Below are 144,179 nucleotides of genomic sequence, written 5' to 3'. Positions count from 1 at the left end.
CAAGCTCCCCACATGTCAGCACATAACCACGGACAGGCAAGCCAAGACCCAGACTGGACCCCAACTGTCTACTAACCGAATGACACCCCCCACACAATATACACTACTGTGCATTAACCCGACCAGCAAGGGACTCTACAGTCCCCATTAGATCACACGGTCACACGACCCACCGAGACCCGGAGGACTCACACCCCCCCTCTCCCCCCCTTGAACTAGACCACAACACAATAATAGCCAAACGACTAACTCCACACACATTAACCTGACACACTATCAGGTACTTCATAGGACCCACCAAAACCCAGCCGTGGTGCCTGGAATGCAGGACCCCCACACTAGGACAGACGCGACTAGTACCACTTACCATCACGACGTTTCACTTCTCACATACAAATTATATGAGCTAATGTTGTTGAATGCTTAAACACCAGCTGTTGTGGCAGGTGAACTGTTGGTTAATTGAAATAGGAAAGTTAAAAGCTAGCTAGAGCCTGTCAGGCCTAAAATATCGCAGCTCAAAGGTGGACCATAACGATGTATAGGCTAGACAGTACTTGCACAGTAAGGCATGTCCTCAAAGTATATATTTTTACCAACCTGCCTAACTAGCCCCATTAGTGCGGAAATATCTCAACCCGCTCATGTATATACTTTATTAAACGTCTAAGTTACTTAGTCATTATTAATTTTTGGTCTCTCCACTTAGTCCAACAGGTTGTTTCTTTTTCCTTTTTCTTTTTTATTTTTCTTCTTGCAGCATTTATTGCGCACCCTCTCATGCCATCTGCTGTTGTTTGGCAGTGCAATTGCTGGACTGGGTAGCGCAGGCCTCTCACCTGTCTGGGCCAAGCGAGCAGATTAAGTGCAAAGAAGCAAAAAGTTTATACAGTACAGCTCAGAGCAAACAGGGTTTACACTAGCCTTACTGAGACCCAATCTGCTATATTGTTGGCGAGAACAACTAAACTACCACGACATGGTTAGGAGTAATCAAACGTAATGTTTATAACATACAACACAGAGCAAACGTGATATCTATATGTTTTCTTAAAATATAACCAGTTGCAATGTTAACGAGTACTACTAAACTACTATTCACACCAAAGCGAAGTCTTAACGAATTTGAAGGGCATGCTATAGTTATTTTACAAAAAATGTGCCTATTAACTAATTGCTCCTACTGTTATGCTTGTAAAACGCTTGAGGATTACTATTGGGGCACTGTGAGACTATTTGTATTTATCACAATGCACAATAAAAATAAAGAATAAAAAAAAAAAAAAAAAAAAAGTTGTTTTAGTGACTGTAACGGCTAGAGAGGGTATCTGCCGTTGGAGACGTCCTTTTCCCTGCAAGTTGCTGTGGAGAAGTAGAGCTGGTATAATCCCATCCACGATATCCAGAGAGAGGCAGGTTCAGCTGTAAACAGGAGCAGAGTAATATTCCCAAATAATCCCCTTCCAAGAACGAGACGAGGCTACGTTAAAATAACCAATAACAGAATGGTACAGCCCACAGGTTCCCTCCCCTCTGCTTGGGAGATAATTGAGTTTCCTACTGTATCTACTCAATTATCTCCAAGCTAAAACTTATACATTTTTATGCATTTTTATAACTTTCCCATTTTACATAGCACAGGAATAAAACTTATATTTTTATGGACAACATAAATTGTGGAACAACATATTCAAAATTTGTGAGAATCCGTCCAGTGGTTCCAGAGATATTAAAAAGTCCCTTTGGACCGACCGCACGCCTGTATGTATACCCAAAAATAGTTCCACAGGTTCAGGCTATGTGGTCGGTCTATTTCTGTCCTAAAAAACGGTAAAGTTCCATCCGAAATCGGTGTTCGAATATTCGAACGCACTTCGACTTTTGTCGAAGTGTCGAAGTCAAATGCGGTTAAAACTTCCGCGGTGATCGCTAGTCGAGTGGCGATCTATTTCCCCTGAAAAGATGATAGAGTCCCATTCGAATGGGTGTTCGAACGTTCAAACGGGACTTAGTCTCCAGCTGTGGTGTCGAAGGATAAGGGAAAGTACAGTTCACCGCTGACCGTGTTCGGTTGCCTTAAGATGGCCGCCGCCACGTGTTCGGCTGTAATGGCGGCCACTTCGACGGCTTCGATAGTTCGACGGCTTTGGTACTTCGACGGCTTCGGCACTTCGACTGTATTCGAAGTGCCAGTTAAAACGTTGAAACACTGCTCCCAAGTATTAAAAGGGCCAGGGGCAGTATACACAAATCCATTATGCCCAAATGTACGTTTTCCAGGCCAATACAGTCCAGGGCCATAGTCACAGGGGAGGAGGCAGGCAAGCAGGCCTCTCCAGGACAAAGTGGCGAAGGGCACTTCGTCACACATCTCCCCTTTGGGGGGAAGACTAACCAGGCACCTGACCTTCTGTCGGTCAGTGCCTCCGTTATTCGATCCACCAAATCACAATAAACAGATGCCAGAGTAGCCCCCCACAACACCAAAGTACAAGAGCAGCCCACCCACAACAAACAGTCACTGCACCTGGGTATTTGGCTGTGGTAATGAGGCAACACGCTGAGGGGACTTGAAGGGCAGAGGCCAGCGGCGCCCTGCCCTGATGCCAGCTCTGCTGCTGGGATAGCCTGCAGAACATCAGGCTCTGAACCAGGGACAAAGGTAGGGCAGAGGCCGACTGCACTCTGCCCAGCTGCCAGCTCTTCTGCTGGGGTAGCCTGCAGGACATCAGGCTCTGGACCAGGGACAAAGGTAGGGCAGAGGCCAACTGCACTCTGCCCAGCTGCCAGCTCTTCTGCTGGGGTAGCCTGCAGGACATCAGGCTCTGGATCAGGGACAAAGGTAGGGCAGAGGCCAACTGCACTCTGCCCAGCTGCCAGATCTTCTGCTGGGGTGCTGGTAACGTAGTCTGGCTCAGTAGCCAGGGAAACATAGGAGTCAGTGAGGGTTAATGTCGCCTCTGTTAACCCTGGTGCCACGCCAGGAGTTAGCTGGGGAGGGGAATTTGTACTTACCCCCACCTCCTGTTGTCCCGGTGAGGGTAGTTGGGGATCTGGACAGGTTGTCCAGCATCCCTGTAGGTCAGGCACAGAGACCACGGTCCCATCTGCGCCGTCTGGGGGATTGGTGTCTCCCCTTGTTAGGGTAAGCTGCCGCTGGGGAGAGGGGGTGCTGTGCTCCTTTCCCGGAAACACAGGCTGCCGCTGGAGAGGGAGACCGCCTGTCTCCACTCCCGTAACATTGTCCTGTTGCTGTAGAGAGGGACCAACTGTCTCTGCTCTCTGTAGGACATACTGCTGCTGGGGGGGAAGGACGACACCTTCGGTCCCCTGGGGTACACACTGCCGCTGGGGAGAGGGGGCACTGTGCTCCTTTCCCGGAAACACAGGCTGCCGCTGGAGAGGGAGACCGCCTGTCTCCACTCCCGTAACATTGTCCTGCTGCTGTAGAGAGGGACCAACTGTCTCTGCACTCTGTAGGACACACTGCTGCTGGGGTGAGGGGGTGCTGTGCTCCTTTCCCGGAAACACAGGCTGTTGCTGGAGAGGGAGACCGCCTGTCTCCACTCCCGTAACATTGTCCTGTTGCTGTAGAGAGGGACCAACTGTCTCTGCTCTCTGTAGGACACACTGCTGCTGGGGAGGAAGAACGACACCTTCAGCTTCCTGTAACACATACTGCTTGAGACTGGGTGTCCATATCCTCAACTTCCACAGTAGTCGCTCAAATGCCATTGCCGCACGGTTCTCAGCACTCAACTGGTCCATTACTTTGGAGACCACCTCGTTTGTACGGTCTGGGCCATAGCAGACCAACCGCCTCTTTACCTCCTCAATGTAATCGTCACCCTCGTAGCAACGTATCATTTTGAGGTGTTCTTCGCAGGGCTCTATCCATGCCTGCTCCATGCTGCTGTAGGTAGGGACTCTGCCCAATGGCTAGCGTTGCCCTCAATTTGTAACTCCAAACGTTACCAGGGTCTCTGAGCTGCTTCTCCTCGCTCTAGGACGCCATCCCACCGCTGCCACCACTGTAACAGCTACCCAGGTAGAGAGAGAGTATCTGCCGTTGGAGACATCCTTTTCCCTGCAAGTTGCTGTGGAGAAGTAGAGCTGGTATAATCCCATCCACGATATCCAGAGAGAGGCAGGTTCAGCTGTAAACAGGAGCAGAGTAATATTCCCAAATAATCCCCTTCCAAGAACGAGACGAGGCTACGTTTTGAAGCGTCAAGAAGAACTGAGGTCTGGGACACCCAGCCTGCTTTTTATTTACAAAAAGTACACACAGGACACACCCAGGGGGAGGCATAAAATAACCAATAACAGAATGGTACAGCCCACAGGTTCCCTCCCCTCTGCTTGGGAGATAATTGAGTTTCCTATTGTATCTACTCAATTATCTCCAAGCTAAAACTTATACATTTTTATGCATTTTTATAACTTTCCCATTTTACATAGCACAGGAATAAAACATATTTTTATGGACAACATAAATTGTGGAACAACATATTCAAAATTTGTGAGAATCCGTCCAGTGGTTCCAGAGATATTAAAAAGTCCCTTTGGACCGACCGCACGCCTGTATGTATACCCAAAAATAGTTCCACAGGTTCAGGCTATGTGGTCGGTCTATTTCTGTCCTAAAAAACAGTAAAGTTCCATCCAAAATCGGTGTTCGAATATTCGAACGCACTTCGACTTTTGTCGAAGTCAAATGCGGTTAAAACTTCCGCGGTGATCGCTAGTCGAGTGGCGATCTATTTCCCCTGAAAAGATGATAGAGTCCCATTCGAACGGGTGTTCGAACGTTCGAACGGGACTTAGTCTCCAGCTGTGGTGTCGAAGGATAAGGGAAAGTACAGTTCACCGCTGACCGTGTTCGGTTGCCTTAAGATGGCCGCCGCCACGTGTTCGGCTGTAATGGCGGCCACTTCGACGGCTTCGATAGTTCGACGGCTTTGGTACTTCGACGGCTTTGGCACTTCGACTGTATTCGAAGTGCCAGTTAAAACGTTGAAACACTGCTCCCAAGTATTAAAAGGGCCAGGGGCAGTATACACAAATCCATTATGCCCAAATGTACGTTTTCCAGGCCAATACAGTCCAGGGCCATAGTCACAGGGGAGGAGGCAGGCAAGCAGGCCTCTCCAGGACAAAGTGGCGAAGGGCACTTCGTCACAGTGACTATAGTGGCCTATTAAATATCTTGATTATGACAATATTAGCTAACGCCATCTTTAGTTCATATGTTTGCCAAACATCTAGACAGAGGGAAACAGCTACTTTGTTGATTCCTGGATCCCAGAATTTAATGGGGTCAGCCACACATTTAATGTTTGCCTTCATCATCAATACTAATCTCTATCTCTTTGAGTTGCCTTTATTTGTCAATCTAGTCTTACACAAATTCAATTTCATGGCGAGTTTCTTATTTTTCCTCATAACACTTATCCTCCTCCTCTGCAGGTTGATGGTACCTGCCTCACCCCATCCTTTCAAGCTCGCTGTCTTTTAACCCTGGCCTCACCTTTGCACCTCATGTCCAGTCTGTTGCTAAAACCTTCTCCTGTCTGCTGCTCGCACCCTTACTGCAAATACATGCCTGCAAGACTTCTCACGGACGGCTCCTTTCATCTGGAACAGCCTGCCTACCTCTGTGAGACTCTCCCTTAGTCTTCAATTGCTCTCTCCTAAAGGGCCACACTCCACTCTCACCTTCTGCTACTTTCCCACCATGTCTATTTGCTGTCTCCCTCAATACCCTTCCTATTTTTATACCTGACCTCCTCTAGACTGTAAGCTTGTTTGAGCAGGGTCCTCAACTACCCTGTCCCTGTTACATTTTGTTATTTTTTCATTTGGTAAATTCCCCTTTTATTGTAAAGCGCTGCGGATTAAGCTGGCGCTAGATAAATACCAATTTATTTATAAAATATTTTACCAGGAAAGATACATTGAGATTTCTCTCGTTTTCAAGTATGTCCTGGGTCCACAAATCATTGCATTGTTACAGTTAGTGTACAATAAAATACAAAAACAATATTAATATACAATATACCAATAATAATAATAATAATAATAATGGTATATTTCACAAGTCATGGCCATACCCATTGGCCTTGGCCTAATAGCCTCCCTGCTTATCCAAATTTCTTACCATATGTTGAGAATGAACATCTGGTTTATTCAAAACACAAAATAAATAGTACTCTGGTTTGTCATATTTAATAAAAGTCTCATTTATATAATTTGAGATATTCTAAAAGAGCATCTCTGTCTGGAATTTGTGGCATAACACTCTAGCCAGCAGAGGTAAGGCAACTCTACGGCAGGTGATTACCAAAAGAGCTTGTTCTGCATGTTGTGAAAGCTGCAAAGTATGGCATGGCCACTTAACTATCATCGTGGGCTCTGTTTATGGACATTACACCTGGTTTTGGGTGCATCTTGAGGCTAACTCATGGCCATTATACCTGGTTTTGGATGCATCTCGGGTCCTGCTCATGGTTGCCAATGCCTGTTTTTGAATGGTAGGTATGCATGGCACTGCCATATCGGTGCCTCAGGCTTGAGTCTTGGGTGCAGGCATCAATCCAATCTGTCATTATATATAAGAATGCAGAAATTATTCCAATAAAGTCAGTGGACAGGAATGAAAGATTCCTGGTTGATTTGCGTGCACTGTCTATTTAATCTGTTCTTTTTTTCAGCCATTTTTCCCTCCCCTCAATGCTTATCCTTGGAGCCTATTTTATTCCAGACCTTCTCTACTATGGTGTTTGTAAAGATGTGCGCCATGCCGCACCTGTGTTCTAGATCTGTGGACACCAGGACCTCAAACCTACAGATATTGACTCTGATACAGGCCATTTCCATCTCTCTTGCCTTTACTTCTCTACTTTTTACGATTACCCTAATGGAATGTTCATACTGCTGGTATATTAGCCACCATATAGGCACTGAAACAGGAAGAAGTAAACAAGAAGTTCTCATTTTATTTACTTCAAACACTATGAAGTCAAATATAATGTAAAATAGATTTTTTTTTTTTAATAGTTTCTTTTTGCACAGCAGGTCACCCGCTGGAAATGTTCAATGGGGCACAAGATTACAATCAAGAACATATCTTGTCCTGGGCTCAGGAATGTTGCTCCGAGCTAATGTAATCCTGCTAAAAAACAAACAATTGGTTGTTTTTGTTTCTTTTGAAATTAGTTGGGATGTTGTTTTATTTTTTTCACAAGATTCCATGAATGAGTTAGTTCTCATCAATCAAGTGCTTCATTCCATCTGTCTGTCTCTGTCAGAAGTCTGTAATGACAAAAGGCAGGAGAAAAATAAGCAGACTTACCTAAAGCTATAATGTCACACAGAAATGCTAAAAATGAAACATGCTGGAACCATGTTCAGTGACTGCATCATATGCCTATCTATACTTCCAAATCCAACAATACATGTGATAAGTGTGCATCCAGAACTAGATAATAAAATGAATGGGGTTAAAATAAATAACGTTTAAAGACAAATGAGCGCACTCATAGCAAGTCTGTAGGATCATACAATTAGAAATTCGTCATAATTTCTATATTATTATAAGAATGCAATAGTTTAAAGGTGCTGCCATTTAAAAAATAAATTTGTACAAGTCAGTTTTAAAACAATTATTTAACCTGATTGCTATATTTTCATTAAGTTAAAGTAAAAAAAATGACCAATGTTTTATTATGGAAGTAGGCCATCTTGGGATGACGTCACAATTTTCAAACCCTTAGGGACAGTTACTGATTAATAAACATTTGTCACTCTGCCAAAAGAGGGGGAATATAGAGGCGGGTACCTCAGACACTGCCATGCCGCCGACAGCCAGGGCATCCAGCAAGGTACAACAGGCATAGGCATAGGAACGGCAAAAGAGGTCCTTACACCCAATGCTCAAGACCTCATGTGGCTCCAACCCAGCGTGATGCGGGGACACAGGCAGTGGACAGACCCGTGCAGAGCCAGCAAACGCCACAACATCTCCGACGACCTACTATACAATCTCGCAGCAGTGGCTCTGTGGGGCACACTGGAGGAGGCCGGGTCCGTGCTCGCAAGCAGCAAGGTGGTCTAGAACTCACTTGGCAATGCCGAGCACGAGCACCCAGAGACTCTGGCAAGGCAGATAATGAACACTCTTCTTGGCTGTCGGGACATTACATGTCGGGCATAGGCTGAACTGACAGCACACTGCTACCTGTCAGCCACAAGGACCCAGGCCATATAGGCTTCCCAGCTCTTTCTCAACCAGTGGTATTCTTTCCCTTTTGACTTTTTCTTATGTTTTTGCTTATGTTTTTTATTATGCTTTTTCTTAAAGTCCCATACCTACATGATACCTGCAAGTCTCACAGACCATATTAACACGTAGGGCAAAATGGAGCTACTTCCAACTCAGAAGCCTGTTACCAGCACCCAGTGGCACAATAACAGTATTGTTTAGCATAACAACTCATTATGTCTTTACTAGCTATTAGCCTTGTGCATTTCCTCATGCTTTACTTACCGTATTACCTTAATATGATTAGCAACATGCCTAGGTATATGCAAAGCTCAGCCACTTTCCCTTAACAGTAACTCCAGACGTATACTGATCAGCCTGTAATCTAAGCATACCATAACATTTAAAAAATGTGCGATATACGCGAATGCCAAAACTATGTTCTGTATGACTTGCTATCAATCTGTGTACAGAAGCTGTTGTGGCTTACCCAACACTATGTCATTTCTTTGCACTCTATAAATAAAGAATTAAAAAAAAAAAAAAAAAACTCCAATTGGAAAATACTTCCTACTGAATGTTTTTTTCTGACTCTAATGATGGTCTGTTCCCACTTTGACCAAATGTGCTGAAAATCTATTATTAGTTGCAGAGAAGGATTAAGATCCGACAGAGCCCTAGGTAGTTTACAAGCCTCCCCCCTTCATTATTCACATATGGATGTTTAATTCATTGGAAATTCAAGTTTTTGTGGTACCTGTGTAACTCTTAGGACAATAGGCAGCCACCTAGGGGGTTACCTTACAGTTAATACTGCTCTGTTGTAAAATAAATCAATTGACTGAAAAATCTTTAATTAAAGTTAAAGACTTTATTAGCCATTGTCTTCCTTTTCTATGGTACAAAAATACAAACGGCAAACTTTCAATCTATCCCAAATTACGAAATACATTTATTCTCTACTTAAGCCTATCTATAAGCATTCTATATAAAGTTTTCAAAACATATCTATGAAATTTGACAAGTCAGGTGTATGAATACATTAAAGTTGTAGTTAAAGCGGCACTGTCTCCCTGCCCTATCCCCTGAAAAATGAGTATTTCATAATGATAGAATCATTATGAAATACTCATATTGACTGTGTTGGAATTTCACTAAAAATTAAATCCAGTCAAGAGATATACAGACACAGTAGGGACTACTTTGCCTCAGTATTTCCCCTACGCCCAGGGCCGGTGCAAGGATATTTGTCGCCCTAGGCAAAATAGAAATTTGCGCCCCCTCTCCCCCATGTGACATCACAATGCCCCACCCATATTATCTGCGATATTAACTAACGCCAGTGCTGCACACAGTGTGTGTTTACATTAAAAAGCCTGCAGGGACAGGCTATAGACACCGGAACCACTTCATTAAGCTGAAGTGGTTCTGGGGACTATAGTATCCCTTTAATGTGAGGTAAATTATAGATTAGAGCCATTAATAATATACTAGATTGCCTACTTACAACCAGATGAGGATGGTGTTGGGCTCTGGCTGAAGTTTGGCTCCACTGATCTGGTGTAAAACAGGATCTCTGGAGGCTGTTTGTAACTGTGGTCACAAAATTCAATGTTCTGGGAGAACAGGAAGCAGCTCCATTTTTTGGGGCCCCTTACACAGCTCAAGGTCGGGGCCCCAGGGCCTGACGGTGAGTATGCCCATAACGCCCACCCATAAGTCCACCTACATGTTCCACCCATGAGTTCGCTCAAAGGGAGTGGAGTGTGTAGGGGATGTGTTATGTGTTATTGTAGGGGACCTAATGTGTGTGCTTATGGAATGTAGTGTATAGGGATACCAGTTTGTGTAGGTGATGCAGTGTGTTTGGGTGTAGTGGAAGCAGTGTGCTTTTGTGTAAGGAATAGAAAGCAGTGTGTGTTTGTGTATAAGGGATGTATTGTGTGGTAGGGTTGCATTGGGTAAATCTGTTTGTATGAATAAGGGATGCAAGGTGTGTTTCTGTGTATGTAAGGGATGCAGTGTGTGTGTCTGTAAGGGGTGCATTGAGGGTGTGTCAGTGTCAGGATCGGGACAGGGATCCAACACGCAGAGTACAAACAGTAGAAAGGTACGTATACCGGGCCTTAGATTGGCCGGACTAACGTACAGAGAATAACAGAGAATGGTCAGAGACAAGCCGAGGTCGAGGGAACGAGAAGACAGGTAAACGAGAGACAAGCCGGGTCAGAGGGATAACAGAGATAAGCAGAATAGTACAACAAGCCGGGTCAGAACCAAAGAGAATACTAGAATACAAGAGCACTGAGTGACTAGACAAGCTAGAACCACGACAGGGCAATGAGCTGACGAGAGAAGCAAGCTTAAATACCCTGAGTCCGGAGAGTGGACACGCCTCCGATGGGTGCTGATAGGATAAAGCCAATAGAGTGACAGGTCGCTCGGGATAGCGTGAAGACGTCACGTATCGAGCGTCATGTTAGAAAAGGAAGCGGATCCCTTGCGGCCAGCGTTAGAATGACTGGATGGACCGCGAGGAACGGGAGAAATAGCCTGTCTAGATGGATAAACAACTAAGTCTCTACCCTTCTCAAAGGTAGAGACCTCAGGTACCCTGACAGTACCCCCCCTCTCAGATACGCCCACCGGGCGAAAGGAACCGGGACGAGATGGGAAGCGGGAGTGAAATGCCCTGCGGAGACGGGGAGCATGAACGTCTTCCTGAGGTACCCAACTCCTCTCCTCAGGACCATATCCCTTCCAGTTGACCAGATACTGTAATCTTCCCCGAGAGAATCGGGAATTGATAATGGAGTTGACCTCGTACTCCTCCTGACCGTCCACCTGAACCGAACGAGGTGAGGAAACCGTAGAGGAGAATCTGTTGCAAATCAGTGGTTTCAGCAAAGACACATGAAAGGAGTTGGGAATACGTAAGGCCGATGGCAGAGCCAGGCGATACGCAACCGGGTTGATACGAGACAAAACCCTGTAAGGGCCTATGTACCGAGGCGCAAATTTCATAGAGGGAACTTTTAAACGAATGTTCTTAGTACTCAGCCATACTCTATCCCCAGGAACAAAAACTGGAGCCGCCCTTCTGTGTTTATCAGCGTGTTTTTTGAACAACATAGAATTATGCAGGAGAATTTGACGAGTCTGATCCCACAACTTCTTCAGATTGGCGACATGATCATCAACCGACGGTACTCCTTGGGAAGAAGAGACCGAAGGAAAAATGGAAGGATGAAAGCCATAGTTCATGAAGAAGGGGCTAGAACGAGTAGAATCACAAACGAGATTGTTGTGTGTGAACTCTGCCCAAGGAATCAAACCGACCCAATCATCCTGGTGTTCGGAAACAAAGCAGCGCAGATATTGTTCAATCTTCTGATTAGTACGCTCAGCGGCTCCGTTAGACTGAGGGTGATATGCAGAGGAAAAGTTCAATTTGATACCTAATTGAGAACAGAAGGATCTCCAGAATCGTGAGACAAATTGAGAGCCTCTATCAGAAACGATTTCAGAAGGTATCCCATGTAGGCGAAAAACTTCTCTCGCAAAAATCTCCGCCAATTCAGGAGACGTGGGGAGTTTAGGTAACGGCACAAAATGAGCCATCTTAGTAAATCTATCCACCACCGTGAGAATAACAGTCTGTCTCTTGGAAGCAGGTAAATCCACAATAAAGTCCATGGCCAAACAGGACCATGGTTTCTCCGGAATGTTCAAGGGGAGCAACAAACCACAAGGAGATGCGTGAGGCTGTTTAGTCCTGGTACAAGTCTCACAAGCTCCGATGAACTCCTTAATATCCTTTCGTAAGGAAGGCCACCAGAAATCCTTGGAGATCAGGGAATAAGTCATGCGAATGCCAGGATGACCAGCCACCTTGCTTTCGTGGAAACACTGTAAGAGCTCCAGTTGGAGTTCAGGAGGAACAAATTTTCTTCCCTCAGGAGTCTGTCCAGGTGCCAGATGTTGTAAGTTCAAGATCTGAGCAAGCAACGGAGAATGGATTTTGAGACTTGTGTTAGCAATAATATTGCATTGGGGTACTATAGAGGACAGAACCGGTTCAGAAGAAGCCAAAGGTTCATATTGACGAGATAGAGCATCGGCTTTAGAATTCTTTGAACCAGGCCTAAAAGTAAGAACGTAATTGAAATGGGTGAGGAATAACGACCAACGAGCTTGCCTGGAAGACAATCGCTTGGCCTCTCCAATATAGGACAAGTTCTTGTGATCCGTTAAAATAGTAACAGGATGTAATGTCCCTTCCAATAAATGTCTCCATTCTTTCAAAGCTTTGATAACAGCTAGAAGTTCTCTGTCACCAATGTCATATCTGCTCTCCGCACCAGACAATTTTTTAGAAAAAAATCCACATGGATGTAACGGTTTATCCACACCTAGCCTTTGGGATAGGATGGCACCTATGCCAGTCTCCGAGGCGTCTACCTCAAGTAGGAAAGGAAGAGTGGTATTAGGGTGAACTAAAATTGGGGCGGAAGCAAAAAGCTCCTTGAGAGTTTTGAAAGCAAGGAGAGCTTTCGTAGACCAATTCTTAGTATCAGCCCCCTGTTTGGTCATATTGGTGATGGGCGCAATAATAGAAGAATATCCCTTAATAAAGCGCCTATAATAATTGGAGAACCCAATAAATCTCTGAACAGCCTTAAGACCCTTGGGTAGAGGCCAATCCAGAATGGACTGGAGTTTATCCGGGTCCATCTTAAATCCCTCCCCAGAGATCACATAACCGAGGAAGTTTACTTGGGATTGATCGAAACTACATTTCTCCAATTTGCAGTACAGACCATGTTGAAGAAGTTTGTGCAAAACCCTTCTGACTTGTTCGTGGTGAGTCTCAATCTCTCTAGAATGTATGAGTATATCGTCCAGGTATACAATAACACACTCATGCTGAAATTCCCTAAGAACCTCATTTATCAGATCCTGGAATACAGCCGGTGCATTACATAACCCAAAAGGCATTACTGTATATTCATAGTGACCGTATCGAGTATTGAATGCCGTCATCCACTCGTGTCCCTGCTGGACTCTCACCAAGTTATATGCCCCTCTGAGATCTAACTTGGTGAAAATGTTAGAACCCTTTAAACGATCAAAGAGTTCGGTAATCAAAGGAATGGGATAAGCATTCCTAATGGTTATCTTGTTCAAACCTCGATAATCAATACAAGGCCTAAGTGTACCATCCTTCTTTTTAACAAAAAAAAATCCAGCCCCGGCAGGGGAGGAGGATCTCCTAATAAATCCCTTGTCTAAATTCTCGTGAATATACTCCTCTAGAACTGAATTCTCTTTAGTAGATAACGGGTATACATGACCCCTGGGAGGCATGGTACCAGGGAGTAAGTTAATTTTGCAATCAAAGGATCTGTGTGGAGGTAAGGTATTGGCTCTCTTTTTATCAAATACTGCCTTTAAATCCAGGTACTGAGGCGGTATTTGTGTCTCTGTAGGATTAGAGGAGTTAGCCGAGGTGTTAGCCAGGCAAAGAGGTGAGACCTTCCGCAAACATTTCTCTTGACAATTCTGACCCCATGAAACTATCTCCCCTAACTCCCAATTAATGATAGGGTTATGTCTCTTTAACCAGGAGTACCCCAGGACTATGGGAATAGAAGGAGAGGAAATGATCAACAGGGATAGGTCTTCCTCATGCAAGATACCAACAGTTAAATTAACAGGTATGGTCTCACGGAAAATAACAGGCTCAAGTAAAGGTCTACCATCTATGGCCTCAACGGCCAGGGGTGTCTCCCTTAACTGGGATGGGATAGTATGCTTGTTAACAAAGACTTGATCGATAAAGCTCTCAGCTGCTCCAGAATCGATCAAAGCCATGGTTTTTACTACTCCCTTCTCCCAAGTCAAAGAAACGGGTAACAGAAGCCTGTGATCTTTATAATTGTGAACAGAGGACAAAATAGATACACCCAAGGCCTGTCCTCTAGAGAAACTTAGGTGCGAGCGTTTCCCGAACGATTGGGACAATTTAGGCGTAAATGACCTCTGACTCCACAGTACATACATAAACCCTCCCTTCTCCTGTACTGTCTCTCCTCCTCTGTGAGGTGAGTATTACCTATCTGCATAGGCTCTGGGAAACGTGAGGTTTCGATCTCAGAATTTTGAAATGCAGGAGCTAGTTTAAAGGAGGGTCTACGAGTCCTATCTCGAGTGTTCTGCCTCTCTCTTAAGCATTCATCAATGCGAGAGATAAAAGAAATTAAATCCTCCAAATTCTCAGGAAGCTCTCTAGTAGCGACCTCGTCAAGGATTACATCTGATAACCCATTTAAAAATACATCTATATAAGCCTGTTCGTTCCACTTAACTTCTGCCGCCAAGGATCTGAACTCTAGTGCATAATCCACCAGTGTTCGATTTTCCTGTCTAAGGCGCAACAGTAATCTAGCTGCATTGACCTTCCTACCAGGGGGGTCAAAAGTTCTTTTAAAAGCAGCTACAAAGGCATTATAGTTATAGACTAACGGGTTATCATTCTCCCATAAAGGATTAGCCCATCTCAGAGCCTTCTCAATGAGTAACGTAACAATAAATCCAACCTTCGCTCTATCTGTAGGATAAGAGCGGGGTTGTAATTCGAAATGGATGCTGATCTGGTTCAAAAAGCCACGACACTTCTCAGGAGAACCGCCATAACGTACTGGTGGAGTAATACGAGAAGAAGCACCTACAGTGGCTACTTCCAGACCTGAACTTACAGGAGAGATCGAAGGAGTACGTGTCTCCTCTGGTGGGTTACTAGCACGAGACAATAGCGCCTGTAGTGCTAGGGCCATCTGATCCATCCTGTGTTCCATGGCATCAAACCTGGGGTCGGAAGAACCAAGCTGACTGTTTGTACCTGCAGGATCCATTGGCCCTGTCGTAATGTCAGGATCGGGACAGGGATCCAACACGCAGAGTACAAACAGTAGAAAGGTACGTATACCGGGCCTTAGAATGGCCGGACTAACGTACAGAGAATAACAGAGAATGGTCAGAGACAAGCCGAGGTCGAGGGAACGAGAAGACAGGTAAACGAGATACAAGCCGGGTCAGAGGGATAACAGAGATAAGCAGAATAGTACAACAAGCCGGGTCAGAACCAAAGAGAATACTAGAATACAAGAGCACTGAGTGACTAGACAAGCTAGAACCACGACAGGGCAATGAGCTGACGAGAGAAGCAAGCTTAAATACCCTGAGTCCGGAGAGTGGACACGCCTCCGATGGGTGCTGATAGGATAAAGCCAATAGAGTGACAGGTCGCTCGGGATAGCGTGAAGACGTCACGTATCGAGCGTCATGTTAGAAAAGGAAGCGGATCCCTTGCGGCCAGCGTTAGAATGACTGGATGGACCGCGAGGAACGGGAGAAATAGCCTGTCTAGACGGATAAACAACTAAGTCTCTACCCTTCTCAAAGGTAGAGACCTCAGGTACCCTGACAGTCAGAGATGCATTGTGTTTCTGTGTGTGTAAGTGAAGCAGTGTGTTTGTGTGTGTGTGTGTGTAAGGGATGCTTTGTGTGTTTCTGGGTATGTGTGCAAAGCAGGCATTGTCTTTGTGTGTAAGGGTTGCATTGTGTGTGTGTGTGTGTGTGTGTGTAATGGATGCATTGTGTGTTTCTCTATGTATAAGGGAAGCATGTTGTGTTTTTGTGTGTTTAGGGATGCATTGTGTGTGTGTGCGTAGTGTGAAAGAAAGCATTTTGGGGGTAGGATAGGGCCTGAGTCCTACCAGCCCTTGTTCCCCCATTCCCTAGCCTCTCTCCCCTCCTGTCCCTTAATGCTCTCCCTTGTCCCACTGTCCCTTAGTGATCCCCCCCCCTTCCCTTAGTGATCTCCCTGCCCCTTTCCTGTAGTGCTCTCCCCTCCTGTCTCTTAGAGCTCTCCTCTCTGAGTGAGCACTTCCTATCAGTCCGGCCGGTTACAGGAAACAGATGTTCCTGTACCGCGGACTGGATAGGAGCTCGGCCATGCTATACCGAGAGACTGGCAGGAGGGAGCGCTGTGCGCTTCCCTCCTGACGCTCCCTTATATCTTGCGCCCTAATGGATGCGCCGGCCCAGGCAGTGCTGCAGGCTCTCTATAGAGCGTTCAGGCGGCTGCAGCATGAGAGGGGCCGGCGATGCGGCTGCCTAGGTCGCCTTATAGGAAGCACCGGCCCTGCCTGCACCTGACACTTCTGACCGCTGTCTAGTAGTGTCAATCCACCCAGCCGAAGCGGTCTTGCTCGATCCTCCATAGACATCAATGCTGTACTCTCGCACACCAGCCGGAAGAAGATGTACAGCACCCACCAGGAACAGGTGCAGGTAGTTAGAACTCACCTTTGCCAAGACCCCAAGCGGACAGTGCTGCTTTAAGTTTTACAGACAAGGCACAAGTTGCTAACATGTTAGCAAGATCCTAATTATAGTGAGTTGCAGCTGTTTCCACACAGCAAAATCTTACCAATTGCGACTGGTATTTACTGGCTGACAAGTGCTTTAATGGCTCCCTTAGCTAATAATAGGAAATGTTAAGTGATGTTAAGTGCTTCTTGTTGACTTACTTCCATGCTAGACAATAACTTTAACCAGCTGCTGCTAGCTCAATAAAATTAAAGGAACAAACCAAGCACCATAACCACTGAAGTTTGATTTATTACATGGCTCCCACTGGGCACCCATGGCTATGTCTGCCATTTCTATCAGTAGAAGTGGGATTGTCCTTTAAGGCAAAGCATGACCATGGAGGGCTGCACTCATTGGCTGATAAATTCATCTTGATGATCATCTAAATAAAAAAAAAAAAAAAAAAACATGAACTGCAAAGCGCTGGTCAGTATCACTGCCTTAGAACCAGGAAATCCATGCTTTAATCCCGGTCAGACCACCTCACCTGTATGTGCCCCTGGGCAAGACCCCTAACGATGTCTATCTGCTGACCTTAAATACTGTCAATGATTGTAAGCACATTTGAACAGCGCCTTCTTCCCTTCTCAAACACCCCATTTCTATAATTATAATTATTGGCATTTAAAAAAGCGCATTTTTTTTCCCCAGCGCTTTACAATACAATATAAAGCACTACAGAATATGTCGGCACTATATAAATGGTAAAAATAATAATATTAAATCAGCTGTGTGATATACGTACAAGCTTTCAAGCAGGAGTGGATCATAGAATCCGGCCCACATTTTGTAACTGCAAACAACTACCAGCTGATAGTTTAACAATGCTAAATGGATGCTTTTAACAATAAGCATGGAAGCAAGCCAAAAGTTAGTGTTTTCCTTTTTTTCATGAAAATTTTAAGCATTTTTTGTCTTGTTGACTGAGCATACAGATCTGTTAATCATGGACAAATAAACTATAACTCTACGTATACAAGATTTTTTTTTTGTGTGTGTGTGTGTGTGGTTTTTTTTGTCTTTGCATAGGCAGATTGCAGGCTTTGAGTCTCCATGGGGCGTCAGTGTGAGATGGGATGTCCTCAGGACCCCTGGAGAAGTAATTAGTGACAATTAAATGTATTTTACTGAAACTCTACCCAAGGCAAATAAACTGTAAGGTGTGTGTCTCAACTATGATATTGACTCAGCTTGCAGAAGATCACAGCTTGGAATGTTTATCTGACAATCCCATTTCCATCTCCACTTAGGATTTCAGTATGAGTCACCTTCGATACAAGATCCCAGGAGAATGAAAGGGTCACCAGAGCACTGGGTTTATCTTTCCCAGGGATAACTTTGTGCAGGAAGTATGGACACTGCACAGAGCATGCTAAATGCTACTGTATACCTTACACTCTGGTAACCCACTCATTCTGTGCGTTATTTCATCGGAGTCCCGCAGACCATCTGCAATCGAATGGTTATTCAATAGCGATGTTCTTATTACCTTGCAAAAATGGTGCTTTAATTATTATAATGGAAGGAGTCTTTGGGTGCAGTCCCACAATTTTTTGTAAAAATTATTTTGGGTGGTTTGACATCATCACCTAGAATGAATAGAACTGCCAAGTATGTAAAAAGCAGCCCCACCGCAACTCTGATCAATTTATTCACAGCCCAGTTCAGTGGCTACCAAACCAACAACCGTAAATTCCATGGCTACGACTCAGAGAATGTCCATCCAAGTTGGATGAATACAGTTTGTACAGTTCACACACTTAAATTGGACCTGAGAATTAGAGACTTTTGCAAGTAAATGTAGTTACAACTCATACAGGACTGGAATCAAAATACAGTGTGCTGTCTGCACCAGTAATCTTTGTAATGATGCAAGGTTGCTATGATGCGTACAGTGACTCTTTAAGAGATATAATATTTGACCAAACGGGGCACACATGGACAAACTAATTGTAATTGGTAGATAGTGGACACTAGATCCTGGGGCGTATTTCATATTGGCCTGTATAACATCCTCAACAAGGCATAGACACGTATTCTATCTAGTCCATCTGCTATGGACTATAATTCCCAGAAAGCCTTTGTTTGTTGGTATTTGTATGTGTTATGAAAAAGATGTGACTTTTAAAATAGTTCTTATCTCAAAATTGTATATTTCTCTGTAAAGCTCTTATTGGAATTAACAAATTTACTTTAAAGGACCACTATAGTCACCCAGACCACTTCAGCTCAATGAAGTGGTCTAGGTGCCAGGTCCCCCTAGTTTTAACCCTTCTGATGTTAACATAGCAGTTTCAGAGAAACTTCTATGATTATATTGCAAGGCTAATCCAGTCTCTAGTGGCTGTCTTCCTGACAGCCGCTAGAGGCGCTTCTCCGACGCTCATTGCGAAAATCGTATTGAGCACGCAGAACATCCATAGGAAAGCATTTCCTATGGGCGTTTTTAATGCGTGCAGCTCTAGCCACACATGCGCATTCGGCTCTACTCGGGAGCCGACATCGGAGAGGGAGGAGAGGTCACCAGCACCGAGGGAGCCCGGCGCTGGATAAAAGTAAGTGGATGAAGGGGTTTTAACCCCCTCAGCCCAGCGGGAGGGGTGGACCTAAGGATTAGATAGTGATCCTTTAACAGTGCGGATTTACATGACTACCTACAGGGCATACGATCACCTCCAACCCCCTTTCTAGTAGGGGAGGATTGCTAATCAGTGGGTAAACACTGAAATCATTTGCAGACTTGGGCGTGAGGCATTTTGTGCAAGCAATGTGTCTGAATTTACATCTGCATTTGCAAAGCTGGCACACAAATTCTACAAGTTCTATTAGCATTTTTAAAATGGAGATAAACATAATCCTGTTGCTGATTTGATGTAGGTAATCAGTTGAAGATAAAACAAATTCTCAGGGTTTATACACTAAACACCAAATTGTAGTGATTTCAAGAGAGAATTCCAACATGTTAGCAAAAAGAGCTGATTTAGAAAAATCTCACCCACAAAGTTTGAAATTGTATCCTTAAAATGTCTAATTTACTTTTGATTTTTTTTTTTTATGGTTGGGTGTGTAATTTATAGACCCCACAATATAATATATTTACCAAAAATACAAAAAATAAATTAGGATTCTCAATGACTACTAAATTGAAATAAGTCATGGTTATCTCATAATGTGTTTTTCTCTTATCACAAGATCTCCCCGACGGTCTCTGTGCCTTCCTATTGCTATGAATGAGCTCATGGTCTGCTACTCAGCCAGGTGCAGACAACTTCAAATAGTCCCAGACTGAAAGGAGCATTTACAGTGATCTGCACCCACCAGAGATGCAGACCACAAGATCTGCCCACAGGGCCTCTAGGTAGCTGGACACTGACCGTACTGGACCACCATGTAATAGGGAATATAGACCTTTTCTGGCCAAAAAGGGCAAAAACTGAATTTTGCTTTTTCGAAACATTTATTGTCATTTGTGGGGACAATCAGTAGCAGTACTATGGGGGGAGACTTTAGAAAGTCCCCTAATTTTATTTGAAGAACCCACACCTGCTGGCCACAAGTGGGGGAAGGGGAGTGGACATTGACCTGATCACACCCCATTATTGAATGTTAAGCCCCAATAGATATCCTCAAGACCTCAACTCTTTCCCATAGGATCTGGCCTTTCTAGCGACTGGACAGCAACAGCTGGAAAGATTTATATATCCGTATTAGTAATATGGGGGTCATATCGACCGCCATAGGCTTTTTACATTTTTTTCTATTAACTTTTATTTCTGGTGGCTGGCTAGCAAGTGGTGACCAACTGCCACATGGTTAACCTTCATACTGACAAGGCATTTTAGCTATGAAGGTTAGTGGGCAAATACTACTTGCATTAAAACTTACAAATGTGCATTCTGTTTAATGCATTGGGTCAATAAGTTTGGCTTTAGTTCAAAATCAGTGCTCTGCCCACATTGCATGGGTCTTTTAAAAAAAAAAAATTTTTTTTTTTTTTGCTGCATTTTCAATGTATATTATTTGTTTTATGTTTCTGTTCTGGCATTGTTAATGTTACCACTAGTGGTCCTTTGACTTTTATGGGTCGCTAATATACCAAAGTACTGCGCCATTCCTAGGAATTTTTAAAGAGTATTTCCACCTTCTTCCTTGAGCTCTAGGATTATGGAGCTAACCATTCTCAAATCAGGCTTGGATGCGATTTCATTTTTAACAACAAACAGTCATACTGCCTAAAATACTCAAAAGCGATTAATGCTTTATTGTAATATCTCCTACAGTAGTCTTTCCGGTAGTCACCATATGCTCCTTGCTAACTCTAATATAGACATTGAGGCGACCAGGGATCCCAGGTTTTTTTTTTCCTTTCTGGTTTTTAACACAGCCTAGGTCTTGCGCCTTAATAGCAATTTGAGGCTTAGTGGTAGACATGGTCGAGAGCAGTTTCCGTGTCCAGTGCCAATATTCTTATAACCAAGGGCACAATTAGTGCTTTTTGTGTTTCATACCTATGGACACGGATATAGTACAGACCCTACGCCCTGTTTATAGACCACAAACCTCCACTACGAACCCACATTATTTGGCTTACAGACCTGGCTATTTAGACTCAGGTTACACTCAACTCATTCGCATGAACAGATTCTACTGTTATCATTTCTTTTATTGCCTCACACATTAGCCATGACTTGTGCATCCGCTTATGTAGGCTAGCTTATACTCAAACCGAAACGTGTACTACCTATAAATATAAAACTGGGTGTAGATTATAGACAATAATGTTTGCTTTCACTTTTATGCACTTTTCCTTAATGTCTATGTTTAATATGATGTAATAACTAACTCACCTGCAAAAATTAAGAATTAAAAAATTTGAGAAATCAGTGCCCTGTACATTTTCCAAATCCAATGATTTGTGTAGGGCTCGGATGCAAAACGCAATGATTTAAAACCAGATACCAAGAAAAGGTTGCCACCTATAGAGCCAAACCACAGCATTACATGTTATAAACACATGCTATAGTAAGTACTCTAATAAATATGGTATTACTTTGTGTCTTGTTTTGTTTTCTTACTTTTTCTTACATCTTACATATTTTGTGAAATATTAGTAAGAAAAGTAATTCAAGTAACCGAAGATCTAAATTTTAAGTATTTTTATCTGTTGATATTTTGCACAATGGTGATAATCTAACTAACACTATATCAAGCTCTCCTCTTATTATATCCACTCCTAGCATTCCCATGGTAGCATAAACAGAATATGAGAACACTGAGAACGGGCAGAAGCTCAGAGAAACCTCAACAGCTTGCCCTTCGTTTAGTCCCCGCTCAAGTCTCAAAAATGTTTTTGCCCACTTCTGCCAAAGGTATAAGAGAACGTGTCCCATTTGCATATCAGCCTGATCCCACCAATAAGGATAGTTCAGAATCAAAATGACAGCAAGTTATCTCTCTACGAGAGATACAGCAGCCCAGACAATAGTTTTGGCCTTCTTTGTCAGCAAGGTGTAGTTGATTACCCTCCAGGCACAGTAAGCATGGTGTCCACGTCTGGTTTACCCTTTAATGCATTGTAGAAAAAAACAGTGAATATATATATAGTGAATATATATTATAGGAACTCTGATAATGGGCAAAAGCTTAGAGAAACTGAGTAGTTTGCCCTTTGGTTAGTCCCCGCTCATAAAATGTTTTTGCTCACATGTGCCATTACAAAGAGAACCTATAACATATTCATGTCAGACTGATCCCACCAATATGGTCAGTCCAGAACTGAAATACCAGCAAGTTCTCTCTGCACGAGAGATATAGAAAAACCTCACAACATACCAGTTCATATCAAAGATTGAGAAAGTGATTGACTGAGAATGCTCAAGTGATGCGTTTTTAGCCTATAATTGTCCACTACCCCTGGTATGGCATGATGTGAAGCATAGCTCCGCCTCTGCTATTTCGTTATTGGAGACTGAACATATCGACTATACAGTGAGTAAACCTCAGTGATAGGGTCCCAGCTCAATCTGTTGAAGTAACTGTAGTGGCTACAGTATCCATATAATCTTATAGACATTATAATTTTGATTTTATAACAAGACACGGAGGCTCGTATTGCATATCCCTTTCTTTACTGTCCACCAATAGCAGCAAAGAATACAAACAGAATGAAAAAATAATGAACCCACATTAACATAGGCCCCTCCCCGCTCAGGTCCCAGTATAATAGGCAGCACTTCCCTTCCATTTCCCTCTTTCTTTGCTGCTCCGACACAAAGATAAGTACATGTCACTTTTGTCATATTATTTCCTATTGACATTTGTTTAATACTATCATTCCTTATTGATGTTATTATTATTATTATTAATATTTATTATTCTAGTTGCTATTATACTATATAGCTTCATTTTCTTTATTTTATTTTATTAATGACTGGTATTATATTTTTATATGACCTTATCTATTGCTTATTCTGTTTTAATTAGAATTCCTTGTTGCATACTTTCTATTTGCTTACTGTTTCCAGGGTCCAGACATCTCCTGTCATGTTCTGTGGCTTTTTGCCTCCGTTTACCTCTTATTCCTTCTAATTCTCTTTTCCTTGAAACCCTCAGTGCCATTTTGCGCACGTTTGTTCCCGTTTTTTGGCTGTGTGCGCATACGAATTAAGCCCATTCGGCTGATTCGTAGCGCACACATACCGCTCACCATTCGGCAGATATGGCTATTCGGCTGTTTGCCGCATTCGCTTAATTTTCGCGAACTGCCCATTCGCCAGTTTTTAAGTTTTTTCCTATACTTACCTATTGTATCCACGCATTTGTCTCTTTTACCTGCCGAACGTTTGGTTTCTTCTATTACTACCAAACTTCACATTTTTTGCCGCGAATCTCGCAAGATTAATGGCGGCCATTTTCTGACTTCTTGTCTTCTTCCCTACCCTCTGTCAGAGTGTGCCACTGGTCTGGGCCCTGGTGAGATCGGTTTTGCTTTGTTGCTACCTGTTTGGGTGACTAACCCATACTATTCTTGACAGCTTACTGGGATTAATTTACTGTTATCCTTAACACTCTAATGTATTATATCATGCCTAAACCCAGACTAACTTCTGGTTCCCCTCCCTCTGGGGAGTCTGATACCCCACTCAGTAGGGGTGAAGCCCCTGTCACCTCGGGTAATTCACCCGCTCACTCAGATAGAACTACCCACTCTGATGGGGCGCAGTTCTTAGCGCTACATCGCTCGGTGACAGACGCCATTATGGCAGCCATGGGGTCCATGTCATCTACCCTCTCCCACACCATTTCTCAGGCCCTCCTGCCACGTCTTTTGGATGAGCACTACTCGGGCTCCACGACGCCTCTGTCGCGTCCTCCTGTGGGCCCACAGGGAGAAATACCCAAGGCGGCTACCCATAAATCTAAACATCCCTCTGCCTCCAGAAACACCATGACTGGCGTACCTACGGTCGCCCCAGAAAGCGTGTCACACCCACGCAAAAGAGCCTTTCCGCGCCAGGCAGAACGGGTGCGGCTATGAAAATGTGCCAGAGCACAGGTAGAGAGCGACTCCAACTCAGAAATCAGGTCTGTGACGAAGTGCCCTTCGCCACTTTGTCCTGGAGAAGCCTGCTTGCCTGCCTCCTCCCCTGCGACTATGGCCCTGGACTGTATTGCCCTGGAAAACGTACATTTGGGCATAATGGATCTGTGTATACTGCTCTTGGCCCTTTAAATACAGTGGGGTCCTTTGGTACTTGCCCTGTGTGAGCTGTGGTAACCCAGATAGCAATGCCATGGAGCCTATTCGTGTGATTAAAGACTTTGGCTCTATGGCGATTAAACTGTATTCGGTTGGTCTGAGTGCCATTCACCTAATAATGTGCACTCAGACCTGAGCTATCTGGGGATATGTGAAATGTCTGTGTGTTATGTGTAAAATGTGACTTTATGTATCTTTAAGTGTTTTATGTCGTTTTGCAACCATGTGGTTAATGGAGTCTGCCTCTAGTCCTGGATAATTGGATTACTTCTCCAATTATCTCCAGGGCAGAAGGGAGGAAACCAGGATGCATTGTGGGGATGTTTTTCTGCCAGCCAGGGCGAACAAAAGATACTTTTACTATCTTTTGAACCCCTGGTCTGATTCATGCCATTTTTTAATATGTTGTTCCCCTGAATGGATTGATTGAGGATATGTATTTTTGTGAATGTGATGTATGGTTTTAAAGTTACAGAGTATGTGTGGAAACTGTATTTTTACTGTATGTATAATGGGATTATGTGTCACACTAAGGGGAGGGGATGTGTGGGTTGCACCCGTGATACTATTGGTTATTTTATGCCTCCCCCTGGGTGTGGCCTGTATGTGTACTCATGTAATAAAAACCAGGCTGGGTGCCCCAGCACCTCAGACCTCTTCTGACCCTCAATACGTAGCCTTGTCTCGTTATTGGAGGGAACTGCTATATCACACTGGGGATTGCTATGCTCTGCATATTCCCCTGAGCTTTCAATCACTTAGCTCTTTTAAGAGCTTGTTCCTGTTACGCTCTCCTGGAGGAGAGGTCTTCCCCACACGGTCCTGGAGAACAGAAGCCGATCCAGGGTGGAAGGAAGACGGCGCGGCTCCAGTTAAGCTACGGCGGTTGTGGAGCCTGCGGTGGTTGTGGTGTCGTCTGCAGTGCTTGGAGTCCTCTGAGAGCGCTAGGAGCATCCATCAACGGAGGGTACTCGGTCGGAGTACACGGAGCTCCGTTACAGGGTCAAGTGAGGAGGCTAGGCTTTGACCTCCTTTCCTCTGCTCAGGCAGAGAAGTCCGGAGGCGAGCCAGGGACTAGGCACTCCGCAACTGCTGGGTCCACCCTTGTGGATCCGTCAGGCGTTCCACTCTTCGACCCAGATGACTTACACCATCCGAGATCGGCAGAGTGGCTCCCGGCCGACCACGTTGCCACGTATCTGGAGAATTGGGTGCGACGCCTACTTAGCAAAGCGGCCCGCAACAAATTGAGGGCGGAGTGTCCAAGGCCTGTGGTGCCTAATAAAGTTTGCGACACTCCCGAGGTAGACCCCAAGATGACTCAATTTCTTATGAAACTAGGCTGGAACCCCCGTAAAGGGCTTGAATCTGCCTTAAAATCCTGCCAAGATAAACACCTGGATATATTCGGCCCATTGGCAAAGTTATTTGATTTGGCGGAAGACGCCAGAGCGGAGAACCGCATGGTTAACCCTGAAGACCTACGTGGTTGGGTCCAGAGAGCAATCTGTATTGCTGGGAGCGTTAACACGTCCCTCTCAATTGAACGGCTTAAAGCCATCTTATTTAAGATAGAACCAAAACTGGCCAATCTCGCTTTCACAGAAGCCGGTAAGGACGCCCAAGGTCTTCTCTTCAGCGACTCCTTTATCAAAGATTTAGGGCGTTTTGTTGGGGCATTTACTGCCCTCGATAAGGCACAAGCCTCCATGAGGCGAGTTTTCCAGGGGCGTGTCTCCACCAAGGCCGGCAGATCCAGGAGCCGTCTGTCCGGCCGTAATTATATCCAATCCCGTGGCACGGGACAAGGCTCTTTTCAACAGCGAACACAGTACCAGGAAACTAACACCCGTCCCTCCTTCTTCCAATCTCGCGGACGTCCGTGGCGATCCAGAGGCTTCCGAGGCCACTCCAGTTCCAGACGACCCTATGGTGAGTTACCTCATACCACATATTTCTTCTCCTGTTTGTGTAGGGGGCAGATTTCGACATTTTTTCCCAGCTTGATCACAAAGCTAATCAGACCCCTTGGTGCTGGGTGCTGGGTGCTGTCCACTATTCGGGGTTTTCACATAGAACTGATAGAACACCTTATACACATCCCCCCCTCGACCGATCTGCTTTTCACTCCAGGATCGCAGACGGATCGACGAGGAACTCTCTACCCTTCTTACCAAAGGGGCTATAGAACGCGCACCCCTCAACCCCGCAGGGGTCATAAGCAAAATTTTCCTAGTGGAAAAGAAAGGCGGTCAATTGAGACCCGTCATAAATCTGCGCCCCCTCAATGCCATAGTCCGGTACCATAATTTCAAGATGGAAGGTATTCACCTGTTACGGGATCTTCTCCTTCACGGAGACAGGCTAGTGAAGCTAGATCTCAAGGACGCATACCTGACGGTACCGAGTGCGTTGAGTTCCCGAGACCTCCTACGCTTTCATTAGCAACACGAGACTTGGCGGTTTACCTGCCTACCTTTCGGCCTCTCCTTGGCACCGTGGTGCTTCATGAAGCTACTACGTCCTGTGATGGCCTGGTTACGCAGTCGGGGAGTTCGTCTAATCGTATACCTAGACGACATCCTCCTCATGGCCCAAGATCGCTCCACCCTCCTTACCCACCTCCGACTGGCAATAAGCCTCCTTTCCCGCTTGGGTTTCGTTGTCAACTGGGAAAATTCGTGCCTAACCCCCGCCACTGGCATGGAATTCCTAGGATTCCTCGTGGATTCGGGAGAGGCGACCCTGAGCCTGCCGAAATACAAGATCCGTTCCATCTGCAAAGAGCTACGCAGAGCCCTCAACCGGCCCCAGCTCACCTTGCGACAGCTTGCGCGGCTAATCGGCCTCCTGGTCTCATCGATACAGGCAGTATTCCTGGGCCCGCTCCACTACCGAGCACTGCAACGCCTGAAGATTGCACACCTGAGAGCCGGAGCATCCTACGCAAACCTGGTGTCGCTGGACAGCGAAACGAAGGACGAACTGTGATGGTGGATTATCAACCTGTCCGCATGGAATGGCAAAGTGATCTTCGGCTCCCTACCGGAGTTCACAATCGACTCAGATGCAAGCCTCCACGGCTGGGGGGCCCATTGCGAAGGAATTTAAACGGGCGGCCGTTGGTTGGCAACCGAGTCCCGGCTACACATCAATGCACTGGAACTCCTAGCGGGTTCCTTCGCTATCCGCAGCTTCGCGAAGGACCGAGGCTTGACTTGACAACGTCTCAGCGGTGAGGTATGTCAACCATCTGGGAGGTACGCAGTCGGCAGTGTTGGCCACCTTGGCGAAAGAGTTTTGGGAATTCTGCCTAGAACAGAACCTGATGGTCCACATGGAATACTTACCTGGTCTGCACAACGTTCAAGCGGACTGGGGGTCACGTTATCTTTCAGAAACCAGCGACTGGAAGTTGGACACGGAGGTGTTCTCCAGTTTATCATTTCTTTGGGGTCCCTTCACTATCGACCTTTTCGCTTCCCGACTCAACACCCAACTGTCTTGCTTCTTCAGCTGGAGGCCAGACCGGATGGCGGAGGCGGTAGAGGCCTTCCTGCAAGAATGGAGCGGGGGCCCCCTATATGCTTTCCAACCATTCTCCATGATCCCACGCTCCCTCCTGCAGACCCACAGACACCGGGCAGAGTTGGTTATGGTGACCCCCTTCTGGGAAACGCAGTCATGGTTCCCTCAAATACTCGAGATGGCGATGGACTATCCCCGACTATTGCCATCGTTCCACAACTTACTGCTGGATCCGATGGGGCGAGGTCATCCACTCCGCCTGGACGGCTCCCTTCCACTCCTGGCAGGGCCGGACTGGGAGAAAAATTCGGCCTGGGCATTTTTTTATCACAGCGGCCCACTAAGAAGGGGGCGGGGCAGAGAGGGTGTGTTTCGTCATCACCAATGACAAACACGCCCCCTCTCAAAGTGTTGGTTAAATGCTCTTCCAGGGCAGACCATGCGCAGAACTCTGCTAAAGAGCTCTAGCATGAGAAAAAAACCCTGTATTTGTTCTGCACAGTGCAAGCAAATTTAATAACATGCTTGCACTGTGTTTCCTTGCTACTTGTCTCTGGTGTCTCTATAAATGGATACCAGGAGACAAAAGGGCCAGGAATTGTGCATGTGTTTGGAGCCTGCTTGTAGGATTGTGTGTGTAGAGTGAGCTGATTGTGGTGTAGTATTGTGTAATAAGGTCGGTTTTAGTTGTGTTGTGTTTTTGGTGTAATGTAATCCATATGTGGCTAGGGGCTGTAGAGAATGTGTGTATAGGGGATGTAGTAAGTGTGTGCATACAGGCTATAGTGTGTGTATGTGTGTATATATAGGTGATGTAGTGTTTGTAGGGGTTGTAGAGAGTGTGTGTTTAGAGGTGTAGTATGTGTTTGTTTACAATTAATCTAGTGTGTTTATAAGGGATCCAGAGTGTGTGTGTATACAGGAGTCTAGTGTGTGTTTGAAGGACCCAGAATGTGTAGGAGATCTAGTGAGTGTGTGTATATAACGGATTCAGAGTGTATAAAGGGATCTAGTGTGCGTATATGATCCAGAGTTTGGTAACGTCATGTGTTTAGGAGTGCAGTGTATGTGTAAGGGGTGCTGTAGTGTGTGTTTGTGTGTATATATATATATATATATATATATATATATATATATATACACACACACACACAAACATATTTATATTATATATATATATATATATATATATATATACACATATATATATATATATATATATAATATAAATATGTTCGGAAGTATTGTGTGTGTGTGTTTGGTGCAGTGGGTGTCTGTGAGGGATGTAGTGTGTATGTGAAGGGTGCAGTATGTGTGTGTGATGGATGCTGTGTTTGAGGCGTGCTGTGTGTGATGTGTGTGTGGGTGCTATGTGTGAGGGTGCTGTTTATGATGCGTGAGGGTGCTGTGTGTGATGGGTGTGAGAGTGCTGTGTGTGATGGGTGTGAGTGCTGTGTGTGATGGGTGTGAGTGCTGAGTGCTGTGTGTGATGGGTGTGAGAGTGCTGTGTGTGATGGGTGTAAGAGTGCTGTGTGTGATGGGTGTGAGAGTGCTATGTGTGAGAGTGCTGTGTGTGCTGTGTGTGAGAGTGCTGTGTGTGAGAGTGCTGTGTGTGAGAGTGCTGTGTGTGATGGGTGTGAGAGTGCTGTGTGTGAGAATGCTGTGTGTGATGGGTTTGAGAGTGCTGTGTGTGAGAGTGTTGTGTGTGAGAGTGCTGTGTGTGAGTGCTGTGTGTGAGAGTGCTGTGTGTGATGGGTGTGAGAGTGCTGTGTGTGATGGGTGTGAGAGTGCTGTGTGTGCTGTGTGTGAGTGCTATGTGTGATCGGTGTGAGAGTGCTGTGTGTGCTGTGTGTGAGAGTGCTGTGTGTGTTGGGTGTGAGTGCTGTGTGTGAGAGTGCTGTGTGTGATGGGTGTGAGAGTGCTGTGTGTGAGAGTGCTGTGTGTGATGGGTGTGAGAGTGCTGTGTGTGAAAGTGCTGTGTGTGCGAGTGCTGTGTGTGATGGGTGTGAGAGTGCTGTGTGTGAGAGTGCTGTGTGTGATGGGTGTGAGAGTGCTGTGTGTGCTGTGTGTGAGAGTGCTGTGTGTGATGGGTGTGAGAGTGCTGTATGTGAGAGTGCTGTGTGTGATGGGTGAGAGTGCTGTGTGTGAGAGTGCTGTGTGTGATGGGTGTGAGAGTGCTGTGTGTGCTGTGTGTGAGAGTGCTGTGTGTGAGAGTGCTGTGTGTGATGGGTGTGAGAGTGCTGTGTGTGAGAGTGCTGTGTGTGCTGTGTGTGAGAGTGCTGTGTGTGATGGTTGTGAGAGTGCTGTGTGTGAGAGTGCTGTGTGTTGTGTGTGTGAGAGTGCTGTGTGTGATGGGTGTGAATGTTAGAATGGATTGTGTGTGTGTGTGTTTGGGGGTAAAAAATAAAAATAACTAATCAGGCATTATGTCCCCCCCTTCTTACCTTTTAGCCTGGGAGGGGGGGGGGGGCGGCATGGTGGTACCTGGGAGGGGGGTTCCGGCACTATCCCCGGTGGTCCAGTGGTGAGTGAACTCTAGTCTGCGGGCTAGAGTTCACTCTCGCGAGATCTGGTCATTGCCATGGCAACGCGCCGGATCGCGCGAGAGGAACCCGGCGGAGCTGCAAGATAGAGCTCCGCCGGGTTCCTCTGCTGGTAGGCTGGCTCCTTCCCTCTCTCCCCAGCCGCATGTGCCGCACGTCTGTCCAAGGGGGCCGGTGAGGGAGATCTTTGATCTCCCCACCGGCCCTCCATGGTAAACAGGGGGGCCGGCGCTCGGATAGTGCCGGCCCTGCATAGACTGGCAGGGGAGATCCAGGGACCTTCCCCTGCCGGCCTCGGCCCCACGGCCACCGCGGCCCACCGGGCATTTGCCCGGTGTGCCCGATGGCCAGTCCGGGCCTGACTCCTGGCGTGGCGGATCTCCGGGGACCCTGGGAGATCCAAGGAGTTTCGGACGCAACTAGACGCCTGTTGGCGGAAGCATAGGCTCCCAGAACTAGACGGGCATATTGGTCAGCTTGGCGAGCTTGGGCTGGCTGGTGCCCCGGACGGGGTAACGTTCAACATCAGTCGACGGACGAAGACCTCTATCAAATCGGTGTCCTATCCGAGTTTCCCTACCTCTCCAGCATTGTGCCCAGTGGCTTGCCTACGCGAATACAAAAATCGCACCAAACTTCACTGTTCAGCTATATCCCCAGAGCTATTCTTATCCTTTCGTCCTCCTTTCCGCCCGGTCTCTAACACCACATTATCACGCTGGGTGAAATGGTTATTGGCCCAGACGGGCATTGATACCGCGGTCTTTGGCGCCCATTCGGTCCGGGGGGCCTCGGCCTCCTCGATGATGACCGCAGGTGCACGTCTGGAGGACCTTATGAAAACAGCCGATTTGTCTAGGGAGTCTACTTTCCAGGAATTTTACTTTCGCCCGGCCCCACATACATTTGCTGCAGTAGTTGACCAGCTCTAAACTTGCAATATGAGCCTCCGTGTCTTGTTATAAAATTGCATGATTTTGCTATTACATGACGAAAAGTCATGATTTTATTAAAGACACGGAGACAAGTATTGTCCCACCCACGTTCTATTACTAATGTTATATAATTTCCCACCCGGTTGTCGAATGTTACCACGAGTTCACAACGAATATTTTGGTACGATAAGTGGGGCCGTGTGGTAATGGTAAGTTCATGTTGGTTACTTGCTAATCACCCTGTAGTGTGGGACTGTATATATGTGGGATTTTTCCTCAGTTTGAAACTTGACACTAGTTCCAATTATCGACTTTAACCTGTCGGCTCCTGTTCCTTTATGTTTTCACAGCCTGATCTGACAAGATGGCATGCCGTTATCCAGCTTGAGAGGACCCCCCCTGCTGATACTCTCTGCTCCTACGGTTCATCCGGTCGTGCTTCCCTGTTGTTGTTGAATTATCCTCTTCAGTTATAAGTTGTCGACTTATTGGACTTTATTACCGTTCTTGGTTGGACATTGTCACTATGGTCGCATCTTCAGAAAGAGGGAAATGGAAGGGAAGTGCTGCCTATTATACTGGGACCTGAGCAGGGAGGGGCCTATTTAAATGTATGTTCATTATTTTTTCATTCTGTTTGTATTCTTTGCTGCTATTGGTGGACAGTAAAGAAAGGGATATGCAATATGAGCCTCCGTGTTTTTAATAAAATCATGACTTTTCATCATGTAATAGCAAAATCATGTCATTATGCTCAAGTACATTATGAATGTTTAACTAGGCTCAGTGCCATCATTTGTGTCTTCCAAAAATGAATGTTGCGAATTTAAAAAATGTTTCTGATATACTGTATGGATGCATAAGGTATAAACAGATTCAGGTGAATAAAATAATAATTATATCTTGATGTTAACAGGAAAAGAAGATTTTTTTTAAAATTATATTTAATTCTAACAATATACAACGTCCCCAAGTCAAAAGCATTTGAAATTATTATTATTTATAAACTGCCAGCATGTCCTACAGCTCTGTACAATGCCCATAGACTGTATACTGTCATGCAATCATTATGAATAAAAAATATAATAAAAAAAAATAAACCTAAATTAATTACAAAGTAAAAAATGATTCTGACTTTCCAGCCGATTGGGGGATCCAAAAAGTTGTTTTTTTTTATATTGTACGTCAGGCTCCAGTCCATCATCTTCTGCGTCACAAACATTGACAGACAGACAGACAGACATACAGACAGAGATATATAGAGACAAACAGACAGACAGATAGACAGACAGACAGACAGAGATATGACAGACAGACAGACAGACAGACAGATAGATAGATAGATAGATAGATTAGATATATAGTGTAACATTGTTTTTTTTTAATGCTATCCTAGATATCTATTTGCTTATCTCTCACAATAAAATCTTCTATTTCTAACTTTCTCATTTCACTCCACCTTACTATTGACTAAGGTTCCTGGAATTTACTTTCATTGCCTATTTCATCGCCCTGAATAACAGACCACCTTTTCTTAGATATTCTTGCGAAATGATTCACAATCTGAAATGATTTATAAACTGTAAAGTAAACACGTTCTGTATATATGGCCTTGTGTAACCCTTCTATTTGCTCCATGGGTGCTCTTTGGTTACAACTACTAAATGCTAGACTTATGCAGAGCAAAAATATTTGTTCTGCAGAAGAAAAGTTTGAGTTTAGGTGAGCCAAGAATTGTCTATGTGTGATGCTTCAATTCATACAAATTTCCTACATTTATACGATTCAGGAAAAATGATTTGGAAGAAACAAAGGGGCTCGTAAAATGAGCCAATCGGTGTTCTGCAGAATATAAATATTATGTATATATAAATATATATACAGTATCTCACAAAAGTGAGTACACCCCTCACATTTTTGTAAATATTTTATTATATTTTTTCATGTGACAACACTGAAGAAATGACACTGCTACAATGTAAAGTATTAAGTGCACAGCTTGTGTAACAGGGTAAATTTGCTGTCCCCTCAAAATAACTCAACACATAGCCAATAATGTCTAAACCGTTGGCAACAAAGTGAGTACACAATTCTAAGTGGAAATGTCCAAATTGGACCCAAAGTGTCAATATTTTGTGTGGCCACCATTATTTTCCAGCACTGCCTTAACCCTCATGAGCATGAAGTTCACCAGAGCTTTACAGGTTGCCACTGGAGTCCTCTTCCACTCCTCCATGACGACATCATGGAGCTGGTGGATGTTAGAGACCTTGCGCTCCTCCACCTTCTGTTTGAGGATGCCCCACAGATGCTCAATAGGGTTTAGGTCTCGAGACATGCTTACCCAGGTCATCACCTTTACCTTCAGCTTCTTTAGCTGTGTTTGCGGTCGTTATCATGTTGGCCCAGTCTCCTAAGGGAGGGGATCATGCTCTGCTTCAGTATGTCACAGTACATGTTGGCATTCATGGTTCCCTCAATGAACTGTAGCTCCCCAGTGCTGGCAGCACTCACGCAGGCCCAGACCATGACACTCCCACCACCATGCTTGACTGTAAGCAAGACACACTTGTATCTGTACTCCTCACCTGGTTGCCACCACACACGCTTGATACCATCTAAACCAAATAAGTTTATCTTGGTCTCATCGGACCCCAGGACATGGTTACAGCAATCCATGTCCTTAGTCTGCTTGTCTATAGCAAACTGTTTGCAGGCCTTCTTGTGCAACATCTTTAGAAGAGGCTTCCTACTGGGACGACAGCCATGCAGACCAATTTGATGCAGTGTGTAGCGCATGGTCTGAGCACTGACAGGCTGACACCCCACCCCTTCTACCTCTGCAGCAATGCTGGCAGAACTCATACGTCTATTTCCCAAAGACAACCTCTGGATCTGAGGAGGTGCACTCAACTTCTTTGGTCGACCATGGCAAGGCCTGTTCAGAGTGGAACCTGTCCTGTGAAACCGCTGTATGGCTTGCCCACTGTGTTGCAGCTCAGTTTCAGGGTCTTGGCAATCTTCTTATAGCCTAGACCATCTTTATGTAGAGCAACAATTCTTTTTTCAGATCCTCAGAGAGTTCTTTACCATGAGGTGCCATGTTGAACTTTCAGTGACCAATATGAGAGAGTGTGAGAGCGATAACATCAAATTTAACACACCTGCTCCCCATTGACACCTGAGACCTTGTAACATTAACAAGTCACATGACAAGGGAATATGGCTTATTGGGTCCAATTTGGACACTACCACTTAGGAGTGTACTCACTTTTGTTGCCAACGGTTTAGACATTTTTGGCTGTGTGTTGAGTTATTTTGAGGGGACAGCAAATTTACACTGTTATACAGGCTGTGCACTTTCTACTTTACATTGTAGCAGAGTGTCATTTCTTCAATGCTGTCACATGAAAAGATATAATAAAATATTTTCAAAAATGTGAGGGATGTACTCACTTTTGTGAGATACTGTATATGTTAGGTTAAGGTGAGTAGTGCCACCCCTTGTGAGACAGTAAGAGAGCCCTCCATGCCCCAGCAATACTTCATGGACTGGTCTTCCAGCCTCTTTGCAATGGGGGGGCAGTTGTTGTCTATCTGTTAGGACTGTGAACAGGAAGTCTCCATACAGTCCTCAAATTGTAACGCACCCAGGGCTCTGGAGTGAGCCATGATAGCGGATCTTGTTGCAATATCTTTAGTGACTATGATAGTGTCTCTGGGTGCCCCCTTGGAGGCTGCCGCTGTCTTGCAGACTTTGAATGATGATATCATTGGCGAGTGGTCTGTACCCCATAAGACCCATTGAGGAAACCAGATTCTAAGTGAACTGCAGCAGTTCCTCCTCTCCAACCCGTTCAGGGACACCTCTTAGTCAGACGTTCCTCCTTCTGTGGCTTGATTCCAGCATTGCCACAGTTCTGCTAAGCTGTTTAATCTTGTGGGTAAGACTTGACTTTTTGTGTCTTGTATCTTTCTGTCTCTTGCCTTTGCCTATTCATCAGTGGCATCCAGCCAAATTTCCACACCTGTCGTAGGTGCAGCAATAACCTTTTGATAGCTCTTTTAGTAGAAGGGGAAGAATCCTCATTTCCTCATCCGACTCAGACTCCTTGTACACTCCATCGGTGTCATTTGATACTTGAGACTCCTCGTGGGATTCTTCTGAGGCCTTAGCCACAGCTTGTGCCTCGGGCGCCATCTTGGGGGGTACATGGCCACAGGTACATTCTCCTTTTGAATAGAAAAGCTTGACATCAGTCAAACCGGAGCCCTCAGGATGGCGAGATTACTTTTATTTTTGGCCCAATACCATCATCTGTGGGGTGGTATTGAATGGTATGCAGTATGTAGCTCTCGACCGTGGCGAATATTAATTTATTTCGGAGCTGTATTGGAGCTCCGCAGAAACTCTTCTGGTGAAGTACGCTGTTAGAACCCCCTCCTCCTCCCCGACAATAATAGTATTAATGATAATTTTCTGTGAAAAGGTAGTGTTCACACTGAAGACTAAGGCCACCACTAGTGGACTGTCACTAGAAGGACTTCCTGGGTTCAGATTCTAATTGACTGATTGCTACAGCTTATTAGCGCAGGGCATTGTTCCATTACACATGCGCACTAGCTTCCCAGCTCTATGAGTAAAGCAAAAGAATTGGGATCACTCCCCAGGCAAACTTTTTTAGTAAGGAATGAATGAGAAATTTGGCCATTGAGAGCATTCAAGACAGATGTTGTCTAGGGAGATTAAAAGTGCTTTGGAAAAACTGCCTACTATTAACTCTCATAATTAAAATACAAAAACATTTTTTTTTAATCAAAATAGGTTGGTATTTCAACAGTCTTTCCACGTTAGGTCTGAGGAACTTTTATCTGATGAATTTAAGGCTTTGCCACTGATTAGTTACCAAAGGAGAACTTTTTTAAAAAGACTAGTTGGTTCATATAGACCTTTATGCTTATATGAAATCACAACAATCACACACTTATATCACACACTAATATCGGACGAATAGCCTGCAAGTCAATGATTCCTGGTAGTCTTCTCCCATCAAAGATCGGGGATTGAATTTAAAATAATACAACGTAATACGTGTACTACAACACATGTGGTATATGATATTATATGCCCATGTGGGCTTATGTATTGGCAAGACTTAGAATGACCTAAGAGAGAGGTTGAGGGGGCACAGGTTCACTATACGTGCAGACTTGACCACTGGTGTTTCTAACATACCTGTGGCATGACATTTCCTTAAGTTGTACCATTCCGTATCATCACCGAGGATTGCGGGTATTGAGAGGGGTCAGCCGTGAGCTGGATCTACTCCAGAGGCGTTCTGGATTATTAACTTAGGGACTTTTTAGGTCTTAACGAGAAGAAATCTATTGTTTTTTTTACCTTTAAAATAATGCATTGATTTTTGCCTTTGGCTAAACATGAAGTTATAATGCACTGATGTCTTTTCACAGATCTCTCTTGAGTATATATGTGTGTTTTATATTGCATTACAGATTATGGCTTGAAATTAAGCTATGCAATGAGGGGATTTGTAGACCATGTCTGGTCACACGTACGTAATTGTAGACTCACAGGGTCACACGTATGTTCATATATACACACATATGTACATAACAATAGCTATGATAAGTAAGCATGGAGTCAATAGCTTATTTGCAGAGACCAATCTCTAATGTGTATGTGAGCAGTTTATTCTATGCTTTGCATTTTTGCAAATATGCAGATAATTTTCCTTGCTTCCACATCTTGTCCCACTATTTTTCTGGCATTTTGTCATTTATCCTACTGACCAGAAGGGTTATTCACTAAAGTGAGAATTCACAGAAAATTCAAATTCACTTTCGGCAGGTAGGTTGCAGGTACCATCGTTCTACTGTTCCTGCGTACTAGTAGTGAATAAGAGCTGGATAATGATATAGGACAATGGGTGCACTCCATCAAAGATTTATGGAGAGCTAGAAGTGGCAATTATGTCTTCCTCTCCTTGATAGCACACTGGTAACAACCTCTAGTGCCTTGGCATGGTGGTGGCAATGAAGGAGGTCCAACCTAACCAGCATACCAGGCTGAGAGTTCTATGCTTTAAGCTGTTATAGTGGTAAATAGGGGAGCTGGCTGCGGTTACAATAGGTTATAATAAAAAAAAAAAAAAAAAGTTTTTTTCAGTATCCTTTTTTAAGAGATACTGAAAAATTATGGGACATGCTGAGCCGGCTCCCCTATTTACCACTATAACAGCTTAAAGCATAGAACTTAGCAGGGCTAACCATACAGATATCTTAATAATAGTATATAGTTAGTAAGAGTTCCTTTATTATAAATAGATAAATAATTGAGGATACAATATAAAATAGGGATTGTCTTGGAAGCAATAAAGTTTTGTCTTTTTAAATATTTTATTAAATAAAAATATAGACATATAAAATCCATTAAAATAATTTATAGCAGAGTTTACAAGATTAAAGTATATGCCTGCAATATCAGTAAAATAGACTAACATACCCCTCCTGAAAATGTCAACCTATCAGTCATGATAAAATATAGCAGTGTTTCTGTCTCCAAAATCTCTCCTCTGTGTCCTAATATTAATAGGTACACTAATTTATACCTTAGATATTTAATTAGGTTATTTTAGGCAAACTGAGTCAACTTGGCAAAAATACAAGGCCATAATTTGGTCATTTCACATGGGAACATCCTATCTATGTTTAGACTAAAACGTAAAGGTGCACATGACATGGCCCACATGTGAAATTCCCTTCCTTGGGGAATTACACTAACCTAGGACAAGATGGCGTCCTAGAGTCTGAACACCATATTCACTGAATGTGGGTAAGAGGTCATTTATTAAAGAAACATTGTATGAAAAACAATATGTTAAATTTCTAACAACTTGTGAGTTTCCAAAATCTCTTAAAGACAAAGTACACAGTTTAAGAAATACAACTTTTTTAAAAAAAAATCTTTATTTTAGTAGTGCATAGTGCGAGCAATCATGTTTGTACTGCCATGATAGCTGGTGCAAGCAAATATGGAAACATACATTAACATTGGTATGGCATTGAAAAACGTTACACATTTTTTATAATCAGAATAGGAAACATAAGGTTTAAACAAGCTTATATGATGCGGCTCACTGATAGCCTGAGATAGTAATCGAGTGCCTATGGATGAGTTGACCCGCTAAAGGCTTAGTGCCTCTGACTAGATTGTCGTGTGATAGGCTTGGTGAAATGATACATGCTAAGAGCTAGGCACAACAAATTAACAGTATAGTGATGCTCAACGGATATCAGGTATTTCTGCGCGGTTTATACAGTACAGTTTAAATGACATAGTGTGCTATGTCGTCGCATGTTGTAATTTGTTAGTGCCTTCAGTGAGTCAAGGGAAGCAAGGGTAAATATCATGCATGTTGTCCACTATCTGTAAGAGGGAAACATAACCGTGGAAAAACCTACAGTTAGCAAGAGTATTCTATATGGATAGTGGAGGGAGGCTTCCGGGCGGTGGAGCCTTTGGGAGGTTATGTTGTGCCGAGTAGGAGAGTACAGGGCGCCCGGCCTAATCTGTTGGTTAGACAGGCAATATGTATACAGGTTGTGAGGTTATGTCACTTGAGTTGTTAGCTCCACTGCATGTTGCCGCCAGAGCTCGAGGCCCACCGGCGTGTTGCTTTCTCATGTGTGGAGTGGCGTTGCCCCGGTGGGTGGGGGGGGGGGGTGATGCTTTGGTGGGGTAGTCCCATTTATGCTTGATGTGGCGCAGCGTTGCTCTGGGCCTGTGGCGTAAGGGCTTTTCCCAGGTTACTCGCCTTCTCCTTCCCGCCAACCAGGGCGCGCTATTGCAGTATTCTGGGGCTGCGGGCTGCTGTATTGTTGCACGTGAGGGTATAGTCGGTGGAGCCTCTTCATCAGTGCCCCTATGAGGGTAAAGCTTGGCCCAGAAGGCAGCGAACAATCAGTCAAGCCGTTCCTCCAAAGAGGGTAGCGGAGAGATGGGCAATGGATTGCATGTGGCATCCGCCATGATACTCCCCTCTGTTCCGGCAGTGCAAGTGTGCCCCTGCTGGAGCTATGTTGCTGAGGCACAGGCTTTAGTTGCCGGGATTTCCCTCACCGGCGGTGGGGGGGGGGGGGGAAGAGTGTGTCGGGGGACCTTCAGGCTAGTGAGCCCCAGTCAGCGGAGGGATCGTCCGCCTCCCAGCGCCGCCCGAGAAGGCCTCCTGTAGTCCTCATGTCTCACCCCGAGTCGGATCCGCCTGTTTTGGTCGATGGATCTGTCGCTTGTTGCCTCAGTCGTAGGCCTCCATCTCCGGGTCTTGTAAACCGGTAAGATATGAGGCTTTTTCTGTGAATGTGGCGTAATTTGTGTATTTTAGCACGGAGTTCTCACGAAGTGCGACCACTCGGCATGGCCGCCAGGCTCCGCCCCCAAGAAATACAACTTTCCATTCTAAAACTTGTAATATTTGCATTTGCCCATAACACTATTAAGCATTATTCTTTAGGTCCCCGTAAAGGGTGGAAAAAAAAAAGGTGGGATTGAGGAAGGGGGGACACAAACTTTCCCTTGCAGGCTCTACCTGCAAAGAGAGAAGCAGACAACGCACAGACTACAGATTAGTCCCTGGCACACAATTGCCGATAACGCTGGATGTGCAGTGTTCTAAGCAAAAACAATGCCCATTGAGACTCCTACCACTGTAACCACTTCTAAAAGCAGAAGTAGTCATGGTGGTTGCGTTGGGGTAGCCTTTTAAGCGTGGAACAGCATATAGAGAAATATTTTTCGTAAGCAATCAAATATCCAGAATTTCCATCTGCCATTGCATTCGACAGATATCCACATTTTAATGTAATATTGGGATATAAACAGAAATATATTTACTGTTTTATATACTGAACTGCTGTCATGTTGTCCATCTCCTGCAGAATACTACAACTAACCTTGTCCTTCTCTTGACTTTTTATGGTGAAAGAGAATGTCAGTTATTCCAAATAGTTTATATGGAAGTCTAATTCTTCTCTGGATTATTATCTTCCTTTCGTTTGGTCTCTGCTACAAGCTCTCTGACATGATACTGACTCGATTACCAAATCTGGTTCTAAGCTGAAATATGTCCTCCCTTGCCTAAATATGTTTGAACCACCAAAGTATCTCTTCTTGAGACAATTTTTCGGTCTCCAATTGCTGAAGTGATCTATAATAAATAGGTGCTGGTAAGATTACTTGAATTAAAGAAGACAGCATTCTCTCAAAATGTTGCTACGATTCCAAGTAAGAAAACATTGTTGACTTATCCACTTTTGATTCCTTTCTTCAGCAATTTTAAATACTTTGTGGGTAAACTGAGGGTTACTTCAGTTGAAATCATTACCGCCCTGGTGCAAGAATCTTTAGCTAAACCGGTAAATATATGTCTTTGGCTGCCGCCCACCTGTTCCTCCCCCCAAAAATGCATCTCCACATGTGTGCCTCTTAATCCCCCTAATTAATTACTTACCCCTTTTTGTGTTTCTTATCCTCTCTTTTGAATGTCTTACCCTCTTTAGTGTATCTTATCCCCCTTTTGTCTTACACTCACCTTTAACATATCTTAACCCCCATTTTTTCCCCTTTGTGTCTCTTACTTCCCTCCAGCCCCAATGTGTGTCTCTTTCTTCCCTCCGCCCCTTTGTGTGTCTCTTCCCCCCAGCACCTTGTCTCTTTGTCCCCCGGTCTATCTATGTCTCTCTGTGCCCCCCAACCTGCCTGGATGTCTCCACCCTGCCCCAGACTGCCTCTTATGCCCCTTCCTCAGCCCTTTTGCATCTCTTTCTGCCCCCCCAGCCCCTCTCTGTGTCTTTCTCCTAAGCCCCTGGCTGTCTTTTTGGCTCTACTCCTGTCTGTCTTCCTCTTTGTGTGTCTCTTTCTATCTCAGCCTCTTTGTGTGTCTCTTTTTCAGCGTAGCCCCTTTGTGTGTCTCTTTCTCGCATTCCCATCTCCTCTGTGTCTCTCACCCCCCCCCCAGCACATTATCTTTCTCCCCAGCCCCCCTATGTCTCTCTGTGTCCCCCAGCCCATCTGGATGTCTCCCTCTGCCCCTGTCTCTTTTGCCCCTTTTCCATCCCTTTTGAGTATTTTTCTGCCCCCTCTTGGCCCTTGTGTGTCTCTTCTATGTTGCTTTGTGTCCTCCAGCCCCTCCATGTGTCTCATTCCCCCAGACGACCCCCAAGTGTTTAATTACTTCCCTCAGCCCCTTCATGTGTCTCATTCCCCCCAAGCCCCTCCATGTGTCTCATTTCCTCCACCCCAGCCCCTCCATGCATGTGTCATTCCCTCTCCACCTTGGCTCTCATTCCCCCAGCCCCATGTGTCTCATTTCCTAGCCCCCCAATGTGTCTCATTTCCTCACCTCCCTCTGTGTGTCTTAACCCCTCTCCCACCATGTGCCAGCTTACCTCCATTGTGAGCTTCTTTCCCTCTACCCGGTCAGACAAAAATGAGTTCGGTGAACTCATTGAGCAGTTCCTTTCGGACAACATAGGGGATACAAAAACTCCTCTTTTGACTGCACGGTCACACTGCATACATTGACCGGTGCTCCCCTCTTGCTGGTCACCCAAGGACTCCGCCCCACCCCCACCCCTGGCCTGTGCCGCCTTGTGCTCATTACAAATTCTAAAATTCTTTGACTTGCAATTTAAATGCTTTTTATAATAATAAAATAATTACTAAAATATGACTCGTAGATATTTAAGTAGATTTAAAGTCCAATTCCTATACTTAATCAATTTTGAGTTTGATCATAAGAGTTTAATATAATATCGTCCAGAAGGAAAATCTATTTTGTAAAGCACCAGATCAAAAGAAAGGCAATTGACATTTATCTTATTCCAAACAAATCAGACACGGTTGATTATCTGCCCTCATCGGAACTGTTAAATGGGCATCATTCAGGTCGATTTTCACCACCAAAGCTAATTGCTAGAAACAATCTGTATCTTCCATTCTGAAATGATTTGATTTTACACATGCAGTAAGATCTTTCAAGTTTACAAATAGTAATCAAAGTCCTTTTTCCTTAACAGGAAGATATTACTCATGTATTCTGGAGAATTCAAATGAATTTGGTTATCCTCTTTTTCTTATTAAATCTTAGACTTCATGATCTCACAAATCTTGCTACTTTTGAGGAAATTGAAAGAGGATCAGTCATATCTTTTGAATTGTAACATTATATGTGCTAAGCCAATATATTTACTGAAATCCTCATATTTGTGATAATTAAAAACCACCAGTGAAAAAAACATGAGTCAGCCACTCAATATGTTGGAAAAAGATGTGTCCTTGTTAGGTCCCTTATTCTACTTTCCAACCTCTTAAACCATTAAAGAGACACTCCACTGCCCAAATAAAAATAAAGAAATATAATTTGTTATATATACCCCCAATGAAAACATGCATGCATTTATTCATGCATTTTTCAATAGGTATATATATATAAAAAACACTTGCAAAAGCTGCACTTCTTTTATTTGTAGCCTTTGCAAGCCCTCCCCTTCTTCCCCAGTCCAGACATTCTGTGGCTGTCCAATCACAGACTTCCCAATGAGCAATCTTTGCAAGGCCGGGGTTCTGGTTAATTGCCACCTCCTGAGTTTTGCTCAACTGAGCTAAATAAACCAGGAAGTTACAGGAGCAATTATCTGATTAACAGCCAGGGAGGTAACAAGGTTAATTTATAAAAGTGTAAATTTCTATTGAAATCTACACTTTTTGTAAAATGAAAAAAAAAGGAAAAGCCACTACGCCACAGGCCCAGACCAACGCTGCGCCACACCATGCATAAATGGGACTACCCCACCAAAGCATCACACCCCCCCTCACCCCCCACCGGGGCAACGCCACTCCACACATGAGAAAGCAACACACCGGTGGACCTCGAGCTCTGGCGGCAACATGCAGTGGAGCTAACAACTCAATTGCTCTTCACATATAAAGCATTTCAGAAAGCTAAAGTGCTTTAGGGGCCTGGAGTGTCCCTTTAATGTCCATATTTTTATCATTAATTATTGTTTCAGATTGATGAAATATTATTGTAATATCTAAATATTTGTCCTGACAGGACATTAAAGGGACACTTTAGTCACCAAAACAACTAGTTTAACCCCTTTAGGACACATGCCATGTGTGACATGTCATGATTCCCTTTTATTCCAGAAGTTTGGTCCTTAAGGGGTTAGTGAAACCGTTTTTTGTGTATAGATCATGCCCCTGCAGTCTCACTGCACAATTCTCTGACATTTAGGAGTCAAGTCACTCTGGTTATATAGACCTAGTCACACCTCCCTGCATGTGACTTACACAACCTTCCTAAACATGTCCTGTAAAGAGAGATCTAATGTTTACACTTCCTTTATTGCACATTGTTTAATTTAGAATCTATCTCCTGGTCTATTAATAGCTTGCTAGACCCTGTAGAATCCTCCTGTATTTAATTAAAGTTAGGTTTACAGAGCAGGAGATTCATCCATATACTCATCCGCTAGGTGGGCTGGTTCTGGTAAGGTAAGGGGTCGTCGGTCTCTTGCCTACTCTCGGATCTCCGAGGTCACCTGGCAACCGTTGACGCAGTACAAGGCAGCCAAGGTAGCCAGCAGCACTTTGCATGGATTATAATATACCTGGAGTTTCCGAGAGAGAAGTACTGGGGACTGAAGAATCTTGGGGTATCCTCCACAGACAACCACCAGCACTACCGCCAAGTGGTGCTGGTAAATGGCCAGACTTCTAGAGGACTATGAGACACATGTGCTACCTTAACATTGGCCCAGGAAGCAGGTTGGACACCTGAGGAGGTGTGTCCATTTTCTCCTATTTAAACCTGTTCATAGCTGATACCTTTGCTCAGTATTCTTTGCTCCCTGCCATGCTCAATCACTGCATTGTACCTGTCCTGATTATCTGGTATCTGACCTTTGTCTTCTGTTTATGAACCTGTGCTGCCTGACCTGACCCATTGCCTGCCTAACTATAACGCTTCTGCCGAACCCTTCTCTGTACCTTGCTGCGGACACTCTCAGCCAAATCCTGCTTTTGGGGCTTTCTCTACTAAACTGTGACACACAGAGAGACTGGGAATGTCAGTAGCCGCCCAGGTAGGTAGGGGAGTTGTGGACTGGCTACCCACCAAAAGAGTACATTTAGACTAGAGCAGGATCCGGCACCATAGTAGCCTGGGATACCCCAGAAGAATTTGTGAGGTAGGTAGCAGAAATGTCGGACCTGAGCAGAAACTGACCAAGGGGGATTAGAGGGAGAATGGTTTGTGTGCAAAGAAGGAATGACTGTATAGGGTGATCGAGACATAGTCTAGTAGGGCTACCACAGTCAGCTGGTAGTTCCCAAGAAGCCGCGTGTAGGCCACAAGCCTCTAGTGTGTTGGTCCGACATCTTAGGCTCCCGCGAAAGTTACCGTCTAATGCAGCAGACTCTCCCAGTTGTAATCAGTGGAAGCAGCGGTTTGCGTTTGCGGATTGCTGGGTAAGGCACCCCAATTTTTGACTCCAGACTTGGGAGCTCATGCTGGACATGTTTGGGCTGCTTGCTGCTAGGCTCCACCCCCCCCCCCCCCCCTTAAGATATATATTTTAATTTAATTTGCCTTTTTTAGGGTGTAGACTTGTGGACAGTAGCATGTCCCCCACTTGGTTTCAATACCCTCCGACCCAAAGCTTGTGGGTGGATTGTAGCAGGTGCATGGGTAAGGGCTGGGGGGGGCAGTGAGATGCCCCCCCTCAGTTTTTGTTTCAAGAGCCACCACCCACTACTCATGATTGGAGGCAAGGAGGAACTTTAGCAGACCCCCATGTTTTGTTATAGAGTCCCACCCAACTAGCCACATATGCTAGAGGGCTAGGCACAGACTGCTAGCACTGCAAATATTTTTTCCATTTCATTTTTCCTATTATTTCATTCTGGAATTCTAGGCATACAAGCTCAAATTCTAGCAATCCTGCTAAAATCTAATTCAAGCTCATTCAGAGCCTGTAGTACAAAATTCAGACATTCACACACCTTGTGTACAACATCATGATTTTGCAGTTTGAATAGCCACAAATTGCACTGGATGGTTTTGCCCCATCAGTAAGGTCCTATTTCAATTTTAGTGACACTGAACACAAATGCAACGCTGCAAGGATGGGAAAATGGTAGATCCTCAGCTGGCAAAACAGTGTGGAAGATTTACAAATAAAAAAATCTTGCACCAGGGTCCTCTTTTCACTGCTTACAAATGTATTATTTACTAAACTGGGTAAATAGCGGGTAAGAGATGTATAAGAGCAGGGCCAGCCTTAGGCCTTTAGTGTGTGTATGCAGTGTGTGTGTTGTGGTTTTAGTGTGTGTGTGTTTTTTTTTTAGTGTGTGTAAATGTGGGGGCTGTATGTAAAATAGGGGGCTGCATGAGGGGGGGTGGGCGGTGGGAGGGAAGCTTTTTTTGGTGGCATTTACATTTTATTCCCCCCTCCCTGCTTCTTACCTGGCCAGGGAGGGGGGAGATCGCATTCCTGGTGGTCCGGTGGTATAGTGGATGGAGCCAGTCGCTGTAGAATGCAGACGGGGACCAGCCAGCCACATCTTAACTCTCCAGCAGCTCCTGCCTGTAAGTTTCGCGAGCTGTGCCTGTTTGCCGCGCGGAGCGTTGCCATGGTAACCCGTGACAACGCTCTGCCGGCCGCGGAGCTCGCGAGAGTTACGGGCAGGAGCAGCTGGAGAGTTAAGATGTGGCTGGCTGGTCCCCGTCTGCATTCTACAGGTAGCCGGGGCCCGAGGTGAACATATAGATAGCGATAATCGCTATCTATATGTGCACAAACGAAATGTGGGGCCCGGGACTCCCTGAGCAGTCCGGGCCCCCCAGGACCGCCGGGCCCATGACAACATTTATGGTTGTCATGCCCTGATGGCGGCCCTGTATATACACACACACACATATACATACATATATATATTTTTTTCCCCCAGGGTGTAATTTTATGGATAACATTGTGTGCCACTATAGAAGAGGCTGGTGGTGAGTTGCAGGTGAGACTGTCACATAGTGGCATCCAACATACCTTTCACTCGATTTAAAGGAACTGGCCATTTATTGGTTCTAACAATTTAGGAGATGTACCCCCAAAGAAAAAAAAATGCATGCAATTCTTTGTGCATGTTTTCTTTGTGGATATGTGAAATCTCGGCTTACAATAGGTGCAGATTTAGATGGATTTACTCTGCTTTGGGACACTTACGAGAGCAGGGTAATTTAGGTGCTGGTGCTAGTATGCACGTTCTTGTTCAAAACCCTTTTGTACTTGCAATATGTAGTTCTTCTTTAAAAGCAGAAGTTGTGTGAATTGAGCCACTGCATATGCCCAATCACTACACACACACACACACTCACTGATATTGCACTCATTCATTAATCCAGATATCACTGACAGTACGTACACACTCTGACACACATTGACTTGAGTCCTTAACATACAAGAATATTGCACAAACTACCCCCATATTAGGCTTCTCCCTCTTCCACAAACTCCACACCTGTCTCCCTCTACCCAAACCTTTTTTCTCTCTCCTATACTCCTAAAAATGTTGTTTACCCTACAAACTCCACTTCTACCTGTTTTCTATCTTATTCCACCTCCTGTCCCTTTGTTCTTACCTGTACCCCATGCTGCATGCTGTCTGTTCTTACCTGTACCCCATGCTGCATGTTGTCTGTTCTTACCTGTACCCCATGCTGCATGCTGTCTGTTCTTACCAGTACCCCATGCTGCCTGTTCTTACCTGTACCCCATGCTGCATGCTGTCTGTTCTTACCAGTACCCCATGCTGCCTGTTCTTACCTGTACCCCATGCTGCATGCTGTCTCTCCTTACCTGTACCCCATGCTATATGCTGTCTCTCCTTACCTGTACCCCATGCTGCCTGTTTCTCCTTACCTGTACCCCATGCTGCATGTTGTCTGTTCTTACCTGTACCCCATGCTGCATGTTGTCTGTTCTTACCTGTACCCCATGCTGCATGCTGTCTGTTCTTACCTGTACCCCATGCTGCCTGTTCTTACATGTACCCCATGCTGCCTGTTCTTACATGTACCCCATGCTGCCTGTTCTTACCTGTATCCCATGTTCTTACCTGTACCTCATGTTGCATGCTGTCTGTCCTTATCTGTACCCCATGCTGCATGCAGTCTGTCCTTATCTGTACCCCATGCTGCATGCAGTCTGTCCTTATCTGTACCCCATGCTGCATGCAGTCTGTCCTTATCTGTACCCCATGCTGCATGCAGTCTGTCCTTATCTGTACCCCATGCTGCATGCAGTCTGTCCTTATCTGTACCCCATGCTGCATGCAGTCTGTCCTTATCTGTACCCCATGCTGCATGCAGTCTGTCCTTATCTGTACCCCATGCTGCATGCAGTCTGTCCTTATCTGTACCCCATGCTGCATGCAGTCTGTCCTTATCTGTACCCCATGCTGCATGCAGTCTGTCCTTATCTGTACCCCATGCTGCATGCAGTCTGTCCTTATCTGTACCCCATGCTGCATGCAGTCTGTCCTTATCTGTACCCCATGCTGCATGCAGTCTGTCCTTATCTGTACCCCATGCTGCATGCAGTCTGTCCTTATCTGTACCCCATGCTGCATGCAGTCTGTTCTTACCTGTACCCCATGCTGCATGCAGTCTGTTCTTACCTGTACCCCATGCTGCATGCAGTCTGTTCTTACCTGTACCCCATGCTGCATGCAGTCTGTTCTTACCTGTACCCCATGCTGTCTGTAATTACCTGTACCCCATGCTGTCTGTAATTACCTGTACCCCATGCTGTCTGTAATTACCTGTACCCCATGCTGTCTGTAATTACCTGTACCCCATGCTGTCTGTAATTACCTGTACCCCATGCTGTCTGTAATTACCTGTACCCCATGCTGTCTGTAATTACCTGTACCCCATGCTGTCTGTAATTACCTTACCCCATGCTGTCTGTAATTACCTTACCCCATGCTGTCTGTAATTACCTGTACCCCATGCTGTCTGTAATTACCTTACCCCATGCTGTCTGTAATTACCTTACCCCATGCTGTCTGTTCTTACATGTACCCCATGCTGCCTGTTCTTACATGTACCCCATGCTGCCTGTTCTTACATGTACCCCATGCTGCCTGTTCTTACCTGTACCCCATGCTGCATGCTGCCTGTTCTTACCTGTACCCCATGCTGCATGCTGTCTGTTCTTACCTCTACCCCATGCTGCATGCTGCCTGTTCTTACCTGTACCCCATGCTGCATGCTGTCTGTTCTTACCTGTACCCCATGCTGCATGCTGTCTGTTCTTACCTGTACCCCATGCTGCATGCTGTCTGTTCTTACCTGTACCCCATGCTGCCTGTTCTTACCTGTACCCCATGCTGCCTGTTCTTACCTGTACCCCATGCTGCCTGTTCTTACCTGTACCCCATGCTGCCTGTTCTTACCTGTACCCCATGCTGCATGCTGCCTGTTCTTACCTGTACCCCATGCTGCATGCTGTCTGTTCTTACCTGTACCCCATGCTGCCTGTTCTTACCTGTACCCCATGCTGCCTGTTCTTACCTGTACCCCATGCTGCCTGTTCTTACCTGTACCCCATGCTGCCTGTTCTTACCTGTACCCCATGCTGTCTGTTTTTACCTGTACCCCATGCTGCCTGTTCTTACCTGTACCCCATGATGCATGCTGTCTGTTCTTACCTGTAGCCCATACTGTCTGTTCTTACCTGTACCCCATACTGTCTGTTCTTACCTGTAGCCCATACTGTCTGTTCTTACCTGTAGCCCATACTGTCTGTTCTTACCTGTACCCCATACTGTCTGTTCTTACCTGTACCCCATGCTGCCTGTTCTTACCTGTACCCCATGCTGCCTGTTCTTACCTGTACCCCATGCTGCCTGTTCTTACCTGTACCCCATGCTGCCTGTTCTTACCTGTACACCATGCTGCCTGTTCTTACCTGTACACCATGCTGCCTGTTCTTACCTGTACACCATGCTGCCTGTTCTTACATGTACCCCATGCTGCCTGTTCTTACATGTACCCCATGCTGCCTGTTCTTACATGTACCCCATGCTGCCTGTTCTTACCTGTACACCATGCTGCCTGTTCTTACCTGTACCCCATGCTGCCTGTTCTTACCTGTACCCCATGCTGCATGTTGTCTGTTCTTACCTGTACCCCATGCTGCATGCTGTGTTCTTACCTGTACCCCATGCTGCATGCTGCCTGTTCTTACCTGTACCCCATGCTGCATGCCGTCTGTTCTTACCTGTACCCCATGCTGCATGTTGTCTGTTCTTACCTGTACCCCATGCTGCCTGTTCTTACCTGTACCCCATGCTGCCTGTTCTTACCTGTACCCCATGCTGCCTGTTCTTACCTGTACCCCATGCTGCACGCTGTCTGTTCTTACCTGTACCCCATGCTGCATGCTGTCTGTTCCTGCCTTCACAGCAGACTCTCACCTTCTTCCCACACTGTGCTTGCGGATTTAGGAGGATTTAGGGAGAGTGGGGGAGAGGAGAGACCACTAAGGGGCAGGGGAGAGCTTGAAGGGACAGCTCTATAGGACAGGGGGCAAGACAGGGAGCTCTTTCACAACACACACACACACTGCATCCCTATACATACACAGAAACACAACATGCTTCCCTTACACACAGAGAAACACACAATGCAACCCTTACACACACACACAATGCATCATTTGCACACATACACAGAAACATACAATGCAAACCCTTACACACACATGCAAACACACACTGTTTTTCTTACATTCACACAGAAACACAATGCATCTCTTACACTCAATGCACACACATACAGACACACACCTTGCATCCCTTATGCATACAAACACAGATTCACACAATGCATCCCTTACACACAACCAGAAACACATAATACATCCCTTATACACAAATACACACTGCTTCCACTACACACAAACACACTGCATCACCTGCACAAACTGGTATCCCTATACACTACATACCATAAGCACACATATTAGATCCTCTACAATAACACATAACACATCCCCTACACACTCCACCCCCTGTGAGCGAACTCATGGGTGGGTGGAACATATAAGTGGACTTATGAGTGGGCCTTATGGGCATACCCACCGTCAGGCCCTGGGGCCCAGACCTTGAGCTGTGTAAGAGGCCCCCAAAAAATGGAGCTGCTTCCAATTCTCCCAGAACATTGAATTTTGTGACCACAGTTGCAAACAGCCTCCAGAGATCCTGTTCTACACCAGACCAGTGGAGCCAAACTGCAGCCCATCATCACCCTCATCTAATTGTAAGTAGGCAATCTAGTATATTATTAGTGACACTAATCTATAATTTACCTCACATTAAAGGGACACTATAGCTTAATGAAGTGGTTCTGGTGTCTATAGCTGGTCCCTGCAGGCTTTTTAATGTAAACACACACTGTGTGCAGCACTGGCGTTAGTTCATATGACAGATCATATGGGTGGGGCATTGTGATGTCACATGGGGGAGGCGGCAAATTTATATTTTGTCTAGGGCGGCAAAAATCCTTGCACCGGCTCTGATCCTGAGCAGGTGCACCAGTCTACTGGTGACCCACAGGAGGGGAGTGCACTGATTGCACTGCACTCTCCTCCTGCCCAGACCCGTCTTGACCGCAGTGCAAGTGCCCTCTGCCCCTAATTTACAGTGGCTCACACTCACAACAAGCAGTGCCTGGAGCCCTTTGCAGAGACGGAAACAAAGAGGTTCTGCGACAGCTGGCCGTCCTGCAAGCATTACATTAAACAGCTGTTCCCCATGCAGCCACAGGTGGCGTTGTGCTGGGAGACTGTGATTACTCTTCACTTCCTCCCAGCCTACAGAGCAGCGCATGGGGGAGAGAGAGGAGGAGGCATGATTTAATCTTACAATAAATCCTCTAAGCAAACCTTTATAAATTTGGGGGGGATCAGCTCTATTTCCACAGTTTATTGGTGTTTACTCTGATGTCTGTATTAATATTGAGGGATGTCTAAGTAGTAACGTCAGTGTGTGTCAGCAGGGCCAGCCATTGGGGTGGGCAAGCTGTGCGGTCACGCAGGGTGCCATGACAACAGAGGCACCGGGCGGCCAACACAGCTCACAAGTTAAGTACACCAGCATATTTAATTTAAACAATTCGCTGGTGGTCCACTGGTGCGCACCAGCAGTAGGTGCAGTCAGATCATATCCTCTCCCTCATGATTCCGGCGCTCAGTTAGTGAGTCAGAGCACAGGCTCAGAGATTCTCAGCCTGTGCTCTGACAACATTGAAAGTCAGAGCCGTGAAGGAGCGGGTATGGCAAAGAGCTACTGATTAGCATAACATCAATATCCGTTATAAAACCAGAAAAAGGTGGGCATGGATGGTGAACTGATTTGGTGGCGCAATGGGCCACTTGACTGGTTTTGCCCCCCAGGCCTAAGGCTGCCAGCCCTCCCCTGCGTGACTCCCGTTACAGGCAGTGAGTGAGAGACTCCCGTTACAGGCAGTGAGTGAGAGACTCCCGTTACAGGCAGTGAGTGAGAGACTCCCGTTACAGGCAGTGAGTGAGAGAGCCCCGTTACAGGCAGTGAGTGAGAGAGCCCCGTTACAGGCAGTGAGTGAGAGACCACCGTTACAGGCAGTGAGTGAGAGAGCCCCATTACAGGCAGTGAGAGAGACTCCCAGTACAGGCAGTGAGAGAGACTCCCAGTACAGGCAGTGAGAGAGACTCCCAGTATCTGACTGCACCTACTGAGGGATGTCTAAGTAGTAACGTCAGTGTGTGTCAGCAGGGCCAGCCATTGGGGTGGGCAAGCTGTGCGGTCACGCAGGGTGCCATGACAACAGAGGCACCGGGCGGCCAACACAGCTCACAAGTTAAGTACACCAGCATATTTAATTTAAACAATTCGCTGGTGGTCCACTGGTGCGCACCAGCAGTAGGTGCAGTCAGATCATATCCTCTCCCTCATGATTCCGGCGCTCAGTTAGTGAGTCAGAGCACAGGCTCAGAGATTCTCAGCCTGTGCTCTGACAACATTGAAAGTCAGAGCCGTGAAGGAGCGGGTATGGCAAAGAGCTACTGATTAGCATAACATCAATATCCGTTATAAAACCAGAAAAAGGTGGGCATGGATGGTGAACTGATTTGGTGGCGCAATGGGCCACTTGACTGGTTTTGCCCCCCAGGCCTAAGGCTGCCAGCCCTCCCCTGCGTGACTCCCGTTACAGGCAGTGAGTGAGAGACTCCCGTTACAGGCAGTGAGTGAGAGACTCCCGTTACAGGCAGTGAGTGAGAGACTCCCGTTACAGGCAGTGAGTGAGAGAGCCCCGTTACAGGCAGTGAGTGAGAGAGCCCCGTTACAGGCAGTGAGTGAGAGACCACCGTTACAGGCAGTGAGTGAGAGAGCCCCATTACAGGCAGTGAGAGAGACTCCCAGTACAGGCAGTGAGAGAGACTCCCAGTACAGGCAGTGAGAGAGACTCCCAGTACAGGCAGTGAGAGAGACTCCCAGTACAGGCAGTGAGAGAGACTCCCAGTACAGGCAGTGAGAGAGACTCCCAGTACAGGCAGTGAGAGAGACTCCCAGTACTGGCAGTGAGAGACTCCCAGTACTGGCAGTGTTAGAGCAGTTTCTGTGACTGAGATTGCAGGAGGAGGGGGAGGAGCTGCGGCTGTTGGTTGCGGAGGGGGCGTGGTTTCGGACTGGCTAAGCCCCTCCCTGGGATACAGTGGGCGTTCCCTTGAAGGCGGGGTCACGTGTCCAGGGAAAAGTTTCTCCGCTTGTTCCCAGCGGGATTGTGAAGAAAGTTTTTTCTTGTTTGTTTCCTGCGAGTTAGAGCAGCGCGAGCCCGGCCAGCCCGCACCGTGTGTCACACCGAGGAGAGCCCGGCCAGCCCGCACCGTTTGTCACACCGAGAAGAGCCCGGGAGATGAGCGGGAGCCTCGGGCCCCTGTAACCGGCAGCGGCCGCCTGGTTTGTGGCTATAGACGGACTCAGCCCCCCCGAGCTCGCCCCCTGCTCCCGGTCACTGTTGGGGATCACTGACCGGCCCCGCGATGGACCCCGGGTCCCAGCAGGATATCGGCCAGTCCCGCAATGCCGTCAGCCAGATCGTGCATGTCCGGGGGGACTCGGAGACCGACCTGGAGGCTCTATTCAACGCTGTCATGAACCCCAAAACGGCCAACGTGCCCCAGACTCTGCCAATGAGGATGAGGAAGCTCCCCGACTCCTTCTTCAAACAGCCCGAGCCCAAATCCCACTCCCGACAGGTACGGGACCCATGGGAGAACTATACAAGCTGCACCCCCTACCCCACATAATGTATTGCTGCAGAAACCCCCCTCAATAATGCTGTACAGCCCCCTCGTCTCCAATAATACATGGCTGCACAGCCCCTCACCTCCAATAATGCATGGCTGCACAGCCCCTCACCTCCAATAATGCATGGCTGCACAGCCCCTCACCTCCAATAATGCATGGCTGCACAGCCCCTCACCTCCAATAATGCATGGCTGCACAGCCCCTCGCCTCCAATAATGCATGGCTGCACAGCCCCTCACCTCCAATAATGCATGGCTGCACAGCCCCCCAGCTCCAATAATGCATGGCTGCACAGCCCCCCAGCTCCAATAATGCATGGCTGCACAGCCCCCCAGCTCCAATAATGCATGGCTGCACAGCCCCCCAGCTCCAATAATGCATGGCTGCACAGCCCCCCAGCTCCAATAATGCATGGCTGCACAGCCCCCCAGCTCCAATAATGCATGGCTGCACAGCCCCCCAGCTCCAATAATGCATGGCTGCACAGCCCCCCAGCTCCAATAATGCATGGCTGCACAGCCCCCCAGCTCCAATAATGCATGGCTGCACAGCCCCCCAGCTCCAATAATGCATGGCTGCACAGCCCCCCAGCTCCAATAATGCATGGCTGCACAGCCCCCCCGCTCCAATAATGCATGGCTGCACAGCCCCCAGCTCCAATAATGCATGGCTGCACAGCCCCCAGCTCCAATAATGCATGGCTGCACAGCCCCCAGCTCCAATAATGCATGGCTGCACAGCCCCCCAGCTCCAATAATGCATGGCTGCACAGACTCCCCTCTCCAACAATGCACGTCTGCACAGCCAGCTAATGCATTGTTGCACAGAAGCTGTTATTGCATGGTTGCGCCCCTCCCCCCAAGTAATGCCAGGCTGCAAGCCCCTCCCCCCAAGTAATGCCAGGCTGCAAGCCCCTCCCCCCAAGTAATGCCAGGCTGCAAGCCCCTCCCCCCAAGTAATGCCAGGCTGCAAGCCCCTCCCCCCAAGTAATGCCAGGCTGCAAGCCCCTCCCCCCAAGTAATGCCAGGCTGCAAGCCCCTCCCCCCAAGTAATGCCAGGCTGCAAGCCCCTCCCCCAAGTAATGCCAGGCTGCAAGCCCCCCCCAGTAATGCCAGGCTGCAAGCCCCCCCCAGTAATGCCAGGCTGCAAGCCCCCCCCAGTAATGCCAGGCTGCAAGCCCCCCCCAGTAATGCAAGGCTGCAAGCCCCCCCAATAATGCAAGGCTGCAAGCCCCCCCAATAATGCAAGGCTGCAAGCCCCCCCAATAATGCAAGGCTGCAAGCCCCCCCAATAATGCAAGGCTGCAAGCCCCCCCAATAATGCAAGGCTGCAAGCCCCCCCAGTAATGCAAGGCTGCAAGCCCCTCCCCCAAGTAATGCAAGGCTGCAAGCCCCTCCCCCAAGTAATGCAAGGCTGCAAGCCCCTCCCCCAAGTAATGCAAGGCTGCAACCCCTTCCCCCAAGTAATGCAAGGCTGCAACCCCTTCCCCCAAGTAATGCAAGGCTGCAAGCCCCTTCCCCCAAGTAATGCAAGGCTGCAACCCCCACCCCCAAGTAACGCATGGTTGCAACCCCTCCCCAAGTAACGCATGGTTGCAACCCCTCCCCAAGTAACGCATGGTTGCAACCCCTCCCCAAGTAACGCATGGTTGCACCCCCTCCCCCCAAGTAACGCATGGTTGCACCCCCTCCCCCCAAGTAACGCATGGTTGCACCCCCTCCCCCCAAGTAACGCATGGTTGCACCCCCTCCCCCCAAGTAACGCATGGTTGCATCCCCCTCCCCCAAGTAACGCATGGTTGCATCCCCCTCCCCCAAGTAACGCATGGTTGCATCCCCCTCCCCCCAAGTAACGCATGGTTGCATCCCCCTCCCCCAAGTAACGCATGGTTGCATCCCCCTCCCCCAAGTAACGCATGGTTGCATCCCCCTCCCCCCAAGTAACGCATGGTTGCATCCCCCTCCCCCCCAAGTAACGCATGGTTGCATCCCCCTCCCCAAGTAAAGCATGGTTGCATCCCCCTCCCCCAAGTAACGCATGGTTGCATCCCCCTCCCCAAGTAACGCATGGTTGCATCCCCCACCCCCAAGTAACGCATGGTTGCATCCCACTCGCCCCCAAGTAATGCATGGTTGCACCCCACTCGCCCCCAAGTAATGCATGGTTGCACCCCACTCGCCCCCAAGTAATGCATGGTTGCACCCCACTCGCCCCCAAGTAATGCATGGTTGCATCCCACTCGCCCCCAAGTAATGCATGGTTGCATCCCACTCCCCCAGTAATGCATGGTTGCATCCCACTCCCCCCAAGTAATGCACGGTTGCATCCCACTCCCCCCAAGTAATGCACGGTTGCAACCCCTCGCCCCCAAGTAGTGCATGACTGACAAACTTCCCTCCAAATCATGCACGACTGCGCAGCCTCCCCCCATCTTTGTGCATGGCTGCGCATCCTGCCCCCCCATCTTTGTGCATGGCTGCGCAGCCTGCCCCCCCCATCTTTGTGCATGGCTGCGCAGCCTGCCCCCCCATCTTTGTGCATGGCTGCGCAGCCTGCCCCCCCATCTTTGTGCATGGCTGCGCAGCCTCCCCCCACATATTTGTGCATGGCTGCCCAACATCATCCCCCCCACACACTCCCTTGTGCATGCCTGCACACTTCCCCCCCCAATCCTTGTGCATGACTGCACTTCTCCCCCCATCATTGTGTGATTGCACAACTCCCTCATCAAGGTGGATTGTTGCACAGGTATCCCCATCATTTTGGTGCATGGTGTTGCCACAGTTGGATGTTTTGCACTACGTAGGCTTGCAGTGACCATTGTAAAAACAAAGGAGCCTTCACAGGTTGGATTTGTTACCCAGTTCGAGTACTCTCATGGAGGGGGAGTTTGTGGCCTCGTAGAGTGTGATAGAGTTCAGATGATGGGGATTGCCTCAACTGTAACTTAGACAATCTTCCAAGTTGAGAACGGCCTATTTTAACTGGGAACTAGTAGAGGCCTAGACTTAGTGAAGCTGAACGTTTACCACTCTCACAGTAGATCATCCTTTTTTATGAATGCTGTAAGTTAGTGGACTGGGGGGTTGTATACCAGCTCTTTAGTGTGATCTGTTCCATGTGTGTGGAAAATGATCTATAGGCTTTTATTATTTTAGAAATTTTTAGAGTAAATATTGGCAAAGTTTTAAAAGATTGCTTTTCATATAGTATTTTTACCCCTGTCCATATTTTGAATTTCTTCCTAGTTTGGTAGATTTAATTGGGATTTCCTTTTCATTCATTGATTATTTTGTCGCGTTGAGGATGATCATTTCACTAAACACATTGGTTACATTGTTCAAACTTTAGGGAAAAAAAACAGTTTCTTGCGTTCAGTGCCACCGCATTCATGCCCCAAACTCAGTCCACAGGGGTTGCCCCGTGGTAATACAATAAATAAAGAATAACCGGCTTCCACAAATCAGTGCTCTAATGGATATTTTATTTGTCTCCTTTACAAAATAGGACGTTCAGACCACGTTTATATGCCCGGAACCTTATTTTGATTTTATTGTGTTGCTTTTGGATATTTCACTCACATACATGTATTTCTAAGTCTTCGAGTTGATTATTAATAACAAATGTTCTTTAACCTGTGATGGGACAAGACAGTGGTGTCAGTGAATCGCTGAAAATCCTGTTGTAACCCTACTTATTGCGATGTAAAAAAATGTTAGTTTTCCAGTGTATAACAAAATTATCACAACTTGCAATTCAGCTGCATTAATTCAGGGCCAATGCAGTTACTCAAACTTTTTGCTATAGGCAGTATGGTGTGGGTGGAGAATTTAGCATGTAGAGTCCTGCTACTCCCCAGCGAAATGGCATGGGGGGGAGGAGTGCTCTGGTTTATATTGCTTGTGCTGTGTAATAATGGTGCTCTGGAAGTCATTTATTAATCGCTTTATATGGCTGTTTCTGGTTGCCTCTGATCTTTTTAGATCTGCCTAGACTGCATGTTGCTTAACCCATTGAGTACTAGATTGTCCAGCCACGCTCCGTTGAGCACCACTGGTGTGTAAACCTTGGAATAAAGTTTCCTTTATTGTTTGTGTTTAGGCAGGTATAACAACGATTTAGTGATTTATAAATGTGCGTGTGTATTATAATTTTTATTTTTTAACAAAATGTTCTTCTCGCCAGTGGAGAGAATGGAGTTTGGAATCAGTAAACTCCTAGGTACACTCAGTATTCTGAGCCTTGTAGCTCAAACAGGAGTGCAGGATCTGCTGGAGATATATGTTGGCAGCGCATAGCATTTGGGACTGGAAAGCTGATCGGAGTGTGTTTCAAGTTTCCACCTGTCAATGCATAGATATTTGTGTACAAACATAGACCTAAAAATCCACTAAATACTAATTTGGCTATGCAACATTTCTATTTATGTATCGGACTATTTTTTTATTTTTAACATTAACTCGTTCTACTAAAGTGTAGTTGAAATTTTATTTTGGTCCAGTAGAGTAGGATGTCTAAGGAGTGCAAGGCTCTGTCGGTGCTCTTTTTATTTATTTATTTATATATTTTAAAAAAATAATAATAAAAAAAAATTATATTATGGTGTCAGGATGCAGGTACACTGATAAATAAGGTCCTTGTATTACGATACGAGGAGATGCTGACTTCAATTTTTGTTGTTAAAATGAAGCTACCCCTAATGTTGTCGGAATATCCCTTAAAGTTAGGCTAAAACTATTTGAAATGTAAACGGATCCCATTTGGAAAACTTGGAACAAAAGACTGACTGAGCATCATGGGAAATGTAGTTCACACACATAGGCAGTACTTTAAACTTGCTATTTCAGGTTTAGGGCATGTCTGTGGTTAAGTGTCTTTAAGCGTCTGATATTCCAATTTAGAATCTATAAAAAGGAACCCTTTGTCACTGTCCCACATGCGTTTTTGTTTTCATAGTTTTTTCTTGCAAGGGTGACCCAAGAAAATAGTATTGCAATTATTTTGTACAGGGTCAGTGCTTGGTGCTGGTTTCCCTGTTGATGGCCCCAGGGAGGAACACAGGAGGGAATGGATTTAGGAGGAGGGACTGAACATTTAAAAGAACATGGAAGTATTGGAATGTTTCCAGGAATAGCGATTATGTCTGAATCGGTTATTATTTATTCATATATATGTGTGTGTGTATATGTATTGATATATTTAACACTTTTTTTTGTTTTCTGGTGATGGGTGTTGGAAGACATAGCAATTTTATTTGTGAAGAAAACTATGGGACAAGTGGAACTTTTCAGCCTGGACTGTGTGCTTTTGAAAGGCGAGCTTTGGGAGGAGGGGACGATACCCTTCCCCCAGTTTGTACATCACACAGCTACACTTCCCTAGCATGGCCACCCAGGCTCTGAGTTTGAGTAACACTGTGATTTGTCAGCACTCCTTATTAAACTACCTCTTTTGTGGAAAATAAAAGTGGTATATTAAGAAATGGATCATCTTTGGTCCCCTGTGCGTGACATATCTAAGAAAGGGGAGGGGAAAAAAGAATAAAAAATAAAATAAAGTTGGCTAAAACTTTTATTTGTATTTTTTTTCTACGCCTTAAGTGCTATGTTATTTTTTTTTTTTTTGCAAGATCGCGGTTTTGACGGGAATGTATCCGATTCACAAATATATCTGCCCTCATAAAATCTGCAATTTAGGTTGTTTTATATTGCCGCCATAAATTACTAGACACTGCATGTTTTTCCTTTAACGAGAAAAGTGTAGAATGTTTTCTCAATCTCGTGGTACCTTTCTCTCATGTGGAAAGGGGAAACCTGCTTGTTCCCCTTTTAACATCTCATTTCTGAAAAGCGACTTAATGCCTTGAAATCAAAGTAAGCTCATTTTTGAACAGCATATTTTTTGAATTCCTTTTATGTTGTTACAAGCCATCATTCAGAAAGTTGTGTACTTCACTATGAAAGCTGAGCATTTGGAACATTGAAATCCTTGGTCATTTCATACTGAACCTCATCTTTTGTCCTGGGCTAGATTTGTGGAATCTTTAAAATTCCTTTTTAACTCTAACTCATAAATGAGCCCATTTAAAACTAGACTTGTCTCCTTGCAATACTACAACTGGTTAGTAGTTAAGGCCATAATTACCTTTGAATTGGAGGTAAGTGTGCAAAGCTGGGTTCATGTGTAAAAGCGGCCCTGACCAGCTCTAACCCACTTCCTGTGGGTCAAAGAATTTTCCCCTCTACGCTCACCCTTTCCTATGTGATCTTGCGATGCCTGTTTTCACTGTTCCTGAACGTCCAGTCATTTAGACAGAATGTCAAATGAATGAAATTTCAATCCGTGCTGCGGCTGAATCTTGCAGCCGCTTAGTAGATAGCTCCCTGATACCATGAGAATTGGGGAGCTATCTACCAAAAGACTGAAAGACCAAGATTGGTCTTTCAGCCAACTTTACTAATACTAAGTAATGATTACTTAGTATAAGTAATTAATCTGCCCCTACTCGCTAAGTTGCGTGTAGGGGCATGTCTACTAAACAGTGAGCAGCCTGTGAAAATGGAGGGGACCCAAAGATCTGGGGGCTGTAAATGACAATAAGGGGGTGCACCTATTGTCCCTGCTGGCACCCACCCATGAGTGGCCGGTGGGGGTCCTAAATGACAATAAGGGGGGACATATTTTTTCCCCCTGGCCCCCACCCATGAGCAGCGGGTGGGGGCCCTAAAAGACCATGGGGGGGGGGGAAGCGACCTATTGTTTCCCCTACCCATGGGCGACGGGTGGGAGCTAAATGAAAAAATATCCCCCCTCAACCCACTTGTCACCCCACCCCCAAAAAAATAAACTAAAGTCCTACCTACCAACCCTTACCATAAAAATAGTGAGGTAGGAACAATAAAACTAAATACCTGTAAATAAATTTAAAAAAAAACTTGCCATTTGATGTCTTTTTTCGAAAACCTTATTTTTTCAGCCCCAAAAAAGACCAAATTAAAATCTATAATGTCCATCTCCCAAATTGTTGTTTTTTTTGCCTTCTTTCCTTATTACCCCTTTCCGCCACCAGACCTTATGGTTGTAAAACTCTAATAAAATCCACAAATTAATGCACATCCAAATATTTGTCATAACCTGTATAAATAAATAAATCTTTTCTGATCCCTCCATCAACCTTTGATTTATATGTGGCCTACATCTATGTTTTTATGGCAAGTACCAAAATGACCGTAATATAGTATAGCTTCGAGCCTATTCTACAAATGTATTCTAAAATATAACGAAATGCATTCTGTAAGACGTGTTAGATTTTTTTTTAATATTAGTGGTGCTTTTTGCACTGGGGAACACACTACTGCTACAGTAAGCCTATTGCAGGCAGTTGATTGAACTTTATGAATATGATATGCCTTGGGAACTCAACGAAATAGCAAAGATCTAATTTCGGATCTGGGCCAGAGGTTAAGAACTAGATTATAAAGTCATGAGCAGGACCCTTATTTAATAATTTTTTACCTTCTCTTTTAAAGTGTGCTGTACATATTCACTGTGGACAGTACTGTCAGAAATGTAACCACCTTCAAAGTTGTGAAAATTCATTCATTCAATTTAACCCCTTAAGGGACATATGATTGAACTTTTCCTTAATTCTAGCCTTTTAATTCTGACGCTGTGGCCTTAATGGGTCTACCACACTGTGCCATAGATGCTGTGAAAAGTTATGATGCACTCAACACTGACTGAATTGTCATTACTGTAACTCGGTGCACCAAACCGATAGGCCTGTCATTCATAACAGGATGTTGAAACATAGGTGTCACTTCAGTGCTGTATATAATAAGCATGTGTGCTATTGACAACTTAAGATTTAATAAGTTCCTAAGTACAAAGATTATGTATAGTTACCTTGGCGGTACACAAATGTACTTTCAGGTCTAAAAATAACCATGGTGTTCCCGCAAATTTAAACAGGTCTTGCTTACATTTCCATAACAGCTATGTTATGAGGAGCATGTGTGTACGGATTTATAGAGGGGCCATTCATCTTCCTACAGCCGTTGCATTATTAACCCCTTAAGGACACATGACATGTGTGACATGTCATGATTCCCTTTTATGCCAGAAGTTTGGTCCTTAAGGGGTTAAGTTGAAATGGGACCTTTCATTCTGTTTATTTGGGGGTCCCCTTCCCCCAAATGCAATCTGTAGAGAAGTTTATAGTGGATATAGCTGTACTGATTCATTGTACTTGGGCTTAACCCCATGTTGCCTATGTTCTCTCTCTACACTTGCAGGAGAGTGGGTGCACGAAGGAACCTTTTTATGTATTTTTTTTTTTTAGTGTCTGCATCCATTTTAAGAAATGTAAAGCTAATCTGTTAAGTATTGAGGTTTCGTTTTATATTTAGTTAAAAGAAAACTGTCTTGTTGGCGTTGACTTCCCTGTGTTCCCTCCCAGAGCATTTCTATTTTAAGTGATCCTTGGTCGTAAGCCATGCTTACATGACCAAATATCACTCTGCTGCCTGGCACTACATTCACACGAAGAGATCACTGCTACTCTTTAACAGCTCTCGTGATCGGCAGCTTGTCATATAACGCGCAGTCTGTGCGAGAGATTTGTGGAAGACTCGGATGATTTTTATAGAACACCCTTTTGTGTTTTTACACATGCGCACGAAAATGTGGTCACACAGCTTTTAGTGGGAGCGGTTTCCAGGAGTCATAGAGAGAGCATGATGTGGGCAGCCTAGATTGGTTGTCTGCTATTTAACATATCCTCTTTGTAGCACAGGTTCTGTTGTTTGAGCAGGCCTATCATGTAGGGCTCAAAATGTCAAGTCCTATGCTACGAGCCAATCCTAAAATGTACTCGTCGCTGTAAGCCTAGAGCAGGCATAGGCAACCATCGGCACTCCAGATGTTTTGGACTACACCTCCCATGATGCTTTACCAGTCTACAACATCAGGAGTGCTGAAGGTTGCCTATCCCTGGCCTAGACAGTCTATTGTGGCAGACTATTAAGGTGTGAATTTCTTCTTGGTAGGGCTGAATCTTCATTTGCCAGTGGGCAGTTGTGCTTAGAAGTTTGGAGCCCTGATATAAACATATATTTACTTTTGAAATATATATACCTATATTCTCTACTGTCAAGGCAAAGTAAAACATTAACTTGTATTACTTACCAATGTCGACTTCTTTAGCCAACTTGGGTGAATCAATATGTTTTCATATGTACGTTCATGTCACGTGTTTCTTTACTGTGTTGCTCTTTGCGGACTGCACTTCTCATGATGCTGAACCAACCAGCGTGTCGAGTGCCTTGGGAAATACCGGTCCTGAACATCTGCAATGCGAGATTCACTATAGCTGCTTTTAAGTTATAAAAGCATGTATCCCAGATGGATGTGTAGACTTTTAGAGAAACTTAGTGTGTTTCCTGGTAAAATACATTGCATGTTTGAAAGCTTAGGTGTTAATCTATGTGTGTACAGTGTTACAAAAAAAAAAATGCTGCACGTACAGACTCCAGGCGCCATGACCACATTAAATCACCGAAGTGGTCATGGTTTTTTTAGAAACCCTTTAAAGGTGTTGCCTACATATCGCAATAATAAGGAAGGGCTGCTGCATTGTCAAATTGACTTGAATTCCTTTTAGAATAATTTACAAGAATGAGTAACAACCTAAAGGTGTTTAGAAATTACACTCACTGTGCAAATACTCAAAAATTGGCCATCTTGATGTTGTTCACTTGACACTAATTTCATAGCCTCCCTCTATGGAAGATCTAATCTAGTCACTAGTGAATTCTCTGGATTATGAAGCCTCACTCACACCATCGTTGTTTATCTATTTTTTAAACTGCAAAAGCCACCTGGTTTGTTTGTACTTTGGGTACACAGTTAATTCACAGCACTTTGGGAGGGACAGTAAAAGGTCTGTGCATTAACTCTTTTTTTGTGAATGGACCAGAAATGTTTTAACTAGCCCACTAGGTGTGTGAATTGTACCTGATATGTACGTTTTGCTCATTAATTGATTACCTAGGGGGAAATTGCACAGGTTGCAATCCCCTGTACATTCAAGCAAGGAGTATGTGTCCCCTATTTGTTTAGTTTATTTCCTTTGATTTTTTTATGTTTCTGATTTCTGGATTTATTCTAAGGGTAGATGAAGTTGTTGTATAGGAGCCACATACACACAACTTGGAGCTAACATATAAGTGTGTAGGGGATGGGGGTTGGGTACTCGCTAAAGTTAAGTAAGAAGCCAGCAGTGATCATTTCAATTTCCTTATTCTTAGTAAAAATCCAGAGCTGTTTTTGTCAGTCTGCTGTGTGCACAATCCCACCTAGTACACAGAATGAAAATATTGACTAAGTTCTTTGAGTTCACAGGGATGTGTAATGACTGCCTGCATTTTAACTCTAAGAGACACTCCTGGTTTCACCATTTTTACCTTTTTTTTTAATGCATAACCGCACAAGCAGCCAATTCAGCACAGTGCAAACAATTTAATACGGTGCTGAGATTTGTATTCCTAAAGTTTTGTAATGTAAATGTTCTAGGTTTAACTACTGGGATAGTCTAAACATTGAACCCATCGGCTTTAGTGGCATAAGTCCACATACCAGAGTTTATTTGCGTGACTGCAATGAACAAATAGCCGTAAACTGGTACAGTGTCCCTCCCACAGTTAAATATTCTCTATATTCTAATTTCTATGTAGGCATTCAATATGTTTTTGCTATTAGTATTTGGCTCATTGTAAATCTGAAATGGACAATTCTTCCGTTAGACAATGCCATATGTCCAAGATTAGGAAGCACTGGAAACCAGAGGTCCTGCATACATGCATTCTAACGACCTAGTAGTAGCCTTGTAAGAGCTCCTAAATATCATGCTCTCTGCAGTAGACTTTAGAAATTGATGTGTGTAGATATGGTTTCTGTTCCCAAATAGCAAAATCATCTCTTGTATTAAAAACCTCATCGTGGAGCTGTTGTGAAGTGGGCCGCGTATTGGTACTTTGACAGTAGTTTTATAATTTTGACATATCCAATATAACACTAGGCTTTGTGTTTCCACCAACAAGGATCCTAAAATAAATTTTAAACCAATCTGTTCCTTCATAGAGGTTTTTAGACCGTATCAAAACATGTGGCTCAATCCTCGACTGTAAGCTTGTTTGAGCAAGGCCCTCATTGTTATTATTTTATTATTTATATAGCGACCGCAAACTCTGTAGTGCTGTACTATGGATGGACTAACGGCACGTAATTGTAACTGGACAAGTTGCTCATCAATCTATTGTTCCTGTAACATTTCGTAATGGTCTAATTTCTTGTTAAATTTTAGAATATTGTAAAGCACCGTGGAATAAGTTGACGAGAACGATATAGATATATATTACCGCAAAGGATTCTGGGTGGGCATATGCAAATTAGTTTAACAAAGAATCACATTTTTGCCTCATTCCATTTTAAACATGGATTCCTTTTGAGTCTGTGTTTGTTGTATACAACAGCTTTGAAACACAACTGAGGGAAAGATGCAAAGCCAGTGAACCACTCATGGACAGCTGTTTCATTGTTAAAGGGACTCTCCAGTGCCAGGAAAACAAACCGTTTTCCTGGCACTGCAGGTCCCCCTCTCCCTCCCACCCCATCCCATGTTGCTGAGGGGGTTAAAACTCTTTCAGTGACTTACCTTTATCCAGCGCCGATGTCCCTCGGCGCTGGTTCAGGGTCCGCCGACTTCATCCGGCGGGGGAGACCAATTGCGCATGCACGGAGGAAATCTAATGTGCGGCATTGCCGCGCACGCGCATTAGATCTCCCTATAGGGAAGCATTGAAAATGCTTTCCTATGGGGTTTCAACAACGCTGTTGGTCCTCACATAGCGTGAGGACGTCCAGCAGCGCTATACCACAGAAAATCTGTGCTATAAACCTGGAAGTGCCCTCTAGTGGCTCTCTATTAGACAGCCACTAGAGGAGGAGTTAACCCTGCAAGGTAATTATTGCAGTTTATGAAAACGGCAATATTTACAGTTGCAGGGTTAAGGGTAGTGGGAGTTGGCACCCAAACCACTCCAATGCAAATCATCAGCATGAGCTTGGTTACTGGTTTGCTTATTGAGGCTTGGTACTGCTTGGGGAAGCAAAATTCATAATGGCATAATATTGGTAGAAAAGAGAGCAAGTGTGTTCTTTAAAGGGGGAACAATCACTTCCAATTGTTTTAAATAATGTTTTCTTTTCTTCTATTTGCCAAACATTTGTGAGGTTGGAAAAATAAAATTAAGTGTAGAAATCCCCATCTCTTAATCCTGCAACTGGTTACTTCCATCGTGACTTAGTGTTAATCATTGGTTAGAGTTCTGTCCTTTGCATGTGGCAGTCACCATAGAGAAAACCTATAAAAAAGAGCAGAAATGAAACCTTTTTTTGTTTCCTCTGCCTTATTGGAAGAGTAAGATTAGGTTAAATATGGTTTTCAATGTTTCATTGAATCGCATAAGTACTAGATAAGGTGATAGATCCTCTTTGAAGCTTGATGTGTGTAATTATACAGGTGGTACAGAGTAGAGACTGGGCATAGGATACACATTGAATCTTAGGGCATTTGCTGAAAATTTTGCTCTGTGCCGTCTGACAATTTGAATTTATAGTTGGTCAGTACCACCACTTGACTGCAAACTGCATCACTATGTAAGCATAATGTTTCAAAGCAACATATCCACTCCTTTAAATTATAGTCCACAAACATCTGCAGTATACGAGATGGCCACTTCAAAATGTGCCCACCACAATTATACTGTGTTTCCTCTCCACAGGCCAGCACAGATGGGGGATCTGCCGGAACCCTGACACCGCAGCATGTTCGAGCGCATTCCTCCCCTGCATCGCTGCAGCTGGGGGCAGTCTCTCCAGGTGCACTTTCCCCTCAAGGAGTGGTCTCCGGCCCAGGACCTGCTACTCAAGGCCAGCATCTTCGGCAATCTTCCTTTGAAATCCCCGATGATGTTCCTTTGCCTCCAGGATGGGAGATGGCAAAAACACCGTCTGGACAAAGATATTTTCTGAAGTGAGTTTCTGTTGCTCTTTAACCTCAACTTATTGGGACTTCCACACCTGCAAACTATGGTTTGTTGTGGTTTTATTTATTTTTTTGTGGGAAGTGGAAGTTCTTCTTAATTTAATTCTCCGATGAGGTTGAATTTTTCATGGTAAGCTTTCACTCTTGCGGATATAGTCAGTTCACATGATATTAAGCGTATGCGTAATCACAGAGATGTGTGTTCTAATATAGAAGATCGCAAACCTCTTGAGTAGAAACAGAAAAGTATGTCCCAAAGCTATTTTAGTGGGTCTCCAGTAAACTGAGCACGCACAACTTATTCATCTGGCCCCAGACAATTGACCACACTGGTATCACATTTCCCAGTCCCGAGGAGTCCTCTAATGAACGTTTTGCATAATTAATACACTTTTGTTATATATTGCAGAGCAATATTGTTGACTGTAGTCACTAATAGTCAATAGATCATGAAGAAAGCAGGACCGCCAAAGACTGGACAGGCTATGTTCCCTGTCAAAAAATTTTAAGAACAAACTACTGTTCTGATAAGTGCTATTATCAGAACAGTACTGGACTCTAATTAACCAACCTCTGGTACTCGGGGCATGGCATAATGGAATTGAGGGCTATGACATTGGATGCATCTATGCCATTTGCGTGTTGCTTAGTGCTACTGCAGTCTTAGAGAATACATTTTAAAGGAAAAACTAGCGGTTGGAGCTGACCAATCGGTATTAAAACATTCTACGGTAATGCAGTTAAATAGGAAAAAAAAAATAGAGGCAAACTTCCCTCATTGATCCGAAGCGTGCTGTAAAAGCACTTTGCGCATAAGGCTTCTAAACTTAGACAAAACTAACCTTCCGTTTCTGGCTCCCATTTAGCTTGTGCAATCACCCCCAACTCTGTTAACGAATACACAGGTTGACATTTTTCCATAGTGAGCGACTTTATGTTTGTTTCTTTTATATTCCCCTCTTTAGTGAAAACTTTCCAGATGTTGGAAGAGAATTATACACAAAATACGATTTGCATTACATGATAAATGTGGCGGAAATTTAGCGTTCGCAATGCCACTTTTCTGTGCAGATTTTTTTTTTTTTTTATATCTCTCCACTTTGGTTTTCTTTTTTGGTTTTTCTTTCCCATCCCACTGATGCATGCATCTTTATATAACTGGTTGATGCATGTGATTTTTGTGGAGTTATATGGGTGGAATTTACATAGCATGGTTTCTTTCTGCACCTTTTTCCATCATATATTTTTTACTGGCCATACCTAGTGTTTCCATGAAAATGAATGGATGTTACACTGATGGTTTTAAAAAATTTATTTAATGTATCCATATTTTACATGTATTTAAAATGCATTGTTACATTTTGTAATTTCATTTCTACAACATAGAATAGAATACACCCTGTTGTGATCCTGTGGAACTCACTTCCCTCCTCCGTTAGATGGTCACCCAGTCTCCACTCCTTCAAAAAAATCATTAAAAACCCACCTCTTCATAAAAGCGTATCAATTAAACTGTTCGTTGCAAAAGAGGAATCAGTCGCGAGCTAGTGTCATTAGTATAATACTATCCTTACCTTTTGTGTCACTTTACCCCACTCCCTATAGCATGTAAGCTCATTGAGCCGGGCCATCAACCCCTCTGTTCCTGTGTTTCCAACTTGTCTGGTTACAACTACATGTCTTTTCGTCCACCCACTGTAAAGCGCTGTGGAATTTATTGGGGCTATATAAATAATAACATCATCATCATCATAATAATAATCTCTTTAAAGGGACACTAGAGTCACCAGAACTACAGCCTAATGTAGTTGTTCTGGTGAGTACAATAGTTACTGTCAGGTTTTTTTTTCCATGCAAACACTGTCTTTTCATTGCCTCTAGGGACACCTCCAAGTGGCTACCTACTCCTTACATGGCTACTAGAGGTAGCAGCCCTGACGTTTAGCATCCCCACCCTCTGTATGTAGACGCAGAATTTTCCTCCTAGAGATGCATCTCAATGAGGAGGTTCTGATTGGCCAACACAGCATTTGGCCTAGCCCCGTGCCGGTTTTAGCTATGGGAAAGCATTGGCCTGGCAAAAAATCGGCCATTTTGATGTCACAAAGGGGGCGGAGCCAGCGTCGGCAGACCTGCGCGGCGCTGGAAAGAAAGGGAGTTTTAAACTTTTATTTTCTCCTTTTATTTATAAATAGGGGGGGGGGGGGGCGGCTAAGGCAGGGGGGGGGGGGAGGGGGGCGGCTAAGGCGGGGCAAGCCACCTATACAGGGAGTGCAGAATTATTAGGCAAGTTGTATTTTTGAGGATTAATTTTATTATTGAACAACAACCATGTACTCAATGAACCCAAAAAACTCATTAATATCAAAGCTGAATATTTTTGGAAGTAGTTTTTAGTTATAGCTATTTTAGGGGGATATCTGTGTGTGCAGGTGACTATTACTGTGCATAATTATTAGGCAACTTAACAAAAAACAAATATATACCCATTTCAATTATTTATTTTTACCAGTGAAACCAATATAACATCTCAACATTCACAAATATACATTTCTGACATTCAAAAACATAACAAAAACAAATCAGTGACCAATATAGCCACCTTTCTTTGCAAGGACACTCAAAAGCCTGCCATCCATGGATTCTGTCAGTGTTTTGATCTGTTCACCATCAACATTGCGTGCAGCAGCAACCACAGCCTCCCAGACACTGTTCAGAGAGGTGTACTGTATTCCCTCCTTGTAAATCTCACATTTGATGATGGACCACAGGTTCTCAATGGGGTTCAGATCAGGTGAACAAGGAGGCCATGTCATTAGATTTTCTTCTTTTATACCCTTTCTTGACAGCCACGCTGTGGAGTACTTGGACGCGTGTGATGGAGCATTGTCCTGCATGAAAATCATGTTTTTCTTGAAGGATGCAGACTTCTTCCTGTACCACTGCTTGAAGAAGGTGTCTTCCAGAAACTGGCAGTAGGGCTGGGAGTTGAGCTTGACTCCATCCTCAACCCGAAAAGGCCCCACAAGCTCATCTTTGATGATACCAGCCCAAACCAGTACTCCACCTCCACCTTGCTGGCGTCTGAGTCGGACTGGAGCTCTCTGCCCTTTACCAATCCATCCATCTGGCCCATCAAGACTCACTCTCATTTCATCAGTCCACAAAACCTTAGAAAAATCAGTCTTGAGATATTTCTTGGCCCAGTCTTGACGTTTCAGCTTGTGTGTCTTGTTCAGTGGTGGTCGTCTTTCAGCCTTTCTTACCTTGGCCATGTCTCTGAGTATTGCACACCTTGTGCTTTTGGGCACTCCAGTGATGTTGCAGCTCTGAAATATGGCCAAACTGGTGGCAAGTGGCATCTTGGCAGCTGCACGCTTGACTTTTCTCAGTTCATGTGCAGTTATTTTTCGCCTTGGTTTTTCCACACGCTTCTTGCGACCCTCTTGACTATTTTGAATGAAACGCTTGATTGTTCGATGATCACGCTTCAGAAGCTTTGCAATTTTAAGAGTGCTGTATCCCTCTGCAAGATATCTCACTATTTTTGACTTTTCTGAGCCTGTCAAGTCCTTCTTTTGACCCATTTTGCCAAAGGAAAGGAAGTTGCCTAATAATTATGCACACCTGATATAGGGTGTTGATGTCATTAGACCACACCCCTTCTCATTACAGAGATGCACATCACCTAATATGCTTAATTGGTAGTAGGCTTTCGAGCCTATACAGCTTGGAGTAAGACAACATGCATAAAGAGGATGATGTGGTCAAAAATACTCATTTGCCTAATAATTATGCACTCCCTGTATGGTGGGTTTAGCACTATAGGGTCAGGAATATATGTTTGTTTTCCTGACCCTATAGTGTTCCTTTAACATTTACACGGACATAGTTTGTTTTGGATTTTATTCCTCTCCTCTTTTCCTGTAAAGATAGACGGAACGTTGCAGCCTATCTAAATCCCCTCTTTAATGTGTCAGAATAATTTATGCGTCTGTTTTACCAGCAAGCTGTATTGAGCATTTTTAAAGGTTTTTTTTAATTTTATTTTTATAGTTTTCACTCTTTATTTTATTTTTTTCTTGTAGGGATGTTGAAATTTTTCTGGGTGTAGCATATCGCAATTGCATGAACACCTCAAATACAAAACCTAAACCGTGCTAGTATCTACTATCCCACGCTACCTGTGATCTTGTGAAACTTGTTCCTTTCACGACTGTTTCTGTATATTTTTTCTTAACTTCTAAATGCTTTCCCGTTTAGTAATAAGGGATTGGAAGTGCATGTATTGATATTTTCCTCTCTATCGTTTTAATAGTGCCCTGGTTTCCATATAAAGAGATTGAGTTTCACTGAGAACAATAAAGGAGTTAGACTGTAAAGTACACAGAAATCTGGCAAACTCATCTGCGTGAAGCAGGGCATTTGTTCTCTAGCAGACATGCAAAGTAAATGATTGAAAGGACTGCTAGCTGTGAAGAATCAGGCCTGATTGAGAAAAGGCCTGGGTATAAACTAGGTTGTTAAGAGGCAAAATAAAGACTGCTTTTTGAACCTCTCCCTGCTGGGTCACATGCTGACCTGCAAAGCAGCTTAACCCTTTCCCCTTCTGGTGAGAAGCTGGAACTAACTGGCAGTGCAATTAAAGTGAAGGATTTAACTTCTAATTTGGCTGTGGAGCTGCAGTTGACATTTTAACAGTTTAGTACATCAAAGGGAATATATGTGAAATGTTCCCCAAGGATGTAATGTCTAGGAAAGTGTCCTTCATGAGTGGACTGGGCACAATGAACTTCAAACCTATATTATTATTTTTTTATTTTGTAAACGGCTTATTTATTTGTTATATTAGTAGTTACCTTCAGCCCTTTGATCGGAGGTCTTGATGTAACACCCACCTTCAGATTTAAATGGAGTCTGGTTGGGGACACTACCCACGCAGAATGGTCATCCACCATTTCCACATAATTCTGGATTTATTATGAACACATTGGTGTCAGAACATTCTGTATTCTTTCTCATTGTTGCTGTAATAAAGGCTATGCAGGCTGATCCCCCACATTACTTGACCGAAACCGAAGAGTAGACTTTGGGTGCTGGGTTAATCGTTTATTTAACAGTTTACATGATTTGACAAAAAGCGCAGGGCCTGTGTTCAAAGACCCCCTTGCACCATATCCATAACAATAGGCTGGGCAGGTTTTGGTGCTGATAGAAACTCTAAACAATGTAACCCACTGCAGCTTGTAACCTGTATGACATAGGCTGGGAGCATTGACCTAACCTGCCCCCAGCAAGCTCAGCCTTTGCCTAGCATCCAGGTTGGACGATATTGACACATGTTGCAGAAGTGTTAAGTCTACATTATCGAGGCTGCAGAGATACGTGTGGTCCACCAGTGCTGAGAATAGCTCTGGTTTATATCAAACTGTTCCTAAACAGTTTGACATTAAACTAACGGCAGTGCCAGGGAACTGTGCTGCTTAGTGACCCTCTCAGTTTTTCCTATATAAGAGAGGATGTTTGATGAAATGCTGTATTGACCGCATGTGTTCTTGCAGCATTTGTGTGCAAAACTAATCTTATCCCAGGCTGCTAGATAAACACATCAAAGTGTTCTCAAATTGCAGTGGTGGTAAACAATACAATGCCACGGTCTTGGTCCTCTAGGGGAATGGACAATAGACAAGTACACTTTTGACCAATAAAGCTCTATGGAGACAGGACCCAACAAATGTAGGCATATCGTCTAAGAAAGCGGCATTGTTTATGAGCTGGAGGTCACCCTCCCCATATATAGATCATATGATACAATGGCAATCTCCAGGTCAACTGCTAAACAATCTATAATGTAACCCTTTCTTCAAATATTGCTCTACTTTAACCAGACTTTATTTATGCAAAGTACTTCCACAGCGTATGCACATCTAGACTGATCATTAATTCTCCAACATATTTATGAATAAAACAAATGTTGCCTTTTAATATGTTCTTTTATGGAAAGAAGTCTGTTTTGCGAATGCAATTCCTCTAACAGCTCTAGCATATGTGCTCCTATTGTCTGCTTCCGGAGTAGTTTTGTGTGTTAGACCTCTTTGGTCACAGTGATAATAGAATGGACTATTGTTAATTTTCCTAATTGGTTTTTAATCTGGGCTAGAGGCTGCATAACACATTTTGTTTTCTGTTTCATTTTGTATTCTTAAAAAAATCTTGAATTGTGATTTGTGCACTCGAGAAGTTTCTTGCATCGTTTAGTGGCAAAATGTTTATAGCCAATTCTTGATTTATTTACTTTTAAAATCTGCATTCACTTCTTGGTGTCTCTTCAGTCAGGCTTCATGTAGCAATTCGGCTGTTGTGGAAGAGGTACCGTGTGTGCTGGGGTGCAACTAGCCCGCAGCAAACCATTGCAAATATCTCAATATGCAAGGTTTCAAGCCGAAGCACTGCACATATTGACTCATACCACCATGACCACTTCAAATTACTGAAGTGGTCATAGTGGCTGCAGTAACCCTTTAAGAAATCAAACCTGATTATAATTATTCCACTGCCCTGATAAATGTAATGGCTCTGTGTAAGAGGTTTCCTGCCAGCAGTTGCAATTTTATGAAGGTACAGTTCTGTCCTGATTGGATTGAAAACTGGAAAGAGTTATTTAAAGGGACACCCTTTAAGCACCCAAACTGCCCCAAGATACTATCCCTTTTCTTTAATTTAAAAAAAAAAAAAAAAAGGAAACCTTACTCTTTGTGTAAAATTATTGAGATCATCATGGGAAAACCAGACTGCAGTGTCTCACCGCTAGAATTAAAGGTACATTTTTTTTGTTTTTTTGCTTATAAATTTTTGTTTTGTTTTTCTCAACCAATTGAGGGCCAGTGATCTAAACTAAAACTGCAAAACATCTATTGTAAAAATATATATATATATTTTTTTTACGTTGGTGTTGCTTGTAAAGCAAGTTCTTACAGTGTGTGGATAGTTGTGTTTATGGCTGTAAAAGTTTGCATGAACTTTGTACAGAGCAGTTCTGCATGAAGTGGCTCTATTAATCTTGTCGCCACCAAACAAGTCAGGCTCATTCTTTAAAGAACACCAAACACACTCACCACTCGCAGAAGAAAGTTTTCTGCTCTTTGCCCATTCTTTTGTGATATTTACCTTTCATTTTATGGGATGTGAAGGCACGTCATGCTAATTGATCTCTTTCCGCCACTATCGTCTTGCCTTTGTGTTTTGTAACTCCTAGGAATCTGTGCAGTAAGGTAGTGAACTATCTCAGATATTCAGGTTTATCTACTAACATTATACAGCTTGAAGAGGTGCATCTATAGAGCAGATAAATAGAAATATGTATTGTTTGGTTTTACAGCGATGCTATTTAATAGCGTCAGTGTATAATGCCTCCCGAAGTAGTTCTCTGCCTAAAGTAACCAACAGATTGTTCCTTGGTACTAACCTCCAGACTAGAATGACCCTGCATTGAAGAGTATGGAGAAAGTATTACTATTGCAAGTTCTATGCTGACATTAGAATCTCATGGTCTTCCTGTCCGTCATGTGTATATTTCTGCTCATGGATAGATTTTGACGTAATGAAAGGAATAAATATAACTTCTGGATATTTCTGTACACTACAATATTGCCTTGTGGTTTTACTCTGTTGCATGACATTATGCAGACATGTTGAAACATGACCAGTTTTAAAGTGCATCTGTCATGGTACACAAATGTTAGTTTTGTTTTAGAGCGCATTAAATTCCTTCTTTTTTTTTTTTTTAGCGGAATTGATTGCAAATGCATATATGTAATTTATAACTTTTTTTTTTTAAATGTTGGCCCCTGCCCGCCAATTAGATCCAAGCATTAGACCGTGTTGTGCGTGGTGACCAACCGTATCTAATGCCAAGTAGTGAGAGATGATGGGAGCAAGAGAACCCTCCTCAGTGTGTTACTCCCCCCAGCAGGCATTCCTCACACTTGCTGGGGGAGTATAGAATGCTCCGATACTGATATGCTCGCAATGAAGTCAGCATGTCGGCTTTTGCTCAGAGTATGGTCCCCAAGAAGGGTCAATCGCAGGGGGGGCAGATACAGAGGGTGTATGTTACGGCAGTGTATCACTCACAGACCTGCAAGGGTAGCAAGTCTGGAGCAGTGGGGATGCAGGTAAGTAAAGATTTATCAAAATAAATAAATCCTATCTTTAGTGCCTTGCGAGCTGTTTACCGTCATGCCATTATTTAACTTGAAATCCAATAAAAGTTGCTTTGCGTTCAGGTTTTTGTTTTTCTGATTTACTGATAACATTACGTATTGTCCTCTAACTTACTTAGTACGTAAGACCGTTGTAGTTATTTTCGTTAACATTCTTTTAAATAAGTCTACTGAAGTATTTAGCCCCAAAGCCATTTAAAATCTTTTCTAAAACTGCAGTAAATATAAAATTGTAAAGCATGCGGTAACTGAAAGCTATTCAGAGTAAAATCAAGCTTATTATACTACTTGTTCTTTATGTCATATTGATGGAGCTGTAAGTGTCCAGTCCAATCACTACCCATCTAAAGGAGGAGCTCCCATCTCTGTAGCAGTAAGATTGTCAACAACCTCTGAATGCTGGCTGTGATATTCTCAGTGCCGGGGGTTACATTTTAGGTTTTGCTTTTATTTGAAAACTCAAAAAGAAAAACGAAAAATAGTCCAGCCTTTTCTATCCCCTTAAGGGCAAATACTTTAGTTTTGCACTTGGTTGGTACACTTTTTTTTTTTTTTTTTTCATCCACACCTTGTGAGATTCCTGGATACACTTGACCAGCTCAGTACTCCTCATACAGTTTAAATATGATGTGTCGTTGGGTACTTGTTCCCACTATTGAATGTTCTATTCTTATCTGGTTTGTTTGGTGCTTTGAGTGGACATTTGTTTAACATTTGTAACAGAGCAAATTCCACCAACCTGTGCCTCTACCACAAAGGTGGTAATCCACATTTAGAGGTGCTAAATGTTAAATAGCCACTGCCTGACTATTTACTGCAATTACAATGGAGCCTCTGTCTGCAAGGCATAGCACAGCAGCCTTTTACATTGCAGCAAATAAACCCAAATATTCCCCCAAAACTGTTTTTTGTTTTCATTATTTATGCTTTTAATTACAAATATGCGTAACAAATCGACTTTCAGACCACCTCATCTCATTGAAGTGGTCTGGGTGCAGTGTCCCTGTCCACCATAGCCATTGCAATTTTAAACATAACCTCTAGAGGCTCTTCTTGTCGTTTCACAATGTTTGACTGATTGACAAGGCAGGGCTTTCCTATGGGTGAATTCTGGGATATGCTGTTCAAAAATGGCTGAATGGTGAAAGCTGGTCAGTGTTAGTGCATTTGACTTAATTTCAGATATTTATGGTATTTGATGCAAAGCAGTTGCCAATAAGCACTTGAATATTTTAAAAAGCTATTAGGGGTGCTTGATTGAAGTTGATTATTACATTGAGGGCAATTGGCTGGGATATTTTGTTGCAAGTGGAAAACGGTTGAGAGGTTGCAATACACTTCAGAGGTGTTCTAAATGTGTGCATGTATTTAACTAAAAAGAATGCAAAATAAGAAAATGTAAATGCTTGTCTGTATTATCTATCCCATAATCTGCTTCAAAACAAGGATTCATTTAAAATGGTCCAACCACTATATTTTCACTCTTGTAGCCTTACAAGAGAGAAGTAGAAGTTTAATAGATCACGTGGGCTAAAATACATACGATGCACCATGAAGACATTGTAGATAGAACAATCCGAAGGGGGAAAAAAAACGACTACTTTTATTCAAGTCTGATTACCTACTTTAGCCAGATTAGAATTAATATAGGCTTTGATTACCTTTTAATGATGTCACTGTTTGCTGTTAAATGTAGGTTTCGTCATTCTTTTCATCCATGTAATCCTGGCAGTTTTAATAATTTATATCTGGAAAGTTATTAATATATTTGTTAAAATTCATATACTTTTTTTCCCCATAGTCTTAATGTATAAGGGTACACGGAAGTGTTACTAATACAGGTTTGTATTCCTAACACTGTAGTGTTGGAGTAAATATTAATGTTCCCAGCTTCCCTCTTTGCAGTGTTACAAAGTAGCTTACTTACCTTTCCTCCATCGTTGCGGCCAGCCCCACCTCCATGGTTGAGATAATCAGTCTTGATTATTTCAGCCAACCCAATGCTTTCCCATATGAAGGCATTGAAGGACTATTGTGCATGCGCGCAAATCATCTCCTTCATGCTATTAAATCCATGCATCTCTATAGGCGTATTCAGCGTCTCCATGCAAAGCGTAAAGATGCGCAGCGTATGTGCTGCACACTATGCAGCTCTGAAATAGGAAGCAACTCTATTGGCCGTGTAGGTTCTCTGAAAAGGCAGCGTTTACATTAAAAAAAAGCCTGTAGATCCCTGGTCTATGGATACCTGAACCAGTACATTAAGTTGTAGTGGTTTTGTTGATTATTATGTTCCCTTAATTAGCCCACCTCACATACTTGCCTACAATGTTCCTTTTGTTTGGGCACATTTTTTTTTTTTTTTTTTGCTAACAAAAAAGTTGTTTTGTCAGTGGATTTCTTATCCAAATTCGGAGGCTTTGAATTCACTTTCTTACCTCGAGGTCTGTCATGTTTGAGTCAGAATGAGTCATGGTTTTATCTATTTATTTAAATGTAAAAGGAGCAGCTTAACCAGCTCAGATGAGAATTGGCTAGATTTCTTATTGCATGCAAGCGCACAATGTAACGTGTCTGGGATAGTGAGACTGCAGATCAATAAATGTACTTATCTATAGCAACCATCAAGAACAGTGGACAGGGTTTCTACATTTTCTTCATCTGCAGACTGGTCTAGAAAAGTCCTAACTAACATTGACACACTGGGTGTGCCTAAACACAATTTGCCAGGATGCCCAACCGGCTTTATTTAAGGAATGCAAACATGTATTCCTAAAGCCTATAGTTTTCTACTTCCGATATAGATTCAGAAACCCCTAGCCGGCGTTCTGCTTCTGGTGACTTCGTCCTACAGGCTCTCATCCTCGTTGCATTGAGTAATCCAACGCTTGTCCAATCAAATGCTTCTCATAGAGGAGTATTGAATATTGATGACATTCGACATATGAACGTCACTTAATAGAACAAACTGTCTTACAAGTAGAAGACCCCTTTTGTGGCTTTCAGTAAGGCAGCCATTAGAGATGTGTTAAGGGCCTGCAATGAAAACATTGTGTCACATCTACAAATCTTCAATGTTCTCCTTTGCAGGATTAAAAGGACAGCAGGGGCCACTGCAGCTGGACCACTTTATTAAGATAAAGTGGTCTGGGTGCCTACAGTTCTCGTGACTATTAGCCGTAACTGGACTAGATTATGTCCTAATAGCAAGTTAATATAATATATTACAGCATAATGTACAGCGCTATGGCATTTACTGGTGCAATATACATCAAAAATAATAATGGATTTGAAGAAAAAGTCCCCAGGGGCCTGGATAATGAAAATTGTCATGAACAGTAAACATGACAAAAATACATTTCTTAAGTTGTTTTGTCTGATAGTTGGATGAAGATATGCAATCATTATGTGCTCAGTCTTACAAATAAAGAGATGGGTGTTCCTCTTTAAGCAACGTATTTCAATGTAAGATAGAGGAGGCTTGGCAAAGATCAGGAAGCCTCATTAACATTTTCCTCTACTTTTATGCTTATCTATTGTCCTTGGAACAAAAGGAAACTCCTTTGGGCCATTGCTGTGCATGCCAAATAGTAAACAGCCTTATAGCAGCAGTGATTCTCATCAAAGGGAAGATTAAGGCACTGGAAGGTCAGGGAGGTGAACATTAATCTAGTCTGTTAGTGTAATGCTGATGGAGAGCTTTGCTTGTCTTGGACACACAAGGATTTTTTACACACAAAAAAAGTAAATTGTAGTGAATTGAAAACCAGATTACAAAATTTAGACAAAAAGTGGGGATGGGTGAGAGGGAGAGAAGCAATCTCAAACTCTTCTATAGTTCTATCTTGACTCGCTGTATTCTGAATTGTGAAAATAGGTTTTTCGTCTAACTCCCATTTCACTACTCCGAAAGAATGCACAAGGAATTGTACATTCTACTGAGAGCAAAGATGCATCTGTGACTCTTGCCTTTAGGAGAATAAAGGAATTTTCTCTGAGGGAACATGCCTGTAGGAGAACAAAGTATTTTCTTTGAGGGAACTTTTAAAGTGACAGATCTTGTGTTCATGAATACATCAGATGGCGCATATCACAAAAAAAAAAGATTCCATCTGATTTTATTTTTTATCATCTTCAGAGGAAGAAAAGAAAGCAAAACCACTTGTACCTTCGCTGTATTCCGCTGCCTCCTATATCAAGAAGTAATAGAGATCTGTAGAAGACCTACGGTATATAGCCGTTCATTTTCCAATAAAGCCATACCGAGTTGTTGTGGCTTTGGGTACTATGATTTATTAATTAACCCTCTGCTGCCAGGTCTGTTGCACTTGCAGACGGTTGCTGTAATTAATTAATTTCACAATACATATATTTTTGTATTTTCTTTTTTTATATCTAGGTGAGTTCCTTTATTCTTTTATATTATGGCCCCTTTCTTTTATAGTTGGAAGTAATAAAAAAAAAAAAAGTGTTAAAATCTGTAACTGACTACAGATACAGTCTCTCTTCTCTGTGATCATCAGGTTCTTTCTTCCCATTGTACACAGTGAGCATATATTCTCACTAGCCATTTTCAAACTTTTCAAGTGCAAGTCATTTCTGATAAATCCATTAGGTGCAGCAAACATTAAATATTTATAATCTTACATTCATGGTTATGTGTATAATCTTTTTATGTTCTTTAAAACATCGGATTTCATCTGGATTAAATACAAAAAAAGCAGTGCTATGTTGAGCTCGTTAAACTTGCAGGTTTGTCTAAACTTTGAGAGAAGCCCGTCACACGTGACACTGTAAATATCTCCAGAACAATAACATGGGATTTATAAATGAGGCATAAATCCCGACTGCCAGCCTAATTCAATGAGTTTCTGTCCCAGCCTGCTGCCCCAGCAGTTTAATGTCACAAAGATTAATCTTTTTCAGTGCACGGGACAATGTAAGTGACATACTTCACCAGCCAGGACTGCACAAAATACTTCTCTCTTTTCAGGAAGTACAAGAGTAATATTTATTTATTTTTGTGTTTCTTATACAGCACTTCAGTGCCCATTGAAATAGAATCATTGCACGATTCGTGCTTCATTGTAGATCCCTGCCCCTCTCAAAAGTAGTGAATGGCTACTTAGAGAAAGTGGAATGTGCAGTAGCAATAAAACTGCCCCCTTTTTTTTCTTCAGAATGTGCTATGGAAATGTGTATATAATTTATTTTTGTTTTCCTGCATGTATTTAAATGTAATCTTACAATCTATGTGATTGCAGAATATAGCCTACATTCTCTTTGTCACAGAGATTGCATTTTTGTCATCAAACTCTTAAACAGTCATGTGCTTGTACGCTCTGTTCATAGGAAGGTGCGCAGGTAAATAAGGCAAAATTACGAATGCATGTACCATCTGCAATAAATTAATGAATGATTCCGTGTGTGTTTTCAGTTGCAATCTACATAAACCAATAAAGTAACTGGAGACTTAGAGGCAAAAGAAATCAGAGCCAAACATTGTTTGAATATAACAAATTGTAGACCGCACACTCTACTAGAAAATATATGGAAGAAAAAAAAAAAATCAAATACATAAAATATTATAATACACTTAAAGGGACACTACAGTCACCAGAGCAACTACAGCTTTTTGAAGTTGTTTCGGTGAGTATAGTCAGCCTCTGCAGGTTTTGTTTTTTTTTCCCCCCCAGAGGAAAGGCAGTGTTTACATTGCATTCTAGAGACACCTCATATGTATATGTTCCTAAGATAATTGCAGGTTATTGCATTTCTATACACCAATGGAGGAAACTCTCCTGCTATGATTAAAAGGATAAACCCCGTTTCATTCCATTGACCTGCCGCTGACATACCTGTAGAGAAATCACACACACACACACACACGATCCAAGTGCCACCACCCAAGCATGGATCCACTCCATGGCAATCCATAAACAGAAGACTAGGTACAAATTGGATTTAGTCCAAGGCAGACTTTATTGAGGTATGAAGTGCAGTGTTTCGGCTCCTTGACAAAAGCTCTTGGCAACTGAAACGTTGCTCTTAATACCTAAATAAATGTTGCTGGGACGTATCCAGTTTGTACCTGTGATCTCCTGCTATTTATTGGAATTCACTCATAGGTGATGTGTTGAAATGAAAATGAAACTAAGCAACTGGGACCTGCCCATCAGTTAATAAATAAGTAAAGATAGTAATTTAGAAACCAGAACAATAGTCTCACACACATAAGTTGTTACAAGTTATACTGTTTTGGCAGAAAGCCTAGCTATTTTGTTACTTTGATTTCTGAATGCTGACAATAGGTGATGAACCTGGGCAGTAAAAGTGAGAGCCACAATTTTTTTTTCTAAAGGTGATGGAGGTCCTTCCTTACAATCCATGTGTATGCTGGTTAAATGGCTATAATGGCTGTTTCTCTCTCACCAGAAAGGGCATTTCTATTTAGTTCTGAATATAGATCACTGTGTGCCCAATGCCATCTTAGTAGCATTTTTAAAATACATTGGTAGTTTTCCCAACTTGTTATATTATGAAGTGGCTAGCTATTTTGAATATTTGTTGTCTCCTGTAGTAATGTTCAGATCAGGACTGGCTGAATCATGATCACGAACCTACTTCTATAATTTATTATTATTGGCATTTATATAGCACCAGCTTATTCCGTAGCGCTTTGGAATGTCTTGTTTTAATGCAACGGTTCTTAAGGTCAAGACAGGGAGTTGTAGCATATGAACAGTTACCGTAAAGACCTATCTTAGCCAAAATGGGAAGCACAGAAGGGATACAGCCAGAGTAGGAAATTTACTCCAGAAAGGACGTTACTGCAGCTTACTGATGGACTTGAAAAATATTGCAGTAAGGGACCAGACTATAGCGCGAGAAAAGTCAACATTCGGCACTCCTAATGTTGTGGACTACATTATTGGCTGTAATAACATAATGGGATATGTAGTCCACAACATCTGCCATGCTGCTAGGAATCGGCCGATTATCAGTCTGGCCAATATTATCGGCAGATATTCTGTATTTTCTGCAATATCTGTATCGGCCAATAAAGATGCCGATATTTCCAATAATACATACTAGGACCGCCGGGCCCTTTATAAGCCATGCGGTCCTGGGGGGCCCAGCACACTCTTACTTACCTTCCCAGCAGCACCCTTCCCTTTAGAAATAGTTTATTTTTTCAAAATGATAAATGTGCAGAATATTGGTAAGTTATCTGCTATCGACCTGAAAGTTGACAGATTATCGGTATCTGCTCTAAAAAAAAATCTATATCGGTCGATCCCAAGCAGGTTTCCTACACATGCTATAGTAAAAGGTGTGTTTGTGGTGGTTCTATTTTTAAATCTGTCATATCATACATTTTGTGGATATTTCCTGATTTATATTGGACTCTCTAGTTAATAAAATGGCAGCCTGAAGCTGTGTGTAAATCAGAGTTAATTTCAGAAGGTAAAGTGTCCTTCTGTTTAGGGCACGATTAGTGCATGTGTGCCTCTTGTTGGCTTACTGTGGAATATTTCCTAGCACTTGGCCAATTGTAATTTGAAGATGTAGCCGGGGAGAAAAAAAATCTAATCTAATTTTTGTCTTGGCAATGAAGGAAGCTATGAAGCAGTCAGGTCATAATGGATGGGATATTAAAGGGACACTATAGTCACCTGAACAACATCACCTTAATGAGGTTGTTTAGGTGAGTGCTACAGCTACCCGGAGCCTTTTTCTTGTAAGCACTGTATTTTCTGAGAAAATGCAGTGTTTACATTAGAAGCTTGGAACACCTCTTGTTGCAGTCAATCAGACGGCCACCAGAGGGACTTCCGAGTTCAGAGGCCCTAAAAAGGCCTCTCGTCCGATGCATTCTGGGTGAATGCATCAGACGGGCTATCAGCACACAAAGCACTGTGAACGCGCTTTGTGTGTTGACAGCCTGTCAGCACTGCTGTGGGCGTGGCTTCAGCTGACAGCTGAAGCCCGAACCCACAGGGATGCTGTCCGGCCACAATAGTGGTTGAAGGGGGGGGGGGGGGGGGAAACCTACTCTCCTCCCCCCCCCCCAGCCCCCACCCCTGAGCGGTGGGTGGGGGCCCTAAAAATAAGGGGGGCACATACTGCCCCCCCCGGCCCCCACCCCTGTGCGGCGGGTGGGGGCCCTAAAATTATCAATAAGGGGGGACCTATTGTCCCCCCCGGCCCCCACCCCTGAGCGGTGGGTGGGGGCCCTAAAATTATCAATAGGGGGGGACCTATTGTCCCCCCCCCGGCCCCCACCCCTGAGCGGTGGGTGGGGGCCCTAAAATTCACAATAAGGGGGGGGGACCTACTGCCCCCCCCCCCGGCCCCCACCCTTGAGCGGTGGGTGGGGGCCCTAAAATTATCAATAGGGGGGGACCTATTGTCCCCCCCCGGCCCCCACCCCTGAGCGGTGGGTGGGGGCCCTAAAATTCACAATAAGGGGGGGGGGACCTACTGCCCCCCCCCGGCCCCCACCCCTGAGCGGTGGGTGGGGGCCCTAAAATTATCAATAGGGGGGGACCTATTGTCCCCCCCCGGCCCCCACCCCTGAGCGGTGGGTGGGGGCCCTAAATACAAAGGGGGTGGGGACCCTAGTTAACCCTCTCCCCCCCACCCCCCCTCCCCAAAAAAAAACTTATCTCCCTACCTACCCCCCTCACCCTAAAAATAATGAGGGGGGAACCTTTAACTAAAAACCTGTAAAGAAAAAAAAAATAAGATAAAAACAACTTACCATTCGATGTTTTCTTTCTTCTAAAATCTTCTTTCTTCAGCCCCAAAAAAGGCCAAATAAAAATCCATAATAACCGACGGAATAAAAAAAAAAAAACCCGAGCGCAAAAAAAATAATCCATCTTCACCCATGGAGGGCTCCGCGCAGACTGAGCTCCGCAGGGCGGGGGAAGGCTTATAAAGCCTTGCCCCGCCCTGCAATTAGGCTAAGAACACTCTGATTGGTGGGTTTAAGCCAATCAGAGTGCTCTTTGTCATTTTACAAGCGTGGGAAAATTCCAAAGAACTTTCCCACGCTTGTAAAATGACAAAGAGCACTGTGATTGGATGGCTTGAAATCCATCCAATCACAGTGCTCTGTGTCATTTTACAAGCGTGGGAAAGTTCTTTGGAATTTTCCCACGCTTGTAAAATGACACAGAGCACTGTGATTGGATGGATTTCAAGCCATCCAATCACAGTGCTCTGTGTCATTTTACAAGCGTGGGAAAATTCCAAAGAACTTTCCCACGCTTGTAAAATGACAAAGAGCACTGTGATTGGATGGCTTGAAATCCATCCAATCACAGTGCTCTGTGTCATTTTACAAGCGTGGGAAAATTCCAAAGAACTTTCCCACGCTTGTAAAATGACACAGAGCACTGTGATTGGATGGCTTGAAATCCATCCAATCACAGTGCTCTGTGTCATTTTACAAGCGTGGGAAAATTCCAAAGAACTTTCCCACGCTTGTAAAATGACACAGAGCACTGTGATTGGATGGCTTTAAATCCATCCAATCACAGTGCTCTGTGTCATTTTACAAGCGTGGGAAAATTCCAAAGAACTTTCCCACGCTTGTAAAATGACAAAGAGCACTCTGATTGGCTTAAACCCACCAATCAGAGTGTTCTTAGCCTAATTGCAGGGCGGGGCAAGGCTTTATAAGCCTTCCCCCGCCCTGCGGAGCTCAGTCTGCGCGGAGCCCTCCATGGGTGAAGATGGATTATTTTTTTTTGCGCTCGTTTTTTTTTTTTTTTTTTTTTAATTGCGTCGGTTATTATGGATTTTTATTTGGCCTTTTTTGGGGCTGAAGAAAGAAGATTTTAGAAGAAAGAAAACATCGAATGGTAAGTTGATTTTATCTCATTTTTTCTTTTTTTACAGGTTTTTAGTTAATGGTCCCCCCTCATTATTTTTAGGGTGAGGGGGGTAGGTAGGGAGATATTTTTTTGGGGGGGGGGGAGGGTTAACTAGGGTCCCCCCCCTTTGTATTTAGGGCCCCCACCCACCGCTCAGGGGTGGGGGCCGGGGGGGACAATAGGTCCCCCCCTTATTGATAATTTTAGGGCCCCCACCCGCCGCTCAGGGGTGGGGGCCGGGGGGGGGACAGTAGGTCCCCCCCCCCCTTATTGATAATTTTAGGGCCCCCACCCGCCGCTCAGGGGTGGGGGCCGGGGGGGACAGTAGGTCCCCCCCTTATTGATAATTGTAGGGCCCCCACCCGCCGCTCAGGGGTGGGGGCCGGGGGGGGGACAGTAAGTCCCCCCCCTCATTGATAATTTTAGGGCCCCCACCTGCCGCACAGGGGTGGGGGCCGGGGGGACAGTAGGTCCCCCCCTTATTGATAATTGTAGGGCCCCCACCCGCCGCTCAGGGGTGGGGGCCGGGGGGGGGACAGTAAGTCCCCCCCCTCATTGATAATTTTAGGGCCCCCACCCGCCGCTCAGGGGTGGGGGCCGGGGGGGGGACAGTAGGTCCCCCCCTCATTGATCATTTTAGGGCCCCCACCCGCCGCTCAGGGGTGGGGGCCAGGGGGGGCAGTAAGTCCCCCCCCTCATTGATAATTTTAGGGCCCCCACCCGCCGCACAGGGGTGGGGGCCGGGGGGGACAGTAGGTCCCCCCCTTATTGATAATTGTAGGGCCCCCACCCGCCGCTCAGGGGTGGGGGCCGGGGGGGGACAGTAGGTCCCCCCCCCTCATTGATAATTTTAGGGCCCCCACCCGCCGCACAGGGGTGGGGGCCGGGGGGGGACAGTAGGTAATTTTAGAAAGCGAGCTGAGCTGTCAGTCAGACAGCTCAGCTCGCGAACGCGCATTCCGCGCACATGCGCGGTAAAGCGCTCAGGTTCTTCATAGGGCGGCATTCAATGCCGCTCTATGAAGAACGCGATTGGTGCAGCGCGAAGCCGTCCCATTGGGCCCCGCGATTTCGTCATTTTGACGAAAAAGGGGGCGCGGCCTAGCGGGGAGCTCGGCGCTGGAACGGAGGTAAGTTTTTAATATAAAAACACCTCGAAATTTATTTTTAATAAATGAAAGTACATATAAAAGCAAGAAGGAAGGCTGGGGGACCTGTCTTTCTTGCTTTTATATGGTGACTATAGAGTCCCTTTAAACTCTGGGATGCTGGTTTGGGGGTTTGTGAATTAACGAATAGCACCAAAAATAAACTTTATTGAACAAAGTGATCACTAGTTAATTAGATCATTAGTTATGCAACCACTTTCTCTAATCAAAGACTGTGTCACCAGCTTCGTTGTGTGACTTGTCTAGATATATTTCTGAAGGCCAGTATCCTCTTTCCATTTAATATTTTTTACTTTATTTTTTCCCAATGAATTCTCACTGTCTGATGCAAGTGGAAACCTTGTCACATTGTGTCTATAGAAAATTATCTCATCGGAAGTTGCCAGTCCCCTCTCCAAAACTCCTCTTGTCTATTTCCTGGACCAACTCTAAATACTGGCAGGGAAGACAAGTGGGAGTTCTGGTAAAGTAGCAGGGAATCTGTGTATCGTGACGTCACAAGGAAGTCAAACTTCAAGGCTTTCAACCTACTCGACCTTCAAAGGGGGCCTCTCAGAAGGAGAGTCCTCTTGTGCTCTAATAGCAGCAGGGAGGTAGTCATTGCCTTTGTTCAACAGAGCAGAAAAGGAAGCAAATGGTCAGCTTTATGTAAGCAATCGCTGAGTCATGGTCCATTTGGGAATACACAGAGCAGTTTGTGCTAAAATTGTGGGCAGTATATGTCTCTCTCTCTCTCCATTTTCCCCTCCTCCTGTGCAACTCATGAGCTTTAACCCCTTAAGGACACATGACATGTCATGATTCCCTTTTATTCCAGAAGTTTGGTCCTTAAGGGTTTAATAAACTCTTCTGAAATGTGCTTTTCACATTGCCTGAGTGGATGTGTTTGATGCTGTTGAGCCCAGCTGGTGACCAAATTGCAAGTAGTTCATAAATGAAACTCAGTTTGGAACAGTAAAATTTGTCATTATTCTTATTATTATTGCCATTTATATATATTGTCCAACCAATCCAAAACAGTTTAACCCCTTAAGGACCAAGCGTCTTGAATAAAATGGAATCATGACATGTCACACATGTCGTGTCCTTAAGGGGTTAAATTATCTTTCCAGGCCAGACCCCAAGCTTGAAGTGCTTTATGGATTAACTAAAGGTTCCAAATTTGTTTTTAGAAAGCTCTTGGTGTACACCATGCTGGCTGTCCTTTCTTACTCGAGTCGAGCAGCCACTCTAAGCTGAGTGAGCGCTTCTCATAGCTTAGCAAGACGACTGTAGCACCCCAATATTATATGTGCAAATCACTACATTGACTAGAAATTTACTCTAGTGACAATCTCCTGGGTGGAACAGAGATCCCCTCAAGGTAACCACTTGATTCTGTTCACTTTAATGTGATTATCATTTATTTGCTTTTTATTTTCTCATTGTTGAATACGATTGACAATTTTTGATCGCAGCTGTGGGTTTGTGCGGTTTTTAAAGGGCTTGCTCAAACACCCTTGTATTGATAGGAGTTAAACCCTCAACATTACTGTGTTTTTCCATTAATATTTTAAAATATTGGACCAGCTACAACACTTTTGGCTGACCTGTTTAATAAAATCGAAAGTTGTAATCCGGTCAATTATAAATGTCTTTTTTTTTTTTTTTTTTTTTTTTTTTACGTGCACTTTGGGTTCGGTCTTCTTTAATATTCAAATGAATCTGTTTCTTTCTACAGATAAGTAAACTGTCTGTGCACTTTAATGGATTTATTTCTATGAAACTGTCTGTCAGTGTTTTAGTGGAAATTAGCATAAACATTGTGTGTATTTGTATGGACCTCACACGTTTTAAAGTATTATTATACACTTTGGCAGTTTAATAGGCCACAAAGACTTACGCAAAAAAACTTCTTTCACTGGAAAATATTTTTTCTAAACTAGCTGTTTTTACTATAGTGTAACCTATCTGGCAAATATAAACTCCTCTGTAAGTGCTGAGTGATATAATTGGCTAAACGGGTAAAATAGATCTTGGAATTCCATGACCTGCACGGAACAGAATGCCTTTTGTGGGAGGTGGCACCTAATGGTACGGAATCGTACTGGAAAATTAAACAGATAGTTTTGCTGTTTGGAAACACGTGTGATGTACATTCTAAAATCAAGAATTTCTGTACTGGTCCAAGGCAGAAGGTAGTGTAGTGGATCAAACATATGGCAATATACCATGAAATGTAGCAAAAGAATTGGAAATGTATGGGAATCATTCACGAACTAGTAAATGGTGAACTGCAATCCAGATTGCAAAATTTAAGCTAATTTAGCTGTATTTTAACTGAAGACGTGAGTTGTGCATTTCGGTTTTCAAATCGTAAATCTAGTATTGTGTTACTTATTGTGGATCTGATTGTGCATCTATACAGGTCCTTATATTTCAAATGTATTTATTCAGGTTAAACAAGCAGTTATAATACGGTGGTTATTACTCCTCTAGGGCACTGTTTATTTTATTTCTGAATTTTGTATATGTGCATAGTGTTATTAAGGTTAAGAAATGAAATAAAGCTAATATAGTATTGTTTGTAGCACCCCCTTTTTATTTTGGATTCTGCTTAAATTTACTATATACTCCAGATCTCCCCCCCCCCCCCCCCCAAATATATTTCTTGTAAATATAATTCCTATGCAGTAATTTTGTAATCGCTCTTAGACACACTCTAAGCACCATCACAACTTTGCATTTTCTGCCAAGATGATAGTGCGTAAAACTCTCAAAGCATGCTCTTTTGCAGAAGAATTGCAGCAGTTTTTGAGTTACCGTAGTTCTAAGACAGCCCCTCACAGTTAGGCATCCAAACATAGTTTAGACTGCCTTGTGTTTATTTTGTCCATGCTTTGCAGGTGGCACCTTCTCGCAGCACACACAACTTGGGCTGAACACGACCTCATCCCTAAGATTATAGCTGAATTGCGCCTCTGCCAAGATTGGGCACTTGGCATGATTCACTAAATGGTTTGCAGGGCTATGTGTAAACGGGTAGCAACTGTGGTATATCTCTTCCAAGTTAACAGAGCAGTTACACTGACTCTATTTGGTAAGTGGAACTTGGGGATAATTTATTGGTTTCTAAAAGGGACACTCCAGGCACCAATAGTACATATAAATTAAGTTGTTATGGTGCCAGGATGCTCCTGTTCTCTTACCTCAAGGAGTTAAACCATTAGATTCTTTGCAAGCCAGTTTAGTGAATAGAGCAGGAATAGGCAACCTTTGGCACTCCAGATGTTGTGGACTACATCTCCCATAATGCTCTTACATCCATAATGCTGGCAAAGCATAATGGGAGAGGTAGTCCAGAACATCTGGAGTGCCGAAGGTTGCCTATGCCTGGAATAGAGAGTTACTGATTGGCTGAAAGCATCAGCTGACCACTCTCAGCCAATCAGCCTGATGCCGTCTGGGCGGGGGTAACTGAGTCTGGCGCTGGACGCAACTTTGGGGTTAAACTGTTACAGATCGCTTTTACCCTTTTTGGTAAGGCAAGGGGCCTCTTGGCACCATAACTATTTAATTTAGATGAAGTTGTTTTGGTGTCTGGAGTATCTGTTTAAATCTCTACTATGTAGATTTGTATGAGAAAAGTCGTACTGGTTTGAGACCTGTAAAATATTTGTTTCATAACCTGGAAAGTATTTTATTTACATTATTTTATTTAATGCAATAAAAATGTGAATATATAATTTTTTTTATCCTTCAGTTATCTTTTAAAGGAACATTACATTGAAACAGATAGATATATATTAGCTATACCCTGAAAAATATAAATGCATTTTTCCACTGCATGTTTTCTTTGGGGATATATATATATAGATAGATAGATATAAAAGTAATAATAAATCCACTTGCTTAAGGTTGTAGATCTGCTGCTACCTTCTTTCTCTGACACAATGGGTTTTTCACTGACACCGGATGACTTCATGCAGAGCATTAGGACATCCAACATCCTTTAGGGATCCTGGAGTGTATTAAACTCCCGGAAACACATCTACTGGCTGTCTTAGTACTGCATTGCATTTTCTCAATGTTTCACGTTGCAATACAAAGGGGGGCAAGGACACTGCACCCAGACCACTTCAATTGTCTGGATGCATATCGTGTCCCTTTAAACATTCTGTAGCGGCATAATTGCTAACTGCTCTAGATTGAAATAAAATTCTTACTTGTAACCTCACAAGAAGTATTGATTATCCTTATGGTTTTCTAATTCATTTTTTTCCCCCTTCTTTCTTTCTAGTCACATTGAACAAACTACAACATGGCAGGACCCCAGGAAGGCAATGCTTTCACAGATGAACGTTACTGCTCCTACAAGCCCTCCCGTACAGCAAAACTTAATGAACCCAACAGGTATAGTGCTGATTTAATAATGTGTTATCTCGTAGCGTACCGTAATAATCCTGGTGAATGGGTGACTGCTTAGGTGGTGGAAATTTTCATTTTGTATTTATTTCTTGGTTTCTTTCTGGTTCCTTTGGGTGTCTGGTGCATGCGACTTCTTCTTTACAAGAACCAGGCATTTGGTTGGTGCTGCAAGCTTTTTCTAGCCATGCTTTTTGTAGGATTGGTTTCTCTGACATGGATTTTAATCTGCGTTCTCTGTACTGGTTGTCCTCTAGTGTGCTGTGGACAAGAGCACAGCTTCCTTAGTTTGTCTTGCAGAAAATAGTAAATGCCATAGTTGATTTTTGTTTTTATTTCACATTTTATAAACAGATGTGTAGCTGCCCTTCTGTAGATGTATTTATTGAACATATCTAGGTATTTCTGGTCTGTTAGAATATTGAACTTTATTACTCGGCAATCTATAGAATGATTTGGGCTTGTTTTTGGTGGAATTAAGTACGATATTTGCATCATAACCATGTACAATAGAACTTTTAGAAACTGTGCCACCATTAAAGCTACACTCAGATCACCATAACCACTACAGCTCACTGTAGTGGTCATTGTGCCATGTGTGCTCTGGCGCCTTCCAATGTTTTAGTGCAGTTTGACAACTTACCTCGGTCTCCCTGGCCACCCGCGTCTGGGGGGTGAGCCAACCAAGTTCTCCTTCAGAAGGAAGAACGGAAGTAGGAGCTTCAGCCATGAAAGCCTGGTGGGATACAAGTAAGTTGTCAAACCATTCTAAAACAGTCTGACTTACTGTGGCAGCAATAGGGCCCTCCTAGCACCACTACACTTACAGCAGGTGGTACTGGTTATGTGGTATGGAGTCCTCTTTAAGATGGGTTTCATTCAAAGTGTGCAATTATTTTTGCAGATGTATTAAAAAAAAACAAAAAAAACACAAAATTAAAAAGGTTCATATGAATGCAGTAACATATGTAATTCTGTTCTGCTGCCTGTATGCTGGTTTGGATGCAGTCATTGTGAAAGCCTGCCCTTCATCAGAAAGTGTTTACAAACCAGGCCAATCACACTAGAGGGGGGCAGGTTACCCGTAACACCCCCAAAGACCAAATCATGGCCGTGCTGGAGGGCATAAGTAAACCTCTTAACGCGACTCCCTCAATTAAGATTCACTAAGCACAAAATATAACTTATTAATATGGTAAATGATGTATTTACTGCACAAACCAATACTGTTGTAACTTTTTGTTGTTGCCCTTGTCGTCCCTCCACATAAAAAAGAAATCTCCCTGTGCCACAGTAACTGTACATCTTACATATCGTTTTACCTCATTGCTAGAAAGTTAATTTAAACGAGCACTATAGGGTCAGGATCACAAACATGTTTTCCTGACCCTATAGTGTTAAAACCAACATCTAGCCACCCTGGCCCCCTCATGCCTCCTTAAATATAGTAACATCTTACTTGTGTTCAAGTCTGCAGCTGCTTACTTTGTCCCTGTTTCCTTTAGACCTGCCCATTGCCTGTTGACTTCATCAGAAGTGGTAGCCTGATCCAATGCTTCCCCATAGGATTGGCTGAGCCTAACAGAGGCAGATCAGGGGCAGAGCCAGCATGATTCAAACACAGCCCTGGCCAATCGGCCTCTCCTCATAGAGATGAATTGAATCAATGAATCTCTATGAGGAAAGTTCAGTGACTGCATGCAGAGGGAGGAGATACTGAATGTTTGGATGCATTTTAGGCAGCCATGACCCAGGAAGGATCTCTAGCAGCCATCTAAGGAGTGGCCAGTGAAGTTATCACTAGGCTGTAATGTAAACACTGCATTTTCTCTGAAAAGACAGTGCTTACAGCAAAAAGCCTGAAGGGAATGATTCTACTCACCAGAACAAATTCAATAAGCTGTAGTTGTTCTGGTGACAATAGTGTCCCTTTTAATGAGTCCATTGCTTCCATAAATAAAGCATCCAACTTGTCAAAGCTTGATCCATTAGAATCCCATACACATCGTTAACACTCGGAATCAACGACTTTGTGAACCAGTTGCACTGCTTAACCTCGCCCTCCGTCATATTCTTAATCACGGTTATTAGACTGTTAATTTTTATGCTGCCTCGCTCTGCGCGATAATTTCTTTACACTGAGACATGTTTTCGTAGCAAAATACTATTTTGTATTTAAGTTTCGTGTGTGTATAATAATTGTGCAGCAGAATGCCTGTGAGTGATTTTCTGTGCCTGTTGCCTCATGAAATTGTTGGTTTATACCTCGTAAATATCACAGATTATTTACTCCAAAAAGCCATGCCAATAGAATTTTTGAGGAAGATAGATCTATAGTCAAGATCTATGTTCTGTGATGAGTAAAGTTAATTCTAGCCATTCCATAGCAGTGATAAATATATCTCTGGTTATGGGGTCCAGCATTTGGCATCTCTGTGGATGTCTCCTATACATATTAGATGGGCATATTTTTATGCTTTTCTAATTGGACTGAATAAAAAAAAAATTCAATTCATACTTTTACCTGTCATTGCAAGACCAGAGGTGAATCACTGCATAAAATCTTTGTACATATATGTAAAAGAATACAAAATGAGACCTCTGTTAGATTGTGCAATAGAGATGATGTCATTAGTTGAGGATGCTAACACAAGTGTCAGAATTCGCAAACCGGAAAAGCTTGTATAGCATTCCTGTGCCTTAAAAAAAAACTATTTTTATACGTCCTTGTGACTTTTAAAGTGAGACTGTCATGGCTGGTTTGCATTCGGCAATAACAATAATCTTTATGAAGTCACTATTTAATTTATCTTAGTGTAAAATTATATACTCAATTGCTATAGAAGATTTAAAACATTTTTTTTTCTTTTCTTTTTTTCTTTCCTGATCTCCCTTGTAACTCAGCTGGTAGATCCCTCTCATCTGTGAATTGCTAGGTGGGATAAGAAGATCTCTTTATACAGAGTTATTGTAAAATATATACAGTTTTCTAGGGGCATTCCAACTTAAATAATTCACGGTTATCTTGTGTGTTCCATGCCAAGTGTACTGAATAGAATCTAATAAAAGGGTTTAATGAGGAAAGGTACATTAGCTCACGTTAGTGTTTTTTTTTTTTTTTTTGTATGTGTTTTTTTCTTTTTCTTTTTTGTACACTTCGTAGGACTATAGCATACTCAAGGTGGATCCCTGTTGTCACAGACTGAATACACTACACAAATGTCACAAACAAAAAATCCTAACAGATCCATAATTGAAATCTTCCCCCAGCTCAGTTTTTAGAGGTTTTTATAATGTTTGAATTTGTAGTGTTGTAGCCTGTGATGTGCGTTGAACGGATTTAACTCCACACATTGTGACTGGTTGCTCATTTGAAAGAAATTGAAAAAATATTTTATATATATATTACCTAATAAGGTCCATGGCAGTGCACAGATTAAGATGCATGTATCATTGTATATAAAATTATTCATGGTTATGGCCTTGTTTAAATTTTTTATACTTAAAACCCATGGAACAGCTTCTCTAAAAAAAAAAAAAAAGTAAAAACAAATCGCCTTCAAAACGGTTTATTTTCTGATGATCTACCATATATAAACAATTTAAAAGGCTGTTTCTTTTATTTGTCAGTGATGTTTAAAAGTTTTTTATATAAGACTATACAATTACTAGGATCCTTACTGTAAGACATGAATAACTACTTGTTCTATATTGCTGCACACACTATTTCTCATTCAGGTAGGCAGAAGGCACACCAAAAATCCATCATTGCCCATTCCCTTTGCATCTGCAGGCCAGTTACAGAATTCCACCATGAGGCCGCACACGCCACAAAATACGGACACTTAGCAGTGGTGTCTCCAAGCTGAGGCTGGGAAACAAAACTTTATATAAACACATTAGAAAGGTCTGGTCCTCAGCAGTCTTTATTGTAGATCACAGCATGCTTGTAAGGTCTGCTGAGAACCAGTCTTTTCGTATTTTATTCCCTTTGCATAGGATACAGTGTACGTAACTCTGTCCTTTTATTCCATTTATATTGCAAACCTATTTGCAACTGAACGGTTTCATGCCTATTTAAAAATATATGAAAGTGCTTAACTACAAATCCCATAAACCACAGCTGCACAGTGGTCTATAGGATATGCACAGCACTCCAATTCAAAATGAGGGGTGATGTAGCTGCGTTGTGCATCTTGTTTAACATTCATGAAGGGTCTAACTATATAGAAGGGGACAAGAAATTAATACCACGTATATGTCTTGGATTGCTGACCAAGAAAAATATGAACCACTGGTCTCTAAAAATTTGCAAACAGGCTGCTATGTTAATATCTAGATACAGATTGCTTTTAAAGCAATGTGAAAATATGAAGTGGGGTTCAGACGACAAAGGTAAACCCCCCCCAAAAAATCATAATGCGTAAAGTGGATAAATTAAATCTGGAAAGAAAACAAATGTTAGATTGTATTCTGGTATGGAGGCTGATGCAATAATATTTTGTAAAGCGCTCTGTATAAGAGCTATTAAATAAATGAAAATAAATAAGCTTTGTTAGACATGCATTTTAATAAAGTTTCTCTGTAAAGCGGCTTCGCTGGGAGATTATCCCTTTAATCACTTTCCAAGCAGTGCTTTACGTGTGGTTTATTTCTCCTGGATAATCGCACTCCATCAGTTCTAAATGTATCATTAGAAAACTAAAATGGCTACTCCTAATTTCTGACCGTGTAGATCGTATAATACACTGTGCTGTGACTTGTTTCTTTACAGCTTCATTTAATCCTTAAAAGTTCCATCCATACTTTAGAGTTCAATGATTCACAGATAATTGTCAGTGTAAGTCTCTTCCTCTATAAATATTGAGTTGTGATCTAACCTTTATTTTCAGTTATTTGCTAAATGTTGGAAAAGAAGGGGTAATTTGCCTTTCCTTGAACCATTTTTAGTGACCTTTAAGGGTCCACGGGGCTTTAGGTTAGGACATTCTTGGCCAACATCACTGCTCAATCTCTAATATATATCTCTGGCCTTTTAGCCGAATTCTTGCAAATCAGTTTTTATTTATTTATTTATTTTCAATAAAATACCCTTCTCCAAATTCTTATTGTTCTACTTCAGATTATTTAACTCCAGTTTATTTTTCACATATTTTGCCTCACTCCCAGGTGGAAAGCAATGCAATATCAAAATTTCCTGGATATGCCTCTCTTCAATTATATAAAGTGCTGGCCGAATCTAGCTTGCTATCGTACTTCTATTGTGTCAATGAGAAGAGAAGTGCGGGATATAAAACAGTCTACTCTCGCAGTAGCAATGACCTTGACTAATTAAAAATACAATTTCATTAAACTAAAATAAAAGCAACCGAAGAAACTAAACGTGTACCTTTTAGAATAAATGAATCGTTTTCAAACAAAGCAGTTCTCAAATGCCAAAATAAAAATTGGGCGATAAGGCCCCCTATCAAGAATATTCTTTCCGATTTAAAGCCATCATCAGCTCTGCCTCTCTCAACTATACCTGGAGTTAAAATGTTATGTTCAGTTGTACCTTCCTCTCAGCAACACATGTACACTGCAGGGGGATACTCTTTTCAGCTTTGGTTCTTTGCGATTTCCTTGCATACCTTTTTACCTCTCAATGCATGCGCACTAGCCCTCTGCTACTAACTTTGCAGTCAGGAAATTCCTTCCACTTTGGACTTTATAAAAGAGCGTTGCAACCAATGACTCTTGCGTTGGGTAAGCTGGGTGTCACTTGGGATATAGTTTCCCTATTAATGCATGAATAATATTGGGTAAATTTCTTCTGCAATCTCTTGGAAAAATATTCCAAATTGATGCAATCACTAGTGACGCAATGAAGTTTTGAATTACATATGTCCTAATTCTTGACTCACTGCTCGTCTTGCGTATTTATTACCCACAGGAAATTTGCATGCTTCTGAAGATATTTTTTTTTTCCCTTTTTATTATTATTTATGTTATAGGTCCACTGCCAGATGGGTGGGAGCAGGCACTGACTCCTGAAGGGGAGATTTACTACATAAACCATAAGAACAAGTCCACATCTTGGCTAGACCCACGGTTAGATCCACGTTTTGGTAAGAACTCTTCAAATTGCTCAAATCCCCTATAGACTTAAATATTTCCTTAGTATTTGTATCTGTCGAGAAATTCTATACATTTAGAATGCAAAATTTGGGGATTTATTGAAATTGGAAAAACACACATTAGAACTTCATTCAGCTCCCAGTCAAAACAACTATATACATTGTAACTCAATAATCTAGTGTCAACGGAACATACAAAAATGTACTTGCATGCTGTCTACAATGCAGATGGTTCACTGATGACTTCTGTTTTAATAAAATTATTTCTCGAATCAGTGGTGTTAAATAGATAGCCATGTGTTTTTTTGGAAGGAGCAAGCTGTTTAGGAGGTTTCATTTTATTTTTTTATTTTTATTTTTTAAATAAATGAAATATTTGTAACGAGTGATATGATAAAACCGTTATCTGAAGACAAATCTTATATCCAAAATAGTACTTTTTTATGATGTAATCTGTAATGTGATTTATAACTGGTACATAAAGAAGGGTGGCTGTGATACATATCACATCAATAATGGCGCTAGGGTTTATTATAAAGAGAGATTTTCACCATATTGTTGCCAATGGTTCATTTTGCTCGAGTGAGATTTGTAGTGAAGGTGAGTATAGACAGACTAAACTAGACTTCAAGTTAAGGACATAACTGTGTGTTTGTGTTTTTTGCTTTTGCTAGTTAGTTTTTTCTCCTGATACAATGGGCTCTGAATCCTTGGATTTGTGTCATTGACACCCGTTGCTATGCACTGCCATGGCAGCATTCCTTTGATACAAATGGACATTTAAAAGCTTTGGAGGATGTTTTGGGTGAAGGGGCAGAGATTAAAAAAAAAATAAAAAAAAATGTCATTTCAAATTTGTTATTACTTGTGAAATAATCCAGTTTGTAGGTTAAATCTCTTATTCTTGAGTTCTACCTACTGAAGCTGTAAAATGTTGTTTTGATGCTGTGAATATTTTGTATAAGAGCGAAGTTTGCGTTAAGATGTTGGATATATGCAATGTGAACTTACCTGGGCCAGCTTGGAAGTGTGTTGGATCTGCAGGCTCTGTACAGTAACGAGCAATTGATTCTAAACCTATACCTTTTTCTAAAACTTGCAATATATAGATACAAATATTTTTTTAAGCTGTGTGTGTGTGTGTGTGTGTGTGTGTGTTACATTTTCTATGACTGTTTTTATATTTTTAAAACTTAGTGTTACTTTGTTTTTGTTTTGTAGCTTAGGTTGACGTCAGTGAATCAGGCAGCAATGTGTTAAATGAGATTAAATCCATGAGTTCTAGGTGATCTAAAGCTTTGTAGGACTAGTTTAAATTGGTTATTGAAATGTTTGTTTTCTGTAAGCGTCTCCGAGTAATGCAGATTTAAAGAAAACTTTGAAAAACATACAAAAAAAATTTTTTTGACTCCCATTACTAAAGTCAATTGTTTATTCACTTACATGAGGCCTTTAAAATCCACAGCATGAATACATCAACATGTACTCTACTATGAGTTCCTTAATTGCTTTCATGTTAACTGAAAGGCAACAAGGCATTCTTCAGTTCTCATACATCATTCATTTGCAAAATGTTTCTGTATCTTTTTGGAAAGCTACATTGTCATGCTTTAATCATTGTATCCCTACAAAGGAACAGCTGAAATGGAAATGATAAATTGTTACTTAAACATTTTTTTTTTTTTTTTTACAAAAATTGGGATTTAGTTTGAAGCGAGGGTGCTGTACAGCGGAGTTTCTGATGTCAAATAGGCTTCTTTCACGGTTATCTTCTACACTAGCCTTTTCTTTTTTTATATATATTTGGAGTGGTTTAGAAATATGTGTAAATGCAGGCACTGTTTCAAGTACCAACTCAAATTCCTATTGTTACTTTTTCTTTTCAAATTATTTGTTAATTTTTCTTTTCAAATTATTTGTGTTACTTTTTCAATACCTGCTTTGTAGTAAACTTCAACATATTCAAGGACCAGTCTTCCAAAAGTCTTCCAATCTAACTTTTATTGATATTTCTGTTTACATTTCAATAATGCATAAGTAGGTTCCCAACATTCCAACGCTATAGATGTCTTAATATCTTAGTCTCTAGCATTTTGATTTTGACTGAAGAAGTCCATTCATTTAGCACAATTTCTAAAATATGTTGTTGAAACCATTTTTTTTCCATTTGGAAATGAAATCAGTATATGGAGTGTCATGTCGTTGTTATCTCTCTTTCTTGTTGAGAATCCGAGCACAGCAGTAGTATATGGAGTGTATACAAATGTACTGTGTGTTAGACAAAGGGAATTTGTTTGTTTTTGGAACTGATTTCAGATCTGCCTGATCTGCCTGGAGATATAGTGATATAGGAATGAGTCTCTTGGTTGCTGTAAGGAGCTTTTAGAACAATGCTTAGATCTTCAGGTCAGAGCACAATTAAAGGCAAAATATAACCCAATACAGAGGTTTTGGTATTTTCTCTCAGGTCGATGTCCGGAAACAAAGATCACATTGTAGTATTCACATTTAGTAGCATGCATCATTTTATAGATCTAAAAAATAGAACAGGTGTCGTGTGTTTAAAGTCGGCTATTTTAATTACCAAAAAATAGTATAAATCCATACAGTTGGGAGACGGCAACACCATAACTTTCTTTTTTTTGAGCTTTGGATGTGTGAGGCCAGGAGTCGGCAACCCATTTTTTCCCACACAAGTGCTGGATGCAATGCCTGCAAATGTGTGGAAGGGGCCGCTTTTAGTTGTATAGATTACAAAATGGAGGGAATAATGGTAACCTACTAAAATTCAGAGATTTAAAGGCTATTTTCTTTATTTTGATCTTTTAGCGGTTTGATAGCTCCTTAATGTGGTCGTCTTGTTTATGGCAATCCCACATACAGGTATCATATTAGAGAGCTCTCTACTACACAGGCTTGAAAAGGACTCGCGCTGAAGTCTGGAGAGAGCGAGTACTCACTGGGGGTAAAGTTGTACTCTACAGGGAATCATTTTCAAGCAATTCGTGGACATTTCTTTTCCTGGTTTATAGGATATATTGGAATTTCCTTTCTGGTCCTAGATTGTAGTGTCCTTAGCCGAAACTTCTGGGACTGAGCTGATGAGCACTGTGAGCTATATATGCATCTCGGGGCCAGCCAATCTTTAGTAGTAATAAGCTCTGTAACATTAAGATATGTTTATAATTTTCAATGATAAGAAAGGATGTACTCGGTTTGCAATTTTCTAGCACAATGTTAATGAACTGGTATTTGAAATAGTGACACTCTAGGCACCATAACTACTTATGATTATTGAGACGCTTTACTGGTCATGGTGTTTTGAGTGCTTCCTTAGTTTGGCGCATTTATGGTAGTGAATTAAGGATATTAGCACACACATCAATGCAAACAACTCATTAACTATTTAAATGTTTTCTTCCGAAGTTGACCGTTCCTTAATTCATTTACTGAAGCCACTTGTGTACCTTAACCATGGCTCAGTCATTCAATGCTGAAAAGTTTATATCCTTCATATATATATATATATATATATATATATATATATATATATATATATATATATATATATATTCCAATTGGTAATAAGGTGCACTCACAGGACTTTGTCAATAACTTGCTTTTATTCTACGAAGTGAGTTACATGTGAAGAAATATCATAAATCGACGTTTCGACCCCTGTCGGGTCTTTTTCAGGGGTCGAAACGTCGATTTATGATATTTCTTCACATGTAACTCACTTCGTAGAATAAAAGCAAGTTATTGACAAAGTCCTGTGAGTGCACCTTATTACCAATTGGAATATTCATACCTACGCTGAGGTTTGCACCCAGGCAAGAATATTGCTAAGATTTTTTGAAAGGGTGAGTGCCAAGTTTATCTCTCTCTCTATCTATCCATCTATCTATCCATCTATCTATCTCTCTGTCTCTCTGTCTGTCTGTCTGTTTCTTTCTTATTCTTTCTTTCTTATTCTTTCTTTCTTATTCTTTCTTTCTTTCTTATTCTTTCTTTCTTTCTTATTCTTTCTTTCTTTCTTATTCTTTCTTTCTTTCTTATTCTTTCTTTCTTTCTTATTCTTTCTTATTCTTTCTTTCTTTCTTATTCTTTCTTATTCTTTCTTTCTTTCTTATTCTTTCTTTCTTATTCTTTCTTTCTTTCTTTCTTATTCTTTCTTTCTTATTCTTTCTTTCTTATTGTTTCTTTCTTTCTTTCTTATTCTTTCTTTCTTTCTTTCTTATTCTTTCTTTCTTTCTTATTCTTTCTTTCTTTCTTTCTTATTCTTTCTTTCTTTCTTTCTTATTCTTTCTTTCTTTCTTTCTTATTCTTTCTTTCTTTCTTTCTTTCTTATTCTTTCTTTCTTATTCTTTCTTTCTTATTCTTTCTTTCTTATTCTTTCTTTCTTATTCTTTCTTTCTTATTCTTTCTTTCTTTCTTTCTTTCTTATTCTTTCTTATTCTTTCTTTCTTTCTTATTCTTTCTTATTCTTTCTCTTTCTTTCTTATTCTTTCTCTTTCTTTCTTATTCTTTCTCTTTCTTTCTTATTCTTTCTCTTTCTTTCTTATTCTTTCTCTTTCTTTCTTATTCTTTCTCTTTCTTTCTTATTCTTTCTCTTTCTTTCTTATTCTTTCTTTCTTTCTTATTCTTTCTTTCTTTCTTATTCTTTCTTTCTTTCTTATTCTTTCTTTCTTTCTTATTCTTTCTTTCTTTCTTTCTTTCTTATTCTTTCTTTCTTTCTTATTCTTTCTTATTCTTTCTTATTCTTTCTTTCTTTCTTTCTTTCTTATTCTTTCTTTCTTTCTTATTCTTTCTTATTCTTTCTTATTCTTTCTTATTCTTTCTTTCTTTCTTATTCTTTCTTTCTTTCTTATTCTTTCTTTCTTTCTTATTCTTTCTTTCTTTCTTATTCTTTCTTTCTTTCTTATTCTTTCTTTCTTTCTTATTCTTTCTTTCTTTCTTATTCTTTCTTTCTTTCTTATTCTTTCATTCTTTCTTATTCTTTCTTTCTTTCTTATTCTTTCTTTCTTTCTTATTCTTTCTTTCTTTCTTATTCTTTCTTTCTTTCTTATTCTTTCTTTCTTTCTTATTCTTTCTTTCTTTCTTATTCTTTCTTTCTTTCTTTCTTTCTTTCTTTCTTTCTTATTCTTTCTTTCTTTCTTATTCTTTCTTTCTTTCTTATTCTTTCTTTCTTTCTTATTCTTTCTTTCTTTCTTATTCTTTCTTTCTTTCTTATTCTTTCTTTCTTTCTTATTCTTTCTTTCTTTCTTATTCTTTCTTTCTTATTCTTTCTTTCTTTCTTATTCTTTCTTTCTTTCTTATTCTTTCTTTCTTTCTTATTCTTTCTTTCTTTCTTATTCTTTCTTTCTTTCTTATTCTTTCTTTCTTTCTTATTCTTTCTTTCTTATTCTTTCTTTCTTTCTTATTCTTTCTTTCTTTCTTATTCTTTCTTTCTTTCTTATTCTTTCTTTCTTTCTTATTCTTTCTTTCTTTCTTATTCTTTCTTTCTTTCTTTCTTTCTTTCTTTCTTATTCTTTCTTATTCTTTCTTTCTTTCTTATTCTTTCTTTCTTTTTCTTTCTTTCTTTCTTATTCTTTCTTTCTTTTTCTTTCTTTTTCTTTCTTTCTTTCTTTCTTTTTCTTTCTTTCTTTCTTTCTTTCTTTCTTTTTCTTTCTTTCTTTCTTTCTTTCTTTCTTTTTCTTTCTTTCTTTCTTTCTTTCTTTCTTTTTCTTTCTTTCTTTCTTATTCTTTCTTTCTTTCTTTTTCTTTCTTTCTTTCTTATTCTTTCTTTCTTTCTTTTTCTTTCTTTCTTTCTTTCTTTCTTTCTTATTCTTTCTTTCTTATTCTTTCTTTCTTATTCTTTCTTTCTTTCATTCTTTCTTATTTTCTTTCTTTCTTATTTTCTTTCTTTCTTATTTTCTTTCTTATTCTTTCTTTCTTATTTTCTTTCTTTGCTTCTAAATTCGACAAATGTTTGCCATCTCCTAGTAGGCTAAAATTATAAGAGAGCGAATTGTTTCAGCTTGGTAACTTCATTGGTACATGAAAGGTGGGTCTGCATATTTTTCTATAATCCTTTCTTGTAATCTAAACTCCTCTGAATGAAAGGACAATTGTTCTGGGCCTGCTGGATTGCCAGTGTTTTCAATAGCTTCAAATGGAGACGGTATTTTGTATGGTGTTTAGGTAGCAAGTGAAGTGTAGGAAGCCGCTTCTGTCAGTTTGTGTTTTCTAAATTAAATAAAACCAAAACTTTTTATAGGACGCGGTGAAAGGAAATGAACTCCAGGATACTGGGCAACATTGACACATATTGATATGCAGTGTTTGTACAACTTTCTGGGCAATGTATGCGTAAGCTTAGCTTATTATTGGGTGATTTATTATATATATATATATATATATATATATATATATATATATATATATATATATATCCTGTGTGTTTTAATTTTTTTTATAACATTAACATTTTCAGTTCTGGTAGGATTAGTTATCCGTTGACTGACTAGTTAAATCTATGCACTTTAATGGGGAACAGTCGATTTATATTTCTTTATCTCTTACAGTTAACATATGTATTTGTGAGTTCAGAAAAATAAATTTTAAGAAGTTTGCAATGCTCTTTTCTCCAATTGAGCTTTTCTGTTTCCCAGTCAATCCTTGTAATAGGTTGAAGAAGAAGGCCCAACTGAAACGAGCTTGCAATCTTTTTTGCGATCTTAAATGTTGCATAACACAGTTGGATGAGAGGAAGTGAAGTAGCTAAAGTATTGGGAAGGAGATGGAAGGACAAATGTTGGTATAATGCGTTAGAAAAGCGTTCCACAGAACTGTGCATCCCTAGAGGAGTCTGGAAAGTAAGAGGCAAAGAACATGCACAGGTCTTGTGGAGTGGAGAGGCCCGGATGGGACATATTGATGTTATTATCGAGGACAGATAAATAGGGGCAGTGTCATGAAATGATTTGTGAGAGATTTTAAGCTACAAAGCCAGTGCCTGCAGTGACCGAGGGGGCTAGTTTAAGCAGTCTTAGAAGCAAGGAAGATGAGCAATTTGCAGTAGTGGGGGATGATTGTCTCAGTGAAAGTGTGGAGGAACATACCTAGACACATGGTGGGGCATACAAAGCGCATGAGTATAGGCACAATAATACTGTTTCGGCACCGACACCGCTTAATGTCATTGAAGTGGTCTGGGTGCAATGTCCCTGTCCAGTTAGCCATGCAATGAAAATGAATTGCATTTTTAGAGACTGCCTCTAATGAATGTCTACTAGACCGCCACTAGATGCACTTCCTAAATTTCCACAGAGTTTAAATTCTGTGAAACGACGCTGGGCGTCCTCCTGCTTCCATGGACGTCCGTCCTCTTAAAAATCCCCATTGGAAAGTATTGATTCAATCTTTTCCTATGGCTATGGCTGAATGCACGCAGAGGACAATCGCTGCAATTAGCCTATCCCTATTGCCAACTTTGGAGGTCAAGGAGGAGACCACGCTAACTCCAAGATACTTCGGAGCTGGAAAGAGGTAAGTGTTTAAAGTATATTTTATTTTTTTATATAGACCTTTTCAACACAATAGTGTTATGAAAACATGTTTGAACACGTAGTGTTCCTTAAGTGGAAATAGTGTTGCTCACTTGGATATACTGATCACTATTTGTTTAAAATCAAGTGTTTTAGCAAAGCCTATCTCCAAATCTTACAACTGTTTTGTAAATATCCTCGGAGTGCACTTTTTAAATGTTATTTTTAGTTAATTTGTAAATACCCATGCATTTGTAAAGCTGTGCGCAAGTCAGCAAAAAACTTCACCATTTGAAGACATGGGATTTTGGTGCTTTTTAGCAGCACTCCCACAGAATCTCATTACGTTTTGGCCTTAATTACGATTTGCTGTGCAGTAAGCATTAATTATCACATTGTCTATAAAAATGTGTTTGGACAACAGGAGCTGATTGTTTACAAGTAGTTGTGGGCAGTTTCAGTGGAACTTTGTCTTTATTTTGGAAACTTTGTCTAAGAAAATGTAATCTCTCCCTTCCCCCTGTATCCTGATCCCCCTTTTCTAGAACAAAGAATTTTTTGTGTGTCTGCTTGTGAGGTCTTTAGCTGGCTGGCTAAGGCTTCGTATGCCAATCAAATGTGTTTCAGATTTACAGAGAAAAAACGGCACTGAGCAAGGGAGCAGGAAACTGAAAATCCCTAGTTTTTACTGATCGATTATTTGTTTTGTAATGGAGTAGGAGTTTGAGTTGTGTATGCAGGGGCAATATCAGGTCATTCACACCATCTCTAATCCAGCTCTCTTGAGCGTTGATCATGAAAGAACTATTGATTGTAGATGAGGTTAGGATATATTTTTGAAAGAGTGAGTCACTTAATAGCCACACACTAGACCTCTCCTGTATTTTGTTTTTTAATTCTTATTTTGGGGGTTCTATCAGACCGCATATTTTTGTTTGTATTCATAGAGAGAGGAGGACAAGTTTAATTGCGTGCTGTAAATATTTACTTTCACCTGCAGTGCCTTGGGGGTTAGCCGCTTTTCCTGCTACTCTTGACTGTGGCACAGAAACTGTTAATTTTACTGGTGTAGCTCACCTACTGAGGCCTTACACAACTCGTCTCGCGAAGTGTAACGCATACACTGTTAAACGGCTTACTTTGAGCCTGTGAAACTGCCACGCCGTTAAGTGCATAACCAAAAGCATTCGTTTCTATGGCTTCCTAAGGGGCACACATATTTTGGCCTGAACCCTTTACTTGTTGGCAATTACTAAAAAAAAAAGTTTTTGGCATACATTTGCTGCTATGCCAAAAGCGGCTCTCGTAAATGGAGCTGAATGTTTGTCAAACAAAATCCCGCAATAATGAAATGAATCTAACCATAATGTAACACTCTAAGCGCAATAACTATTTTAGCATGCTGTAGTGTTTATGGTGTCGGCAGTGCTGACTGCTTAGTTCAGGAGAGTTGGCTATAGCCCCTAAGCAGGGACTGGTGGAGTGGTGCCCGAAAAATGGTTTGCCTACTTTGGGGAGCACCAGGTCTCTCCTGGTACCATGGCCACTAAATGACTGCCTGGAGGAGGGTTCTTGTGTTTCTTGCCTGACAACTAAGCACGGGCATTGAATTTTTGATCTCAGAAGGAGATGACTATCTATACATGTGCTAGCATTTCTGCTATTTCAATAAATTGTGATGCCCTTTAAACGGCGTGGAAGTTTTGTGTAGCCGTCATTCAGATTGGTGATTGTCATTGAGACCTGGAGAAAATGTGAATTCTTGGCTGACGTACCTTAACAGTGCATTGTTTTTATATGGAAATATTTAGTACACAAAACATCTGTAAATGAGGGACTGCTGCAGAGGTGACGACCTATTTGACTATTTGAAATGTTAAAGTAATTTTTATTTATTTCTTTTTTGCTTGCTTGCTTTTTATGTAAGTTGATTTGGGAATTGCTTTATTTTTCTTCTACTTTTCGATTTTCCTTGGCCACTTGGGGAACGACACTCCTGAAATAGCCGTGCGTTTGCAGTGATGTCATGTTTAGCACTTCATTTATTGGCACAGTGCAGTCTCGTTTTCGTGGTCCAGAGGTTATTAAAGTTTAGATAATTTTGGAAGAGCACAGTCCTAAAATAGGAAAAGTTTTAATACACTTCTGGGAACCAGGAATCTATAGTTTGTATAGTTGTTCAATGGTTGATCGTTGTTATGCAGGGACTGTATGGTGCTGTCGGCTCGAAGTTCTCTGCAAACATTTCTGACTATCTTCTGACATTTATTCTCTCGTGTTATTTCAAATTTCAGGGCACACCAGGGTGAATTTAAGATTTTATTTATATTTTTAAAGCTTTATTTTTGTTTTATTTACCTCCAGATAGGGCTTCTCTTTATTTCAAAAGCCAGGAATTTGCACAGACCTCTGCTTGGCTCCTTGGATGCTATGGCTCTAAGTGAGCAGAGCAGTAAGTGTGCATATATAAGTAACCTCTTTTTGGATTAAATTATAGCATCGCTATACACCCTACACTGCAACCTATGTTTCATCAAAATGTATATTGTGTGTGATTTTAAACTTTTTTGTTTTTTGTTTAATATATACCCTGTCCTTGTGATGTTGTGCCATATACATTGTTGCAGTTTTGTGTGTGTGAAGCACACCTTATAAGTGTAACCTTACCCATTACTATGATTTAAAATAATTGTTTTAAAGTCCTGCTTTTTGGAAAGTTTGTATTCTATTCAATGTGAAAACGATTTGTTACAGTACGGAGACAAAGAAAAACCTGTTGAAGGGACACTAGAAACACCAAAGCCTATTTTGCTAAAAGGAGTGGTGTTGGTGTATAGATCACGCCCTTGCAGTCTCAATGCTAAATTCTCTGGAGTTAAATCACTTTTGTTTTTGTTTATGTAGCCCTAACCACACCTCTTCTACATGTGACCTGCACAGTCTCCCACACAATTCCTGTATAGAGAGATCTAATGTTTAAACTTAATTTAATAGCGTTCTAGACACTGCAGGAGCCCTGTAGTGTGAATAAAGTTCAGTTTACAGAGCAGGTGATAAAAACTTTTAAAGTTAACAAACTGTACTGATTGAAAATAAAACCATTTGTTCATGTTGGTTGTGAGTCACTGCCAGGGGAGGTGTGACTAGAGCTACAGAAAGTGATTTAATGCCTAAATGGCAGAGAGTTGAGCAGTGAGACTGCAGAGGCATGATCTATACAACAAAACTGTTTCATGTGAGTTCTACATCAAGAAGAGAACCTTTTTCAATACACATCTATTTTTATTTATATTTATTGTATTTCATTTTAATCCAGAAGATTCTGAAAATCGAATTTTGCTGGCACCTCACTTCATTGATATGCATATTTCTATCCAAACAGACGGCTAGTTCTAATTACTTGCCAAATGAGATCGTTTGTTTGTGGCACACCAGTGGAACTGTACTAGATGACCTTCTTGTAACTGGGGAACACTGCAGTGATTTTTGTCTACATGCAGTTTTGCAGACGTTACAGGTTAATATCTTTTTTTTTTTTTTTTTTCAGCTATGAATCAGCAAAGACTCAGCCAGAGTGCACCGGTAAAATCCCCACCGCCACTAGCACCGCAGAGTCCCCAGAGCGGGGTGATGGGAGGTAGCAACAACCAGCAGCAGATGAGGCTTCAGCAGCTTCAGATGGAGAAAGAGCGTCTCCGACTCAAGCATCAAGAACTGCTTCGGCAGGTGAGGCCACAGGTTAGAAACAGCCTTTTTTTTCCCTTTATGTTTGTCTTGTTATGTCTTTGCACTTTAAGTTTATGCAGGATACATTTGTTCAGAACTATATAGAGAACCTTAAATTTGACAGCTGTTGATGGCCAATTATCCCATTAGGCGTTTCTTCTGGCCTAGTTTTCTGTTTTGCCATCCATAGATTCTTTTATTTCAGGCTATTTAACCCACTGTTCCACAACATGGCTTTAACTAGCAAAAATGCATGTGATTTATACCTTTCATCTGATTTTAGAATGTACTATATTTTTTTTAATCGGATAAATATAGGTTATGAAATGACTGTTAACGTGTCAATAATGCCTTGCCACAGTTAAGCCCACCATCCAGCCCGATTAAATTTGTGTGTGTATATAAATATATATATATATATATATATATATATATGTGTGTGTGTGTGTGTGTGTATATATATATATATATATGTGTGTGTGTGTGTGTATATATATATTGTAGGCGGAGCTACATCTCTGGCAGCAGCGGGGTTCATCTCCATATGGAGTGGTACCATTACCACTTCACACCACTCCATGGTGCTGGAGTAACATTTTAAGTGGAAGTATCAGTTGAGGCACCTTTTTTTTTTTTTTTTAATTCTTTATTTTATTGTGCAAGAAGTAACATATATGCATGCAGTGCCACAACAGCATTAGCAGGCTTATTAGAACAGTGTTAAACATGTGTGGCATTTGAGATAGCTGCACATTTTATAAATTTTATGGGTCAAGAGTAACACAGATATATTCAACGGTAGCTACCCAAACAGGCTAGTACTAATCCGTGTCGATGTCGGTGCAGATTGATTATGCAAATACAAGCTTAGCTAGATTAATAGGTTTGGGTAGTGTGAGGCTATGCTCGTATTGACACTTGTGGTGCTGGAATAGAACGCTGACTATAAGTGTCATATCTGATTATAACAGTGTGGTTTTAAGTAGCTTGGCTGTGTATTATATGGGTGTAGCTTTGTCTGGAGAGTGATACTTTGCTTCTTAGAACACGGGCATCGCTGTGTATATATGCAGTAACGCCAAATCAGCAGGTTGGTTCTTTAATACTTAGTTACCCTCAGCTTGTGTGTAGCCTTCAATTCGCTAGTAGCCTGGCATGCCATAGGATTTAGCTATGTTAGGCATTCTACATAAGGAGACTTGTGGGCCTGGTGTCTAGCATATGGGTATGTGACACTAGTCCCGCGAGAGAGTGTCCGAACAATACCGTTTGGTAAAATAGTCCTTGTGGTTGGCAGGTTTCAGCGAGCTGTCTATTCAGCTTGTATCAGATGGGTAGTGGTCCAGTGAAGGAAGCTGGGTCCAAGTTGGGCAGCCTGGCTGTGGCCTCTAAGTTCAACCGCCTCTCTTCGTCAGTGAAGTGTCTTGTGCAGGTGGGAGAGGTTGCTTGGTCCTCCGCTTTGTTCCCGCTCTCGTCATTCTCACCGCTGCCGGTCTCAGTGTGGTCAGCCGGTACAGCCCTGGAGAAGGTCAGATGGGCAGTCTCCTCTGCGATCAGCTCCATTGTGCTGGCAGTTCATGCACGTGGCTTGTGTACCGGCGGCCATCTTGAGGGGTACTGCTCGGTAAGTGTACCTTGGCGGGGTGGTTCTTGTAGGACCGGTTTGGCGCCTTGATGGATGTCCGTGTAGACCGGGATAACCCCCCGGTCCAGAGGGGGGGGGGGACGCCAGCCGCCGGCTGGAGACCCGGGAGAGCGGCCGTCTCTTCCCGGCTCAAGCTCCCCTGTGCTTCGAGCCTCCGTCGGGTCACCGTTGGCACCAGGTAGGGTCTTTGGGAGGTATCTCTGCTTACCCCAACAGTTTGGGCGTCGGTTTAGTCGCCGGAGTGTGTCTTTGTTTAGATTTGACCCCCAGTTATTGCCGATTTTTGGCCCTGAAGCGGGAGCTCAGACAGAACGCGTCTGATCCCTCCGGCGGCCCGGCCCCGCCCCGAGGCACCTTTTTAAGTTCCAGATTGGGAAATCCTAGAAAAAATAATTTGTCAAACTGCCAAAACTCAAATGATGAAAGAATGCTATACAAAATGGTTTATTCATTATCGCAATGGTAGAATGGTTTGAGAAAGAGGCGATCTTCAGTGCTCGGGAAGCACGCAAAAATAGGCCTTGTATACACACCTCCTCCATCACCACTTGTTTGGCTGCGCATTACCCAAAATTATTTTCATGCTCCAATTAATGGGTAGCTTACTGCAATTATTGATTCTGTACCATAGTATTCTGCCCAAATAAGCTTACAATCTAGACGACAGAGCTACATTTTAGCATTGGTAAAGGTAACCGCAGAAACAACGTTGCTGTTTTTAGAATCCATAACAGAATGTTAAGTAACACTTGAGTCAGCGAAACAACTTTAGCTTCATGAAGCAGTTTTGGTGTATAGATCTCTCCCCTGCAGTCTCACTGCTCAATTCTCTGCCATTTAGGAGATAAATCACTTTGTTCATACAGCCCTAGTCACACTTCCCTGCATGCGACTTACGCAGTCTTCCTAAACAAAGCCTGTAATGTAAGATCTAATGTTTACTCTTCCTTTACTGCACATTTAGTTTAATTTAGAATTTCTTATCCTTGCAGGATATATCCTGTTCCATTTACAGATCAGAAGAACATAACATCTAAAGAAAGTTAACATCTGAATAATGAAACCATTTTTTTTCATGCAGGCTGGGAGTCACAGCTAGTTGATATATGTCTAGGGCTGCATAGAACTAAACAATACTGATCTAAATCTTAAATGGCTGAGAATTGAGCAGTGAGACTACAGGGGCACGATCTATACATGACCTATACACCAAAACTGCTTATTAAGCTAAAGTTGTTTTGGTGACTGTAGTGTACCTTTAAGCAATGTATGAAATGTAAACTTCTTCCTGAGACACAAAGTAGTTTACGGTAGGATTAAGATTCTTGTTTAAGCTTGTCAGTGCATTCAGAGTATTTCTATTTGTTTGTTGACTTACCTTTTCACACTTTGCCGGTTATAAATCTGTAGCAGTGTGCAGTAACCTGGGTTGGAGGTTGTTTTTAAGACATTGTGTGCATTGGATGATTTCACATAGGGTCTGTGAGGTTTAAAATATTATCTTGCACACTTCGAGTATGTGCCTTATAAAAAGCAAATGTGCTTGTACCTTATGATTTATTTGATAACTTTTCTTATTCAAAACCTATATTTTTGATGGTAGGATACAGCTAGTATTCACTTTTTCTATTCTTGGTGTTTACTTCCCAGGGGATCTAGCTACCCTTGAATCTTCCCCTGTATTCGAAATAATTCCTGCCACCTCTGCTGCAATTCTATTCAGTGCCTCTCTAACTTCTTCAGACTTTACCCCTGAATTTCTCATTTTGTTTTTCCAATTACATCCATAGGTTCCCGCTATTCTCCTCTCCGTACTTTGTAAAATCCCTTAAAACAACATTTAATATTGGTTTTCACCAGTTGTCAAATGATCTCTATATAGCAGCCTATTGCTGCATTTTTATTTATTTTTTATAATTACTTACATATGTGAAATATACTGTACTAATAAATTTGGGTATATGTGTTTGTTGTCTTAATTGAATTTAATAGTACACAGGATTCCTTATTTTTCAGGAATTAGCTCTTCGTAGCCAGCTGCCAATACAAACTATGGAGCAGGATGGCGGAACCCTAAATCCAATTTGCTCAACTGGGATAGCACAGGAGCTGAGAACCATGACTCTCAACAGTTCTGATCCGTTCCTCAATAGGTTTGTGTGCAGATCACCTACTTTATGTATTAAAGGCTGATGAGACCATTTATAAGAGAGGGCCAGTAGTGCCTTATAAATTATTTTTATTTTTTTCATTGGACATCTCTCTACTTTGCGTAGGGACAAAACATTTGATGTGGCTCATTTGAAATGAATTAATGTTGAAGTTTTGCTTTTGATTTAATATTGCATTGTGTTTTATTTCTGCTAAAAGACAACAATTCACTAGTGTATTCACTAATTTACTAGTGTATTCACTAATTTACTAGTGTATTCACTAATTTACTAGTGTATTCACTAATTTACTAGTGTATTCACTAATTTACTAGTGTATTCACTAATTTACTAGTGTATTCACTAATTTACTAGTGTATTCACTAATTTACTAGTGTATTCACTAATTTACTAGTGTATTCACTAATTTACTAGTGTATTCACTAATTTACTAGTGTATTCACTAATTTACTAGTGTATTCACTAATTTACTAGTGTATTCACTAATTTACTAGTGTATTCACTAATTCACTAGTGTATTCACTAGTGTATTCACTAATTCACTAGTGTATTCACTAGTGTATTCACTAGTGTATTCACTAGTGTATTCACTAGTGTATTCACTAGTGTATTCACTAGTGTATTCACTTATTCACTAGTGTATTCACTTATTCACTAGTGTATTCACGTATTCACTAGTGTATTCTCTAGTGTATTCACTAGTGTATTCTCTAGTGTATTCACTAGTGTATTCTCTAGTGTATTCACTAGTGTACTAGTGTATTCACTAATTCACTAGTGTATTCACTAATTCACTAGTGTATTCACTAATTCACTAGTGTATTCACTAATTCACTAGTGTATTCACTAATTCACTAGTGTATTCACTAATTCACTAGTGTATTCACTAATTCACTAGTGTATTCACTAATTCACTAGTGTATTCACTAATTCACTAGTGTATTCACTAATTCACTAGTGTATTCACTAATTCACTAGTGTATTCACTAATTCACTAGTGTATTCACTAATTCACTAGTGTATTCACTAATTCACTAGTGTATTCACTAATTCACTAGTGTATTCACTAATTCACTAGTGTATTCACTAATTCACTAGTGTATTCACTAATTCACTAGTGTATTCACTAATTCACTAGTGTATTCACTAGTGTATTCACTAATTCACTAGTGTATTCACTAGTGTATTCACTAATTCACTAGTGTATTCACTAGTGTATTCACTAATTCACTAGTGTATTCACTAGTGTATTCACTAATTCACTAGTGTATTCACTAGTGTATTCACTAATTCACTAGTGTATTCACTAATTCACTAGTGTAACATAAAGAAGGTCTTAGAGTCTCCTATTAGCTCACCGAACCAATACAATGTTATCACTATTTACTTTACATTATCCCTTGAGATCACACTCTGGGTTCTCACCTGAAACATTGGAAGCTGTTAGTGATTGTATTCAAAAGACTCAACATTGTGATACCTTAATAATCTTTCTTTAAAAAGTGACTCATGGAAGTCAAGATCATCTGGGTTTTTTTTTATGTAGTATAGCAACAACCCCTTCCCCCAGTTTTAATTTGTTAAGCCACTTCTTTTTGAAATGCCTATAAAAAAAAAAACACACACACACACACACACACACACACACACACAACACCAATGACAAACAATTGGAGCATAAGGCAATGGTGTGCTGTATACTCTAGGTCATAGGTCACATGGTCCAGCAGTAATCTTTATTTTGGGGACCAATTTTGCACAATTTTCAAACATTTTCCCCAGAACCATATTTTCCACAAATGTATAGATTACTGTGTGAGGTTTATGGTGACCTAGATTCACGTTTGTTCAAGAGAAACTCATTTGGTCCAGGTTTTGAATTGTCATAAAAATCTTAACATATGTTCACAGCTATGGTTCAGAGAGTCCGCATCAAAATGTAGATGGCCACAGCATGTCCGTCACCTTCACGGTGTTCAATCGGTTAAAAAAATGTTTGGCATTTGCTTCGATATTAAACAATGCTGATCCTTTTTATGCAAAGTGTCTGCAATAACAGAGCTCTGGCCATGCAGTTGTGTGTTGTCACCTAGATCTCATTATCCGGCATCCATTTTGGTTTCCAATTTACTGCTCTACATACAATACCTATGCATGCGCTTTATCCTTTTTGAAATTGTCACACATGTTTAAATGTGTCATTCAGATATCCACAAAATCAAAAAATGCTTGTCTTATCAACTCTTTAAAATTAGAACTTTCATACATTTTAGTGTCCTGCCTCATTGCAATATGGCCCACATGTCATACATTCTGGAAGCCATACGGCTTCCTAAAATATCTTGAAGTTAAGAAAAAGACGTTGGCTATTTATTTCTCTACCTGCAGTATCTATCTGGTAATGTGCTTTACCAGGATCTTACGTTTTTGCCACTTTCATTTTTTTTTTTTTTGTATTTTTTTTTGTGAGCGATTGTTGTCACGTTGCAGTTTTTAGAAGCACGTTGTCATGTTTGTGGTAGTAGTTGGAGTGCTGGGATGTTTATTAACAAAAACACTTACAACCACTTAGAGCAAAGTTCATATAAAAGTCACAAAAACGGTTTTGCAGGTCAGACTTGTAAAAGTATACGTGTTTGCAGTGAAATTTGAATTTTCTTTCTGCATGGGTTTTGATCGGTATACTAAGCAAAGCAGGTTGACAAGGGAAGAAATATCTTGTAAGTGCGAAAAAAGTATATTTTAAAGATGGGTATTGAGGAAATGTATGTCATGTTAACAGAGACTACATAACAATATTTGTAGAAAAGAGACAATTTATGTTGTCTACAAACGTCTTTCACTATTATCAGTAACCGTTCTGAGGACTTTTACTCAAGTTGTAAGCTCAAAACATTAAAGGGCTGGACTAGGTTAAAAAAAGGATTCTGTATTTGTCTCTTTTCTTCATTGCCTGCCTGCAGTCTGTAGGGACTGATTTTTGTCCTATAATCCCCTGTCCAACAAGAGTTTGAGAGAAGTAATTTATCCCCAAAGAGCAGTTCCCATCATCCTATCGGTTGATTGAAACTGCTTAAAAACAAAACAAAAAAAACCCTAAACTGATAGTAGCCATACTTCGACTGTTCTGTTTATAGAATCTTATTCACTGCTTCCTGAATAGTGCTTTGTTTTAAATCCGGACATACATGGACCAAACATGCACAGTCTGCATCTCGGCTCTTTCATGGCAGGAGAGAAGTCCTTCCCTAATATAAGCAAGGATTTGTAAAGCTCCAGTGCTTTATGTAATTTGTTCATGCTTTTAGACATTGGTGTACTCATGAGCACCACACATTCTGCAGTAATCAAACTGCATGGTGCTAAGAATGACCCTTTAAAGACATAAATATAACAGATCTTTCTTTTGATTAGGTGTATATAAACAGTCTGTGACTGTATACGGTCTCACTCACAGTATAAGAGTATATCTCCAACCAGTTTTAGCCCACTAAGTATTTCCATTAGCATTTAGGGCAGTTTAGAAATGACATACCAGTCAAGTTACTTCTGCATCAGAAACCACAACCCAAGTTGTCTTAGTGGGCGCTCATTTGCCTCTTCATTGAGTAAAGTGATACACCTAATATGTGTAATATCAGCAAAAACAATGCGAATGTAAAAGTTTAAGTAGAACACAAGTGAGATAAAAACCTGCTTAACACACTCCCAAATAGTCTCTACTAATATGGCTGGCTGATTTGTTTTCCTTTTTTTTTTTTTTTTCTTCTTCTTGTGCTTGTAGGTATAAACACAATCACATTTTATTCGCACCACTCCAATCTAATTTCATTATCTTAAAGAGGTTATTTAGTGAAATGCGCAAGTCACCTTTATTCAGTTAATGAAAATGCTGGTTTTAAATAGAATTAATTAAAATAGAATAAGCTTATTGGCTGTTATGCTTTTTAATATGCCTTAAGAAGATATCCCGCTTTTGTCTGATTTTACCATATTAGGGTTATATTGAACCCAAAAAGAAAAATGTGATGCCGACCGAAAAAGAAATCCACATGATTGAGTTAAAGATATTACTCACTCGTTTGCTGCATAAATTGAAAATCTGCCGTGTTGGTATCCCTGTTCCATAATTTAAGCAATAGAACCATGCAAACTACATGCATACATAGATACTTACATACCACAGTCTTGAAGCCACCAGGATATTATAACTGAGACCTCTCCATCATGGAGATGATTTATTGCATACATGGCAGTGTCAATGCCACATTTGTGTAAGTGATAAATAGTACAAAATGAACTCTGAGGACAACTCTAGGGTAGTTTTTATGTTCTTGAGAAGTTATATATTCACAGAGAACTGAGAGTTGGTCTTCAGTTATGCAAGAGGAGTGCTTTGTTTCAGAGGTCTCATAACAATGGCTAAGGTGTCTTGGGATTGAGTCATAGGCGGAATCCCTGAGAAAATCTACAATCTAGTTACTTGGACTGTAATGGTCAGCGGTTAACAAAGTTTCCCTACAGTAAGAATTTGATGGTATTGCTAAATTTCTGGCTTTGGCTCTATCTTATTAGAAGTGGGGTGGCAAGGAAAACAGTTATGCGTAATGTACGTTGATCCCACAGCAGCACACCGGATGCCCCACCCTCCATAAACAATATTTGTATTTTACTGTTTACTGTATTAAGTATATTATTTTCAATAAGAATGGTATTTATGGAGTTGACGAGGGAGTCCCTTATGTAGAAGCTTGTATTTCCTATCCCATAGGAGGAAGCAGGAGCTATCTCAGTGTGTGCTGCCGTTGGATCTTCAAGGAAAAGGAGTAAACAGGTAGGTCAGAATTTTCTTATCATGGCCGTATTATACATGGTTGGTAGTTCCCAGTTCTACTCTCCAAAAGAAACAAACTTGAAGGATACAGTTGTGCGTCACACAGCTATTTTGTGAAGGCAAAGTATCAAGGTAAAACATGGTCCTACGTAGCCCAGCAGAAGAACTATGACCAACTGTATGTCAGGAATGTCATTAGTAATAGATTGGGTACCAGAATGGGTAGTTATCAACAGAGCAAATAGACCAGCCATATATCACATGAGCAGCTCCTTACATGGTTTGTATATGAAAAGTAGGTACAAGGAAGGAGAAATAGGGAAGCTGGGGCCACAGTTCTGATTTTGGACGCTTACCACATGTGCCTGTTGCTTTTTTTTTTTCTCTGCTGCATGCCATGTGTATATCGTGCATGTTTAGTATCCTGTATGGCCATTGAGGAATGGTGGAGAAAGCCAGATTCTCATACTCCTGGTATATGGATGATGGTTTGTCTATATTTGGGGAGGACAGTAGCACGAAAAAAAAAAACTCTATGGCAGTGTCCAAGGTAGGCCACATGCAAACACGCCATTAGTGTCACAGTGGCTCTTTCGTAGTTCGCTAGTACTACCTGAATAACAGTCTAATGTTACTAATATTTACGCAATAAACATCTAATCCGTTTGGAGTGAGTCTCCATAATAAAGTCCAGGATGCCATTTCTTTATATTCAACTTGCTGAGTGGTTTTAGTGCATATAGGTGTCATGAGTGAAATTGACATGGTGTGTTGTCACTATATAGGTGCATCTCATAGGAAAAACAAAAAGGAACTGCATTCAATTTACATGAGCCAAAATTATGTGCTACCAGGGCCAACACATTTTGAATACCAAGAGTAGAAAGGTCGGCCTAAATTGTCATCCAAAGAACATTTTCGACTTACAATATTGGTCTTTAATGACCATTAAGTTCCGTTTTACAGTGAGCTGTCTGATTGGATGAACAGATCACGTGCCACTAGTAATGAATAGTCTTATTGCAATGGCTAAGAATAAGATCTGTCTACCCCATGGAAATATAATATTTATACTAGTTGCTTGGAAGTTGTTAGAAGTTTCTTAAAGGAGCACTGTATCATTTAAACCTATACCGATATTTGCCAAAATGCCGAATATCTACCGATATTATCGGCCAAGCTGATGATCAGTCGATCCCTAGTGCCCAGTGTATTCCTTTAATGTTTTTCTTGTCCAGCGGAACATCCTTTCTATGTGACACGAGTTGATAACGTCCTGGTGGATTACTTTGTAATTACCGCCTGGACAAAAATTGTGTTTTATTTTGAAGCAGACTTTTCAGGTTACCCCAAATCTAGATCTTTTGCAGATTTTACCTTCTTCATAAATGTTACAAATAAAAGAAATCAGGGTTTGACTCAAATATATTGTGGAACTTCCATATGAAAAGTGGTGCAGAGTTGAAGTTGGATGCTTCTCTTTAGGAGAGAACCATTATTGTTTGAGAAGATCCTTTTCTTTTTATTTCCAATTTTAAATTGCTAAATTATTGGTCCTCTTACAAGTATCAAGCTACTGGCTTCAGATTTTCGATGTTCTTACAGTTGAGTCTTAGACTCAAAGCTTAGATTATTTTATTTATTAACCTATAAGTGGTCCACCTCAATGCACTTCTAACGAGTTATAATTAGATTCTTCTATTATGTTTACAAAGTCACATTATTTTTCACCTTCTTATGTTTACCTTTTCTATATAGTGTTGCTAGACTAGTGCTTTATCAAGGTATAAAGCTGACGAATAAACCTTAAAGGGGCATTTTAAAACCACTTCATTAAAAGAACACTATAGCGTTTAGAAATACCAACCTGTATTTTCAAAGCTATAGAGGCCTAGTCCCTAGCTAGTTTCAAAGGAGCACACTCCCCATTTACAATAAATATGGTTTAAAAGGGTTTTCTTCTCACCTTTTTCCATCACAAAGTTTCCCTTAATGCTCCTAGCCTCTCTGCCTCCTACGACTTCATCTTTGTTGAGATGGAGTGGTCTGGGTGCATTTAGAGGTCATTGACGCTATAGTTGTTTTGGTGCTTAGTGTATAACAAGTGACACTGCTTGGTTCTTTGCCATTTAGGAGTTAAATCAGTTTGTTTATGCAGCCTAAGCCACATTTCCTCTTGCTGGGACTCTCACAACCTCCCTAAACAATTCCTGAAAGTCTATAAATGTTCGAATAGCACACAATTAAACAGTGACATTGTAGGGACTTGATCTATATGACAAAATTGCTTTGTTCGGTTAGTTGTTTTGGTGCTTAGAGTATCCCTTTAAAAATTGGGGGTCTCTGCACAGTTGGCAAAAATCACTCCAATGGCTCCATTTAGAGTTACCAAAAATAGAATGTCATGTGAAAGATATATATATATATATATATATATATATATATATATATAGCCCAGAGTATATATATCTCTATCTTTCACATGACATTCTATTTTTTTATATATATATATATATACACACACTCTCATTCTTACCTGAAACAGACCTTCATGTTGAAAAGTGAGATTTTTATATTTTGCCTCCTTTTGTACGCATGCAGTTTTTCATGTTTGATCTTTTTAGCTCTATAGTTGTCATATCAGATTCTGTGTACTCTCGTTAATACAGATTTAATACATTTTATTTTGTTTATTTATTTTGGTGTCAAAGTCCACACAGGTGTAACTTTTAGCATGCTTTTACTGGATTTGGACGCAAACCCATTTCTTTCTTCTAGAATTCCCTACTTTAGGTTTATGTATCTCAAACACAAAAACAAAAAAAGACTTGACAAGCCGTTACATCTGAGAGCAGTGATTTAAAGGGACACTATAGTCACCTGAACAACTTTAGCTTAATGAAGCAGTTTTGGTGTATAGAACATGCCCCTGCAGCCTCACTGCCCAATCCTCTGCCATTTAGGAGTTAAATCCCTTTGTTTATGAACCCTGGTCACACCTCCCTGCATGTGACTTGCACAGCCTTCCATAAACACTTCCTGTAAAGAGAGCCCTATTTAGGCTTTCTTTATTGCAAGTACTGTTTAATTAAGATTTTCTTATCCCCTGCTATGTTCATAGATTGCTAGACCCTGCAAGAGCCTCCTGTATATGATTAAAGTTAAATTTAGAGATTGAGATACAATTATTTAAGGTAAATTACATCTGTTTGAAAGTGAAACCAGTTTTTTTTTTTCATGTCAATCATAGCCAGGGGAGGTGTGGCTAGGGCTGCATAAACAGAAACAAAGTTATTTAACTCCTAAATGACAGTGAGTTGAGCAGTGAAATTGCAGGGGAATGATCTATACACTAAAACTGCTTTATTTAGCTAAAATAATTTAGGTGACTATAGTGTTCCTTTAATAAGGGGCTGAAGACATTCCCGTAGTGACCACACTCCAGTTTTTCCTAAATTTCTCTACTAAAATTATAATTTTAAAAAGAAATGGCTACCTCTATATTATCAAGAACAGATAACCATTTTTTTCTGATTATGTCTTGTAAAACACTTTGGTTTTCTAATTTGTATAATCTTTTAGAAGTAAAGTTGTTGTGTTTTTTTTTGTTTTTTTTCCTCTCTCTATAAAGCTAGATGTTAACATTAGTTAGGTTAGTCTATACATGGCTTGGGAACGGTCAGGAAGATTTACAGGTCCATTATGAGGAGCAAACACTTTTACTTGTGTGGGAAATGAGTGGGGCTCTACAAACTGTCTGCGGAACGAGTTTCCATCCTTGCTGTTTTGGAGACATGTTATTACTATGTGGCAAGTTAGGTTTGCTAGATGTCAGGTTTTTTTTTTTCCGATGAGAGAACTGGTTATGCTGCAGTACTTAAGATATGCTGTTCTAAGTGCAACCTATTTTATGAAAAGTGTAAATGTTTTTTGTCTATTTTAACACCTAGAGAGCTTCAAACCAATTCTTTTTAAGTTATGGCTGCCTATCTGCTGTCCCAGCATTATTTGGATCTGCAGAACACTGAAAATCTTAATTTGTTCAAGAGTGAAGCATGTTATCATTTTATAGCCTTCATAACATTGAGAAGGGTCTCTTTTATGTTCAAAGTCAGTGCCAGTCTTTTGCCTGTATTTTATGAAATCCATATTAAAATGACACTCAAAGCATTACGACTTCAGTTTCCTTTAGTTGCCATGTTGCTTAGATTCCTCTAGTGGAATCCTACAGTGATTTTACATTATCAATACAGCCATGGTGGGGATCGTTCCTGGGCTCTTAGATAAGTCTTTAAACTGGGAGCAGTCTTGGCAACATGGAATAAATTTATCATTAAAATTACTATTCTATTTATTTTTTTTTGGACGTTTAAGTTTTTGTTTGTTCTCCCACCCCTCCACCAAACCAGTGTTTATGCAGAGCATCTTAAAACCCTAACCTTTCCATCCAGTTCAAGTACAGTTAAATATTTCCATCTTGGACATCTCGTGAGCCACCATCAAGGTACTTAAAATAAAAGGCAGTTGTTTATGAAAGAGCTGCAAAGCATGCTTAATAAACTAAAGGCACATTCTCCATGTACTAATATAGAAGAAGGTGCATTTACTAATCTTTGGCTCTCCTGGGGACAATATTGTACTGCACAATAACACACAATTACACAAAACATTTGTTGTAACTCCTGCAATGATTGTTTGCTTTTGAGCTTCAATGTTTACTCCACAGTTCATTTGCTTTTCTGTCAAATGTGTCCAAGATATGTTCTAATTCACCCAATGAAACCCAGGTCAGTTATATTGTCAGGAACATTTCAGAGGGGGAAATGGTCATTTATGCTTCAATAGGAAACATGCCAACAGCTTTTAATCAGTCTAGTCCACGGTGAAGCAGTAGAAACTTGCCCATTTTGTTTTGGCTTCCAGTATTGGCTGTGAGTTTTACCTGCCTGCCAAGTGCTACAAATTGTACTTGTGTGACCGAAACTGGGGAACCTTTGGGTGTGCTTTCAAGAATGTGCTTCGCTATATAAGAGCGAATTTGCAGGCAAGACAATTTGTCAGACTTTTCAAACTTATCAGTCACAACTGTTTTATCACCCAACCTCATTTTTTAAGATTATTTGTAGTTCTCTTTAAAAATACTCAGAAGTTTTGTTTTGGCTACAGTCGGTGACTTGTTCGATTTTAGTTTATTTTTCTGTCCCTATAATCTAGAAATCAGCTCTGACTCACCATTATCAAATAAAACATATCCACATATATAAATGTTTGATATAAAGTTCATAAAATGGTGTGCAATTTCACACAACCCTCATCCGTGTTTTTGTATTTTTCTGTTCTTTTTTCAGTGGAACATATCACTCCAGAGACGAGAGTACAGATAGTGGGTTAAGCATGAGCAGTTACAGTGTTCCACGAACCCCTGACGATTTTCTAAATAGTGTTGATGAGATGGACACAGGTAAATTTCAGGCAAAGAAATCACACATCTGTCGCTTCTATCCCCACCAAGTATAGTGCAATTGAACAGCTTGTCATGTATTTAAAAAAAAAATATTTCTTTAATACCTTTAAAAAGCACTCTTGAGTTACTAATGTTTTTATTGTGCTTTAACTTTTTTTTGAAGGCTATTTCTAGCAGTACGTCTTCCAATATACTATTCATGATGTTGGTTTTTTTCTCTTCCTTGTTCAGGTGATGCAATCAACCAAAGCACTATGCCCTCCCAATCAAACCGGTTCCCAGAGTATTTGGATGGGATTGCAGGAACAAACGTGGACCTTGGTACACTAGAGGAAGTTGCAATGAACGTTGAAGGCGAGGAACTAATGCCAAGTCTTCAGGAAGCTTTGAGTTCCGACATCCTAAATGATATGGAGTCTGTCCTTGCAGGTGGCAAGATAGATAAAGAAAGCTTCCTCACATGGTTATAGAGGCACGAACAAAATTGCTTGCAATATTTTCAGAAAAATCTAAAGACCTAGACTGCCGATGGCTTTTCAAAAAAATAAGCTGCATTGCAGACTGCTTGGTTATATTCTGCAAAGAAAAGAAAAAAGCAAGCATTCAAAAACTCTTTTTTTCATTTGTTTTATTTTTCTTGTTTTTGTTTTGTTTTGTTTTGTTTTTTTTCACTCTTTGCTGCTTTGTAATCATGTACATTGTATTTTTCTTTCGCAATTGAGAGCCCGAAGAATCAATTACTTTCCGGTTTCACTTTTTTTGTTTTTATCCCCTGAAGTGTTGGATTTTGTGTATTGGATGGGCAAGGAAGGGATGGTGAAAGGATCACTGCCACCGTGGGAAGGGTAAATCATGAAGAAAACGTATTTTGGGAGAAGTTATTGCAAAGCAGCCTGCCATTACAGAGACTAAACAATAATAATCCCAATATTAACTTTTTTTTTATATTATATAAAAGTGGTAGGGTTGAGTTTTAGCAATAATTTGCCTTCTAGTGCTTTTCATCTGTTTGTTTTAATAGTTATCACACACAGAACAATTGAATTATTTTGTTTTTAAAGGCAAGCAATACCTCTATTTTTTTCCCCTCTCTTTTTAAATAGAAACACTACTTTATTTTTTTGGGGTCAGTGCAACATGATTTACGTTATGAGTGAATATGCAAGTATTTTGTTGGCTCTTTTGGAATTGTGTAGTTGGCAAAAGAGATGTGGCAGTCAGATGTTTTTAATAGTATACGATGGAGTGCTTTCTGAAAGTGAAATGCGTTGGGAACCTTTTCAGTGTGACTTAGCAGAAATTTCAGTAAGGTAGATGTGTAGTTTTTTTTTTTTTAAAGTTTGAGAACAAATTTCTTTTTACCTACCTCTGTTTTTATCGCAAACTGATCCTGTAAACCAAATAGCTGAATTTTGTCAAGCACACCATATATAATATTTCAAGATGAAATTAAAAAAAAATAAAAAAAAAAATCGTCAACTGCTCAAGCAGTTCATTTTAAACCATATGGTGTCAGATTTTTATTCGTGGTTTACCTTTTTTTTGAACTGAAGCAAATGCCATGTTATAAAAATCAGTCTGATTTTATTTTTTCATGTTTTTATCTGTTTGTTCATATGTAATCAGAGAAGTTTTAGCATTGTGATCATCTTGCCTGACCCTTGATTTGCAAACGTTAACAATCATGCCTTATTAAATGTGTTTGATTTTGTCTGTAGAAAAGTAAAATGAGAATGCATTCATTTTTATGTAAGAATTTGCCAGCTCTGTATTCCTCATGCTATCAATCCCAGACTAAATGGGTTAAGCAAAAATAGACTACAGTATAATTTTATCTGAATATTTATGGGTTTTAGGGTTTTTTTGTTTTTTTTTTGTTTTTTTTTTTAGGTCCCAGCTCAGGAAATCAACAATCTATTAATTTCCATAGTTTAATAGTGATCTATTTTTTTTTTTTCAATCCCCCCTTTTTATTTTATTATTTTTTTTCTAATTATGTTCAAGTATTTTCAGTGGGATGCGGTGTACTCCTTTTTTATAACCCTGTTTAATAATTAATAATCAATACATATAACAAGGCTACAGATATTTCAAGATGGAGATTGACAAAACCACAGGCAATAAGCTGCCCATCGAGAAATGTTTAAGAAAGTTATAGGTGTTTTATACATTTGTAAGGATATGCTGGTCCTGTCACTCTTTAAAAGCGAAAAAGGGGAAAAAATCTTTAAGGGTGCAGTTCCATCTATATATCTGAAAATAATAATTTTTTTTTTTAAAAGAATATTAAACCCAGTTGTTATTTTTACAGGTCCTAATTAATTCTAGCTTGTATTCATGTTAAACCGTGAAGGTTGTGATAGGTGGAATACTGTTGTCATAGCAAGAAGAAAACAACTAAAATCTTAATAGTTTTAGGGGATTTTCCCCTCATACAGGGGGCACAATGCTTGTTCTAGGACATGCAGCTATCCTGCTTTTGATTCCTTTATTACCTATTTCACTGTAAATGCCTCAAAAAGAAAGACATTGTGAAGTGTCCCTTTTTGTTTACTTAAACTAGTTGTAGGACTGCAGAAGTGTTTAAATCATATCAGTATGCTGTGTTGTAGTCTTGTGATAGAGTGCATTTTCACTGTAGCAGGCCATAGTGCATACTTACTGATGCTACAGTTTTGAAAGGTAACATAGGTGTCAAGATTCAATACATTTTGTTTTTTTTTGGTGTTTTTTGCCAAAGTGCCTTAGCCTAATTTAGCAGGGAGAGCAGTCTAGGGCTTAAACCAGAACTGAAAGGATGCATTAGTATTTTAACACTTTCAATGTCCGATGGAACAAGTAACTCTGGTACGTAGAGCGAAGTATGTAGTGTTCTATATATACCTTGTTGTTTAAAGCGTAAAGGATTTATAAGTTCTTAAAGTACAACTCAAAAGTTTGGCTTATTGGTGTTTCATGTCTTTAATTTAATGTATGATTAGCAATAGATCTTAAAGTAATAGTTTTGAGCATTAAAAAGTGTCGATTTTTTTTGTTTGTTTTTTTAAGCTAAATTGTCGGGAGCTGTCAGCGTAGAGAAAGCATGCAGGGCAGAGGAGAAATGGCCTTTTCTTTTCATTGTTTACCCTGGCTTTGCCTTGTCTAAACTGTTTTTTTGTTTTTGTTTTTTTTGTTGTTTGTTTTTTAATCATTTTCTAAATCTTTAATATAAATGAATAAGACAATGGAACATCTTGTGAGGAAAAAAAAACATGAATGCAAGCTATAGGTGACTTATTTTTTTCAAAATGTTGTAAATAACAGAAGTGACCTTTCCCCTTTATAAACACGATGTCCTACAAAGTACATCTATGAGAAGCTTTGAGAGGAGTCCTAATTTTGCAGTAACTTTGTTCTGATTGCATATTGCACTGCTAAAAGAAAGTGACAACTTTGTCACGAAATTCAATTTGTTCACTTTTTCTTGCTCCGAGATGGCCAAATCTTACTAACATACCTTAATAGTATATCATGTGCTGCATTTATTATTGTGCTTTTATTCTTCACGTCTAAAAATTCACATGTAATCAAAAACGAAACTATAGCAAACTGTCCCCTGATATGTATGCATACCCTGTTTCAGCCTGGGCATTTGGGTGATTTGTGAATACACTACAATGGTCTTCTGGTTCTTTTGTATGTCTACATTGGTGAGTGAGTGGGATACGTTTCTCGCCCGTGTAATGAACATCTTGATGTAAACCTTTTTGCAGAAATATTGCTTACGGTATTCTGCTATTTGACCGTTTCGAGTGCACTTTAATATATACACTACGTTTTCTACCTCTATAAAATAGCCATGAAATTTGGAAATGTTGCCAAATACCGGAGGATAAATTTAGGATGTTTGCTTAGAACACTAAAACTCTTTATATACGTAAAACACTACGGACAAAATTAACCTCCATTTGCTTGACACACTAATGACAAAATTAGTGTATTTTTTATTTTTTACATTTTAATTAATCATATCTAAACAAAAACTCTTAAAGGTACACTACAATCACCAGAACAACTATAGCTTATTGTATTTGTTCTGGTGAGTGTGATCATTCCTTTCAGGCTTTTTGCTGTAAACACTGTCTTTTCAGAGAAAATCCAATGTTTACATTACAGCCTAGTGATAACTCCACTGGCCACTCCTCAGATGGCTACTAGAGGTGCTTCCTGGGACAGTGCTGCACAGTGTGACTAACATTTAGTGTCTCCACTCTCTGCATGGAGCCAATGAACTTTCCTCATAGAGATGCATTGATTCAATGGAACTCTAAGGGGGGTGCCGATTGGCCAGGGCTGTTTGGCTTGTGCTGGCTCTGCCCCTGATCTGTTTCCTTGACAGTCTCAGCCAATTGAATGCTTTCATATGGGAAAGCGGTGTGATTGTCTTTTGATCAACACTTCTGATGCTGTCAGCCAAGCAGGCAGATCGGGAACAAAGCCAGCAGCAGCAGCAGACTGGAATAAAAGTAAGATTTTACTATATTGAGTGTTCCTTTAAGCTCAAACTTTATTTGCCTAAAACACTAGTGGAATATTGAGGGTGAAATCTGATTCCTTTTTAAAAAACAAATTCAAGTTCAAAACTGTGCCTAATCACACAGTTTTACCCTGTGCAGAATTTTGTAAGATTTAGTGCAAAGGTGGATGTTGGTCCATTGCATGTCACGCCACGAACAGTATCGTGTTTAAAGGACACTCCATGGCATGAAAATATGCAAAAATAAATCTTAAACCCCCAAAAAATCTTGAAATTCCTGTATTTGCTATAAGAGCCCAGACTGGGCAGTATATGACGTGACTGCCAGGAAGTCATTACTGCACATTTAATGTTTTATAGCACTGCTGAGCACATTCCATAAGTAGTGCTTGCTTTCGTTTCTTTCTGGACAAAACTGTAAACTAAATTATACCATCCAAAAGCCTAATAAGCCATGACATTACAACAGTACTACAGGGTTTTTTGTTGTTGTTTTTTGTAGCAAAAAAATGGAAACACTAAAGGCTTGGAGGTAGAGGGTGCAAAGAAAAAAATATATTTTGAAAGCTAAATGTAAAAAAAAAAAACTGCAAGCTAATTTACCAATTGCATCAGATGTGACATGACCCGAACAACTTTAGTATTAGAGCCATGTTTGAATGCTTATTGAACGGCTTCACTAATTTTCTTTTCACGATAATAAATAGGAATGATCAGTGTTATGTCTCAGGCCTGCATAAACCATTCTCTTGTTATGGAAGTCTTTACAAGGCACATCTTGCTTTTAGATCCCAAAACTATGATTGTTTTACTGAGTCTTGAATAATGAAATTATGTTCTATTTTTATTCCTCCCCCTCCTGAAGATGAAGTACAATCCGTATTGGACATTTGATTGGTTTCCTGGATTTTTGTTTTTCCCAAAAGGAGTGCAATCCCTGAATCTGGTTAACAAATCTATCTATTGTGGTACACTCATTATATGCATACATAGAGTACAATTTGATTATATCAGATGTCAATCTAGAGGCTGGCAATGCCAAATGTTTAAATGTCGCCTTTCACAACCTTTGGGGGGGGTGGGGGGTGGGTGGTATCATTATGTTTTTCTCAAAATGGAGTGTCAGTAAATTTTGGTGTCTTATAGATACCTGCATTGTGTTTCCATAGCCATAATCTCTCTGCTGGATTGCTGGACGTAATCCTGCACATAAATGATACATGTGGGCTGCAAGATCTTTGAATTGGAGACCACTGATAAAATGTATTTAGGGCCTCTATTTTAACCAGTGCAGTAGGGAAATATACGTTATCCATTTGGGGGTCCTTGATTAAAACCTTAATTTGACATACCCTAGTCTTGCCCCTGGTGACTTTTATATAAATCCTGATGTTTTAGCTATCCAATAGATGGATTTGATCAACATGTCTTATAAACCTGCATTTAACCATTTCAGAATTTGTTATGGCAACTAGTGTAATATTTTAGTGTTGTGTTCTGGCATGTCAGCCTTTGATTATATGGAGAACATGTAGGAGCTGTGTATACATATCCTATTCATATAACCGGTATAGGTTTTCTTTTCATACACAAGTATGTCGTATTTTTCTACTAATTAAATGGCAATATTTATGTTCTCGCTGCTTTGGCTCAGCAGATGTATCATTTTATCTTTGTCCGCTCTCCTGTTTAAAACGTGTAGGCTTTATTTTTTTCCCTTGTCGTCAGAGCTCGCTGCCTAGCAACCTGATAAACTAATTTATGTAGAGATTGGATTTGTGAAGGTAGATCCTGTTGGCATCTAGCCCCACCCACTAGGAACCTTTTGGCTGTTTTTGTAGTAAATCTAAGCTTATAAAGACATAATGTGGCTATATAAATAGAAAAGTGGCGTGGGGTGCAATATTACTTCATTGTTGCACCGCAAACCGAATTTTATCAAATTTTGTCCTGATTTCTCATTCGAACCAGGTGCACCCAGAAGCTCACCTGAAACCAAAGAACATATTTTAAAAGGCATGCAGATCAGTGGTACTTGTCTCAATTATGTTAGTTTGTTTCTCATATTTACACACACTCTACGTTTTAGTTCATACTTGAGAAGACGTAAAAGCACTTTTATCGTGCTTTTTTTTGTAGATGAAATTTCTCAATAAAGCCGTAGCAAAAAAGCAACACATACTTCTGTGTATAACTTTTACTTGAAAATATTACAAGTTTTGAGGGGTTCGTGTTTTTAACTTTAATTTCTTTTTATCCAAACTGTAGCATACTTTCATTGTGTAAAATATTGAAATAATTGCATTGTACCGTTTCACAAAACATGCCCATTATAAACCGCATTATATAATCAGCCACAGACTTTTTTTTATTTTCTGTATGTACTGTCTGGTTGGAATTAATGCAGAAATGGTTTGTTGTGCATTCTTTATACAAAGTGTGTAGTATGTTTGTGTATGAATCAGAGAAATCCATAGGATAGTATACCCATCAGTGTTTGGAACGTAAGCAATGCAAATTTTACACTACAGCTTTTGCACATGGGATTTTACTAAAAGCATTGAGTTTTAGATGATGCAGGCATGAATCGAGAACAATTTAGGCATGCTACACTTTTTTTTAATGCTTTCTTTCTAAATAAAATCTTTGCATATTTTATGTCTTACTGTAGAAAATGCACACTTGAGTATATGTAGTATAATTGTTTACTTTAGATTTGAAGGCATGCTAGTATATTAGGTACATACATTCTGTTACATTTATTTTCTTTCTGTAATACTTTAAAGCATTGATTTTGTTTTCTTTTGATATAAATATATATTATATACTTTTATGCCTGAACACACATCTTGTATCTTTTTTTAACATTTTGTCTGATATACAATTGTAATGCTGTCTCTTTTTTTTTTCCCTCAAAATGTGCAGACCAAAAACGTATCATGCTCTCTAACCCCTGTTTTAGCATTCTGTATACCGTAATTCAAATTTTTGACAATCTGATTATTATTTTTATACTTGATACATTGGTTCTAAGTGAGCCATACACTTCACACTGATCAATGTTGACTATGTTGTTCCCCACATAATAAAATAAGGTGTATATATTTCCCATATACAGACTGCCTTGTTTTATGTTAAATCTTACATTTCTGTACTTTTTTTGTTTTGAAATAATCAGGTGTCTGTTTAGATAAACAGTTAATTGCTCTCAATTGGGTCAGGTTTAACTCTGTTATAGCTGCATAAGTGCCTCTGGTAGCGGTCTTTCTGGCAGCCCTACCAAATGGTAATGTTTTCTGTTGCAGGGTTAAAATGACAGGGATTTTGCACTCAGACCACTTCAATTAGATTAAAGGGAGACTATAGGCACCCAGACCATTTCAACTCATTGAAATAGTCTGGGTGCAGTGTCCCTTGTGCACCCAGCACTAAATCCGCCTCCAGTGGCTGTCTACCAGACAGTCACTGGAGGGCTTCCTGCATCAGAATGGACCATTGGTCGTGGGCAACAGTGGAGAACAGTCCGTGTTGCAGCAGTGGGCTAGGAAGTACCTCTAGTGGCCGTTTGAGTGACTCCAACTAGAGGTGTTTTCTAGGCAGCAATGGAAAAACCTCCTTGTCTCTGAAAAGGCAGTGTTTACAGTGCTTAGCCTGCACTGACAGGTTATAGACCCCAAAACCACTACATTAAAGGGACACTATAGTCACCAAAACAATTTTAGCTTAATGAAGCAGTTTTGGTGTATAGATTTAAAAAAAAAAAAGTATATATAATCCACTTTTTTTTTTTATAAATTAATATTTCTATTTATATTTGGCACTATAGGAGCTCTCGTCTCTGAAAAGGCAGTGTTTACATTGAAAAGACTACGAGGATAAGCTATAGATACCAGAATCACCACATTAAGCTGTATTGGTTCTGGTGACTATAGTGTCCCTTTAAGAATTATATATTTGTCATTGAAAATGAAACTGTTTAAAACACAAAACAAAAAACACCTTTCTCCTAACTTTTTAGCTGGCTCCTAGAATCCAAGCAAATGTGTCAAGCCCTGGTGTAATGAACAGTTGCACCCCTCTCCCTGTGTCTGAATTTGCTGGATAGAATTAAGACATTGCATGATGTCCTGACTCTGTGCCTTGTAGTATTAAAGTTCACGCAGAAAATTGCCACTAGAAACTGTAAAGGGAAGGTATTTAAAATCATAAAAACTTAAATTGAGGCATTTTAGCTTGAGGATGCAGACATTTACAATGCACACATACTGCCATTACTCATACGAATTGCTGACATATACAAGAACACAGTCCTGTTTGATGTCTTAGCTGGGGTCCCCTGGGCAAGGCTACCCATGTCTACTGTAGCTCAAAAAGAACCAAAACCTCTCTACAATGGGCTAAGCCAGGGCTTGACACATTTGCTTTAAGTATAGGAGCCAGCTAAAGTTAGGGGCACTATAGTGCCCAGAACCACTAGCTTAATGTAATGGCTCTGGCTATAGCCTGTTCCTTTAAGAATTGTATATTTGTTGTAAAAATAAATAAATAAATAAACCACTAACTCCTAACTAAAGTTTCTGCTATCTAGACACTAAATAATCCTATCTTCATTCAGCATCTCCACGCTCTGGAGGACCTGAATTGTTCCCCATAGAGATGCATTGATTTAAAGCATCTCTATGAGGAGATGCTGATTAGTGCAGCATTTTGCGGCGCATGCTCAATAGCTTCCCAGTGCTTTCCTATGGAAAACCTTTGGATTGGCTGAGATTATCAAAATTATCTCCACTATGGAGGCGTGCCAGACGTAGTGAGATGGACACGTCGTTGGGGAAAAATGGTAAGTACAAACACCATTCCCATGTGACCTAAACATGTACATACACTGACAGATGTATACACACACACACACACACACACATTCTCACAGACTCTCAAAGTATTTTTTTTACACACACACACACACACACACACACACAAAAAGAAGATAAATACATATATTACCATCCTCCTCTTACTAACCTTGTGGGAATTATACCATGGCAAACCTAATTTGCTGGCAGGTTCTGATCATGGCCTGTGCATGCTCAGGTCCCATGTGGAAGCACTGACCATGACCTTCATTAGCTGGAGAGGTTGTTGGCCGAATCGGTTAGACATTTTTTTTTTTGATCACCTCATCGGGTGAAGCCCTTGAGCAAGTGCTCCCGGTGAATGTCTTGTGTGCGTTCTAGCACCGACCACAAATGAAGAGTAACCAACAGTATACAATGATAGTGGGATATAGACTGTGACTTCCAAATTTACAATTTGCAGCACTTTTACACAAAATGGCTCACGCATTAGGTATGTTACCATTTATGTTGTATAAAGCCTAAATTTTGCAATTTTTTTTTTTTTTTAAATTATCATATATTAGACTGACAGCGTAAGCTTTATACAAGAGGTAAAAAGTTTATAAAAACGAATGAACAGCCCAGTCAGGGCTGTTTGTATAGAGGCCTAGTGTGCCTTGTATATTCAAGCTTTATTGAATTTTTTTTTTGTTTGCCATCGTGTCAGTGAGAATAATGCATGCTGGACATGCTGTAACGTGTGCTGCATGAATCTGTGTTCGAGCAGCTGTAAATGACTTCACAAACTTTGTTATGAAGAGGATGGCTTCACAGACCACATCAGCATTTTCCATTCCTTTAGTTTTGTGAAGGATTCCTGCCATGTATGCAGGGGACTAAATGTTCCTTTAATGACCTTGTGTCTCACATATGTTAACTATTCGCCTGTAAACACAGCCCTTATTGACTCTTATGTTAATTTATTATATATATTTTTTTTATTGGATAACACAGTAAAACATTCTGTGCCTTCCGTGATTTTATATATATATATATATATATATATATATATATATATATATATATATATATAATCAGAGCTTGCAGTCGTATTAGTCCAATGATACAGATGTAAAATAACAGATAACATTCGTATCTTGTAATACCTTTTTTATGGGACTAACAGAATATTGTTGGATTGACAAACTATCGGGAGAACCTCCCTTTCTCAAGTGTAAAGCATTTTTGAGCAAAAAAAAAAAAGACACATAGAATTGAAAGTTGAGTTGTGATACAGGGGTTAAAGCGACATGAGTACAGGTAAGGCATAGGTCTGATAGAAAATATACACCATTCTTACAGAGGGTCGTAAATATATTGTGTGAGGATCACAGAGTGAGAGGGGAGAGAGGAAATAAAAAAAACAAAAACCTAATAAACATGAAAACCCTGAAGGCTATGGTGCTAGAAGGAGCGTTCAGAATATGCATGATGGTCTACATCAAGCATGTCAAACTTGCGGCCCACAATGAATATTTTTGCGGCCCGCAAGCTTACTAAAGCAGAGTAGGCATCTGTTCTCCCCACATTGCAGGTGCCTACTCTGCGCATTTACCCGGCCGGGGGCGAGGTCTCTGGCGGCAGCGATGGAGCTCAGTCTTCTTGCTCCACACTGCTCCCTTGCGCGCACCATCTGAAGTGAAGCCGGGCGCCAGAATAGGACGTCATATTCCAGCACCGGGCATCACTAAACTGCATGCTCGAGGGAGCAGTGAGAAGCAAGAAGACTGAGCTCCCAAGAGAAGATCAGGGAGAGGTCCCACACCAGCTCCCAAAGGTAGGGAGCAATGGATAAAATTATGGAAGTGTATGCAAGAATGTTGGTGTGTGTGTGACTGTCAGTGTGTATCTGTCACTGTGTGTCTGTCAGTGTTTTGCAATGGGCGCGGATGGACAGTGGAGAACCTGGCAGGGCATGTAACGCCACATTCTGACGGGACGTTAACGTGCCCCACCTTGACAGGTTTTCAAAGAGTAGCAGGAGGATCCATTTGGCACAGGATGCGGACAGCGCCATTGGGGGTATACCAGAGGCTGGACTCCGGAGTCCCATACTGGCAGCGGTAATGTGAGTGGAGTCTGCTTGTTGTCTAATATTGTTTTTTTGTTTTTCTGTAAACAAGGGCTGGGGTTTAGTGCGGGGGGACGACTTTGAATTAGTACGGGGGGGGGGGTCTGGTGTTTAGTAGAGGGGGGATGCTGTTTTTTTTTGTTTTTTTTAAACTGTACTTTTTAAAACAAACCTACGTTTCTTTGAAAATTTAAGGTTTTAGTTTTTTTTTGCGGCCCACATAAACTTAAACCTTATTTATGTGGCCCGTGCTAGCCTTTGAGTTTGAAATGCTTGTTGTACATGCCATTCTCCGCATATATACCTATCTGAATGTACTGAAAATAGTCATCAAGCATGTCAAACTCTGGGCACGCGGGCCATCTTTGAGGCCTGGCGAGTCACGAGTACATGCTGGTGTTATAGCAGAGTCAGGGCCGCCACCAGAAATTTTGGGGCCCGCCTCCAAATACCGCCCACTGGGTCCACACACAGACACAAACGCACACACTGATACAAAACATCCATACACACAGACCTACGTTCATAATGATATGCAGACATACATTCATACAGACATACATACATAGACATACATGCATGCAGATAGACATACAGACATGCATACATACATGCATACATAGACATACAGACATGCATACATACATACATACATAGACATACGGACAGACATACATGCATACAGACATGGACATACATACATACATACAGACATGCATGCATACATACATACATAGACATACAGACATAGACATACATACAGACAGACATACATACAGACATGCATGCATACATACATACATAGACATACAGACATAGACATACAGACAGACATACACACAGACATGCATGCATACATACATACATACATACATAGACATACGGACAGACATACATGCATGCATCCAGACATACATACACATACATGCATCCAGACAGACATACACATACATGCATACAGACAGACATAGACATGCATGCATCCAGACATGCACATACGGACATACATGCATACAGACAGACAGACATACATGCATACAGACACACACATACAGACACATACATACATGTACACACACAGCTCATTTTCCAGCCACCCTCCTGTCTCACCTTTTCTTTGCAGGAGGGTGGCTGGGGATGATGGGAGCCGGCGCGGCTCCCTCTTCACTGCCTAGCTCTCCCTCTTTACGGCTCGCGCACGCGCTCCTCCCGCGCGGAGAGTGCTGGGAGGAAGTGACTACTTCCTCCCAGCAGCACTTGCGGCTGTATAGCGTGACCGGGCCCCTGAAGGAGGGGGCTCTTCGGGTGGCCCTAAGTGTTGTGGGCCACTCGATGGGCTCCACACGTGGGGGCCGGGCCCGTGACAACTGTTATGGTTGTCACCCCCTGATGTCGGCCCTGAGCAGAGTACACATCTGCTTTGCCCACATTGCAGGTGCCTACTCTGCTAACACTTACCCGGCCGGGGAGGATGGCCAGCGAGGGAGCTCAGTGTTCCTGCTCCTCACTGATCCTTCGTGCACGCCGTCTGTAATGAAGCCGGGCGCCGGAATATGAAGTCATATTCCGGTATCCCTAAACCGAGCAGCAGATAGACGATCCCCACTGGACCCCAGGGAGAGGCCCCACATCGGCTCCAAAAGGTAGGGAGCAATACAGAAAATTATGTGTGTGTCTTTCAGTGAGTGTCTGTCTGAATATGTGTGTGTCTTTCAGTGAGTTTATGTGTGTGTGTGTGTGTGTGTGCTGGTAAGTGTTGCATTGGTTGCAACTAGACAGTGGAGTACCTGGAGGTGAATGGTGGCACGCAACGCCACGTGACATCGACGGGCTCCACCTTCACAGGGTTTCAAGAAGTAGCGGGAGGATCAGATTTGGCACAGGATGGGGGTGGGGGAGGGGGGACTGGGATGTAGTAGAGAGGGATGCTGTTTTTTTTTTTTTTAAATATATACTGTACTTATTTAAAATAAACCCAAGTTTCAATGAAAATTGAAGGTGTTTTTTTTTTTGTTTTTTTTTTGCGTCCCACATTAACTTAAACCTTGTTTAAGTGGCCCGTGCCAGACTTTGAGTTTGACATGCTTGGTCTACATACAACATGCACATACATATATACACATACATGTTTATAAAAAATAAATATATATATATATATATATATATACACAAAGATATTCTTGGCACTCAATGTGTTCTTGGTAACACATATCTAAGAATAAAATAATTTATGGATCAAGTCCTGTGAGTGCACCTTTCTTCAAGTGTGTGTGTGTGTATATATGTATGTGTGTATATATATATATATATATATAGCAGGAGCCTGGAGTTGTGGGATGAACTTTCTCGGCCTATATAACTCCCTACAGGACTTCTCACTTACCTGATGTCTCTTTGACACCTCCCCCCCCCCATTCTATACATAATTATACCAAGTGGGCCCTCTTGATTACAGGCCTAACCGATCACTGGTTTTGGCACACCTCTACCGATTTTGTATAAATTGTAGTTTGTATCGGTTTAATGATGTTAGGCTTAATTAATCTCGACCACAAATAAATATATAATGCATCCACACACAAGCACACATACATAAACCTACATGTGTTCACTTGCAAATCTTATTACTTGACCGGTGACATTGTAACAATATAATGTTATTCACTTCACCTTCTAGTGGTTTAAATGTTGTGTGTGTGTGTGTGTGTATATATATATATACACACACACACATATATATATATATATATATATATATATATATATATATATATATATATATATATTCACACTCTCTCTCTCTCTCTCTCTACAGTTGGTGTAGTTGAGAATCTGTCCATTCGTCCTGTGTGTGAAGTTCGTACCGCTGGAGCCTGGTAAAACATATCCCATATATGGTTACAAGTACCGCTGATTGCCACAGCACTAGGCCTGTCAAAGTAATGATTAATGGGCATCTACTAGTTCTGCATGCTGTATGGCTACAAACACAACAGAACACGGAAACCTAAATATCGAGTGATGGAATTGTATGGCCCCGAGCATTTATCGAGCACCATGCCAAGAAACTGCTTGAGGAAGTGATGGAAGGGATACCTGTATTGTTCTACAAATACACAGGCCCCTATTGAACGGCAATAGATGGTTTTGCTGCTAGAATTAACAAAAATGCTCAGAAAAAGCAAAAACGCAAACAAAATAAAAACCCTAAACACGAATAGCAACAGACTAACTTTTATTGTGCATTACAATGCAATGTAAGGCAGAACATAGTCTGTAAATTCCAATTTACTTGCTTTGTGTCAAATAAATTTTTCTGCCAGGCATCCCTTCGACTACTCTGCGTCTTTGCAGAGGAATTGAATTGCTAACAGTCAGCCATGTCAATGAAAGACCTACAATGTCTGCTACGGTGTGTAGTTCGAAGGGGTTTATCCAAGAACTCTGAGTTGCAACAAAATGAAATCCAGAGGCTGGTCCGTAGGGGCAAGTGGGTTACAGCATCCTGGAGGCAATGCCAATCCAATGCTCCTCATGGACGGCGCTTGCTGCGATGCGCCTACGATTGTTCCATTGCTAATTATATTTAATGATTCTCTGTGACACCACTGCGCAAGCACACCTGACATCACGGTATATTACGGTATGAGAGCTGGGAAGTAACAGTCCATGTTCTCATACCCAGATAGCTTGGGGGTGTTCCCTGAAACTGCACTTCCCAGCCTTCTAATTCTTTAAACAAAGGGTTTTGTAGGGTAGGATGGGGGAGGGGGCAGGACTGCATGCACTAAAACAACAACTGCAGTAAGATTAAGTTGTTACAGTGCCAACATGGTTCCGTTAAACAACTAATCATATTGAGATTTGGGGATATTTGTGAAATAATGCCCCATTAGGGGGTGGAGTCAGACCTATTTAAAGTGGTTGTTTTTTTTCACAAAAACATAGATCTAGAATCTAGAAGTCTGAGTTACAGAAGTTATAAAGAAGACATACTCTCATTGGGTCAGAGTTTAAGCCCAACAAAATCAGCGAGCTGAACAAATTCCGTGGGTGCAATCTATTACCTCAACATCTGTAAACATCACCAGCTGCCACTGTTTTATTTAAATGGAAAAATTCCAGGAAACATTAACCAAGCGGTGCCTTTTTGGAAATCGGCTATTTTTGTCTAATTTTGCCATTTGGAATTTAATTCACTACAGCTTGGTGTTTATTGAACGTTAGATCTTGCTAGTGTGGTATGTAAATAAAAAAAAAAAAAAACAAGACTCTTTATAGTGGGCTAATTTTTGGCATGACAGTATCCCTTTAATTGTCGATGATTCTAAGAAATGTTCACTCCAGATCGTCATGACATAGTTTCTTCCCTGCAGGAAGCATTTTTGTTTTAAGAAGCGTCTCCAGTCAAAGGGAAAAAAAATCACACCAGGCTCCCAGCACTCACTGCTCACAGACAGTCACTCCTCAAACATTGCTCACACACTCGCCTCTTCCTAAACAGGATTTAAATGATTCATAGTAACTCAGTCGGTCATCTGCCCCTCCACTTATATACAGCCATCTATCTGCCAAGACTTTCCCTACTTTTCTGTTCTGTTTTTGTTTGTTAACCTAAACAACAAACACAATTATTAATCTCCCCCCCCCCCCCCATAGCAATCAAACTAACGTTTAGCGCCACACCTATTTTACGCCAGTTTCTATAAAAGGCAGTGTTTTCTACGCTCAATACATTTTTTTTTTTTTAAATACATCCGTTAACTCTTTCACGGCGGGAGACGGTACACTCCAACAATGGAGGAGCTGCAGGGTAATATTTTCCTCTTGTGTTCGTCCTGCCAATATTAACATTCCCAAACAGAACAAAGCACTCGCTTGGAGAACGTCCAAGTGAATGAAAGGAAACAGACTGTGATCTATGACATAGTTGCTGATTTTCAATCCAGGGTAATAACCTGGGGTTGGGTGAATTTGAAGGCATTTTGAGCCTCTGTTTATAAATAGCAACCTTTGCAAAGAGCCCTCACAAGACACACAATATACAGATTTTAAAATATCTGTTGGAATCAATGTAACATGAGACTAGGAGGACAAACCCCTGTAAACTTTTGCTCCCAGCCCTCCCCCCCTTGTGGGCCTGGTTAAAGCTCCAAAGTGTTTTTTTTGTTTTTTTTTTCTTCTTCTTATGTTCTAACAGTGACACGCCATCTAGTGACTGCTGTTGTTAGTGCAGATTGATTTAAGCAATCACAAGGGTTCCAGTCATTAAATAGCAATTTGTGTTGATTTCAGAATTAAGAAGCTAAGGCATAAAGTATCTCTAAATATGTATGCATCCTCCCCTGTCTAACACAGAATGCAGCTAAGGTGCTTGTCCATGCCTGTATCCTCTCCCGCATTGACTACTGCCATACGCTTCGAACTGGTCTTATGCACACCCAGCTGGCCCGGCTAAAGTCTCTAATGTATGCTGTGCTCCACATATCCCCGTGTCAGTCCTTACAGTGGCTTCTCACGACATACAGTGCTCATTTGAAAGTCTAGTCCTCACTTATGAAGATCGTTGTAACATTGCTCCTGTCAACAACCTATTCTCAGTAATCCCCAAGTGTGTCCCATCAAGGCCTCTAAACTTTACTAAAGACCTGCATCTATCCTCATTCTATGCTCAAATCTCTGACTTTTACCTTCAAGACTTCTCTAGGGCTGCACCGTTCCTTTGGAAACACCCTCCCCTGCTCCATTAGGCCCGCAAGTGGTTAAGCAAATTAAAAATATAAATATAATTACCTTAGGCATTCGCTTATAATATCATATAACAGTTTCCCTTGACACTGGAAGGCTAATGCATTATCCTCGTTCTTGTGAGGATAACACAACAACGACGCAAGTCATGACAAAGCAGCCAAGGGATGTAGAGAGAAGACGGTGACTCTGAAGGTGACTGTTACAGCCCAGACTGCGTGGAAAGCATATATTACTGTAAAGTGTATGAGTTAAATTGTTAAAACAAGACATGAGAGGTAACTTGACATTTGTGGTGACAGTGAGTAGATGTTCCGATAACAGAGTGAACGCTTTTGTCCAACCCTCCCATCATTGGCTGACTGATAACCTTTACTTTACACAAGGGGGTGTATCTTAAAGGACCACTATAGGCACTCAGACCACTTCAGCTTAATGAAGTGGTCTGGGTGCCAGGTCCATCTAGGGTTAACCCTTTCTGCTTTAAACATAGCAGTTTCAGAGAAACTTTATGGTTAATCCAGCCTCAAGTGGCTGTCTCATTGACAGCCGCTAGAGGCGCTTCCGCGCTTCTCACTGTGATTTTCACAGTGAGAAGACGCCAGCGTCCAAAGGAAAACGGCGAAAAGGAGGAGGAGAGTTCCCCGCGCCGAGGGAGCCCGGTGGGGGGAAACAGGTAAGATTTAACCCCTTCCTACTACTAGAGCCTGGCGGGAGGGGGCCCTAAGGGTGGGGGGGGGACCCTATAGTGCCAGGAAAACTAGTATGTTTTATTGGCACTAAAGTGGTCTTTTAACTTTGATATTTTCTCAAAGTTGTTCTGAGGAACTTTCACAAAGTAATAAAGGGGACGGGCTAGAAGTCTCAAGCAAAAACACTAATTATCAGTCTTAAAGGGACACTATAGTCACCAGAACAACTACAGCTTATTGAATTTGTTCTGGTGAGTAGAATCATTACCTTCAGGCTTTTTGCTGTAAACACTGTATTTTCAGAGAAAATGTGGTGTTTACATTACAGCCTAGTTTTAACTTCACTGGCCACTCCTCAGATGGATGCTAGACATACTTTCTGGGTCATGACTGCCTAAAATGCATCCAAACATTCAGTATCTCCTCCCTCTGCATGCAGGCACTGGACTTTCCTCATAGAAATTCATTGATTCAATTAATCTCTATGAGGAGATGCTGATTGGCCAGGGCTGTGTTTGAATCATGCTGACTCTGTCCCTGATCTGACTCCTTGTCAGTCTCAGCCAATCCTATGGGCAAGCATTGTGATTGGATCTGGCCACCACTTCTGATGATGTCAGCAGACAGCTTGTTTTTTTTTTTGTTGAGGCAAACAGCATGCAGAGCTACAGCTTCAGGCTTGAATACAAGTAAGGTTTTGCTATATTTATGGAGGCATGAAGGGCCCAGGGGGGCTAGGACATGTGTTTGTGTTCCTGACCCTATAGTGTTCCTTTAATTTTATATATATATATATATATATATATATATATATATATATATATATATATATATATATATATATATATATGTATAGTAGCTCCAACTTGAGAACGCCATTAAAAGAAAATGATCACAAAATAAAAAGGTATCTTTATTTCTTCATTGCCAAAAGACATAGATAATATACATACGAGGGACAGTAAAAGAAGTAAAACAGGAGCACCAGTCTCAAAGACATCTCATTGAGCTGCATTGGGAAGTCTGTGATTGGACAGCCACAGTAAGTCTGGGCGGGGTTAGAAGGGGAGGACTTGCAAAGGCTTCAGACAAGAGATCTGCTGCTTTTGCAAGTTGTTATTAGATACACACTAAATAAAAAAAAAATGCAGAATTAAATACATATGTGTTTTCACTTGGGGTGTATCTACAAGACATTGATTATTATTTTCTTTATGTTTGGACAGTACAGTTTCCCTTTAACTTCCCAAGCATGATTATTTGAGATCTGCCATGTAGGTCTGTTGGATAGAAAAGAGAAAGATAGCTACTTGGGTTGGCAAGTCCTCTAAATCACATCAAAAGGCAGTAGATTTGTATGCAACACAATATTTTTTTTAAAGCCTGTTAAACCCCAATTATTTTGAGGTATATTTGTACATTTTAAGACTTTCCCACACGTAACGTGTTTTTTTTTTTTTTTTAAAACTACTATATAATTTATTTACAACCACAATAAATGATCCTTTTCTTTGTTTTCTGAGGCTATAATGGAATGTTATGCTTGAGTCACGCAGACATAATTTCTACTAATATGTAATTAACACAAATCCTTCTAGATTAACAGTTCAGATACGCGCTGTAGTCTTTGCACAGTTAATCAAATTCCCCAAGCAACCTATTATTTACATAACACAAAGCAACGATGGCTCTAAGACAGCCGACCAGTTACAACATGTAAGGGGATTTTTTTTCCCCAAGCACACTGTACCAAACATTTTTTTCTTTTTTTTTTTTGTGCCTTCGGGTTCCTCTTGAATTTCCATCATAAAAAGTGCAGACACGCGATCATAGCTTTATGAGCTCCCAATCCAGACAGGTTCTTTGATTTTCCAAGTTTTCGTAAAAAAAAAACCCAAAAAAATTATATTTTTTCCTTTCCTTCAACTTTGCTTTTTAGATTGAAAAAAAGAATACATTGGAAAGGAAAAAAACAAAAACACAAAAATCAGCTTCTCTTAACCAAGAAATGAAAAAAAAAACATAGTGGGGTTTAAATGAAACAGAATGTACTATTTCAATGATTCTTACTAGATTATACTGGCCTCAGGCTGACGTTAGCTGAATGTTGGAGGGTATGAGAGAGCCTGCTGGGTATAGTGCATTAACCTTGACTGACTGCTTACAGAGGAAAGTGTGTAGACAGTCTAATCCCTCACCCACCCCACGTTCTCAATGCTGTACTTTATTACAGCAGCTAAACATAGCCTTTGGTTCCTAATCTAACTAGTTATCCGCTATGTCTTTATATTTATGGCTGCTGTTTATAATTCCGTACTATTTACCCTCATTAAAGGATTGGTGTGGATTGTAATTCTTCAAGATCTCCCAACACACATCTACTTAGATGTTTCTTCAACATGTGCCAAGTACAATCTTTTGTTTTTATGAAAATAGTTTAAGCAATAAACTTTTTTTTTTTTTTTTTTTTAAAGCTGCGAGCAACGTTACATTCTCCAGTGTACCGTTTCTGTTCCACTGTCCATTTCCTCAAACAGCTCGTGACAACGTAAAAAAAAATATACTCCTTTATGTTTACAAATATATTTATTTCACAGTAATAATGCTATCACACTATACAAAAAAATTTAAGGATTTATACCTTTGATAGGAAATTGTGCAGATGTGACAGCGAAATCGGAAAAGTTCTGCAGATGAGCTATTTTTGTATCTTATTAATTTTGGTTAATAATTTGCGGATCCTGGTGCCTAGCAAATCGCGTCAGGAAGTAAAACTGTTTTAAAAGACTCCTTACAATGGGGCAGGGGATTCCTGGCACCCAGTGTCGTTGTGTGGGCAGGGCCACAAGGGCAGTTGGCCTGGGGGCAAAATTCTTAGTAGTAATAGTAAATAAAAAAAATAGTGCACCCTCCCCGTGACACCTAAAGTAATGTGTATAAACCAAACACATTACTATAGACTGTACACATTACTATAGACCAGGGGTCGTCAACGTTTTAATATCTTCCACCCACTTTTGTATCTTTGTTGATGGTAAAATTTCCTTATCGCCCATCAGTGCCGCAGTAACTTATTTTATAGCGCAAGTGCTACTTTTATTTTCTGTGTGTGTGTGTGTGGCAGTGTGTTTGTGAAGGGTACTGTTTGTGTGAGTGGTGCTTTGTGTGTGTGAGGGGAGTAGTGTGTGTTTGTGTGTGAAGGGTGCACACACAAACACACACAGGCAGTCACACACACACAGGCAGACAGTCACAGACACACAGACAGTCACACTGACAATCACAGTTACCTTTTTTCATTGTGGAGGCAGTGCAGCTCCTGGAGACTGTTTGTTGCGGGAAGCAGGGTCTCCTTCCTGCTTCCTCTGCAGCACTTATCCGGCACTTTTAGCTCCGCCCCTGCCTCACAGGAAGCCCCACCCACACCACACAAAAGCTCTGCACCCGCCCAATTTTTTTTTTTTCATTCCGGTTGGCTGTGCTGCCGCACGGCGCCCCCTGCTCCATGGCGCCCTGTGCACCCACACATATTAAATATCATTTTGTTCTGGAGAAACAGGTCTTTTATTTCATATAAAATATTTATATATAAAACATAATTTAATACGAATAAAATCTAAAAAAGCTTCAAAAATTAAGAAATGTTGTTATTTTTCAAGTTCTGTATTGCATTTTAACTGTGAATGTCATAATACTGTTTGATTTTACTGAAATAAAATACAAATGTTTGTATTCAGAAATATCTCACAAGTACAACAGTACCCCCAAGTTTCAGGTTTTATGGGTTTTGAAAACTTTCACATTTGCAATAAAGGAAGTGTGAACATTATATGTCTCCTTATAGGAAGTGTTTAGGAAAGCTGTGTAAGTCACATGTAGAGAGGTGTGCCTAGGGCAGCATAAACAAAGTGATTTAACACCTTAATGGCAGTGAATTGAGCAGTGAGACTGTAGGGACATGATATTTACATCAAAACCCCTTCATTAAGCTAAAGTTGTTTAAGTGACTATAGTGTCCCTTTAAATATCAACATTTTCAATATCACTACTTCTGAATTGCTTTGACCTAAAACATGACCAGATCCTTTTTAATAG

General features: G+C 41.5%; 1 protein-coding gene across 7 annotated transcripts; it reads left to right on the top strand.

Moving 5' to 3' along the window:
- The first annotated feature begins 53,401 nt into the window (after positions 1–53,401).
- YAP1 (Yes1 associated transcriptional regulator) lies at positions 53,402–122,811 on the top strand. 7 transcript variants are annotated; one of them, XM_063444929.1, is made up of 9 exons: positions 53,402–53,841; positions 66,736–66,986; positions 90,553–90,665; positions 96,671–96,784; positions 107,870–108,048; positions 111,710–111,846; positions 116,636–116,698; positions 122,047–122,159; positions 122,394–122,811. In XM_063444929.1, the coding sequence occupies exons 1-9, from the start codon at positions 53,626–53,628 to the stop codon at positions 122,630–122,632; spliced, it is 1,425 nt and encodes a 474-aa protein (XP_063300999.1). In that variant the 5' UTR covers positions 53,402–53,625; the 3' UTR covers positions 122,633–122,811. The 7 variants fall into 7 exon arrangements, with proteins under 7 accessions (XP_063300999.1, XP_063300998.1, XP_063301003.1 ...); XM_063444928.1 differs by having other exon boundaries at positions 107,870–108,060; XM_063444933.1 differs by lacking the exon at positions 96,671–96,784 and having other exon boundaries at positions 107,870–108,060.
- Positions 122,812–144,179: the final 21,368 nt, after the last annotated feature.

Source organism: Pelobates fuscus, chromosome 1 (assembly GCF_036172605.1).
Source record: "Pelobates fuscus isolate aPelFus1 chromosome 1, aPelFus1.pri, whole genome shotgun sequence".
Taxonomy (NCBI): Eukaryota; Metazoa; Chordata; class Amphibia; order Anura; family Pelobatidae; genus Pelobates; species Pelobates fuscus.
This window is presented reverse-complemented; position numbering and strand designations above follow the sequence as displayed.

What these genes read in the sequence shown, in the direction of transcription:
- YAP1 (XM_063444928.1), top strand. Translation starts at nt 53,626, where the DNA reads ATGGACCCCGGGTCCCAGCAGGATATCGGCCAGTCCCGCAATGCCGTC. An exon ending in CCAAATCCCACTCCCGACAG is followed by an intron (nt 53,842 to 66,735) that starts GTACGGGACCCA and finishes TCCTCTCCACAG; the next exon opens with GCCAGCACAGATGGGGGATC. An exon ending in AAACTTAATGAACCCAACAG is followed by an intron (nt 90,666 to 96,670) that starts GTATAGTGCTGA and finishes TTTATGTTATAG; the next exon opens with GTCCACTGCCAGATGGGTGG.